The sequence below is a fragment of the Scardinius erythrophthalmus genome (assembly GCF_964197995.2).
Source record: "Scardinius erythrophthalmus genome assembly, chromosome: 8".
NCBI lineage: Eukaryota > Metazoa > Chordata > Actinopteri > Cypriniformes > Leuciscidae > Scardinius > Scardinius erythrophthalmus.
In genome coordinates, this window is record NC_138228.1 from 4096446 (window position 1) to 4206982 (window position 110537).

The following is a 110537-nucleotide window of genomic DNA, read 5'->3' on the forward strand; positions in this document are numbered from 1 at the left end:
GATAACAGTAAGGCTAACATATTCATTCTAAAAGCCAAAAAACTTTAAATATGGCACTATTTGAGGGAACAGCCATTTGGGTGTCCAAAACCATTGTGGACGTAATTGAGTGCACTTATTCAATCTCACATTCAATCCCACTACTGGAACTGTGTTCGAGAAATAAATTTGATATTGATATGAGGGTAGGTATGCAGGCATAGATTCAGAGGCATACGGTACTTTAAGTATGACATAGAGTACAACAATGCAACAATAATAAAACAATGCATTGACATTTACTTTATACTTCTGATACTTAAGTACTTTTAAAAATGAGTACTTCTGTACTTTTACTTAAGTAAAAATAGGTCTTTACTACTTTTACTTGTAACGGAGTAATATTTGACCAGTAGTATCTATACTTTCACTCAAGTCACTTCTCTGGCAAATGACGTCATTCCAGTAATTTCATCCTGTCGGTCTTTCTCCAAGCCAGTCGCAAAGTTACGGTCAGTAAACCTGCTAAATCTTTGTTCTATCAAGATTTCATCTCCAAATCATGAAATAGCAGAATCTCAGACACTAAGGATGGCCTTGATAAACGCGAGGTCATTATCTAATAAATCGTTCATTTTAAATGACTTTTTCACTACAAACTCACTGGACTTTCTATTTGTGACTGAAACCTGGCTGAAACCCGATGAATTCTCATCTCTTGGTGAACTTTCTCCCCCGGATTGGGCCTTTTTTACCACCCCAAGACTTTCCGGTCAGGGTGGGGGTGTTGCTACTGTTTTTAAAAATCATTTTAAAAACAATCAACTGCAAACGGATGTGTACTCAAGCTTTGAAGTACAGTTAATGAGAATTAACATAGGGAGTCCTGTATTATGTGCATTGATTTACAGGCCTCCTAAATTTAACAAAGATTTCATCCAACAATTCTCTGAGTTTCTTTCTAATATTGTATCCCGTTGTGATAGGCTGTTGATTCTAGGAGACTTTAACATTCATATTTGTTGTCCATCTAAACCTTTGGTGAAAGAATTTTCTTGTCTTATTGAATCTTTTAACCTGTCACAATCAGTCTTTAGCCCTACTCATAATCTGGGTCACATTTTAGATCTGGTGTTGTCACATGGTTTTCCCGTAACAAATCTGAGAGTAGTTGATGCTGCTATCTCAGACCATATGCCAATTGTGTTTGAATCTGCTTGTGCTGTTCCCACCTCAACTCGCTCAAAGTCTTTGAACTACTCTCGTTTTATCCAACCTTCTACTGCCAGCTTATTTTCTGAGTACTATCAGGCCAACCTTGCGAATGTCATCCCATTTGACGAATTAAATACTGAAGAGATGGTGAAGGTTTTTACTAAAGCCTGCTCCATTTCTTTAGACGTTGTTGCTCCCCTTAAGCCCAGGAAAGCTAAGGAAAAGGGCCCCTTACAGCCTTGGTTAAATGATTTTACTCGTTCTCTTAGACAAGAGTGTCGTAAGGCAGAGCGTAAGTGGAAGAAAGATAAACTTCAAATTTCATATGAATGTTTAACTGCATGCTTAATCACTTACCAAAAATCAGTGAAAGAGGAAAAATCCAAATTCCTCTCAAAACTCATCACAGAAAATGCAAACCGGCCGAGAATGCTGTTTAAGACAATTGATTCTGTGCTAAAACCCTTACCAGCCCCTACTCTTGTTCTATCTCGAGAAACATGTGAGAACTTTTCACAGTTTTTTAATGAAAAAGTTTTGACGATCAAGGGTTCCATTAAGCCAGTAATATATACTCCACCTCTGACCTGCTCACCAATCGATTCACTAACTTGTTTTCACCCTGTTTCCTCTTCTCAGCTGGCTGATATTGTTTCTAGGGCAAAATGTCCCAGTTGTGAGTCTGATGTTGTTCCTACTCGTCTCTTTAAGGAAGTGTTCGAAACTTTGTGCCCAGCTGTAACAGATATTATTAATAGTTCTCTAGCGACCGGAATTGTCCCTGCTAGTTTTAAACATGCTGTAGTTCACCCTCTGCTTAAGAAACCCCATTTGGATCCATCTCTCCTCAATAATTTTAGACCTATATCTAAGTTGCCTTTTATTTCTAAACTTTTAGAGAGAGTTGTGCATAGCCAGTTGAATACCTATCTCAGTACATCCAATATTTCTGATACTTTTCAGTCTGGTTTTAGATCTATGCACAGTACAGAAACTGCTTTGTTGAAGGTCAACAATGACCTTTTGCAAATCCTCGACACCGGATCGCAAGCAGTGCTTGTCTTATTAGATTTAAGTGCTGCTTTTGATACGATCGACCATAGTATCTTGCTGCATCGTTTGGAAAAAGTGGTGGGCATTCAGGGTGTTGCCTTGCAGTGGTTAGCCTCGTATCTCAAAGACAGAACCTTCTCAGTAAATATGGGGAAATTTACTTCTACATCTGTTCCCCTCCTATGTGGTGTGCCCCAAGGGTCCATTTTAAGCCCGCTCCTCTTTTCACTCTATATGTTGCCACTGGGTGCCATTTTTGAGAAACATAGGATATCCTATCACTGTTACGCTGACGATACACAGTTTTATCTACCGGCAAAAATTGATATGTCTTATCCCCTGGAAGCACTGTGTGACTGTTTTGAGGAGATCAAATGTTGGATGGCAAATAATTTCTTACAATTAAATGAAAGTAAGAGCGAAATTTTGACTTTAGGCCCCTCTAGCTTCTCATCTACTTCTAATTCTGGTTCGATCCCTGTCAGTGCTCGACCTCATGTAAGGAATCTTGGATTTACATTTGATTCGGCACTTAACTTTGATAAACAAGTCAGCTCAGTGGTAAAAGGCAGTTTCTTTCACTTGAGATCGATTGCAAAGGTAAAACATTTCTTGTCTCAGAAAGATTTAGAGATTGTAATCCATGCCTTCATTACATCACGGCTGGACTACTGTAATTCCCTGTACTGTGGTCTGCCTCAAACTACAATCTCTCGCCTGCAAATTGTTCAAAATGCCGCAGCGAGACTTCTGACCGGTACAAAAAAGAGAGATCACATTTCACCTATCCTAGAAACTTTACATTGGCTTCCGGTTAAGTTCAGAATCGATTTTAAAATAGCAGTTTTTGTGTACAAGGCGCTATCCGGTGTTGCACCAAAATACCTATCTGACCTTCTTACTCTGTACACTCCCCAAAGAACTCTCAGGTCTTGTAACCAGCTTCTTTTAACTGTCCCGCGCTTTCGCTGTAAAACCAAGGGTGGTCGGGCCTTCTCTGCTGCGGCACCTAAACTCTGGAACAGTTTGCCCTTCGCTGTGAGGTCTGCCCCGTCATTATCCAGTTTTAAATCGGCTCTTAAAACTTATTTATTCTCTCTGGCTTTTAATTAAGTCTCTTTTGATTGATTTTATATGATCTATTAAATGGATTATATTGGGTGTAATCGTGTCTATAATTGTATTTTGTCTTGTCTATTCTAATGCTTTTTATTTGCACACTGTAGCTCTGTACAGCACTTTGGCGCAACTCTGTTGTTTTTAAATGTGCTATAGAAATAAAATTTGACTTGACTTGACTTGACAAGTAAGGAAGTTGTGTACTTCGTCCACCTCTGCTAGAAGTACCTTAGTGGTTGCTTTATTATTAAAGCCATTTGAATTCTTGTCAGCAAATCCTCAACCCAACCACAAGATCAACACTTTGCTCACCCTAAAACCACTAACATAACAGAAACTTTTAAATATCAACATAATAGAACATTAAACATTAACAAGTCTCTTGTTTTACTCATCTTGCCAAAAAAAGAGCATAAAATAACGTTGACTCAACATTTACTTTCCCAATTCAGACCTATGTAAAGCATAATGAGAACTTTCTGCCTGTTTGATTGAGTCAACATCAAATTAAAGAGGAACCGTTTCAAGTCAGTTTAGCATGAAGCAATCACACTTGAACCAGAAACCTGATACAATGAAAATTAATTGTTTAAAATAAAGTGAACAGCATAAAAAACTAGAATGTACATTTCCTGAAGAAAATGTGAAATGGTGCTTGCAGTGGCAAAACTCGCCACTCAGTTGCTAGAGTGTGGTACTTGATTGCATACGAGCCAACAAACATGTCTGTACGATGTTCTGGTGCCGAGATATGGCTTATTCATGTTGTTCAGGTGGTTTCTAGGGTGTTGCTAGGGTGTTCTGGGTGGTTGCTAGGCAGCTGTTAGGGTGTTCTGTGTGGTTGCTATGGTGTTGCTAGGCGGTTGCTAGGATATACTGAGTGGTTGCTAGGGTATTTTGGATGATTGCTAGTGCATTGTTAGGCAGTTGCTAGGGTGTTCTGTGTGGTTGCTAGGGCGTTGCTAGGGTGTTATGGGTGGTTGCTATGGTGTTAGGCAGTTGCTATGGTATTCAGGGTGGTTACTAGGGCGTTGCTAGGTAGTTGCTATGGTATTCTGGATGGTTGCTAGGGTGTTGCTAGGCAGTTTCTAGGGTGTTCTGGGTGGTTGCTAGGGCGTTGCTAGGCAGTTGCTATGGTATTCTGGGTGGTTGCTAGGACATTGCTAGGCAGTTGCTAGGGTGTTCTGGGTGGTTGCTAGGCAGTTGCTAGGGTTTTCATGGTGGTTGCTAGGGATATAGAAAGCCTAAGTCCCGCCCATCCGCTTCCGGCTCATGGGACCTTACTTCGGAAAAAATATGTATGGAAGTCAATGGCGAGAGATAACTTATCTTTTTATTCCGTCTGAACTGTGCCCTGAACTACACATATGATGTTTGTCAATTTAAAAGGTAATTATGAAAGTCAAGAAAGTCGCAGTTTGTCATAAAACAGAAGAGTAACGTTTAGTTTTATGTGAAAATCGCTCAATGAACTACATCTCTCGTCTCGCACTACAAGATCCGTTGCTCGTATGTGTGTATTCTGGCTCAAAACACTCAGGCATGACGGCGTAACGTTACGATTATAAGGTAAGACTATAGAAAAAATGACAGACGTTAGCTTCAGTAAAGTTTGCTTCATTCATTGAGAGAAAAGGTACGACGTTGCATGTCCGCCTTCTGGGTTTGTTGTAGTCTTTCTAATTACGTATTTTCAGTCTTATACCTCAGTAGTTTTACATCAAGCTGTGACTTTCTTGACTTTAAAATGTATCTTTTTAAATTGACAAACATCATATGTGTAAATCAGGGCACAATTCAAACGAGATCAAAATATTTGTTGTCTCTCGCCATTGACTACCATACAATATTTTTCCGAAAAAGGTCCCATGGTGGTCGACCGGAAGGGGAGGGACTTAGGCTCTCTATAGTCCAATCAGCGTCATGTCACGTTCTGTGGAGTACCGCCTCTTTTTGGGCGATTTCACTCTGGCTGAGAATCGCCCAGAGTGTTCCCATTGATTTACATTCAAAGATGTTTTTTTTTTTTTTTCGAACTGCAGGCACTGCATTCTCTATGGGTTCCGGGAGGGCTCGCACTAACGTGCTTACGTCATCATATGTATCCTTAACTTGTGCAGCGATTGGTGGGAACAAACATACAGTATAAAAATCTTTAAGATTAAGTGACACATAATATTTGAAAACAATTTTGAATTTGAACAACAAGAAAAAATGAAACACTACTTTAATATCTTTATCAAATGTGATTAAAAAAATAAAAAAGTGAACAAGAGCGAGAGAGACTGTTGGGACATCTCGCGAGTTGAGGCCAGTTGAACTTGAACAACGTCATGGCGAACGCAGTTAATTCTATCGTGTCATTAAATTTTTGCTACTTTGAAAGAGAGAAGAGCAAAATTTCAGTAAAAGTAAGCAGTGTATTAAGCGAGTAATGTGATGTAAGCAGTGTAATATAATGAGTATTGTAAATAGTGAGTAATGTGCAGGGTTCGTACGGGTGCTTGAAATCCTTGAAAGTGCTTGAATTTTGACGTGTTTAAGGTTTGAAAAGTGGTTACATTTTGGATAAAACCCAGCAAACATTGGTCCGACGGCAACGTCGTGTCCCTGGCCAAAAATAGTCGCGGTATGACGGCATAAATCGATAAAAATATGTAACACAGAACATTTCCTAAAAATGCATTCAGATACATGTGTGCATGTCTACAGTTATCTGAGGTTGCATGTATAATTGTTATTTTGACTTTTAGCTACGTGTAGTTCAATATATACCATGTTGTGTTTCGGGTGAGAGAGGACGTCACCATGGCGACGTCTTTTACACGTGCATTTATAGTCCATCATGACCCTCTATGAAATCAATTGTGATAAAGCTGTGCTTAATCCTTGCGTGGTTAATACTGCAATAATTAATACAATTTTTTATTAAATTAAAGTTTTAATAAGTTGTGTGAATACGTCCACTGACGTCCTTTACACGTCAGTGGACGTATTCACACAACTTATTAAAACTTTATCGGGTGAGAGGACGTCACCTGGCGACGTCTTTTACACGTGCATTTATAGTCCATTATGACCCTCCATCATGGAATCCTTGTGAAATATGCAAAAGCTGTGCTTAATCCTTGCATGGTTAATACTGCAAAAATTAATTTAATTGCCCAAGTAGTTTTTAAGAGGTTGTGAAGACGTCCACTGACGTCCTTTACACGTCAAGGCTGTGAATACACGTCCACTGACGTACACGTCTAGTCAAGCAAGACAGAGGAAAAAAAAAACCAGGAATTATCTTTATGAAATACACGAATTGTATACAAAGTAAATATATTTACTTTATCTTGTTTAAATAAATTATAATCACACAGTTCCCAGTGTGGTTAAGTGAATGCAAAGCCTCTGCATTTTAGTCATTATTTCAACCTGATACGTTGTGTTTTTTTTTTTTTTTTTTTTTATGGAATGTATGCATGTAAAACAGAAATATATCTGGTCACCATTTATGTCTGAGTTGGATGTAATTGCCAAAACTGTGCTGCCAAGATGTAACAAAAGATCTCCCGACATTACCAAATCCCGCGATAGGTTAGATTATCTCACGAGATGTTAACGCGTTTTCCCCATAGACTCACTCCGGAACACTGAAGTTTGAACAACCACGAAGAGAGGAGGAATTGAGGCCCATATTATTAAAAATCTACTGTTGGGTACGTACATTTTGTATTATTAGATTCACGTGCTAGAGTTTTACTTGTTTGACATGAATGAACCGAAAGAAATGATGCCCACCTTGTCAACTAAAATTGGCTAACGTTAACTGAGTTTGGCTAAAATTAGCTAGTGGGCTAAAAGTTGCTTTGAACTTATACGACGGTATACCATAAAGTATGTTTAATGATACAGTCAAAGTTATTACTGTAAATTATTAATGTAGCCTTTTGAGAGTTTCTTTCAGAAAGTAAATTATCTGAAGTAGAATGAAATGTTTAGCTGGATTTGAACATGTATGTTTTCAGTAACTGCTTTAAAATTTTTGTAATTTTAGAATTGCTAAACATGTCTATTCAGGGGACATCACAGCCCACCTGTCTTTATCAGAAATGTCCTGTTCACTTTCTCACTGTTACACACCTAGTTAAGGGTCTTTCTCAAGGGCACCACAGTGGTATTGAAGAGGCAGGGGACAAATGCTGTTTTGAATTTAGCTGAAGACCATAAAAATATTTTGAAAATAAGTGCATGTCATTTACCTCAAATTTTTAATTTTCATTTATTTTAAAAAGAAATATATTCTCTTCCCTTAGATGATGTGAAGAGGTGGAGCCCACATGCTATACAGACACTGAAATTGATGCAGCAATGGCAGAACACCTGAAACACGCTCCAGGAAGAGCTGGGGGTGGTGGATACAAAAAATGAGCCAAACAATGTGTTTAAGGGATAGTTCACCCAAAAATGAAAATTGTCATCATTTACTCAACCTCATGTTTCAAACCTGTATACCTTTCTATGCTAAACACAAAGATGTTTAGAAGAATGTTTGTAACCAAGCAGATGTCGCTTCCCATTAATAATATTTTTTTCTCCAACAATGGTAGTCAGTGGATGCTCTATTTGCTTGGTTACAAACATTCTTCAAAATATCTTCTTTTGTGTTCAGCAGAAGAAAGAAACTCATACAGGTTTGGAATTTGGTGAGTAAATTACATAATTTTCATTTTTGGGTGAACTATCTTTATATAATAATTCAGTATTTTGCAATTGGTATTTTAGTTTGGTTAACAAATCGAGAGCTTAGAATTATAAGGTTCTATCTCCGTTTATTGTAGTTTATTGAGCATCAAAGTTTTTAAACTCGGTTTATGTTTTGTGAGATGGAACCTTTTATTTTATTAATAACTACTAACAATTTTTTTTTTTTTTTTTACAAAAATAACACCCCACAGGCATTAATAAACACCTAATGGATCAGATTGTCAAAAACTCAATTTCAACCAAAAGTGGGGATAGAACCTTAAAATTCTAAGCTCACGAAATGTTAAACATTGAAAAAAATAAAGAGAAATTTTGGCTGTTCAATATCAATAAAATGTTGTGCTTAATCAGAACATGCTTCTTATTTGCTTATGTCCACAAATAATGTGTTATTGTTTTTGATGTACACGTGATTAAAACGTTTTATTGACGTTCAGGTCTGACTGGACCAATTTTGGACCTTTTTAGAACCTTTGTCAAGATGTGTAGGCTAAACCTCAAGACTTGATTGTCTTTCACGATGTTACACAATAGGTGTGTGATTATTTTATATGCAGGCTTATATATACACTTAAATTATGCAACACATTTAAACACATATGACGACGCATTTAGACGTCCAGGGACGCGCAGAAGAGACGTGGAATTCACGGCCAGAAGAGACGTGGAATTCACGGCCAGAAGAGACGTGGAATTCACGGCCAGAAAAGACGTCGGTTCAACTTCCATTTTGGAACTATTTTTCAACCATGACGGGACGTCTCGGACGGACGTCTTTTCAACGGTCATTAAACGTCCAAATGTTTGCTGGGAATGCTTGAAAATGTAACTATATTTATTTCACAACAAATATTTATCTGACGGAATATTTCGTTTATTAAATGGAGAAATAAAATGTAGCCCTTCAGATTCAGAGCGATTTGCGCTACGCTGGCCAGAGCAAGTAGTGTAAATAGTGAGTTATGTGATTTCAGTTGTTTCTTATTAAATTGAAATTGGAGTAAAAAAGAAAAAAAGAACAGAGCCGAAGGTATTTAAAGGCCATGATGCTCTCGCATTATTGGCTTTTTTGGCATTATTGGTGCAAGATCAAGCGTGTAAGATTAAGTTGTGCTTTTATGCCTTTTTTGGGCAGAGATTAAAGTAACTACAGAAAAAAGAGACAATTACGGTGACCGGGAGGGGACATGTTCGGTTCACTTATTTTTGTCGTGGCCACAACATATAAACTCGTGGGAACGTCATAATATCTCGTGGGAACGTCATATTAAGTCGTGGCCACAAGATCATTTTGTTGAGGTAACGACATCATTATGTCGTGGCCACGCGATGCAAAGTCGTGGCCTCAAGATCATATGTTGAGGGAACGATATATTTTTCTCGTGGCCACGAGATCATTTTGTTGAGGTAACGACATCATTATGTCGTGGCCACGCGTTGAGGGAGCCACAGCGGCCAATACTGTAACCGTACCATAGACTGGGCTACAGCAGAGATGGAGATGACAGAAGAAATAACATTTTACTTTAAATTAGGAATGTCATATAAAGATATAGTGCGGTCTTTGGCATTAAGACATGCGTACGTTATAACTTATAAGTGAAAGACACATGAAGCGCATACTTAGACTTTGTCGCACGCATATTTAGGGACCGTCTCAAAATTGCATGCGACATTGGCATAAACATTTCTAACTTCAATAGCATTTGAAGACAATGACTTACAGTCATAAAACCAACTGTACACTGTTCACCCAGGTCTCATGTATGATGCACACCTTTTAGATTTTTGATATTTATGAAAATAAACTGCTAAATCATATATGCAAATATTGTAGGCCTATTTCACGACTGCCACATAGCCTACCTGACACCTAGATGAACAATGTACAGTTGGTTTTATGACTTTAAGTCATTGTCTTCAAATGCTATTGAGCTTTAAATGTGGTCATATTCTGTATATGATCCCACACAGTAGTGAAATACATAGCATTATTTGCATATGATAGCAGTTTACTGTCATATCAAAAATATTAAAGGTGTGCATCATACATGAGACATATTAACAATATACAGTTGGTTTTATGACTAAGTCATTGTCTTCAAATGATATTGAGCTTTAAATATTCTCATATTTTGTGTATGATCCCATACAGTATGTGAAATAGGCCTACAATATTTGCATATGATTTAGCAGTTTATTGTCATAAATATCAAAAATATTAAAGGTGTGCATCATACATGAGACCTATATTAACAATATACAGTTGGTTTTATGACTAAGTCATTGTCTTCAAATGATATTGAGCTTTAAATATTGTCATATTTTGTGTGATCCCATACAGTATGTGAAATAGGCCTACAATATTTGCATATGATTTAGCATTGTTATGATTTAACAATCTAAAAGGTGTGCATCATACATGAGACAATGTACATGACTGTAAGTCATTGTCTTCAAATGCTGTTGAAGTTAGAAATGTTTATGCCAATGTCGCATGTAATTTTGAGACGGTCCCTATATGCGTGCGACTAAGTCTAAGTATGCGCTTCATGTGTCTTTCACTTATAACGTACCCATGTCTTAATGCCAAAGACGCACTATATCTTTATATGACATTTCTAATTTAAAGTAAAATATTATTTCTTCTGTCATCTCCATCTCTGCTGTAGCCCAGTCTATGGTAAGGTTACAGTATTGGCCGCTGTGGCTCCCTCAACGCGTGGCCACGACATAATGATGTCGTTACCTCAACAAAATGATCTCGTGGCCACGAGAAAAATATATCGTTCCCTCAACATATGATCTCGAGGCCACGATTTTGCATCGCGTGGCCACGACATAATGATGTCGTTACCTCAACAAAATGATCTCGTGGCCACGACTTAATATGACGTTCCCACGAGATATTATGACGTTCCCACGACTTAATATCACGTTCCCACGAGTTTATATGTTGTGGCCACGACAAAAATAAGTGAACCGAACATGTCCCCTCCCGGTCACCGTAGACAATAGGTTAAGTTTCATGCCAATTTAAAAATATAAAAGTTCACAGTAGTATTGGTGCCTTCATGCAACCTAAACTAATCAATAATTTATAATCAGTCACTCAGTGGACCATATAATTAGACTACTGAATGGATATTGTTTAGTATAAATGTGGACAGATATGCAAGTCACTGGCCAGTATCAATTTCTGACCCCTTTTCCCATTCGTTTCCCTTCAAGTTCCTGTAGCAAAAAAAAAAAAAAAAGATAAAAAAAAATTCATTTTCTGTTCCTGGAAGCCTGAGTTATTTTTAAATCAACATTTATAGTTAAGAGAAGACACATCTTAACCACATTCAGGAAACATTGGCTTAAATTCCTTTGTGCCCCCAGATCCTACTGGACCATTTACACTTACTGTACAAAGCTGTAGGCTACTCACACAGGACTATTCATTGTGTAAAAGCTGTTTTCAAACATTTCAAACCCAAAAATAAACTAAATTAGTCAAATCCTATTAAGGGAACACTCCAGCGTTTTTTAAATAGGGCTTATTCACCCCCTTTCCTACATTTAGATAGGTAGGCAAACGCATTTTTGTTTTAGTTTGGAAGCGCCACCGCTAGCTTAGCTTAGCATAATGAATGGAATCCTTTGTTGCCAGCTAGCATGTCGTGAGTAAAAGTGATTAAAAAAAATACACACACCTAATTACTTCTTGTGGCCTGCGTATTCACAACGAGTACAAATAGCGATGCAGATTAACACTAGGCGATTTCCTAGGCAGATATTGACTTGGGACTATATTGGGGTGAAGCACAGGTGAAGCACAACTACTTGGGCGCAGAGATATACATATATATATATAAGGTTATACCTTAAGGAAATATGAGTCACTGACATAAGAATCCAAGTAAATACATGTTTACGTTTTGTTTTTATTTACGATAAGATCAGTGTTGTGGCTTCTTCATCACTGACGGAGTACCATGACTAAAAGGAAATGATGAACTTGGGCCAGCATATGAAGCAACGGGTTCATGACAGCAGGTCCGGTGTGTATCTGTGCTCACCCCTCATGTTCTGACGACATTGACTTTATTTTCTTTATGTCTGGGGTACTAGACCCCCACTACTGTACTAAAGCTTATAATGCTAATATTCTCTTTAAATTCTTCTAAGTACTCAGAGCCAGAGGTGGATAGAGTAACCAAAATCTGTACTCAAGTTAAAGAACTTATAGAAATAATTATTCAAGTAGAAGTAAAAGTAATAACTACTTAGGTAGGAGTAAAACAAGTAACCAATGAAATCTGATTCAGAACAAGCAAGATGATGATGATGATGATTTTACAATAGGGATGTTTTCTCTCCATTAAGTCGAAGCGTGAAAGATGGCATGTCAAATCATACAGTACGTTTTAAAATAAACAAACTAAAATGCCACCTCTTTGTTAGTAGATAATCTGACAAGATAAAAACTGTCTGATGCACATTCTTCTTTAAGTACACCGATCAGAAGAGCTTTGCTTGTAAAGTCATGATATCAGCCTGATACTGTTTATGTTTTGTTAAGGGCCTGAACAGGAGAGAACTGGGTAAATCAATGACATAACAACATTGCAGCTGTCAAAACTATCTATGATGGTCTGATTAATAGCTGTGGTTTGACCCGCTGAAGTTTTTTGGGCAATATTTTCATGGTATGCAACCCATGAATTTACACACACCCAAAAACCCACTACAACGTTCCAGGAATCAGCAAACCCACATACTGGAATAATGTTCCCATATTTTCTGCATGATTTCAAACATCTGAGTCAAACACCCTGTAACACAGGAATGCCTTCTCGCCAGACTTTTTGTTGATGACATCAGTGTTGTTATGTAAATGAAGGGTTATTGAGTTGTTGAAGGGGAATTAATTAGGTGCAACTAAAATGTAGACTATATTTTTTCCATTAAAAATACACTGATTTAATCTATTGAGAATGTAAAAAGTCACACAAGCGTTTTAGGATGGATGGTTTGGGCAGATAGATTTTTCTGATTGTTCCCAGTGCAGCGTTGGACATTCCCAGACATTAATAAACACCCACCCACACACACCTGGATGATGCCAGAAATGTTTGGAATTTGTTTTTAAATGGAAAACAAGAAAAGGGAAGGAATCAAAGGAATGTTTATGCACCTTATTTTGCAGAGAGGAAGTGAGCTATTTTGTCTGAGAATATGTGAGACTTCCGATTCAGTAGTCGACATAGGAAAATAACTAGAATGAAGTGCAGTAGATAAGAGTGAGAGAGTGCTCTGATGAGCCCAGTAGGCAAATTTCAGGTGTTCAACAGATCTCACAACTTTCTCCTTCTTTTACACAGTGAATAGTCCATTGTGAGTAAAGCTTTATACAGTAAGTTACTGTGTAAATGCAGACAGTCTCTGGCGCTCCAGTAGTATTTGGTGGCACAAAAGATTTCCTGAATGTGGGTTAGATGTGGTTTCTATTCACTATAAGTGTTGATTTAAAAATATTTTGAGCTTCTTTTTTCCGGGAACAGAAAATGAAATACTTTGGGGATTGTTTTATTTTATTTTATTTGTTTTGCTACATAGTTGGGGGCCTTAAGCACATAAATAGGTCTTTTCACGCACCTGTGCTTAAGGCCTCCAACTAACAGGAAATCAAGGGAAAGTGAAAAGAGAAAAGTAATTTATACTGGCCAGCGACTTGCATATGTGCCCATATCTGTACAAATATATTCAGAGACCTTTATTCATTCATTTATTCATTCAGAAGTTTAACCACTATCCACTCCACACCACTCCTTGGCCGGTGAAGAGGCCAGTCTAGTGCAGTGTCCACTGGAGTGTCTGCCTTTAAAAGTTGGCATCAGCATTACTCAGAATATTCAGTATGGCATTGCTGGTGATCCTTGGAGATTATGAGTCTTGCCAGCGCAGGGGACACTTTTGGTGTCCTACCACGTCCTTTTAGATTTTTTACAGTGCAAAACTCCTTGAACTTTCTAATAATTCTTTGCACTGTGGGCACTGGTATTTGAAAATATCTGGAAATACCTTTGTATCCTTTCCCTTTCTTGTGAGCATCCACAATGCGCAACCGGTGGTCCTCAAGCTCCTTGGTTTTAACCATGATTTGCAACTGACCAGAAGCTGACTAGCAAACAGGTGTATCAGCTCTAGAACATGCTAGAAATTACCAAGGAGCATTTAGAATGGTGCAGAAGATTGCATTTTACTGAGAAGTTTGCAATAAGATCTGGGATATGAATAATTTTGGACATTGTGTCAAAATTTAAATAATAATAATAAAAAAAAACGATTATTTTTCATTAATAGTTCATTTTCATTCTCTAACACAGTGTCTTACAGTCTTTTCCCACAATATTGCGAAATTTCCAGTCAGAAGATACATTCGTCAAAACAAAAAATAACTTTGGGTATGAATAATTTGAACTTAATGTAACCCTGGTTCACTGAGAGGGGAACGAGAGGTTTCCATTTGTACAACCTAATTCATGTCTAGAAGAAACATTTAGGATGATGAAGAGATCTCACTTTTTATTTTATTTTATTCTCTGGGTATTTATATTGTACTAAGTTTCACTTACTGTGGTGGTCAGAATTAATGTCACCCCTGGTAAATATGATCAAAAATAGCTGTAAAAAAACATTTTTGATCTTTCATTCAAAAAATTCGCAAAAATCTAACCTTTCATTGAAGTAAAAGAATTGAAAGTGGCGGGAAATCACATTATGTAATAAATGTTTTCTCCAAAACACGTCGGCCACAATTATTGGCACCCCTAGAATTGTTTACAAGTAAAATATCTCTGAAGTATATTCCCATTAATATTTACCTTTATTTAGCACACCAGGGTGACTAGGAACATGAAATTGTCCAGCTATGACTTCTTGTTTCACAGGAGTTTAAATATGAGGAAACACAAAGGCCAAATTTCTTTAATCATCCAACACAATAAGTAAAACCAAAGAATATAGTTCTGATGCGCAGCAAAAGATTGTTGAGCATCACAAAATAGAAAGTGGCTGTAAGAAAATAGCTTTGAAAATTGAAAATCTCCATTTTGACCATCAGGGAAATAATTAAGAAGTTATAATCAACTAAAGATGTTATGTATCTGCCAGGAAGAGGACGTGTGTCTATATTGTCTTAATGCAAGGTGAGGAGGAAAGTTTGAGTGGCTAAAGACTCTTTAATAATCACAGATGGAGAATTGCAGAGATTACTGGAGTCTTGGGGGTCAGAAAGCCTAAAAAAAAAAAATCAAACAACCCCTACACAACCCACGCTCCTCCAAAAATAAACTCCAGCATATTCAGTGGTCAGACACGACTGGAACTTCAAAAAGGACCGGATTCTATGGTCAGATAAAACAAAAAAAGGGTTTTTTGGCAGAAAACCCACCAGATGTGTTTGGTGTAAACAAGGATAAAGAGTCCCCCATGCCTACGGTTAAATACACTGCTGGATCTTATATGTTGTGGGCCTATTTATTTGCTGGAGGTCCTGGACATCTTCTTCAGATACATGGTTTTATGGATTCTAGCAAATACAAACAGATAAAAAATCAAAACCTGACGCCTTCTGCTAGAAATCTTATAATGGGCCGTGGTTGGATCTTCCATCTGGACAACGGTCCAAAACAAACATCAAAATCAACACAAAAATGGGTAACTGAGCACAAAATGAAGCTTCTGCCATGACCGTCCCAGTCCCCTAAACTGAACCCTATAGAAAATGAGTTGGGTGAACTGAACAGAAGAAGCACCAACATGAACTTGTGAATCTGAAGGATCTGGAGAGATTCTGTATGGAGGAATGGTCTCTGATCTCTTGTCAGTTATTCTCCAAACTCCTCAGGCATTATAGAAGAAAACTCAGATCTGTTATCTTGGCAAAAGGAGGTTGCAAAAAGTATTTAATAACAGGGAGCCAATAATTATGGTTTTGGAGAAAAGCATTTTTTTTAATAATGTGATTTACCCCCCACTTTCAATTATTTTACTTCAATGAAAGGTTAGATTTTTGCGAATTGTTTGAATGAAAGATCAAAAGGATAAACAATGCAGATTTATTTTTTTACAGCCATTTTTGATCATATTTACCAGGGGTGCCATTAATTCTGATCACCACCGTATGTATCCCTTTCAAGTGTGTTTTGGAAAATTTGTTGATATACATCAGTGCATCTCTCACTTAATGTGTGCAGTCTCACAGTTTGAAGCATCTGTCATAGGAAAACCACACATGCTGTTGTGTGTAATAATAAAGAGATGAGTAATTATGAGACACTGATGAGTCATCGATGTACTGTAGGTGTAGGAAAATTTCACATCGTGTAACGTTTACTTGAAGAACATTTTAAACCCAGAAGATGAAAATAGTGCAAAACATTTGCCAGTTTTCTCCAACACTCATACCTCTGTTAAAATCTCAGACAATTTCAAACATTTGACATCACTGTAGACTTGGAATTAAGCCTTTCCCCCGAGAATTAAAAAATTCTCGATTGCAATTTACCCGTGTCCAGTAACCGGCAAAATACCGGAAGTGGCGCATTACACAGACGAGAATCAATTATTACACCGTTTCCTAAGGCTATCTATTTAAAACCATTTACAATTATAATATAGCATAGTGCTATCATGAAATCACAAAGGCTGTAATTCAGGTAAAAATATGCGCTGTTTATTTTTTGTTTGTTTGTTTTTTTTTCCACTGGAGAAGCGCGGCGCTTTATGTACCTCAGCTCCGTTCACAGTAAACGCTGCTCCACACACACTCAGTCTCTGCATGTGCTGTTGGTTTAGGTTTCCAATAATGTGCATTTGGGAGCAAAACTTCTGACGTGCGTTTCATAGTTCATGATTTATATGCGTGTCAGCGTTGTTTGTGTGGCTTAAATTATTATGTTAACTAATGAACCATATTGTAAGTACCTATGTATTTTTTTAAGTCATTTTAAAGGCTGTTATTCACTTGGATCTATTTTTATTACCACAATTTATCTGATTACTCGATTAATCGATGGAATAATCAGTAGAATACTCGATTACTAAAATAATCGATAGCTACAGCCCTAGTTAAAAGATTCCTTGTATCATGCTCAGTGAACGTTGCATTGCACACACACCTCTAAGCAAAATATAGCTCATCCCAGATGTCTCATCAGCATACAAAACACATTATGAAATTATTATGAAATATGCTAATAACATAACATTAAACAGTCATTTTTTAGTCGTCATTACTCATGAGAACTTGGGAATTATTTTCCCCTTTAGACACTTTACCCAGCTAAATGTGCGTCAGTATGTCAGGTGCATCGGCGCATTAACGTCAAACAAGTCTCTTGTTGTCTACAGCTCTGTTGCTTGGACATGCCCTCTGCCTTTGATTAAACTGCAGATATATTTTGAACAATATTTGTAGTAGTTGGATCATTGCCAGTGATATTTCTCTCACCGCAGGAGGTTTACCAGCACCGTGCTGCAACTATTCAGTCTTGTGATCTCAATAGTTTGATTGTTCTACCCACTCTCCCAGAGTTACCCTGAGGCTGTAGTAATGTGGGTGCACCTGTATTAATCATTTCAGCTTACGGTTGCTGTTTAGCCTGATTCTTAATGTTAAAATGCCAAAATCTGATCTCATCCAGCACTATTCCACACCTGACTTACAAGCAGAAAGCATACAGCCCTAAACCAAATTAGACGTAAAACAGATTCTATATATCTTCTACAAGTGATATTTCAGTGTTGTCTGGGCGTGTTTTACTAAACTTCCTTCATTTCACAACCTGATTAAAAAGTTACATCACCAAGAAGGTGTTAACAGTAACCCTAACAATAAGGTTGAGTGCAATGCTGAATATCCGGTTATCATTTACCGGTACTCACGCTGATATCATTCCAGGAATTAAAGACAGCATGAATTAAAGAGTGCAAAATATTATATTAATTTGTGTTTAAAAGTATTGTTAGTGCATGATATCTAATGCATTAACAATATTAAACTTAAGTGTTGCAAATAAAATAAGAGCTATAATGCAGTAGATCCGGTGGAAAATGAAATCCTCAAGCCCACAGAGCTGTTCAGTCATGCCGAACCTGGAAGACTCATTCTCTACGGGTCCTCTCTAGAATTTCTGATGGGTTGGCACAATACGTATTGTAATACGTATTGTATTGTGAATGTATTGTAGGAGTGTATTGTTCCTGCAATCTCCAAATGCGTAAATGCAATTCAATTGACATTTATTTGTATAACGCTTTTCACAATAAACATAATTTCAAAGCAGCTTTACAGAAAATGCATTTGTACATTACGATTTAGAGTGATCTATTATCAGAGGTGACTGTGCCCAAGTTATGCATTTCAGAATGTACATATATATCATGCAGTTAGTTAACAATGTAATAATTGAACAATTTATTAATTTAGGCAGAAACAAAGAGGTCGTTAACAAATGCAGAAAAATGTAGCATTGGCGCATGTTGATTCAGAGTTAGCGTCATCTGAAGTCCTCACAGGATTTGCACAGTTTTAAAATTTATGCTTGAAGTTATTGTGGTAATTTATGGTCTAGATAGAACAAAATGATTGATCAAAAATCTCTTGAAATAATGTTAACCACAGAAATAAAAAAAAATTATTACACTTTATTTTAAGGTGACAGTTACATTGTACTTAAATACGTACTGAGTTTTTATTTTGATTTTTTTTAAACAAGTTCTGAGTAATATTAATAGATTGTTTGCTCATGACTTCACTGCTGTGGTGCGAAATGCAGATTGAGGGCAGAAAGCGACTTGGGTAAATATTCAAATTCTTCATGGTATATTATTTGCAGGGAAGAGAAGCTTTTTTATGACTGTAGCAGAATTAATAGTACAATTATTTAATCAGTTCATCCAGTGAACAGAAAGCATAAACAATTATTAATTCTGGGAAATAAATGATCTTCCTGGCCAAGAAAGAATAACCTTTTCCAACTAAAGTAAATAAAGTACTAGCAGGGTAATAGCATAGTATAGCTATATAGATCAAGATGTTTAAGTGACTTCGATATTTCTGTGAGTGGCAAACACAGAGACAATAAAGCGTGGATATAATGGTTTAATAAACGCAACTACGGTAGGCTACGCACACAACTAAACTAAGCAAAGATTGTATACAGAATCAGGAAAGTAAAGAAAAGTCAAGAAAGAGAGAGAAGAAAAGAGAATTACAATCAGTTAACCACAACCTACGAGGAACATCAGAGAATCAGGGTCACCTTAAAGGGGCACAATAACTTAGAAACGCATCTAAAGGCTCCGAACCGGTACTTGCATTGACTTCGGCTGCTGAACAAGTCCAGATGCAGGAGATTCTTGAGATTCTTGATGATTTTGCCAGGAGTGCGCTGAAGTGTTTGTTTGGGTTCTTGGTGTGGTCCACGTTGAATCCAAAGAAATTAATTTAGTCCACGTTGAATCCAAAGAAGTTAACTTGAAGATGAAGTTGCCGGAAGGAGACAGGAGAATGTTGTCTCAAAGAGATTGAGCAAAGATCTGAACTAATCAGGTCCTATCAGTTCACACCCATTTGTTGAGATGACCAATCAAAGATGACCGGGAGAAAGTCTTTGTTCATCTTATCCCCATTTGCACGTTCACGCTGGCATGGAGAATTTGTGCAGTCTTTACACAAAAGTATGGTAAAAATATCATGATGCAATTTATCATAACATGTTGTACACCATTGATTCTAAAATCAAAAGAGGATTCTTTGGATTCCAAGAAAGGATTTGAAGACATTAAAGCAGTGATACATCATCTTTGGATATCAACATTTGAAGTTACTCTAACATAACTAAAGAATCATTACTAGGCTAATAAAGCATAGGGACATGCATAAAACACAGGAGAAATACTACAAACATTTGGGAAAGTTTGTGGGTAAGAATGGCATAAATGTCCTTGTGTATTGGAAGTTTATCTCTATAGTCTTTGACCAAATGGCTGGTGCCATCTGGTCTCCTGTGCTGTCTCTGAGGGTTGCAGACAGTCTCTTGCTGAGATCGTTCAGGAGAGCAGAGGTTATAACGGACTTTGAAGAGAATTGGTTTGAGGGCCGTTGACAACAGGGGAGAGGGAGAAGGTTTTATGATGTCTAGAGCATTTTGATTTAGTCCATTAGTTACACCATTGCATGATCATGTGTTGTTTTCAGTGAAGTTTTGTAGAATTCCATTCACATTTGCTATCCGGCGTCTTCTCTTCACCTCCTCAACCTGCTTCCCTTAGTGTTTTTACACATTGTATCACACTGTCCAGTTTTCTCCCTAGAATGATGATGCAGAAATGATGATGATCCCTGAATGATCCTGCCCTAAACTCACTGGCAGAAAGGCCGATATAAACAAACCAGAGTAGAACTCAACACAGCTTGATGGCAGTTTCACGTTCTCTATATCTACCGCCTCGATGGCGGGCAAGTCTTTCAATCCAGTTGAAAAATGACTCCTCTTCATAACAGAAGAATCACGTCCAAAATATGTTTTGATTTGCTGTTCAACCCTTCTAAATACGGACTTTCCTCCATCCCACTTTTCACCTCCTGCCCTCCATCTGAATTCTGCACGTTATCAGAATCACAAACAATCTATTTACTACATGAACTTATTATAGAGTTACGGTTAGGGCTACTTGTGTCCCACTGATGCAACAGACGCAAAGATGAATCAACACAAAGCTTTAATGAGTGTACGTCAAAGGAATACAACTCCTGCGGGGTGTAACCCCGGCATCCTGGCCAAATTTGCCCAGTGGCCCCTGTCCATCATGGCCTCCTAATCCTCCCCATATACTGATTGGCTTCATCACTGTCTCCTCTCCACCAGTAAGCTGGTGTGTGGTGGGCGTTCTGGCGCAATATGGCTGCTGTCGCATCATCCAGGTGGATGCTGCACATTGGTGGTGGTTGAGGAGATTCCCCCCTTCTATGTAAAGCGCTTTGAGTGTCGGGAAAAGCGCTATATAAATGTAATGAACTCAGGAGCGTAAAAGTTAAGGATCCAAACAGGCAACTTGGCTTGACAATAATAACAATGTCTCTTTTTTGATGCAGATCCCAGGACTGAGGAGGATTCCGAGACTGACGAGTGGACGAGGAGGAGGATGAAGACGGAGTCGGGCCGAAACAGGATTGCAGGCAAGTGGTCGGGTGAGTCACAGGTATGAGCGATGAGACCAGACAGTGAGTATTTGTGAGAAATTGGTTTATGTGGCAGTCTGTGATGAGTGACAATTTATAGCTTGTAATTATGCACAATTTACTGTTATTATAGTAAGTACATATAGTAACTTGTAAATGTCACCTTAAAGCTGCATTCCGTAACTTTTTTGGGCTAAAAATTATCCAAAATAAATGTTTGAGCAAATACATATCCAGCCAGCGTTCAACACTATCTGCTTGCCGTAGCTCGATTCAAAACGGTAAGCTTGTAATAATGTTTTTTAATTCCAGTGGTACCGGTGGATTTCCGCGGTCATTACGTCACATCTGTACACATAAAAAAGGAATCTCGGCTAGGCGATGAGTGTGAGGATGTTGGAGGTGGAGCTTTATAGCCTTTTCTCACAGCACTTGATATGAACTTATCAATTTGATGGCAGATCCAGAAAGGTTCAAACGACAACTGGAGAATCACCCTTTGTAAAATGCTAAAGTCGGTGTGCCTAACGTTACAGAAAAAGAGAGACTGCTACCGAGCACATGCGAAAACAAGGATAAATATCGGAAGGGCATTAAATGTAGTCACGCAATGCTGATGTTGTTAACATTAAAAATTTGAGAACAAAGTATAATTTGCAAGGTTTGACGTGATATGATAAGCGACAGTTAGATTTAATTTACTGCAATGCTTTTTTCTCCTTAGTTGGTCAGAACAAAAGTGGATATTAAGATTCGTGTGTTCAGATGACATTTTTCTGTGTAAATTCGTATGTTAGTCTGACTCCAAAAAGTAGAATCTGTGATTGCGAATGACAGTATCCACACCGGCAATACGGGTGCACTAATCTGCATTAATTCATGCTTAACTAATGCACAGATAATCATGTGTTAATGTATGACTCATGAAAAACTAAACCAGTGGTTCTCAACCTTTTTTTGGCCAGCGCCCCCTATCCAATATCCAGGTCCCTGAACGCCCCCCACCCCCAAACTACTGAGCGAGCAGGAATGAGTGATTAATTAATCATTAACTAATGATTTGCAAATGTATCATTATGTTATGACTTTACTTGTTGAGGCACATGACTGTTAACTAATTGTTACGTAATATGCCATTTATGGGTTTTGACAGTTTGCACATGCAGTGAATGTAATGTCAAAGAATGTGTTTGAAGGATGGGTGAAATATTTCACACAAATATCAGCACACCAGAAGCTGAACTCCTGACGCTGTTACACTGTGTTTAAACTGGACGAGACCAGCTGTCTACACTGGACATGACAGACCATAGTAAGTCCATTTGTCCTTCGAAACAGAACTAGCACAAGAGCTCGGAGTACGTCAGAAATAGAATGTGGCATCGGTTTACTGTCTGGGTTTTTTTGCGTAGTGTCGCGCCGCATCCAGTTTAGTATCACTGACTAAAATGGACGTTGTATTTTCTTTGTCCAGTCTAGACACAGTGTTATGAAACACCAGCGCACGACCGCATGTTATCAGTGTTCCACGACCTTAAGCTTAACCTGACATAGTCCTGTGCCATGAACAACAAGGTTCATCGAAATCAGTGAAATCTTGGTTGTACATGGTTGGAAATTGAAATCCATGGCTTAGTGTGGATGTCAAAACCAAAATGGCATATTACTTAACAATTAGTTAATAGTCATGTGCCTCAACAAGTAAAGTCATAACATAATGATACATTTGCAAATCATTAGTTAATGATTAATTAAAGCAGACAATTTGAAGTTGAAGTACATGACTTCAACCCATTGTGGTAATTAACACATTAATTTACACTATTAGTTAATAAAATATGTTATTAAGGAATTAATACATTATGACACATTTAATTAATAACAATTCATATATTACTTAATCTATTAATCATGTAGAATCTTTATTAGTTACTGATGCAGTAATCATTAATTAATGGTTTAGTTCTTCATGAGTCATACATTAACACATGATTATCTGTGCATTAGTTAAGCATGAATTAATGCAGATTAGTGCACCCGTATTGTAAAGTGTTACCGCACATTCTCCTCAAAACATTGGATTCATCCGTGCTGTGCCGAGGCACAACCCACATAAAGTTGATAATTCTGCGAATAATCGCAATTGCAGATTTCGAACAGAGATGGCGACAAAGAGGACAAACTGCGGACTGCAGCTTTCAAAAATAGAAAACATATTTTCTATACTTCTCACTATAACTCACATCATATTGTGATGAGATGGGAAAATACGGTGAAGAAAGTAAAGAGACTGATCTCTGCATGAGCATAAACAATTCACATTCAATTCACATTTATTTGTATAGCGCTTTTCACAATACACATCGTTTCAAAGCAGCTTTACAGAAAATGCCACATTACAATTTAGAGTGAACTGTTATCAGTGGTAGTTGTCTAAGTTACGCATTTCAGAAATGTACATATACAAAATCACAGTTAGCGAAAAAGGTATTAATTTAAACTATGCAATAATGTAATGCAGAAACAATGAGCTTATTTAATAAAATTTTGTTTGTGAACAAATGATTATGACATTTAGAAAAATAGCATTGGTGCATGTTGATTCAGAGTTTGCGTCGTCTGAAGTCTTCGCGGGAGTTGGCGCCGGCTCTTCTTAGGTGTTGGGCATCTGAAATCTTCATAATAGACTGGATGCAAACTGGAGCTAACATACTCTAGTTACCTCAGGATGGGCATCCCGAGATAAAACAGAGAAGCAAATAGAAAATAATTAGAGTAACTGCTGTTCATAACATTAAGCAATGATAACTATGTGCATTTGATCTGATATAACTGTAAAAGGTTAGGAGATTCATTATATGAATGCTAGGCTAAAGAGATTTGTCTTTAATCTAGGTTTAAACTGGGAGAGTGAGACTGAGTCCTGGATATTATCAGGAAGGGTATTTCAGTTGTGTGACCTTAGATAGCGTGTAAGGCGATAGAAGATCAGTTTAATACACAGGTGCTAAATCATTTAGGGCCTTATAAGTCAGTAGCAATGCTTTGTAATTGATACAGAACTTAATAGGTAACCAGTGTTATATGATCATATTTTCTTGACCTAGTAAGAACTCTTGGAACTGCATTTTGGACTAATTGTTGCTTGTTTATTGAGGATGCAGGACAACCAGCTAGTAATGCATTACAGTAATCTAGTCTAGAGGTCATGAATGCATGAACTAACTTAGCAATGTTTCTGAGGTGGAAGAGGGCTGTTTTTGTAACATATGAAATATGATTTTCGAAAGACAAGTTGCTGTCTAATATAACTCCCAGGTGTTTAAGAGGATGAAGTTACAGTACATTCTTCTAGATGCAAACTGAATTCTAAGAGATTTTGTGTACAGGTTTTTGGTCCAATAAGTAATACCTCAGTCTTAGCTGAATTACAGGCAGGTGATGCAAACAGAATGACCAAGGTTATCTATATTCTTAACAAATTCCATAATACTCTTAACAGGAATGGGATAATTTGGGTGTTGGCTGTTCTTGCATTCTTGGGAAATGATTTTTATATCCTGTAGAGGATGTGATGAGATCCAAATATGAACATTCCCACTGAAGTTATGCTTGATTTCTTATGCTCGGTATTTTGAAAGCCAACAGATCTTCCTAATTATCAAGGGGAAGAACAAACAAACCCTCTAGAAAGTTTCCTCAAGCTCTCAGAAAAGTTGCCTCTGTTGCCTTTTAAAATTCTTGTGGTTAATTTTGTTTTGCTTCGTGTGGCACTGCTTAAATATGTTTTTATAAAAACAAAACAAACTGAGATGGATTTTCCAAGATGAACAGATGAATCTGTCTCTGTCATTGATATTAAGATGGCCATGGCCGCCTAAAAATGCAAGTTGACCATCACTTGCGTCAGTAAATCTCAGCCTTAGCCAGCTCAGGTACTCATAGCCAGGCTAAGTTACTAGATAAATAAGCTGCAGAGATTCATAGCACATGTTTATGGAGGCCCAAACCTGCAGAAATAAATACATAACTTTTTTTTTTTAAGTAACACTTTACAATAAGGTTCATTGGTTAAATAATCACCACTTATTATTTTAAACTGATGTTATAATGCACTAATAAATGTACTATTTAATTCGGGAATTTTTGCAATACACCAAAGAAATATTTGAAAGTCGACTCTTTATCTTACATTTAAATTCACAGACTCTTTACAGTGGCCTAATATTTGAATTTCACGTTTCAGACTGAGCTCAAAGTGAAAATCTGCAAAAAATCGGTGTCCTTCGAAGCCTGGCTAGGCTTTCTCAAGTGTTTCCAGACTACTCGACAAGACTGCAAACGTCTCATTTAAAGGAAGTATAATTTTATGGAGTTGATTTAGATTTGATATTATTAACAAATACATGCAGAAAAATGAATTAATTTGATCGAATTTACAAATGTATTTTGCTATCCACAAACATGCATTTCAACTCGTGTCTGCAATAAATTTGATCGAATTTCAAAGTACCACAAACTGTGATACATTAATACAAAAGAGAATATTTGTATTCACAAACATGTCAATGTTTGTACAAATCTCTGCACTTTCATTTAATTCTGAATTTCACAGACACAAGTTGAAATGCTTTTGTTTGTGGATTGCAAAATAAATTTGCAAATTCGATCAAGTTCATGGATTTGTGTGCATTTATTTAAAGGTGCAATATGTAACTTTTGTTTTCAACAGGAAAAGAGGAGGAGATGACAGGAGAAGTGTGAAAAAGGCCAATTATTTGCCAGTTCATCCTAAAGGCCAGTCTGATTATTCTCTGGAAGAGGAAAGGCTCATCTTGGTAGAGGAAATGAATAAAGTGCTCATCAATCAGAACATGAGCTTGACTTTCTTCCTCTGACGAAAGGAGATTGTGGAAGTAGTGCCAGTGGTATCTGAATTGCTGGAATGATGGCCTGCCGTTTTTTCCAAATGAGGTAAAATAAAGAAGGTTGAAATTGAATTAATTCGCTGTAGACTATCTTTAATACAGGTTATTGTTGTGTTGCTTGTAATGTAATGTAATGTCTATTGTAAGCCATGTGAAGCAAGTTAAACAATGTTACAATCAAGACCTGTTTTATTTGCTATCCCCAGTTCAGATGCATCACCAGTGTGGACCTTCTCGAGACATTCAGATCATCAATACACCAGCACACTCCGCAACTCCTCAACCTATACAGAGCAAGAGAACTGCATTTGGAACAGAAATGGATGATCATCTCAACAAGCTTGATCAGCAGGTAACTTGTTGATGACATCATGTGTCAAAGTTACCAACAGATAAATAGTTTTAAAAACAGATTTATCAGAGCCGTTTGCTAGAACATTTTCTGAAGGTATTTTTGAAGGAATATGACAATGTATGTCAAGTTTGCACTGGCTGATTAGACTGGTTTTGGTCCTGAACTTAGAATACTGCATACAATTTCCTATTTAACCCATCCAATTTGATTCAGTGGCTCATTAGCAGAGGCTATATGACTTCAAAGTAACACATGCAAACTCATAAAAAGGTAAAAATAAATTTTATTTGCTGTTTTGTACTGTCGTAGATTTTTTTCCCTAAGCCTAACTATCTGGGGCATCTCCAATCGACACCCAATTGATCTCACCTGCGGTGTCTACAAATCGGCACCCAATACCTTTATCTGGGGCATAGGGTTGTGCCGATGGACGATATCATCGTGATGCCACGCCCCCCACCCTGTCAGACCAGCCCAGTCTCATACCTGGCTCTTTGGCAAAAAATCATGTGGCTCGCGAGGTCTCTCACCCTTTACCAACAAACGATAAAAAAAATTAAGACATCAACAGAGATCGGCTCTCTGCAGAAAAAGCAACCAATTACAATTCCCTTGTTGTACAGCCTACCGAAGATAATGAAAAGTTTATGATTATAATAATATTCAAGTTGTACCGGCAAAAGTGCGCATTCAGTGCTGTTCGCGAGTGTCACTCACGAGTCACGAGTCACCACAGCAATCAACTAACCGCTTACGTTTCTGTGGTAAGTTGTAACCTACTGCACTAATTCAAGCAGCTGCAGCTTGTTTAAGGTAATGGCGAAAATCATTTTAGAACAGCAGCGAAAATGTAAAAGTAGGCTATATAAACTTTAATATATCCTTAAAGTTTATATAGCCTACTTTTACATTTTCGCTGCTGTTCTAAAATGATTTTCGCCATTACCTTAAATTACCTTAAATTACCATTACCTTTTATTGAAACGGGAGCTTTACTGTGCAAAGAGACATTTCGAAACATTTCACCCGCTGGCCGCTGGTACTTTCACTTTTGCCGCAGAGACCGTATTTTTGATAATTCATTCCGCGCAGATTTCAGTTGACGATTCTGTTTAAAGTTATTAATAACAAAACATGAATGAAAGAGAAAGAAAAAAGCAGGATGTGCTTTATATTGAAAAGAAATATTAAAAGCGCGATAAGTCACGAAAGAGAACTGAATTACACTGACAGGATGCTGTGCGCGTGCTCCGAGCGCAACACGGACAAGCAGGGTAGCCCTTGTCTTCGGTTGCGCGCCTAAATGGCCAAATAAACAGAAATACATCAAAAAGCCAAGTCGAGTATTCCTGAATCCTGTAAACACAGTAGATGTAAGTACTAATGTGCATTCTCTCTCTCTCTTTTCGTGATGGTCAGCACGATTCCGTAGCATTAGATCAACCCCAACCCCCAACGATATTATCGTCCATCGCAATGTTTTACTGCAAACAATATCAACTGCCAATTTAGGGGACATCGCCCAACCCTACTGGGGCGTCTACAAATCGACACCCAATACCTTTATCTGGGGCATCTACAAATCGACACCCAATACCTTTATCTGGGGCATCTACATATCGACACCCAATAACTTTATCTGGGGCATCTACAAATCGACACCCAATACCTTTATGTGGGGCGTCTACAAATCGCCACCCAGTACCTTTATACTCTAGCTCTTGCGTCTTCAGTCGACAACTGGCCGAGTTTTCTTGCTCTAACTAAATTGCTTCCCTAAACTAGCTCACTTTCTGTGCAGGAATAATCGACAAACAGACATCAGCAAATGTCCTTTAAATACTTTAATCACGGCCGGAAGAGTTCTCGAGCAGTTCTCAGTGAATTTCTCCCAAGAAGAATCAAGGCCGGAGGATCTCAGACAAATTCCATTGAGAATCCCACCAGCTAACACGAATACAACAGTTTTTATAGAATAGGTATGGCAAAATGATATGAATTTGATTGGTTCTTCATATGCAAACCCTTCTGTTACTAGCAGTGTTAATTTCGTTGACGAATAATTTTCGTCATTATTTTCGTCAACGACATTTTTTCACAGACGAAAACGAGACGATAACTAAATAAAAACTAGTTTTGAATGACAAAAACTATGACGAAAATCTATTGACATTTTCGTCAACGAATAAAAACTAGACGAAAATGTTAGATAGTGACGATTTGGGAAGCGATCCGGTCTGATGTCCTGCATTTGTGGTAGATTTGTGCGCACATTTGTTCTGTGACGTGCTGATCTTCCCAGCGGAACACGAGTTGGCATGCGCTGCATGTCTCAACAAACGTTAAAACATGTTAACGTCTGGGAGAATGAGTAGAGCAGACATGTAGATCTGAATAAGAGTGACGACGCAAAAAAGAGCTCTATTCGGTAAGGTTTTCTGAGCGCACACACCCGACCCGCGAAGCGTGCAGCCATGCACAGACACCTATACAGCGCGCGAGTATGGAATTGAGCTCTCTTTCGTGTCTGAATCGACAAATACACACAACATTATGTCTAAATGTACGTTTTGGAGAGTATTCACGTAAATAATGTGGGTTATGTCTTAAACAGTTGTGAATGTATCATGTGCATCAGTGCAATTGGATCCGCATGTCATCAGACATGATCCGATGTCTTAAAGTGACAGTTGGTAATAAATAATGCGGTCTGTGTCCTTAATATTGATCAAGCAACAAAAGAAAAAGAGAAAAGCATTCACTGCTCGTTAATAGCTTTAAAATAAGGATTAATTATATTTAATTCATACAAATAAATATGTCTGTTTGAAAGAATAGAGAATGATGAATGCAAGTTATAAAGAATTCATATAGGCTATCATTCATTGAAAAGAAGACTGTGTTTAGGAAAAGTGGTTTTATTTAATTTTAAGACATTTTTTAAGTTACAGTAGTTAAATCTGTATCTGTATTGCATGTTCAAACTTTAAAATCATTCATATTAGCAGGTTAATGTTTTCTCTGGGAGTATATGGGTTTGTAAATTTTAGAGAAATTCTAAATGAATGCATTTCAGTTTAAACCCATTATATTTTAAATAAAAATTTGCTGTCAAAATTAACACTTATGTGAGATTATCTTTTGTGAAAAAGCTACAGTCAGTGTTTTTGACATTACGAATAAAATAAAATACATGTTTTGTATTACAGCCGTTAAATCTGTGTATGTATTGCATATTCAAACCTTAATACCATTCCATAACAGACTGATGGAAACATTTAGTCAGGTCAACTGTCAACTAGATTTAGTCGACTAAAATCTGCTAATATTTGTTCTACTAAAACAAAACTAGACTAAGTCTAAAAGACTTAAGACTAGACTAAGACTAAAACTCTTATGATATTTAGTCGACTAAAACTAGACTAAGACTAAAAGATTTCAGATGACTAAAATGTGACTAAAACTAAATGGTGTGTTATTCAAAAGACTAAGACTAAGACTAAATCAGAATTTGCTGTCAAAATGAACACTGGTTACTAGGTAAATCAAACTTTATTTTAATGATTACTTCATTGTTAATCACAAGGTTCAAATTTAGTCATCTGTCTAGTTTCAATTCACATATTTGTTATTTTTACACCCACACAACCAAAGTAAAAGGGGTATGGCAACACAACATACAACATTCAAAAACACATGACAGAACGTTTTAGTACATTGTGTTTCAAAGTGTTATCATGTAAGGCCTGAAAAAAGGACGTAAGGTTAGATGTTAGAGACATGGTTAGTTTAATATAGTTTACTATTTTATCCATTAAAAATCCACCATCCTGGACGGACTCCCATGTTTCTCTGTGAAGATTACTCTGCACTTTTAAAACTGAGCTCCCTATGGAAAAAACGGGTACTCCAGAAGGCTAGACAGGTCATGAGTTATCCTGACCATGTTCTTAGTCAGGAATTCTGTCTAATGCACTCAGGACGACACTATCTTGCCCCCCCAAGGAAAACAAACAGATATGCAAATTCTTTTATTCCCTCTCCCATCAGTTTTTTAAATACTGTTGATAGCAACTAGATAGGTGCCAGGCATCGCAAATCTCTGTATATATTATTTATTTTTATTTACTTAGTATTATTATCTATTTCTTGTTTATATTTAAACGTTGGTCGCTGCTTAGACTATGTAGTGGGACTATGTATTGTGGCCTGTGTATTTGTTGCTTTGTTTTGGTACCCAAATGCAATATGATGTCATTGACAGTGTTTCTGAATGTTTGATTAAGTGTTGTCTTTGTTTTGTTGATACGACTGGTAGGCTAAAACTGAATTGCCCTACGGGGATAAATAGTTGTTTGAATCTTTTAATCTTGAAAACATGCCTGGTATGTTTCATTACTTCAACAGATATACAACATATTGCAACATGACCATTAGTGATTAATAGGAATGTGAATTTTTGTGTTAACAGCAAACAGATTGTTTTGACGATTTATTGGTTTTGATTCGAAGTACATTTTTGCAAATTCAACATGAATTAGTCAATGATTGGGTATGCAATTTATTACAGGTAACATGTTTTAAAGGTCCCATATGGTGACATTTAAACTTGTATTTGTTTATATTTAATATAAATATTAATTTATATTAAAATAAATTGAATTTATTTTAATTATTTTTAAAATTTTAGTTTAAAATTAATAGTGTTACCAAAAGAGTTGGGTTGATATTCCCACAATTTTCTGAGAGCCTTTTTCCTCCCCTCCCACAAACACTTGGTTTCGCTGCTGGATGGAATGTTCACGTTCATGTTTGAAAGTCACAGAAACCACTTGGTCTAGAGTGAATGATATGTTTTCATGTTATTATCATACTTTCGGTGATGTGTCTGTGTTTATGTTCCGGTGCACGGCACGCAGCGTTACCTGACCCTCGCCCACCTACTCTTATCCCCGGCTCTCTGTGCGCCACTGTTGCCTGTAAAAGGCAGTGGTGTCAGCAGCATGAAGGTCCCCTGTGACCACTGATAGACCTTATTTGTAGGTTTATAAAATTATGCATTTCTCTTGGCCGGTTTTCAGGGACGACTTAACTCCAGAAATGACTCACGCATCTTCTCGGATTCGAGAAAGTGGGCGGGGCTAGGCCAAGTTTTGGAAGTTCAAGTTACTTTATTTGTACCCGAAGGTAAATTTTGTTTGCAGAAGAGTCCTCATACGCACATATGGAAAACAAAGGAGCACATATCACACATCATTCAAAAAGTAAAAAAAAAAAAAAAATAATAATAATTCTTACTGGTCCTGAGGAAACGAATTCATGCATAAAAGCAAAGTAAACATCTGTGCAAAATATAGCTATGACTTATTCCTCAATGTAATGGCTGCAGGGACAAAACTGTTTTTGTGTCTTTTTGTTCTTCACCTGGAGATTGTAAACCTACGCCCAGAGGGTAGAAGCTGTGTGCAATGGATGGGAACTGTCATTTAAGATAAAACCAGTGTAACTGTTTAGTGTACAAGGTCTCCACATTAAGCTGTGGCTCACCAATCAGCCTGCTAGGCCACTTTACTATTTGGTTGAGTGAGTTTTTATTTTTCAAAGAGAGGTTCCCAAACCAGGCTGCTAGTTTATATTTATAGTATTGTTTTGCTTTGAGAATTCCTACTTTTAGATCCTTTTTTGCAATTTTTAGTTCAGCAATGTCACCCCCCTTAAAACATGACTTTTTTTTCTGTAAGATATCCTTAACAGTTTTAGTTATCCATGGTTTGTTTTGGGGATAGATTTTCACCTGTTTACACGGAACAAGTTCAAGTTCATTTTATTTGTATAGCACATATACAACAGCCAATAGGCTGACCAAAGTGCTTTACACAGATGATACCACATACACAGAAAACCAGACCAAGCAAAATTTAATATAACCCAATTTAAAAAACAAAATAAAATAAAATAATCACAGTAGTCAATATCACAGTAGTCAATACACTAAGGAAAACAAATACGTTTTTAGCAGGGACTTAAAAACAGACAGTGAAGGGGCCATTCTGATCTCTAGAGGCCGGGCATTCCAAAGTCGAGGCCCTGCTACTGCAAATGCGCGTTCGCCTCTACGCTTAAGCCTAACGTGAGGGCCTACCAACAAAGCCTGGTCACGGGATCGTAGGCTTCAGGACGGAGTGTAGCCTAGAGATAAAGAAGTTCAGAGAGGTAGACAGGGGCTAGGTTGTGCAGGGATTTGTATACAAAGAGTAACATTTTAAAGTCTATTCTAACAATCATGTCTCTACAAAAAGCAATATATGAGCATGTCACATCAGTCCACTCATTTAGGTCATCTCCCCACAAGACTTTTTAAACATTTCCCAGTCTGTGCAATCAAAGCAGTCTTGTAAGCATAGTACAGATTCATTAGTCCAATCTTTTATTACTCTAATTTGAGCTTTATGTCTTTTTAGGACAGTTTTGTATGTTGGCAGCAAATGCACACAGTTATGGTCCGCTTAACCCAGCGGCGGAACACGACACCCATTGGTTACCCGGGTTCTACGTAGCAAAATACATTCAATTCTAACTGGCCCGTTTAGCTGGGAGGCGGTCTAGTTTTGTGGGGGGTGGAGAAATGGCGGCAGTGAGCGATTTCATACTTTCACCCCCGAGCCTATATGACACACAGAATCCCATAAAAACCCATTTTCACCATATGGGACCTTTTCAATTTTAGGCCAGATCCTTATCATTTACTTAGATTTATACCATCTTATAGTTTTTATACTTTTTTGTGAAATAGCTTATTCAGGGCAGTACTTAATTGAAAAAGAAACAATTGTTATTTGTGCATATTTGAGTGCATTTACTATATAAAATGATAAACATGTTCTGCAAGTGGGATGCAAACTTATGAGCACGTTGTATAGGATTACTTTATGGTTCCTTAATGTATTTTCTGTTGTTGTTGTTTGTTTTTGAGGTTAGTGTCTGTCAAGTGATATTGATTTATTCCTTATTATTAGGACAAGACTCCAGAGGACAGACAGACCAGAGGGATGAGGGTGGGAATCCTTGTGGTGATTGAAGATGATTTGGCCTTCTGTGTGCCTTGGACTTTGAGTACCCAAAGCAACTGAAATATACTTTGAGCAGGTGTTCATGAAGATGGGCACTCGTTGCTCTGCAAGGATCCCTCAAAACTAAGCTATTACTGTGACGTTGCATTTGTGAGCTGTTTGGATCTTAAGCATTTAATGTTTTTGTTTAAACTGGCGACCTGAGGGAGTGATAAACATTTAAAAGATAGGACATTTAAACTTTTAAACATTTAAAAGATAGAACTTTTAAAGTATTTAGGACCATTTTAATGTGATAACACTTTAAATGTTAAAGTACTCTTTAAAAAAAAAGCCTACTTCTGCCTACTCTTTGTATTACTTTTTAAATGATAAGGAGAATGGCTAAAGTGTTAACATTGCTGCTGATTTCAAATAAAACCTGGACCAAAATAGTCTGTAGTTTTAGCTTTATTTTTTAACCTTGTAATAATTTTGATTAAAAATACATTTTTAGTCATCCGAACATACTTCATGTGAACATACTTCATGTGTCATAAGTCATGTGAAAACGTCTCAGGTTACGACTGTAACCTACGTTCCCTGAGAACGGAACTCTACACTACGTCAGAATGACGCAATGGGGAAACGCCTCAGGCGTGACAGGTGTCTGAAATCAAATATCAACTCACGTCAACCATGTTGACCGGCGACAGCCCGTGAATCATCAGCTTGATTGATTAATGCGCAACCTGGATGTATAAAGGGGAGCCTTGCACACAAGACAACATCCTATCGTCTGAAGGGACTGTTGCAGGCAGGCCCCGAGGCATGGCAGAAAGACGTAGTGTCTCGTTCCCTGTTCTCAGGGAACATAGGTTACAGTCGTAACCTGAGACGTTAAGGGAACTCTACACTACGTCAGAATGACGCAATGGGGAACGATATACCAACGCCACCATGCTGAGGGGAGTGCATGCCCTCAGGTCACGCTGGGCTGTCAGTGACAGCATTCCCTACGGTCATAGCCCAAGCTAAAGGATACCAAGAAAAACCTCCACAGATTTAAAGGAAGGTCTACCTGGGCCAGCTCAAAGGCCTAGGACCACAATTCAAAATCTAGAAAGGGTCCCTTCTAGGGAATGTGGCTAGGGGACCCGAGGGAACCCCAGCCAGTCTCTATTCAGGGGAACGTGCCACCTGAAATGCCACCAGGCAGGCCTGACCTGGTGTTACCACATAAGACACTACAGTCTGGCCATTTCCTGTCTGTCTGAAGACAGAGCCTCTGGACACTTGCCTTTGGAAGGCATCCAACCCGATGGACTGTGAAGCAGGCAGTGAACCACTCAGCCCGGATCACAGAGACGGGACATCCTGGAGAGTATGACTCAACATAGTGCTTTACGACCCTTGCCAGCGAGGGGAGTTTCTCTACTCGATCCATGGATCTACCCAGTGTTTGTGTTTCAAAACACTGAGGAGGCCTGTGAGGGCCTAAAGGGAGCTTACCTCCAGGAAGGCCTGGTAGGACCTCTAACCTGGCGACCACAACATGTCATATGGAGAGGAAGCCTACTACATATACTGACAAAAAACTAGCTTGCTATTTGCATGAAGGCCTCAACAGGATGACTTTAAAAGTAGAGGAAGCCTGAAACATGTAATATGTACATATGGAGGCCTCAGCAGTACAACTCTCACAGGGAGAGGAAGCCTAGGACATATATTGGCAATAACTAGCCCGCCTAGGCTCAATAAGTATATGGAGGCCTCAGCAATACGACCCTCATATGGAGAGGAAGCCTACTACACATACTGTTAAATCATAACCAGGAAGGCCTGGTGAGGCCTGTAACCTGGCAACCGCAGCACCTGGTAACATAGTATGTGGGAGCTCTTAAACCACAGTATGTGAGAGCTCATACTCAGGAAGGCCTAGTGAGGCCTATGACCTGATAACCACAGTATGTGGAGCTCATTCAACCATAGTATGTGGATTTATATTCAGGAAGGCCTAGTGAGGCCTATAACCTGATAACCACCTTCCAAGCGCTGTTCGGTTGCAAAAGTGGGGACTGTCTGGTCAAGGAGGCCTGTTAAGACCTACTACCTGACCATCGAAAAAATCTCTAGATTTACTTTCTTACCCAAACCATTTTGCCCCAGACTCTTTTTAAACAGGAGACGTGGTCTGAAAAGAAACCGAAATATGTTAATTTCACATTCTACAAAAAGACCAGAACTACACCAGCTCTTTTTGTTCACTGCTCATCATTTTAATTCCTTAATTAAAATGCAGCCAAAAACACTGGATAACGCGTTCTGGATGATAGGCTGAATTACTAAATATCTAACTTCATACAAGTCAGATAATATTCCATCATTTTAATTCTTACATATAATTAAATGCAGCCATAATCACCAGACAATACTATTTTAACATTTATACGTTCTCGTAGTCTACACACTGCCTCGGCAAGCGCGAGAAACGAGCCATTAAATATGGTTGAAACATCCGCCCACGGATTTTTTTCTTTTTTAATGAGCACTGCCAGCACCCTCAGGGACTGACTGTGAACGCCTCGTACCCAAACAGTATTGCTTCACAGATCGCCACAGGGCTCAAATGCTGAACCCTCCTCCCTCGAGAGAAGGGTCCGATCGACAGCGGAGCATCTTAAATAAAAAACGCTCACAGTTTGCACAGGAGGCTCTCTCGAGAGCCTCCCCGTGCTTCAGCGATATTCTCAAAACAGACAAACAGTCCCTGAAGGCGAAAAGATGTTGTCTTGTGTGCAAGGCTTCCCTTTATACATCCAGGTCGCGCGTTAATCAATCAAGCTGATGATTCACGGGCTGTCGCCGGTCAACATGATTGACGTGAGTTGATATTTGATTTCAGACACCTGTCACGCCTGAGGCGTTCCCCATTGTGTCATTCTGACGTAGGCTAGTGTAGAGTTCCCTTTCGAAAGGGAACAACATTAAAAGTTTTTTTAACTATAAAAACTCAACCAGCTGAACAAAAGATTTTAAGTTGGGAGACGTGACCTTACTCAGTGAATTGAGTTAAGTGAACTACTTTGTTTAAAAGTTGATTAAACTCAAAAAAGCTGTGCAGCGAGTTGCCTTACAATTTTAAGTTATGTCAGCTTTTCTCTTTTTACAGTATTGTTATATTATTATATTATAGATTGCAGTTGCTTACATATATCTGCAATTTAACTGCTAAAGGTACCATAGGCCTATATTAGAGATTTTTTTTAATTTATCACTTGATATTGGATATTTAATTGTACATTTCCCCAGTTTTTACATTTAGACAATCTTTTCCATTCTCAAACGCTCATTTTAAGTTAATCTTTAAAATGCTGATAATTGAATGACATCCCTAAATTGTCCTAGAACTGTCTGACTGAATGCCAGCTTATGTTCAATGACTTGGAAATTAAATAAACAATATATTAACTTCTCAAGGAAAGTTTTGAAAAGTCTATTCAAAGCTTTGCTCGTCTAATAATGTAATCTCTATGAATGAATCTTCATTTGGACTTTTCTCAGCAAATGTTAATTTATGATTTACAAGCGGTGTGGAGAATGGATGGATGGATTGTGTCATTCCTCCGTCATTCCCCCTTTTCTCTTATTGCATTCATTTATAGCTACACAAAGTCTTCTGTAGATGGACCCAAAAATTACATTTACATTTAATCAATTTGCACATGCTTTTATCCCAAGGGACAAATGAGGAACATCACAAGCAAGTTATTATACAAGAGAGAGCAAAATTTGCAGTATCGCAATGCCAAGCTTTCAGGAGTGCAAATGCAAAAGCACAAGTGACCATTCAGAAAAGTAAAAGAGAGAGAATGATAAGTTTTATTATTATCATTAATAATTAATAGAATTAATTCATAGATAGGTGCTTTGTGATTCCCACGCGGTTTGCAAATAGTTCATAAACATCCATCTTAAGGCAGGGCAGGGCTTTATTCTCCTTAGTTCTCTTACGCTCTTTTCTCCGTATCCCCTCCCCTCCCGGTTTTTGTTTTTTCTTACTTTTTTTTATAATTTTGACAATATTTGCCAGTCTTTATATCTGCTGTAGGAGAAGAATACAGACCACAATGCAGTCATCCCAAAATCAAAGCCTGCGTTTTAGAGATGTTATTAAGAAGACACCAGATCTTATTGAAGTAAGTCTTGCTGAATGCAGTTTTTGTTTCAGTTTTCCACTCTGTCTTTGTATTATGCTATTTAGCATCATCTTAATGTTAAATGTTTCTGCTCAAGTCTGATTAATGGAGGCATGTTTGCATGATTTTTTTATAAGAACCCTACATTTCTGAAGCTAAAGGTGAAGTCCTCATATATATCGAAGTGCCCCACAAGAAACATTATAGAAATGCAAGTGTACATTTCATTAAAATAATGAGAGCATGAATTAAGCTTGTGTAATTCCTCCTGAAAATGCAGCATTGCTGGATGTTTTGCATGCTGGGATGTGGTTGCTGGTGCCCAGTATGGAAAGTGGGATTGCTGGTGGACCAGCCCCACCAGACCTATACAGCTCTCACCGGCATAGACCAGTCCGAATCATGGAATTCATGATGGTTTGCTTGATTTTTCAGTAGAGATACAAACCCATTCCACTCCAACACAACTATTTCATAGACTCAGTCGTTGATGTACATCATCTCTCTCATTCTACACACCTACTTAAACACTGCAATGTTTGTACATTACGTTGCCAAAGTGACCAACTAAAACCTTTCTGAATATTAGAAGCCTGAAAATGTCAAACTACTAATTTGCATGAATACGTACATTTATGTCAGCATTTCTATTCCAACTGATCTCACATGTCAATTTATGATTTATGGCATTTACTTATGTTGTCTTTTTGATTCTCTCCTCATTGCCAACTACCAATCAAAGCACAAAAAAGTACCAAGAGAAACACAGTAAGAGAGAGAAGAGAGCAGTAGACTGCATGCACTTCAGTTCAGTGGGTTTGAAATATGATGGATCAAGAGTTTTCAGAGTTTTCAGACAAACATGTTATATCTGTTTCTGTATCTGATTTTCCACCCTCTTGAATACTGTGAAGGAATTTGGGTGTTTACTGTTATTTTTATGGCTGATTGGGTCTTGTTTGGGTGGAGTTGCTCTCTCTCTCTCTCTGTTTTTCACATACCTTTGGAATTCTTTGGAAAAAGTATACAATTAGTTTTGCTTGGAATGTCTGGAAATACGGACCAACCTACTGGAAACAGAGAGGGAATATGTTCATGATATTTTTCTGGCAGCCTAAAAATGTCATAGATATTAATATTCCCACAACAGTTTCTTAGTATTAGTATTTCCTATAGTTTCTGGTTTGGGAGTGTCTTTGTGCCTCAGGTTAATAGTTGGTTTGAAGATATTTTTCCTTTCAAACAGCACATGACTGCAATCTGTCATCAACGAGGTCATTGGGAGTGTCTTCCAGTTAATGATGTGCATTAATACAAAATATGTTTATATTTTCCAGCTCTCATAAAGCATATAACCTCTTCAGGAATTGTCATGGTTTGTTATTATCCTCAAGCAATGGTTTCTACTGGTTAATCCTAACCTGTAGCTATAACCTTACAAATGATTAGAAAATTTGTCATTTTTAAAACGTTTAAAGAGTAGAATAAAAATCTACCTAGGCATTATTCATGAAATAATTATTATGATTGTATGTGTAGAGACTCCAAGACTTGAAATGTAAGAGTCAGATACGGGAGATAATCTGATTTCATCTCTAAAATTTTTGCGAAATCTGTGTTATTTCAACTTTAGGCTTTTTTGATTTATTAAATATTTCAATGAGGTTTTAAAGCACATCATAGGATATAATCTGCTCTCCTAAGAGTCTTTAATGACATCTCTCTTGCTACAGATTCTAGGAAAGCTATGGATCTGGTCCTGTTAGTCTTTGATTTGATTGACCATAACATTCTCCTTCTGCAACGCACCTCGGTTGTGGTGTACCACATGGCTCTATTCTCGGCCCTGTATTTTTTCTTTATATTCTCCCTTTAGGCTCTATTTTCAAAAAATATGACATATGTCCTTCCACTGTTATGCGGACAATACCCAGATCTATTTCCCCATAAAGCGTAATGATAAACAATGTCTTATGGCTGCCATAAGCTTGCTTAGAAAATCTCAAATTCTGGCTTACACAACATTTTCTGAACTTTAAAGGGATGGTTCGGAGTAAAATCAACCTAGGGTCATTTGCACCATGGCATCGAGCCAAACACCAAGAACCTATTTGTACTACTGTGGAAGTTTGGTACCATTCTGGGCATTATTAGTGGGGTAATTTACGAGATACAAATCTGGAGCCAATAGCGCCTGCACTAAGCCATTCGGCTGATATCTCTAAATAAGCTCTAACTTTAAAAATATTTGACCAAGGGAATAAAGGCTTCTGGGGGGGTGTTTGGCTCGATGTCATGGTGCAAAGGACCCTAGGTTGATTTTACTCCGAACCATCCCTTTAACAAGAGTATTGTCAACTGAAATTAGGCTGTTTTGACCGAAAAAAAAATGATCTCGATCTTGATCTGGGCTCTCTTGCCCCATATAGTTCTTTGTATGACAGGATATGCGTTCCGTTTGAACAGAAATAAGCGCTGTTATTGTCCCATATAGTTCTTTGTATGACAGGATATGCGTTCCGTTTGAACAGAAATAAGCGCTGTTATTAAAATCTGTTTTAATCATCTTCATTTATTGGCTAAAGCCCTTCCTGTCATTGAGCAATTTCAAAACGATGATTCATGCTTTTTGTTTCCTCACGCCTCGATTACTGTAACCCTCTCGATTTTGGAATTTCTTATTTTTCTCTTTCTCGTGTTCTAGTCCAAAATGCTGCTGCCAGACTAGTAACATAAACGTAAGTGAAACGTAACTTTGACAACATCACACTAGTCCTGGTTTAATTTGTGAAAATATTGCATTTTCTTCTTGGTTCGGTTCACTTTCATGAGGGAGCATTTCAAATCGTACCAAAATGTGTTAGTGCAAGTCACATGTGAGTAAAACTGTCCTCTTATTGGTCAGAATTTTGTCTGTGTCATCCATCAAGATGGATTGACATGTTCACTCTGCGAGGTTATTGTGGCTTTTTCTGTAGCTGTCGATAACAAAGAAAAACTTCATGCCCGGTCTAACTGATAAACTCTTTGGTTTTCAACTGCAATAACTAAAGTGCTCACTAATAGAATCAGACACTGCTGCTTTTTATATAACGCGTTTAGATTATGATGCCGCTCAGTTCGTTAGGTCGGATTGCTTTCTCACCTCAAGCGAACCACCAGAGTTCGTTTTCAATCGGGCTGAGACCACCTCATTCAGGCGATCTCGGAGCGAGTGTTTTGGTGCGAGTTTCGCTGGTTGTTAATTTGGTTTACATTTAAAAAAAAAAATTTAAACCCAACGGTTGGGTTTGTCCATATATTATCCAACCCAGCATTTCATCAACCCAGTGTACAACCTTCTTAGGCTTACAATGATTTTAGGAGAAACAGCCTAGAATGGTAGTGTTAGTTTTAGTTCTACTTTACTTGGTTCTAGAGCGCTATCCTAACTTATCTATTTAAGTCTTACACTAGTGCTCGTATCTTCGCAGAGAATAAAATTCGTCGTCACCCCCATGACAATGACAGACTATAAAGGCATGTTGTTACATTATGTACATTCTCTTTCCAATTCTCATCTTGCCTTAGTTCTTGAGGGTGAAACTACAGAGCTTGATCTATAAATATCTTGGGACGCTTGTTGGCGAGCGTCCGTTTTTTTTGTTTTTTTTTTCATTTGCTTCTTGTTGTACTATTAAGCGGCTCCTGTGCCAGCTGAATAGAGCAGCCTTTGTTTATATTTCTATTATTAACATTAGTCATGTTGGCAAGCTGCATTGATGCTGCTGATCATTAAATAATTTTGTTAGAGATATAGTGATTAAGCTGCTTAGCTATTCTGATTTGCAGTGTTGATATATAGTGTACTTATTTTTCTTTTCTCTCTTTGTTCAGTGGCGAGCTGCACACTGTGTGGAGCACACACTCACCCCTATAGATCATTGTCTATCTTGTTTGGGATCTAAGAACCTGCAGGCCCTTTCAGATCCTTATCCTAGCTGTATAGTTTTATGCCATTGGCAATTCATGAAGACGTTGCACGTCAGAATGCTGAATTAGAACATTACCCCCAACTGGGTGCAAACTCTTCAGAACGTGAAGTTAAAAGGGTGGTGATGGCAGTTACTCTGACTCCTAAGAAAAATAAGCTGAAGACCCTTTTTGTTGGTGCAGAGGGTGGATCCGCTGGCTGAAGGCACTCTTGACTTCTATGAATGAAGGGAGGCATTTAACAAAAACCTAATATGCTTCTTGCATGGAGAATTATGTGGTCTCAGTGTCTCCATCAGACTTGATGCACAACCTGTCATGATGGAGACAGTTGTAAGTCCAGTATCAATGCATTCAAGTAGTGGATGGAGTTCAGATCGTGACTGTGAGCCGATATCAGCTGCAAATTCATTGTGTGCTAAATTAAAAGCGCCTTTGGCTAAACTTAACCTTGATGCTTCACCTATTGTAACTAATCAGGTTCCTAACCCGTTTTGCAGTGCTTCTGGTCAGGTTAATGATTTAGTTGTCCCACAGTGTGGATACTTCATTAAAGAATTATCATTTGGCTTCAAGTTCTCGTTGACCATGCGGCCTGATAAGGCAACTTTCATGCTGTTTAGTATGGCAGATGCAGGGTCAGTTGGGTTGCATTCAATGCCCCCAGTAGAAACTGTAGTGGCATCACTTGTTGTAACATAACAGCCAGAATGTAAACGGACTAAGACACTTGTGCATAAGACTTGCAGACAGTGTTGTGGCCAATGTCGGTGGATCTCGAATGCATTGACACAGTTGCTGTTGGCATTCAATGTTTCACTACCATCCTCAGACAATGCCAAGATATTACAAGCTTCACTACAAGCGATTGGGCCAGCTGCATCTAACTGTGGGTCTCAGACTCTGGGTTTTCTGCCACAGCTGAGAATGAAGATGTGTCTAGCCCGGACTCTATTCCCAGAATCTGGTGAGAAACATTTTCCATCAACTCCCCCTTGTTCTGGGACAGGTGTTTGTTGCAAAGCTCAGAAAGTATTAGGCAGACATCTCCTTGCGTCTGAAATGCGTTCAAAGCATGTAAGGCTTTGATGTGCCTCATGCAAGTGTCCTGTAGCGTAAGGACCTTTTGTGACTTTATATAAACACACACACACACACACAAAACCTCACAACAAAGAAACAACATTCAAACAGTATTGCAAAACAAACAGCACAAAAATATATATATGGTACAATTTATTATTCAGTCTTTATAAAGTTCATGTGATTTTCAAAGTCAGATACGCTTAGCTGTCTCTAAGGAGTCCAATGATGATGATGTTTCATAATAATAATACACAATGAAGTAAATGACCGTGATCAAACATATAGATTCCCAATCAAAGGGTGTCCGTAGCGGTAATCAAAATGTCCAATGTAGCTACATCAAATCAAAATGCCTCCAGTTATTTATCTGCATTAAATCTAATACATTCAAGAAGCACAAAGATAATATTTTACAAATAAATAAACATGCATACACATCTTACCCAACCAGGGGTGCGTTTAGTGGTGATGAGTGTAATTACAGTGTACAATAACATCAGATACATGGCTGTATAAACACTCTTAAACTTTGATCCCTTTTGGGGGGATTGGGGGGATTGGGGGGTTGGGGGGGGGGGGGGGGGGGAAGACACTCCCTCTATTAGAGACACACACCTGTGGCCTATTGTAAATGTTTTTTGAAGTTCTCTGTTTACCTGAGAAACACTTGATGTCTGATGAAGGCCTTTAAATTTGCCCCAGTGTCATTGATATACAGTATGTCTGTACAATGATTGTTGCACTTTTTTTTTTTAATTTAAATTTTGTTTTTCTTGATCTAAAGCTCCTATACGGTGCTTTTATATTTTGCTGCAGTTTTATGGATGTTACCATATTTAATATTTACTTTGTCTCTGTCACTACGGTTACAGGCAATATTCACAGATAGTGTGAGAATGGAATACAGGCTTGACTTTGCTCATTCATACAAACAGAACTCAAGTCACTAAAGGTGATAATACACAGGGCAACTTTTTGAGCAATGTTGATGGGCAATCTTGCCGAGCGATTGTTGCTTGGGCACTTTCACATTGAAAATGGGCAATACATTTCTATCTGGATCATTTAGATGGGTCGTGGGCCCTGTGTCTCATCTGGTTGCCCGTTGACGGCAACATTGCCCAGGAACATTGCTAAAAAAGTTGCCCTGTGTATCATCACCTTAACTGTGAACAGGACTATGCTCACACTTGTCAAACCCAAACAATGAAAGTGTTAAATGTAGCCCATAACTTGCGCAGGACACAGTCCTTCCTAAGAATTAAACCCTGTTCGGCCGGGACTAGTTTTCCAGGGGGACATTAGAGAAATGTATGTTTCACAGATGTACTTTGCAATTTCTAAAATTACTTTGCAGTTTCCTGTTTTTCAGCAAACTCAACGGCCCTCTGAGATATCTAATCCCATCCGAAATGTCTGTGATTGCTGATGTTGTATTTGTATATGTGTTTTTGACCTAACTGAGCAACCGTTTGTGCACCAATCCTCGGCATGCTTTCATTTAGCTTGAATATGGATGTTATCTGACAAAAAAACATAAAATAGAGCCAAATCGTGGAAACTGCAAAGACATGCCCCCTTTTTTAATATCACTGTCAGGTAAGAGTAAAAGATACTTGTCTAGATTTCTCTGCTCACTTATAAACTTGCAAAGTTTACTTAAATAGGGTTTTTATTACAAATTAAGATTATATTAAATAATATATGAAGACATATACGTCATACGTGATGCACACAATGTAGCACAGCACTTGACACAGTGTTACCTTCTGTAAAACCCACGTCTAGAAAACCCACCTCTGAAATAACTCCCATCCGAATCAGTTCATGAAATCACAGATATCGTGTGATAAAAGTTTTCAACTCAAACGTCATTTAGTAAACTATTCCCGTCCAAACAGGATTATACTCTTAATGTGACTCTTCTAAAATTAGAAGATGATTTAATCTAAAACCTGGTGATGTCATACATGCTTACGTGACGAAATTGTGTATGCTTTGCTGTGATAAGAAGCAATGTATGCTTCCTTTGTAAAATATGTGTTGAAAATGCAGGAAAACATTTCATGATGGTAGTGGCCTGATATACTGTACATAGGAATACTGTAACCACTCTTCCATTGACCTGCCACGGGTGAACTGGTGAACCCCAAATCCCTCACACAAAGGAATTCTCCGTCTAGCTATTTAATACTTTTACATTGAATAGTCTTCTGTGTTGATCATTGTACTTCAATTCTGTACAACAAAACATCAAAATACTTTCACTTGCTCCCACAGAAGATGACGCAAGTTGAACAAAGGGCTAAGGTTGTGAAAAAATACCTCTTCTTTTTTATCTTCTTTCACATGACTCTTGTTTTTCATAGCTGATCTCAGGGGATTTTTATTGCATAAATAGTGGGTAATCGCAAGCCTAGCATGATGTCATACATCGTGTTTACAATCATTGGGGGTTTTCCTGTAATTACCAAGCAAATTTTACAAAAGAGCCATACAGTGCATCTTAGAGAAAAGTATAAATATTTTCATCACATAAGTAAATCCAGTATTCCTGAGTTAGATTAAATCAGTTTGCAGTTTGCCATGCACAGCCAGATTTACCTTTGAGTGCCCAATAGTGTGCCCGCCTTTATCCGTTTGTTTGTTTGTTTGTTTGTTTGTTTGTTTGTTTGTTTGTTTGTTTGTTTGTTTGTTTGATTGATTTGTACAGTTATATGGCAGTCGGGAAAGAATGGGGGCTAGTTCCACATAAAACACAGCATCGTTTCTGAATGAATCAGTGTATATATAGATATACATGTGATAAAATATGGTACTGTTTGTGTATAAATATATTTGAACATACTATATAACATTTGAGGGAACATGTATGTGCAATATACACTCACCTAAAGGATTATTAGGAACACCTGTTCAATTTCTCATTAATCCAATTATCTAATCAACCAATCACATGGCAGTTGCTTCAATGCATTTAGGGGTGTGGTCCTGGTCAAGACAATCTCCTGAACTCCAAACTGAATGTCAGAATGGGAAAGAAAGGTGATTTAAGCAATTTTGAGCGTGGCATGGTTGTTGGTGCCAGACGGGCCGGTCTGAGTATTTCACAATCTGCTCAGTTACTGGGATTTTCACGCACAACCATTTCTAGGGTTTACAAAGAATGGTGTGAAAAGGGAAAAACATCCAGTATGCGGCAGTCCTGTGGGCGAAAATGCCTTGTTGATGCTAGAGGTCAGAGGAGAACGGGCCGACTGATTCAAGCTGATAGAAGAGCAACTTTGACTGAAATAACCACTCGTTACAACTGAGGTATGCAGCAAAGCATTTGTGAAGCCACAACACGCACAACCTTGAGGCGGATGGGCTACAACAGCAGAAGACCCCACCGGGTACCACTCATCTCCACTACAAATAGGAAAAAGAGGCTACAATTTGCACGAGCTCACCAAAATTAGACAGTTGAAGACTGGAAAAATGTTGCTTGGTCTGATGAGTCTCGATTTCTGTTGAGACATTCAGATGGTAGAGTCAGAATTTGGCGTAAACAGAATGAGAACATGGATCCATCATGCCTTGTTACCACTGTGCAGGCTGGTGGTGGTGGTGTAATGGTGTGGGGGATGTTTTCTTGGCACACTTTAGGCCCCTTAGTGCCAATTGGGCATCGTTTAAATGCCACGGCCTACCTGAGCATTGTTTCTGACCATGTCCATCCCTTTATGACCACCATGTACCCATCCTCTGATGGCTACTTCCAGCAGGATAATGCACCGTCACAAAGCTTGAATCATTTCAAATTGGTTTCTTGAACATGACAATGAGTTCACTGTACTAGAATGGCCCCACAATCACCAGATCTCAACCCAATAGAGCATCTTTGGGATGTGGTGGAACGGGAGCTTCGTGCCCTAGATGTGCATCCCACAAATCTCCTTCAACTGCAAGATGCTATCCTATCAATATGGGCCAACATTTCTAAAGAATGCTTTCAGCACCTTGTTGAATCAATGCCACGTAGAATTTAGGCAGTTTTGAAGGCGAAAGGGGGTCAAACACAGTATTAGTATGGTGTTCCTAATAATCCTTTAGGTGAGTGTATGTACAAAATTCATGAGAAAATATATAGGATGTATGTAACTTTTTTTTTTATAAATATACCATCATACATCATACATACATTTCTGAATGAATCAGTGTTCTGAACTAATTGGCTGAGTGAAAGATTCAATGAGCCCTTTAAAAACACACCATGTGCCCCACTGTGCATACTATCCACCCGAAATGTGAGATTAGAATAAGTGTCACATAATGACATAGTATGTTGAAAAGAGTAAGCCAAAAGTCCCCAGATGGTCTACTATATCTGAAAGATAATAGATCTGTGGAGATCTGTGGATCACGCCGAATCTGCCGATACCAGATTTGCTAGGAACAGATTAATCACCTGTCCGTAGAATAAATGATGCTATTTTTAACGCTTTGACTTATCTGCACAAAAATTGGTACATATCAGTGGCCGCATGTACCGAAGGTATCTGAGACGTTTGAAGACAGTGCCACCAAGTGTTCTGAAGATATGATTTTTACAAGAACTCTTGTAACGTTAACAAATATTGTCCAAAATCATTCATGATTTATGCCGATTCCAATAATATACCATTTTCAAACCTTTAGCTTGTTTAGCATTTTGAAGTATGTGAAAATATTTTTACTTCTCCTACAAATCTTTCCCAAGAACAAGGGAACAGCTTTCTGAAGTCGACTCTTTGTGACTTGACCTGTGCTATGTTAGCTTTATAATCCCAGGACACTGATTTGAGTCCTGCCCTGGGTGTGACGTTTTCTTGTCAAGTGATTATAGCCATATTGACGTAATAAAATGGGTTGGGGGACTATCTGTAGAGCAGCTGGAGGGTGGTATTATGTCTAATTCAGCATCAATCATATATAATGTTATGACATCAGTACATCACATGAAATTAACTCGGGGGCCACATGAAATGAGGTGGACATATGACAATCACAGCATAATGAAATTAACTTGAAGATCATTTTTTTAACTTGAAGATGATTTTTATTTAATAAAATGCTATATAAATAAACTTGATTTGACATAATGGTGTACAATGTCAACTGCCATTTCAACACTGTCAGGAAAAAAAGTGCAAAAATTGGGGGACAGCAGCTCGTCACCTTTTATGCAAAGAACATATTTCCTTATATATGGACGATCAGTATATATACATATTTTTTTTTAATGGATATTGAAAATATTGTGCTATAATAAATGAGGAATTGCCGCTTTTCATATATTGAAAAATGTGACAATATATTTACTTATATCGTAATGTATGTAATTTTATATTCAATAACACACTTCTATATACAGTACATAACATAATGTAATATATAGATATAAATAAATGTGATAAAATATGGTACTGTTTGTGTATAAATATATTTGAACATACTATATAACATTTGAGGGAACATGTATGTGCAATATATGTACAAAATTCATGAGAAAATATATCAGTTCAGTTTCAGTTTCAGTTAAGTTTCACTTTATTGTCATTCAAACATGTTAAACATGAAGGAACGAAATTCGTTTCCCAGGTCCAGCAGCGTAATACAAAATAAATAACAATTTACAATTCTAAGATAGACCCTATATAAAACATATAAAACGTAGACCTATATAAAACATTAAAAATAGTCTTAACCCTAATAAACAATTAGAGCCATAATTTAACCATATGACATCATTAAAGTGCCTTATGCAGTAGCAGCAGCGAGCGAGCAGAGGGCAGGAGGAGCTCTAAACCAAGGAGTTTATAAGCCTTACAGCCTCTGGAAAGAAGCTGCACATTAGCCTTGTAGTTCTTGCTTTAAGGCTGTGCAGCCTTCTGCCAGAGGGGAGGGTGGTAAACAGTTTATGCGCCGGGTGAGTGGAGTACTTCATAATATCTGATGCCCTGCTTCTGCACCTGCTGACATAGATATCATCTAGGGAAGGAAGGCTGTCATTAGTTGTTATTTTCTTAGCAGACTTAACTCGCAAAAAACGCCTTCCTGTCAGCTGCAGAGCAGTTTCCATACCAGACAGTGATGGAGGATGTCAATGTGCTCTCCACCACACACCGGTAAAAACAGGTCAGGATAGCAGGGTTAAGGCCGGCCTGCTTCAACCTCCTCAAAAAGTCCAAGCGTTGGTGGGCCTTCTTAATAATGCTGGCTGTATTTGTAGCCCATGTGAGGTCGTTGGAGATGTACAAGCCCAGATATTTAAAATTGGTCACCATCTCCACAATTACTCCATCAATGAAGATGGGAGGAGGTAGAGTACGATCTCTCCTCCTAAAATCCACAACCATCTCCTTAGTCTTTCCCACATTGATGCAGAGATTGTTTTCTCTGCACCACACCACGAGTTCCTCCACCTCCTGCCTATACGCAGACTTGTCATTATTAGATATCAGTCCAATTACAGCCGTGTCATCTGCAAACTTCACTATGTGATTGCTCAGACGTGTTACAGAGCAATGCGAGGAGCGTATGCAGCAAAGGGCTCAAGACACATCCTTGCGGGGAGCCAGTGTTGAGTATAAGGGTGGAAGATGAGGTGTCGTGGATCTTAACCGACTGTGGCCTGTTTGTCAAGAAGTCCAGGACCCAATTACAAAGGGATGGTCTTAGTTCCAGCAGCAGCAGTTTGTTTATTAATGTCTGCGGAATGATGCTATTAAAGAAAGATGAAAAGTCCAGGAAGAGCAGCCTGACATAGGAATCCCTGCTCTCTAGGTGGATGAGAGCAGAGTGGATGACAGTTGACACTGCGTCAGACACAGACCGGTTCCTTCTATAAGCATACTGGTGGGGGTCCACCTTGATGTCAACAGTGTCCTTTATGTGAGCCAGAACCAGTCGCTCAAAGCATTTCATGATCAATGGAGTGAGGGCCATGGGACGATAGTCATTTATACTTTCCATTACTGATTTTTTAGGCACTGGTACAATAATGGACGTCTTGAGACAAACAGGCACAGTAGCTAGGGAAAGTGATAGATTAAAAATGTCTGTTAGCACCCCTGTAAGCTCCTGAGCACAGTCTTTAAGAACCCGGCCAGGAATGCTATCTAGACCTGCTGCCTTGCATGGGTTAATCCGCCGCAGCGTCGTCCTCACTTCCTCAGCAGACACACTGAAAGATAGCTCACCTGGAGGTGGTGTGAACCTGGTACTTTTGGAGGAGTTGGATAAGTCAAAACGAGCATAAAAGGCATTTAGAGCATCAGGAAGGGATGGGTCCAGAGGACATTCTGCATCCTTTCCTTTATATCCTGTGATGCACTTAATGCCCCTCCACATACTCCGGGGGTCATTAGTGTAAAAATTACCCTGTATCCGTAGGGCATAAGTAGCCTTAGCGTTTTCAATGCCAACCACTAGTTCCCTCCTTGCTGCTCTCAGTGCCACTGTGTCCCCAGACCTAAAGGCTGCGTCCCGTGCTTTTAAAAGAGGCCGCACTATTCTATTTAACCAGGGTTTCTGATTTGGACACATAATTATTTTCTTGGTAGTAGTGACGTCATTGATACATTTGCTAATGTATCCACAAACAGATGATACATATTCCTCCAGGTCCACCCCATTTTCACCTGTTGCTGCTTCCCTGAATACCTGCCAAGAAGTACACTCAAAACAGTCCTGTAACATGGAGACGGCTCCATTTGGCCACACAGTGATGGTCCTCTCTGTGGGCTTGTTGTCTTTGAGTACAGGATGATGAGTAGGAACCAGCATGATGGAGATGTGGTCAGAGAAACCTAGGTTGGGGCGGGGCACCGCTCTGTATGCCTCCCGTCTGTTGGTGTACACCTGCTCAAGTGTATTATTTCCCCTAGTTGCTAAGGAGACATGCTGGTGGAAGCGTGGCAGAATGTCCGTTAGTTTAGCCTGGTTAAATTAAGGCTGCTACAATGAAGAAAGCCTCCGGATGCTTATTCTGGAGCTCACAGATGTGATCATGAAGCTCCCTGAGTGCTGTGCTAACGTTAGCACTCGGGGGAATGTAAACAGCTACAATACATACAACTGTAAACTCCCGGGGCAGATGAAACGGCCGACATTTTAATGATAGATATTCCACAGATTCCGAACAGTGGCTGCAGGCCCGTCGCGACAAGGCAGGCAAACCAAGCAATTGCTTGGGGCCCCGAGCTGGCCTGGGACCCCAAGACAACGACTGATTAAGAATAAAATGCAACGACAAACTGTGTGAGCGCCCCTTTGATAGTCAATGCAGTAAAGTGCAATGACACTGTTATCAGGATCCCCCTCAAGGGGGCCCCTCTCAGTAGTCGCTGACAGCAGCCAGCCAACTGCGTGATCTCTGCTGCCGGCAAAATACAAAACCTCCTCGGCAGTCATCATGAAGCGGAATTATGCTTCAGGAAGCCAGAAAAGAATGAAGAGAAAGGAAGAGGAGGATAAGAAAAAACAAGATAGTGGTAAGTAGGGGTGTAACGATACACGTATTCGTATTGAACCGTTCGGTACGAGGCTTTCGGTTCGGTGTTCGGTACGCATTTTCAAACTGAACGGTTCGTTGGATCATTTTTCCTGCCGACCAAAATTTCGTCATTTCAAATGTAGGCGCGTTGCTCGTGGCAAGCGCGCTCATAATGTAGAGACGCCGGCGCGACCACAACATTGCCCAACATCAAATGGCAAACGTAATGTAAGCGGAACGAAACTGAGCTACTCGTTATTGTGTGGTTGACGGACCGTTGTTTATCAGTTTGGACCAGTGCAGCGCGAGCCGATCGTGATTATGCGACACTGTTACTACACAGCACTAATAAGAGATCCAGTAAAGAAAGCATTTGAATTCGCCACAGAAGTAATAACATCGCTGCGAGATCTCGTGAGAAACATTCACATAGTTTGGCAGGAATAGTAGGCTATAATGCCTTCAAGTAACATTATGTCGGTTTTATTTCGACATTATGAATACAATGCCCTCAAATGTTAATCTTAACTAAAATAAACATTTGTTTATAACTACTACAATATTAAATTAAATTTTTTCCAAGGAGCTGTTTTGTTTTATATGCTCCTAAGAAGAGTCAATTATAGCTCCAGAATTGCTCAAAGTAAAAAGAAATAATATTTTATGGTGCTAGTTTTAATTAAAAAAAGAAGAAAAATAAATAAATCAAGGAAATTGGCATTTCTTTCTTTTTGCTGTATCGAAAACATACCAAACCATAACACGTGTATCGTATTGAACTGAACCGTGAATTTTGTTACACCCCTAGTGGTAAGTGATAAATTACACTGGATAAAATAGCTCCACTTGTCTTGTACAAATGGTGTAATTTTGCAGCAGGTAGGCTAGAAAAAATATGTTTATGTTAGCTACCTGCCTGACGGCAAATGCTGCTTGTAACAAACAGTTAGTGCAACTTTTTTTTCGAACGGACGGAATATGGTTACATATTATAATATGTTTTTTATTGGGGGGGCCTCCATGTCCATTTTGCTTGGGGCCCCCAAATTCCTTCAAACGGCCCTGAGTGGCTGCACACCTGACTTCAATTTGTACATCAGCTTTTTTGTTGATGTAAACACACAGCCCCCCTCCTCGAGATTTACCTGACAGATTGTTACGGTCAGCTTGGTAGAGAAGTAGCCCATCGATCTGGTAAGCTGAGTCCGGCATCCTGTTGTTGAGCCATGTTTCCATCAGGAGCATTGCACAGCAGTTCCGCATTTCCGTAAAACTGCTCAGTCGGAGACGCATTAGGTCCATCTTGTTGTCTAACGAGCATACGTTAGCCAGAATTAGTGTTGGAAAAGCGGGTCTGTTGCTAGCCTTTAGCTTAGCTAGCAAGTCGGCCCGCTTACCTCTCTTCTGCCTCCGTGCACATCGCTTTCGCTTTCCCCTCAGCTGGTATTACCTGTTCCTCCAAACCGCTGTCCTCAAGAGCCGCATTCTGCCCAGCATTGCTTTTAACTCTGGTTTAACCACCATGCTGGGAACAGCAAGTTGAAGAAGTTCAGTCGAACTGTACCTCACTATACCTATACTTAGTTTAGCAAGTAATGTCATGCCAATTGCCGGTAGCTGAGAAGCCGCTGCACTGCTGCGCGCCGCCATTTTCGCCAAAGTTACATATAGGATGTATGTAACTTTTTTTATAAATAAACCATCATACATCATACATACATTTCTGAATGAATCAGTGTTCTGAACTAATTGGCTGAGTGAAAGATTCAATGAGCCCTTTAAAAACACACCCTGTGTCCCACTGTGCATACTATCCACCCGAAATGTGAGATTAGAATAAGTGTCACATAATGACATAGTATGTTGAAAAGAGTAAGCCAAAAGTCCCCAGATGGTCTTCTATATCTGAAAGATAATAGATCTGTGGAGATCTGTGGATCACGCCGAATCTGCCGATACCAGATTTGCTAGGAACAGATTAATCACCTGTCCGTAGAATAAATGATGCTATTTTTTAACGCTTTGACTTATCTGCAGAAAAATTGGTACATATCAGTGGCCGCATGTACCGAAGGTATCTGAGACGTTTGAAGACAGTGCCACCAAGTGTTCTGAAGATATGATTTTCACAAGAACTCTTGTAACGTTAACAAATATTGTCCAAAGTCATTTATGATTTATGCCGATTCCAATATGTAATTTTCAAACCTTTAGCTTGTTTAGCATTTTGAAGTATTTAAAAAAAATTACTTCTTCAAATCTTTCCCAAGAACAAGGGAACAGCTTTCTGAAGTCGACTCTGCCTGGTTTAGTTGACCTATGATATTGTAGCTTTATAATCCCAGGACACTGATTCAAGTCCTGCCCTGGGTGTGAGTTTTCTTGTCCAGTGATTACAGCCAAATTGACTGTAAGGATGGATTTCTGATAAAACTGAATTAAAGAATTCGAACCTGCAATAAAACAATAAAACTCAATAATCTGAAGAAGAGATCTATGGGACAGAGAGCACAACAAAACTGGCCCAATCTCATCTCTTCCCCCCATGCTGAGTTCCTGACTCTGCACACTATTTTCTCCCCTAAAGGTCTCATTCAGTCACGCAAATCTCACAAACCTATACTGTCTCCAGCTGTTTTATGAGATGTCAATATAAATACTTCTGGTGCGAACGGTAAAGGAGTTAACCGCTGATAACCATTTATCTTTATCCCCCAAACTCAGGCGTGACCCCTTGGGGCACGAGAAAGGGTCCAATGAAAGCTGAATAAATATTTGGGTGCTAGATGTTTATTGTTCTTTTGTTCCACTTGGGTATTTAAAGGGAATTGGCAAACCACTCAAGGAAACATCTGTAAACAGAACTTCCCACACTGTTGTTGTGTGTCTCTATTGCCAGGTATGCTGACTCTTTTAAACTATTTTTGATATGGTATTTTGAATTATGTTTGTATTTTATGCTGATCAGTTATGTATTGTGTATTCTGTTTAATCCGTTTAATTGACCCTGCCTGGCAAAATAAATGTTACATCTTGATTTATTCTGAAGTATTCTGAAATCATTATTTTAATGGATTATAAGGAGGCTGGTGCTACCGCAAATCTTAGTTAAGGTAGGTCTAACTAAAGGCGAATGTATGAACGGAGTCATCTGAAGACCTTTTGATTTCTGTCTATCACTGATTTAGCAAGTTGTATGGAAATGGCTAAAATAAACTACACTTTTTTGTATGAGTGAGCAGTAGGCAACTGACTTAAGAGGTATTAGCAAACCCTGCATCCACTGACTAAGATCAGAATTAGCAAGTTTGTGACTGTGAGAAACACAATCCGGCCGACGTGATCTCTGTGCGGCATTGGGTCCATAATAAATCAATAACTGAAAGTATGGAATGCCAAGAATAATCAAAGATCTAAATTAAATCACAATTCGTATTTTGATCAGCTGTTAAGATAGAAAATCTGTAAAAATTAAAGAGTCATTTAAATTTGGAGTCAGATTAAATTATTTATGGAGTCAGAATTAAAATTAGAAAAGACATGCCCGAAAAGACATGCACGCTGAATTCCCTTCAACCATGACACCGGATACCATTTTTGGGCCAGTGGGTGGAGTTTACATGACGTAATGAAATGGGTTGGGGGGCTATCTGTAGAGCAGATATATGATTGATGCTGCATTAGACATAATACCACCCTCCACCTGAGTGTTAAATTAACACTCCTCGGTGTACATATAGGTCCATCTACAGAGTGTTAAAAATGAACACTGAAGCAGTGTTGAAGTTAATAATGAGATAATTAAGTGATTAATTAAGTGATGATTGGCCATTAGTGGTGACACCTAATGTTAATAAGCAGAATCATTCACTACGTTTACATGCAGCCAATAACCCGTTCAAAACCGGGATATTAGCAATAACCCGGTCGCGCACGGCCATGTAAACACTGGCATAAACCCGGATATGCTCATATCCCGGTTTTTAAAAACCCGGATATTATACCTGTGGTACCTCTTTTCTAACCCGAATATTTGGTCATGTAAACGCGTATCGGCATATCCCCATCAAAAGGAACATTGATTTGTGTTCTGCGCATGTACTATTCGCAAGGAATCTTGGTCTTTTGAGTAGAGACGGCACATACAGAACCCCGCGTGCAGTATACCAGAAGTAAACAAGAAATAGAGGTAAATAGTTCTGCCCCGAACTATTCATTTACCGCGTGCTGCTGCTGTTGTTGTTGTCTTTGGATACAGGAAGAAGAATCGGAAATGACGCATATTGCGTCTTAAGGTTGTCCGTACGTCCAGACGCTAACCGTGCGTCGCCGTTTACATCGGGATATTGCCCATTGATTACAAATTCCATGTATACAGGAGTAACTCTCTCTGCTCACGCATGTAAACGGGTAATTCCGAATGTTTCAGAAACCCAAATAGTGACCTTAACCCGACCATAACCCGAATTTAAACAGCATGTAAACGTAGTCATTGAAGGAAAGAGAAACAAGAACTACAACTGACTTCGAGCCTTTACACATTATTGCTCTTATTATTACCAGTTTGACTTTATTTCTGTTATACATCAGTTATTGAGATTCAACAGAAGTTCAGACGTTAATGTTTTATGGAATTTTTTGCATAATGAATTTTCGATCACCATCATGGTGGTCAGTGTTTGCTTTAGTTGGGCTCTTGACCCTTTTCAGATTTTATTGTTAGTTTTTCTCTGACTGTTCCAACATTGTGTTTATAAAGCACGTTTATTACTCCAAGAGAAAACCTGCTCACAATATGTTGTGATGTTGACATTATCATCATGTAATGACATGATTCAGTGATGTCATTCAGAGTCTAAATCTTTGACTATATGCTTTGTCTCATTTTAGTATTGGTGATTTGTAGTCTGGAGATTTTACCGTTTGAGATCCAACAGCAATATGAACAATTTGAAAATACTTTTTGCACAGAAGTTATGTTTAGACACACAGACATCAAGAATCAGCATATGAATCTCAACAATGGTGACAATAAACAAACTAGTGACAAACAGATCAACTCTGAACATCACAAAACAAGCTACTAAATTCATAACAAAACAATAGCAAAATAAAAGCAAACAGGAAAAAACAATGAAAATTACAGGACAATTCAGCGACATAATTTATTCATGCTGCAATGTATGATGTGAGCCAGGGATGCGTTTTGATTGGTGGCTCCCATCATGCACTGCAACATGAAGAATTTGTGTGATTGTCACCATTGTTGAGATTTATATGTAGATTCTTGATGTCTGTGTGTGATGCATATGAATAAATCATTTTTATAATAAATTAATAATACTGATTCAGTGAATTAAGACATTACATGATTGTAATTTCATCAGCTAAGAATACCCATCATGTCCTGGGCTTCATTTCCCAAAAGCATCGTAAGCCTAACTTGATCGTAGAACAATTGCAACAAATGGTCTGAACAATCAAATTAGGCTTGCCATGCATTCGGGAAACACAGCCCAGGCTATAGTTTCTCTTGCCACAACAAATGTGCTTTGTAAACACAGAGATGGAGCAGTCAGAGAAAAACTAATGTTAAAAAGGAAAGGGTCAAGAGCCCAACTAAAGCAAACACTGATCACCATAATGGTGACATTAACCAAAACATTCCAAAAAACATTACCGTCTAAACGTCTGTTAAATCTAAATAATAACGTGTGTAGATGTATGACAGAAATAAAGTCCAACTGGTAATAATAATTGCAATAATGGCTCGAAGTCAGTAGTTCTTGTTTCTGACTCAGTGTTTTTCTTGTTCAGTGTTTCTGTTTTTTCTGTTCTTGTTGTTTCTCTTTCCTTCAATGATTCTTATTAGCATTAGGTGTAACCACTAATGGCCAATCATCACTTAATTAATCACTTAATTTGCTCATTAAAGCTATAGTAGGTAATCCTGTTCAGAAACACTTTTTTTATACTGGGTGAAATGGTCCTTCCATCCTGAGAGTAGTCAATAAAGAAGAAGAAGAAGAAGAAGTTTTATTTATATAGCGCCTTTCCATAGCTCAAGGTCGCTTTACATTGTAAATTACAATACATTTAAACACTCACACATACATTACAGTCACATAGGATCCAGATAGTCACATTATCCAAAATGCAAGTTATATAGATGTGTTTTTAACTGGGTCTTGAAAGTAGCCACAGATGAGGTATTACGTAGTGTGAGAGGTAGTGAATTCCACAGTTGAGGAGCATTAACACTAAATGACCTTCCACCTACAGTAGACAGCCAGAAACGAGGGACGGACAATAAACCAAGTTCAGCTGATCTAAGAGACCGGGCAGGGCGGTAAGGGTAGAGTAGGTCAGACAAATATAGGGGAGCAAGACCATTTAATGCTTTGAATGTTATTAGCAATACCTTAAAGTGGATACGTGATGCCACAGGTAGCCAGTGAAGTTCATGAAGCAGAGGAGTAATGTGAGCAGAACGCCTAGTGGAGGTGAGAACTCTTGCTGCAGCGTTTTGAACATATTGTAATCTTGAAATGAGTTTTTTGGGAAGACCAAGAAATAAGGCATTACAGTAGTCCAGGCGTGATGTGATTAATGCATGAATTAATGTTTCAGCATCGGCTAAAATACATTCAATACATTATGTGTTCAGAAAAAGGAATGAAAACAATCAGACCTCTGTAGCAGCTGCAGGACAGTAAAAACTCTGACCAATCACTGCCACTCGGTGCGAATGTAAAGAACCAATCAGATGCCTTCAGAGCCAGGAGGAGTGTCTTAGCAGTGTCAATCAAGTTCACATACGCGTATCACCCCTCTCTTGCACAGCGCGTACCGTCATTCAAAATCAAGATTGCCGGTGTGCCGCGCAGCTGTGCTAATGGCGGACAAACAACCAAAACTGCCAATTTCTCGAGTGGAACCTGCTCATACAACAAAGACAGGTAAACGGAAAAAGACCGATGACGATAAACAAGCCTGTCGGAGCCCATTGACTTTTGGCTTAGTGTTAAAACTCTAGCTGCATAACATACAGATAAAATGTCACGCACTGTGCAAAGCAACAATTAAAACCTGCTAATTCACTGGCTTGTCATGTTGCTAAAATAATGTACTAGCAAACATTATTTAGCATTACATACACTGTAAAAAATTTCTAACCCTCCCAAATCAAAAATTTCAAGTGCGATAACATCTACATTTTTCAATGGCCCAAGTGAAATTCTGTAAATTATCAAATTAAATTTACAGATTTTCACTTGGGCCAATTGAAAAATTCAGATGTTATCGGTCACTTGAAATTTTTGATTTGGGAGGGTTAGAAATTTTTTACAGTGTATCGCTAAAATAATTATTTACATAACCTACTGCAACATTAGTTACCGTTATATTATCTTACTAGCTATTTATAACTCATAGAAAGAGTGCAACGTTATAAAGTTACATTACATGTATTGCATAATACGTAATGATTTGAGGACCAAGTTTGTAGTCAAAGTATGGACAGGCCAGTCAATGTAAAGCATTTCATCCCTATCAGTGAATGTGCCATAACTGTTTATTCGTCGTCATCGGTGACTCTGCATGTTTACTAGCCTGCGCGTTCACGGCAGGCTCCGCTGTGGGGGGAACTTTACATAACAAAATACATGTTTAACAGCTAGTAGGCCTAACGTTATATGTTATGAATCTTACACGAAATTCATCTTCATCACAGTGCAACTAATGGAAATGGAAAAACGTGTATCAATGCAACCTGTTTTTAGCTTTGCCTTATAGTTATAACTAGCTCGTTAGCGAATCAAAAAATATATATTTTAAACTTTACCAATATCGATATGATAGCTTGATAGTGAGTAGGCTACTAAAATACATCTTATTTGTTTATATTCATAATGATAAAGTTAGATTTTTTTATTACATGTGATTCTGACATGATGCTACATGCACTGCGCTCCTTCCTCTCCGCTCGTCTTAGGTAAATAATGCGTCTTCATGTGTTTTGGGGGCGTGGCTTTGGAAGGACCCCAGAAGGGAGAGGGTGGACTAAATGGAAATAATGAGCTGTCTTTAAAACAGTCGTTAGAGGTCTACATACACTCGATTTTTATACTTTCTTTTTCAGAATACTTACATTTTAATTATGTATTGATATATACATAAAGTTTAAACAAATTTAAAAAAAATAAATTTTTTTTAGACCATTCTTACCTACCCCAGCTTTAACTTCAACACTGCTTCAGTGTTAATTTTTAACACTCTGTAGTTGGACCTATATGTACACCCGAGGAGTGTTAATTTAACACTGGGGAGTTTGCTGTGACATTATTATATGTTATGATGACATCAGTACATCACATGAAATTAACTCGGGGGCCACATGAAATGAGGTGGACATATGACAATCACAGCATAATGAAATTAACTTGAAGATCATTTTTTAACTTGAAGATCATTTTTATTTAATAAAATGCTATATAAATAAACTTGATTTGACATAATGGTGTACAATGTCAACTGCCTTTTCAACACTGTCAGGAAAAAAAGGGCAAAAATTGGGGGACAGCAGCTCGTCACCTTGTATGCAAAGAACATATTTCCTTATATATGGACGATCAGTATATATATATATTTTTTTAATGGATATTGAAAATATTGTACTATAATAAATGAGGAATTGCCGCTTTTCATATATTGAAAAATGTGACAATATATTTACTTATATCATAATGTATGTCATTTTATATTCAATAACACACTATACATAACATAATGTAATATATACATGTGATAAAATATGGTACATACCTATATATATACCATCATACATATTTTCATATATGAAACGTGTACCTGCAAACAAAGTGAGATAAAGATTTATGAATGTGTTCTGTGACACTTAATGTACTATTTTGAACCTGTTAGGGATCAGCTAGTGAAAGGCCCCACACACATCCTAGGTGTTTTCTTATGGCTGACCTATCTGTGCTATTGACATTTGTGGTGTTAGTTTTACGGATCACAAACCTGTAATATTTACAACCTCGCTCTGTTGTCCATCTGTAAACAAAATGGTATCTGCCTTTAAAGAGGCTTCCAAGTCTTGTAACCCAGATGTCCTCTTGATACTTAGTGTGCTGAAGATCATCTTACTTCATGTAAATCAGTTAAAGCCTACGCACATTGGCAAATCTCCTACACATCTGTTGAAACGGGTGCAAGATACTGTACTTTCCACTGTTCACAAATGTCTTGTCATAGGGATTATTCCAGAATGTTTAAAACGTGCTGTTGTCCAACTGTTTTGTACTGTTTTGTCAAACCTTAGACATATCTCTAAACTTCCTTTAATATGAAAATTATCGAGAAAATAGTATTCCAACAATTACAGAGTCATTTGAACATAAATACATTTTTAAATTGCATTATTTTAAATGTCAACTCATGTGATCATGCTATTCTTGTATTACTAGATTTGAGTGCAGCATTTGATACCATAGACTATAATATCCTCATCTCCCGCCTTGAACACTGTGTGTGGTGGTGGGGGGGGGGGGGACAAGAGATAAGTGGTTTAGCTCTTATCTGTCAAACAGAAGTTTTTCAGTTTATCTTGGGGAATTTGTTTTCTGCTGTGGCTCCCTTCAAGCTGTGCCACAAGGATCTATTCTTCATTCATACTTCCAAAATCTAAAATCTGGAACAACTGTCTTGCTTATATAAACCATCTGATAAAAAATAAATACACCATGGGATCAGGCTTTTTCTGTAGTTACCCAAAAACTGTGGAAAAGCCTTCCACTGTGTGTTGAAACTTTTAAATCTTAGATAGATAACTCATTTGTTTTCACTGGCTTTTAATGCATCTTAGAGATTAATATAATTTCCGGTTCTGTGTTTTGTTTGTTTGAATGTTGTTATATTTTCACTGTAAAGCAGTTTGGTCAACTTTTAGTTGCTTTAAACCGTGCTCTAGAAATAAATTTGACATTTTAGGGGTAAATAAGGTACAAAGATGTCCTGTTAAGGACATCCCCAGACATTCCCAGACATCCCAGCAAAGAATGCAAAAGAAGTGCTGCTTCAGGGTGTAAAATCTCGGTGCTCTTTGGTTGTATGATACTTGAAATCTAAGAACTTAGAAACAAGGCACTCGAAATAAGTAGAAAAAAGTTAAAAAGCCTTTATTTCATTGATGGCTTAAACATTAAAATTGGTGACAGATCCACCTACGCGTTGCGGCCAAACATGCCTTCGTCAGGGTGTGTGAGATCCCCTTTTAACCCAGTGACGAGCAGTTGTGCCAATAATGGAAAAATGCTTGCTTTTTTTTCTGAGAGTGATAACATCTGTTAGGAACATGTCTATCCTCTTCTTAAGGCTCAAACATTTTTCATTTGCAAAAAACACAGATATTCGGTTGTTTGTGAGTTACTTCACATTATCTTCTATTTATGATGTGTGGGAACACACAACTAACAAAACTGGATCACTGGCAAATCCTGGCCAAGCTTTTGGCCAAGCTTAATAAATGTCAAGGTCCCATTGTTGCGGTCTGGGAATTTTAAGGTACAGTTTTGTTTCCTGACTTAAGAATACCATACAGTATTATCCTGGAAATCCTGTAGAAGTCAGCCAATCTGATAAGCACTGGCTTCCTTGATAAATCATTACCCGTTTAATGTATCACATGCTTGTCAGCTAACTGTCTTTGGGTGTTTTGTGGAGGTGTGCTGTCTGAGGCTTGGACTAGGTGTCAGTAAAGGACCAATGACTGCCATATCAGTGCAACTTAAATAAATAACGGGGTGCAACTTTCAAGCAGAAAGAGCTGGATGAAATATTCTGAATGATATCAATCCACAATCTGACTTTTGTGCAGCCTTGATTCAACCATTGCAGCCTTGTCTACCGGTACACTGTAAAAAATGCCTAACCTCGCCAACTCAGAATTTTTTAGTGACTGGTCACTTCTAAATTTTTCAATTGGCCCTCCCCAGTTGGGGAGATTAGACATTTTTTACAGTGTATATCGCCCACCCTTAATGAATGGTTGGTGACAGAATGTAGAAGAAAACATGAGAGAAACCAGGCTCAGGCGTGGGACCAGTTCACCTCTGACCAGACATACCAACATGGTGTGGTTACCATTCCAGAGCCTTGAATCATAACCCTTATTATGGGTGGGTGATATACCGGTAGACACAATTAACGAGCAGAGATTTTGGACTACATTGTCTCTATTGTTATTACATTCACGTGAAGCTGCCGTGATGCGGCATCACGAAAGATTATCATTTGAATGTGTTTTTAAGCTTTGCAGTTTAAAAACATGTAATTTATGCCATTCAAGCTCAATAAACGGCGAAAGAGGATTCATTCTGTATGTGTGAGCTGTCTGAGAGACATTTTCTGAGTGCGCACATCTGAAACGAGCATGTATAAAGCACACAATTACTGAACTGATTACTTTTTTGCGCTTTATTGGGCTTGAATGGTCAAACACAAACGCTTTTGTGTCAAAATGGCACAATCCTCGAAAACACAGTCGCTCGTCTTAAGCGAACGTAGACAGTTGAGAAAGAAAGCGCGCCATATCAGTACATTAGATCAGTGCATTCGGTCTTAAAGTGACAGCAGCCTAATATATCTGCTGCCATCTGAGCCATTAATGTTAATCAAACAATCTCATTGCTCTTAATTGAATCACTTTGGTAACTTTTTTAAAGAATACATTTATATTGTGACTATGCAGTTTTTTTTTGTACATTACAATTTATGTAGTAGCCTATTTCTAGGCCTATTGTAACGGTCACCATGCTGGAGTGCCCTTGAGAGCCACCAGAGGGCACTCCACACCAGACTATCATGTTTTCACTCACGAACTACATTTCCCAGAACTCACTGCCCAGACTCATCATCACTGATTGCATTCACCTGTATCTCATTACCTTGTTAGTTTCAGCCTATTTATTCCATGTTCACTCATTTACTCACTGCGAAGTTTTGTTTTAGTGTCACACTGCAAATTCCAAGCATTTTCCTGGTTTTCATGTCTTTTGGTTTTGGATTTCTTGCCCTATTCCCTGGATTACTCTTTTGCCTCTGACCCCTGCCTGTTTTGTTTGTTTGTACGGACTGCCTGCCCGTGTTTGACCTTGCCTGTTCTTTGGATTTACCCTTAACATAAGCTGCGTTTGGATCTTAACTTTCATGTCTCGGAGCAGTTCGTGACACCTATGATGTGTTTCAGGTTGTTCTATTGTTTTGTCCTATTGCTTGTAATTAGTTTCTTTGTTCCTGTTTGATCACTGACGGTTTACTTGTCTTCAGATAACATGAGAGTTTTTTTCTTATGTTATTAGACTAGTATTAATTTTTTGTGATATTGAAATTGGTGATGAGATTTCTGAAATTTCAATGGTATCAAAAAATTGCATATAATAATAATAATAATAAAAGATTTAAAGCAAACATAATATTGTATTATCCATCATTATCGTGAAATAAAATAACTCATATCGTGATATAAGATTTTGGTCATATCGCCCACCCCTATTCGAAACCATGATCAGCAATGCAATTGGCTGTTGTCATGACAGCGTTGTAATAATATAATTAAAAAAGTAAACAGTCAAGCAGACAAAATTACATAAAAGTTGTAATAGATAAATGAAATGTGTAAATGTTGGTTACACAATTCCCAATTATTTCCATTTTTATGCTTTTTAGTATTTGTACATGGCTTTACATTTACATTGTAATTAGCAATTCCTTTCATTTTACATGTGAAGCAGATAAAGCTTCTTAAGGGTTAATAACATATTTCTAATGGCACAGCACACTTTTTAAGGTTTTTCTTAAATCTTGTTAACGTGAAATAAGCTGTTCCTTGACCAGGTTTGAGCTTATGGACTTGTTGCTACATCAACTCCAGGATGAGATTCGAAAAACCTAACAATCCTGGATCAGGTCAAATCGTCAACAGTAAAATCCAGATGACTGAGTCATCATCAAATGATGTTTGGAGTTTGTAAACAAACTGGCAAAAAAATCCTTTTTCTTTTTCTTTTTTTTTTTTTGGAACTTAGTAGATATGAATCAGGCCTATCATGTCTGATCATGTTCTGATTCAATCCCCCCTCTCGTACAATACTATAACTTTTTTCTCTGTTTTCGGCAATGCCCTGTCCAATGAAGGTTAATTAAAAACCACAGAGGGGGCACAATGCAAAACTAAATTTTGTGAATAATGAAGTGTGCAATCATAGCACCCTAAAAATTAAAGGAAGCAGTAATAGCTGGTTTGTTAGGACAGATCGGGAAAATACCTAGTATCATAATGGCATTTTATTTGTTTTCCCCTGCTTCATTTTTGGTGGAGTATTCATGTTTTCCCAATGGTGTTTCCCAATGTTGGTTTCCCCTGTTATTCAAAAACATGCAGGATAGGTGAATTTGAGGCACTAAATCGTCCGTTGCTGTGATTGAAATCAACAAAGCAAACACACCCCTATCACACCCTTATACTGATGCCTCTGCCTTCACATTCAAGTATACACAGGCAACGACTATGGCAGAATCTGCGGTGCCTGCTGTCCGAGGGTGTGATTTCATCAATAAGTGAAAGCAATTTGTGTTACTAAGATAATTCAGGTCGAATGTGTAATTGTTATTTAGCTCCTCTACTCCTTCGATGGCAAAGTCATCCCTTCCATCCCATAAAAAAAACAAAACACATCGTTTTCATGAACAGCTTCCTACATAACACGATAGTCCAAGTATCTAATATACACTGCCCGGCCAAGTAAAAAGTAGCTGTTTGGATTTAAATGGCAAATGCTTAAGAGTCTATGACTGGATCATTATTTCAGTGATTATGTGTGTAGCATGCTATGTGTTTGGCAACAGTTCTTCTAACCCGAATTGATGGTGGGTAGCTTTTCATTTCTGAAACAACCATGTAAGACAGATCATAGCCGTGTTCCGGGACGACAATGTCGAGATTCATCAGGCTCAGATTTTAAAAGAATGTTTTGGAGGGAGCATAAACAATCACTTTCACAAATTGTTGGCTCGTCTGAGTCCAGACCTTAAATCCATTAAAAGTCTTTGGGACGTGCTGGAGGAGACTTTCCAGAGTGCTGGACTTGAACCAAAAATTGATGCATCTCTTGGAAATAAATGTGATGTGAACACTGCACGTGGATTTCTCTACATGGGTTAAAGCTGCAAGACTGCCAAATGACTAAAGAAATGTTATTAGCAAAATGGGAGAAAACTGCACATTTCTTGTCTATTTCACCCACTGCCACTTATACCAACGACGGAAATACGCACAGTTACAATAGCTTAATATGTGGGAGAGCATTGCTATAGAGAGTGATGATATTGTATTGCAATTTGTAGCACTTCAAAGTCAATACAAAATCAAAAACAGATAGCACATTAGTTGTAGTTGTAATATGGTTATGGTTACACTTAAAATAGTTACAAAATAGATGTATGAGATGATGATAACTTATATCATTAATTGTACCCAGCATATACACTCACCTAAAGGATTATTAGGAACACCTGTTCAATTTCTCATTAATGCAATTATCTAATCAACCAATCACATGGCAGTTGCTTCAATGCATTTAGGGGTGTGGTCCTGGTCAAGACAATCTCCTGAACTCCAAACTGAATGTCAGAATGGGAAAGAAAGGTGATTTAAGCAATTTTGAGCGTGGCATGGTTGTTGGTGCCAGACGGGCCGGTCTGAGTATTTCACAATCTGCTCAGTTACTGGGATTTTCACGCACAACCATTTCTAGGGTTTACAAAGAATGGTGTGAAAAGGGAAAAACATCCAGTATGCGGCAGTCCTGTGGGCGAAAATGCCTTGTTGATGCTAGAGGTCAGAGGAGAATGGGCCGACTGATTCAAGCTGATAGAAGAGCAACTTTGACTGAAATAACCACTCGTTACAACTGAGGTATGCAGCAAAGCATTTGTGGAGCCACAACACACACAACCTTGAGGCGGATGGGCTACAACAGCAGAAGACCCCACCGGGTACCACTCATCTCCACTATAAATAGGAAAAAGAGGCTACAATTTGCACAAGCTCACCAAAATTGGACAGTTGAAGACTGGAAAAATGTTGCCTGGTCTGATGAGTCTCGATTTCTGTTGAGACATTCAGATGGTAGAGTCAGAATTTGGTGTAAACAGAATGAGAACATGGATCCATCATGCCTTGTTACCACTGCGCAGGCTGGTGGTGGTGTAATGGTGTGGGGGATGTTTTCTTGGCACACTTTAGGCCCCTTAGTGCCAATTGGGCATCGTTTAAATGCCACGGCCTACCTGAGCATTGTTTCTGACCATGTCCATCCCTTTATGACCACCATGTACCCATCCTCTGATGGCTACTTCCAGCAGGATAATGCACCATGTCACAAAGCTCGAATCATTTCAAATTGGTTTCTTGAACATGACAATGAGTTCACTGTACTAAAATGGCCCCCACAGTCACCAGATCTCAACCCAATAGAGCATCTTTGGGATGTGGTTGAACGGGAGCTTCGTGCCCTAGATGTGCATCCCACAAATCTCCATCAACTGCAATATGCCATCCTATCAATATGGGCCAACATTTCTAAAGAATGCTTTCAGCACCTTGTTGAATCAATGCCATGTAGAATTAAGGCAGTTCTGAAGGCGAAAGGGGGTCAAACACAGTATTAGTATGGTGGTCCTAATAATCCTTTAGATGAGTGTATGAAATGTTACTCAGTAGAGAGAGAGAGAGAGAGAGAGAGAGAGAGAGCCCCAAGAAAGGGACCCAGAGAATCAGAGAGCCAGAGCATAAAAAGAGACAGAGCAACAGTTTCAATCTTCTTTTATCCTTTCCTGACCATGTGACCCAACTGTGCAACGTTTAAACTGACCAATCAGATCATTTGAACTTCTCCCACCGTACTAAAGGTGTGACAATTAATTGGCCCCCAAAATACAAACATTTTGGCCTACAGGCCTAGATTACTATCAGCCCATCTGTGCCTTTAGGAACTCCAAATGGTCCTTGTGGTAGGAAGAGGGGGGTAGAAAAACAGTCAAGCAAATGTCTTTGTTCATTTCAAATATCTTGGATGATTTCAATTCTACAAGGTGCATACATTTTTGGTCTAGATCTTGTTCAAATGTTGGTTGTTATTCGCCAGCAGCTCCAGACAAACAATGGCACTCAAAACTGTCCTGTTACAACAGCTGCTAACATGACAACAACTCTATAAGGGCTCTGATACAATCATTGATAAAGTAAATATGCTTACTTGTTTTAATGAACACTTCATAGCTTCTGTTTTTTTGTTTGATTCAGTTAATGGTGCTCATGTGAACCCTTCGATTGCTCAGTCAGAGAGCTTAGTTTCTAGTCAATCATTCAACTTTTCACCAATTGCAATCTCTGATGTGTGCAAAGCTTTAGATGTTTCGAAATCGGCAGGTCCTGATCATTTAAAACCTTACTTTTTAAAGCTAGCAGCTGATTTTATTGCCCCACCTCTGACTCATATTTTTAACCTTTCACTTGACTTAAATGAAATTCCACTTATCTGAAAATCAGCTTTTGTCCTTCCCCTGTTTAAAGGCGGAGATCCCACACACCCAAATAATTACCGACTCATTTCCAAGCTGACAGTCTTGGCCAAAGTCCTCAACATTTGTCAACAATCAGGTAAAAAAATTTCTGTCTGTTAATAATACCCTGTCTGATTTTCAATCTGGCTTTAGAAAAAAACATAGCACAACTACGGCAGCATTAAAGGTACTAAATGATTTTATTGAATCTGTTGACAACAAGAAACACTGTGCAGCCTTATTCATCGATCTATCAAAAGCATTTGATACTGTTGATCATACTTAACTGATGCAACGCCTTGTCAGTATTGGATTATCTAAACATACGATTGGTTGGTTTATAAACTATCTTTCAAACAGAACTCAATGTGTACAGGCAGAAGGTTTTTATCTCTGGTTCACTCAATGTCACTAAAGGTGTGCCACAGGGGTCAGTCCTTGGACCACTCCAATTTACTCTATATATAAATAATACTGATCATAATGTTCATAATGTATAGTTTCATTATTACGCTGATGATACAGTTATATATTTCAGCATCCACACCGTCTGGCTCTCTTTCAGTTACAGCTTGCATTTGATATTGTTCAGCGTAACTTAAAACTAGTTTTAAGGCCCATGTCAAGGCCCGTCTTAAGTTTGCCAATGACCATTTGGATGATCCAGAGGAGTCATGGGAGAAAGTCATGTGGTCAGATGAGACCAAAATAGAACTTTTTGGTCATAATTCCACTAAACGTGTTTGGAGGAAGAAGAATGATGAGTACCATCCCAAGAACACCATCCCTACTGTGAAGCATGGGAGTAGAAGCATCATGCTTTGGGGGTGTTTTTCTGCACATGGGACAGGGCGACTGCACTGTATTAAGGAGAGGATGACCGGGGCCATGAATTGCGAGATTTTGGGGAACAACCTCCTTCCCTCAGTTAGAGCATTGAAGATGGGTCGAGGCTGGGTCTTCCAACATGACAATGACCCGAAGCACACAGCCAGTATAACCAAGGAGTGGCTCTGTAAGAAGCATTTCAAGGTTCTGGCGTGGCCTAGTTAGTCTCCAGACATAAACCCAATAGAGAATCTTTGGAGGGAGCTCAAACTCCGTGTTTCTCAGCGACAGCCCAGAAACCTGACTGATCTAGAGAAGATCTGTGTGGAGGAGTGGGCCAAAATCCCTCCTGCAGTGTGTGCAAACCTGGTGAAAAACTACAGGAAACGTTGCTCTGTAATTGCAAACAAAGGCTACTGTACCAAATATTAACATTGATTTTCTCAGGTGTTTAAATACTTATTTGCAGCTGTGTCATACAAATAAATAGTTAAAAAATCATACATTGTGATTTCTGGATTTTTTTTTTTTAGATTATGTCTCTCACAGTGGACATGCACCTACGATGACAATTTCAGACCCCTCCATGATTTCTAAGTGGGAGAACTTGCAAAATAGCAGGGTGTTCAAATACTTATTTTCCTCACTGTACATCTGTAAAAAGTATGCTTGTAGCTAGAGGAATTATTTTTACTGTCTATTCCAGTGGTACGTACTGAATTTGGGAAAAAGGCATTTAAATTTGCTGCTCCCTCTGCCTGGAATTGTTTGCAAAGTACATTGAAACTGAGGAAACGGGTTCCTTTTAACACTTTTAATGTAGTTTTAAATGATTTGGAGAATGAAACATCGGGCTGTAGATGTTTTAGCTAGTTATTGAAATTTGATTGGATTTGCTTGTGTGTGTGTATGTATTGTTGGATGTTATTTGTTAAAGGGATTAGTTTACTTTGAAATTAAATTTTGGTATGTTTTAGCTTACCTCAAGGGCATCCAAGATGATTTTTTTCCGCAGTAGTTTCAATTTTTATATTTTTAGGTCAAACCGTTTTTGTCTGTCAGTCATATAATGCAGGTCTATGGTCACGGTCTCAAAGAGCATGCACAGAGTCCAAATTAAAACAATTCCCCATCGTCCAAATTAAACAATTCCCCATCATAAGTACACATTGATGGCCTAAGACACGAAACGAGCGGTTTGTGTGAGAAAACGAACAGTATTTATATCGTTTTTAGCTCTTATACACAGCCACGTCCAAGTGATCTGAGGGCGCGCGCATCCTGGTGTGTGACGTGTGCGCAGACTGGTGCATAGATATATATACACTAGATGTCGCCTTGTCTATGGCAGTTCATTGGAACGAATGTCTTTAAGGCGACATCTAGTGTACATCTAGTGTATTACCTTGGCGTCCGTTTTCAGGCCTTCCCGCTGAGGTCTCTCTAGCGCCAGACAGCTTTACTAATATTAACGCGGGTCCTAAAGCTCTTGCCTAATCATAACCCTTGTTTTTCCAGTGATATTCCTCTGAGCGTCTCTCTTTTGTAATATCTCTCGGCCATCTCTCTTTCTGCAGTCTTTCTTCAAATCTCCCTCTTGCTCACTCACTCTCTCTCTCCCTCCTTCCCCATCATGAGTGACTCTACCAGTATTGCTTTGCTCCATTTGAAGTTATCTTCACTGTTTAAGTACAAGGAATCTCTACTCACTTTCTTTAGCTAGAACAGAACAGAAATGTGTCCCTTTGCAAAATCAAACACTGATAAATAAGAGAGCGCTATGACAACGGTGCAAAACACAGTTCCTGGAGGGCCACATCCCTGCCGACTTCATTTTCAACCCTCATTAAACACACCTGATCCAGTTCATCAAGTCATTCAGGCTTTTTTGAAACCTTCAGGTTTGTGTGTTGAAGCAGGGTTACAACTAAACTGTGGCCCTCCAGGAACTGAGTTTTGCACCCCTGCTGTATGACTTCTAGAGCTGTATGTAGTGTATGTAGAGTGATGTAAGCTTTGTGATAGAGTCATCCATGACTAATGAAATAACATGATGTGATTCATATCATGCATAATGCAATACCGTGTTCAGATTGCGTCATTCATTGATTTTCCTAAAAAGCAAGTTGCCTACTGTCCAAACTGAGTCATAGATTTATTAATAGATCCAGTCAAAGGTGTATTTTAGTCATTTCCGGTTTAAAGTGAGATCCCTTCACCTTATTACTCCCTTTTCCTCTTCCATTTGCAAGTCAAGGGCTTATACTGACCCAATAGCATATCTTGAAAACTATATGTTTAACTATATGCTAGTTAGCAACTCACCGTTAAGAAAACGCTTGACTGCTTGTCTGCTGCTGAACAAGAGACGTCTTTATTGAAGAGAAAGGGTGGGCTGGTGTCACTACAGTGACCTGGATCGCCAGAAGCAAACAATGGAGCACGCTCTGCTGGACAAACCACAATTTACAAGCATTTTATCTGCAATATATTATTCATATTGGTGGCATATACGCCGCTGCAGATATATCTGCGACAGGCTCATATCGGCCGCTAAATCGGTCGGGCTCTAATTACAATAATAATGAACGTACAGTAAACAATTTACTGAGCTCTTACTTGTACCACCTGACAGCTGCAGATTAATTTTGCCATTGATAGTGCTGATATTAATCTGAGTCTGAGGACGTGAATAGCTCCGGGTAGAACGTCACAGGTTGCCATTTTGTAATTACGGTAATTACAAGTTTGTTGTTGTGGTTCAGAAGGAACTGTAAAAGGCGGCTGCTGTTTGTTTGAGGTGCTCTCTGATTGTCTATCCACAACATTTTATAGCCTTATGAAACCTGCTGATGACGTGTGATGTCTACGTGTGCAGGATGTGCGGAGGTATGGAAGTACATATGTTGACCATAGATGTTGACAGACTTCCATATAAAATATATGTACATTTTCTAATATTATGACCACTTCTATTATTGCTTGCTATCAGGATGGGAAGAGAGAGTTCCAACCAGAATAACCAAGAGTAGATTCTTGCTGAGGTGTTAAATCTAGACCATAGTTACAGATGTGCATCAGTTTGTCACAAACCAGATGTTTGGGATTTAGGAGTGGATGAGCCAAGATTTAACAAAAAAGATTTATTTATAGAAAATTATTCACAAAGGCAGCTGATGCAAGACTCTGCAATGACTTTCAAAAAAAAAAATACACAATTTTATTAAAAAACTCAAGACTAACACACCAGACCAAGATAAAAGAAATAGCGACGACAAAAGCTTACTGTGGAGTCTCCTCACGTCTACTGTATCTGTGCCAAATAGTTGAACACACAGCAAATACTTAAACATGCTTGAACGCACCGCAAAGACAACACCCAGCAGAGAAATAGCATGTGTGTACTCTGCACCTGTGTGAAAGAAATGTATTGCATACCAGCCGGTAGGAGAATAATTAGTATTGCAAAGATACAAATCATAAATGAAGTATGCTGAATCAGCCAAAAAGTCACAGATGGCAGTTTAATTAGTGCCATCCGTGCAGAACACACCACAAAAACTTCACATTGGCCCTGTTTTATCTAGCACACATTTGTAGCCAATTTAAACACATGATAAAGATTTTCTGTGAGGTCATATCAGTAGAACCGTAGCGCCTTAAACATCGGAGTCATAGAGATAATCAGATTTGGCACTGAAACGACACTTAAAAAACTAGCAACAACAGAAGCTTATTGTTGAGCCTCCTCACGTCCACTGCCAGATATGCATTTGAACACACCGCAAAGACAACAACCATCAGAGAACTAGCTTGTGTGTTCTGCACCTGTGTGAAGGGGAACTAGGGGTCGGATTAAGGTCACTTAGGGGATTTTATACGGGCTCTCTTGACTTCATCATTTGCTTGCTTTCATTACCTTCATTTTCTGCTCTTGTGCACTGGTTGGAAAAGCTGAATAACCAAGCAGAGTGATTTTCTTACAAATGGGATGCTGATTCAACATGCTGAATCAGCCAAAAAGTTTCCTTTGGCAGTTCGAATAGTGCTAACAGTCAGTGACACACCACAAAAACTAGGCCAATTAGGCTCAACATTGGCCTGACTTGCAGTAAGCAGTGAACTTAAGACCGGATTTGACAATTCTGCAAATGAATAAAACATCAGAGGAGGATTTAGGGTGATATTCAAGGTGCTGTGCTGCAACATTGCGGTAAACACACGTCTAACACTAGGTGGCGGTATAATAAGGCAATTTGCATTTTGGATCTTTGGAACCCTAAGTGCTACAAAGTAGCCAACTTGTATATAACAGAAAAATTGTATATATATAAATGTATATCTCCAATTTAATTTTCGCCTATAAAAATTCTGCAATTTAGAATTTTCCTAAAAAATCCTCAAATGGGGGCGCTACAACAAAAAAACCTTTATAACTCTGCAACCGTATGATCCATGAAGTTGAAAATTGGTATGCATCTTCTCTGATGGACGTCCTAATGTATCCTCTAATATGACTTGCGATGCGTACAAAATCATATAGCCAACTGTCTGAATAGGTACTACATTGGAATTTGAATTTACTTCAAGACATGTTATATAGTATGAATATGGGTAGTCTAAATTAGATTCGGACATAATACATCCACCATGTTGTCATTGTCATGTGACCCAACACCACCAGCATCAGTTGCATCTGTTCACCTCCATTCTCTTCCGTGGCTTCATGGGATCGTACAGTGTCCATTGAATCGCACACTACATAGTAAGGGAGTATTCGATTTCGACGCAGCTTTGGATACTTAAAAAAACATGGCCGCCAGCAGCCAATAAAATTTCAGTGGCTAATAACATCAAATCTGAATGGCTTACCATTACAAAAGTGGAACTATTTGTACACTGTGTCCGAAATCGCATACTCTCTTGAGTAGGTACTTATTTTGAATAAGTAATTACTTCACGACCGCTAAAAAGTGTGTTCTTCTATATAGTATAAATGTGTGTATTATGAATGTAACCTGGACCTACCTACTACATTCACCATGTTGTTATTATCATGTGACCTACCAGCATAAGTTGTGCCGCTTTTCTGCCATTCACAAATCCTCTCCCGTGGCATCATGGGATTGTAAAGTGTCCATCAAATGCACACTTCAGAATCTCGCTGGAAGAAGTAGGTCATTCGGGTACTTTTTGTCTACACTTTTATGATTTTTGTGAATTTGGCCATAGGCTACTACTTGTCACATACTGTACTGGGAAATATGCGATTTCGAATTTTTTGTCAACATTTAAGCTAATACCGCTGCAGAATCAAAATATTTATTCTGCATCCTTGCTTAAAGCATGAATAATGGTAAATCTAATTTTTATGATTATCCAACAACTTTTTTCCACCATTCTAATCTGTTAAAAAAAACTCCTAGACAGTCTGTCAGACCGTTACCAAAAATCCCACACATAAGCTCTAGACCATGCTGAATCAGATAGTCTGAGATAGTCTCAGATGAGCATAAATAGTCTCATTCTCTTGTGTCCATTCTTTGTACAAGTGCATGGAGAACATGTTTGTCCAGTGAAAAAAAAATAAAAATTAGCCACTGCTCACTCCTGCTGAACGAAATGTAAATGCTTAAGTGAAACGTGATCCCCATGATTCCGGGAACAGGGCTGAACCACTGGCTTAATACAATGATATTAAACAATGCCCAAAGGATGCATACCAGTACAACAAGCTTATCAACAAGCACTAGTAGAAACTCTTCAGAGATCATTAGTATCTCAGTAACTGTTCAGTTCACTAATCAAATTACCGTACAATGATGCAAGTGTCAAACGTCAGCCAAATGAAAGATGAATTGGTCTACAGTGTTATGTCCATACTTGTAACTTCCGTTGTGTGCTGTTGGGTATCACAATCTGTAATCCTTCCTTGTTTCAATGATGCACCCTCAAGAGGCGGGGCTTAAGTTTTATTTTAGAGTGAATAAATTCTCATCCCATCATCTTTGGATATTCAAGCTTTATTGAACAGGGATTGACTATGGAGGTCTACACATCAACTGCATGTATGACAGCACATTTTTTAAGTTTTAAGTTGCCTTATAGATTTATTTTTTATACATATTATTTTAAAATATTATTTACATTTTTATTGCAGGTGTGACAATCTTGTGCATTCTTGCCACATTCTCTACACAAGGTAAGTAAACACTAAAATTAAACTTTAGACATGCTTGTATTTTTTTTTTTTTTTTTTTACTGCCCTATATGGGTAGGCTAATTCATTAAAATGAATAATTGAGTCATTCTAATATTAGTGGTTTATATAAAGCAGTGCCTTGTTAAGGATTTATATGTGCAACCACAAATGTGGAGATTGATTCTACAATTTACGTTGTCAGTGATTTGTTTTGATTTGTTTCTGAATGGAGGCGGGGACGTTTTGATGCGCTGTAAGAGCAATGCCCGTTTTTTCAGTAGTTTAGTCGAGTGATGAAGTTGCTGCCGGTGGAGCGCGCTTAAAATAGCACAGAGAGGGAAAGTTGATTTCTTATAGTAATTTAGCAAATACAGACAGCCAGTGAACAAGGAAAAGTAAGGAACTGTTTCAAACCCACCGACACTGGATACGGATTGATTGGGCGTCCAGGGACAGTATTTTTGTGGTAGTGTTGCAGTTGGTTAGTCTTGGCATGATTTGGGACCATTTAGCCTACACAGAACGCGGGTTTTTATTCCACTGCGCTACTTTGTTGTTGTTTATCTTTGAAAAGCACGTGTTTTAGCGTGTTTTGCAGCGCGACGGCGTTCAACGCGGCGCTCAAGTTCAACAATGATTTAAAGAAGTTCAACTTTTAAAAAACGCGCCTAGGCAGTTGCGGTGTTTTTTCTCTCTTTCACTGACCTGCGCCTGTCGTTTTTTTTTTTTTTTTAATTAACGCGAAAACATGTTTACTGTACTTCAGTGCCGCTTCCAAACTTCTGGATTAGATTTTGTGATGAATTCCGTTGTTTTGCGTTCTGTTTTGACATGCATTGTTATGCTTTGTTGAATGCTGAGCATAGATACTCTCATTCTCTGTTTTCAGAAAGTATTGTATATTTACTTTAAGTATTGATTTTATCATCATTTACACACCCTTAAGTTGTTCCAAACCGGTATGAGTTTCTTTCTTCTGTTGAGCACAAAAGAAGATATTTTGAAGAATGTTGGTAACCATACAACGGACGGTAGCCATTCATAGTATTTATTTTCCTACTATGGAAGTCAATGGCTATACTGTCAACTGTTTGATTACCAACATTCTTTAAAATGTCTTATTTTGTGTTCAACAGAAAAAGAGAAACCTGTACAGGTTTGGAACAACTTGAGGGTGAGTAAATCATGTGATGGGTAAACTGTCCCTTTAGGGGCCAATTAACAGACAGTCACCAGATTACACAAGATCCCAGACCAGGGAAACGCTGAATCATTCTGTGAAAACATTTAAGTGCAGACTATCACCAACAGGCATCGACAAGCGTAACGCACAGATCCAACAAAACCCAACAAACTTGTATTTTGCTGTTGGTTGGCACCTGGGCGTCGGAACCATATATCGGTGGGACAGGACCCACCCTCTTTTTAAGGTCAATGATGTTATACCCACTCACTTTTACCGTCTCTAATTCAGCGCATTTGTCTGTCTGCTTTCAGAGCGCCGTCAGTTAAATCCATTCCAGTTGAGGAGTTAAAATAAATATATATTTTTTAATTAAAATTAATAAATTAAACTCCATTTCTGCTGAATCGCTACATTATATTTCTCAACGAGCCGCAACTGACGAAAGTAACCGCCCGTTGTACCTTTCCAGTCAAATATTGCGTTGCAAACATCAATAACAGCTTTAAGTTGTCATTGCTGGCAGATGAACGTAGGCTATTAGGGGGATAATCCACGGATAGCTGTGCATTTAATGCACGACGTGGAGGCAAAAATTACTTGTTTAATTAAAAGGCAACAGAATGAAATGGTATTTACTCTAGTAACATTTTTCTGGGGGAGGACCCACCCACTTTTTTTTTTTTTTCCGACTCCAATGGTGTGAATTGGCCTTTAGTATCAGTAGGGCGTAAGGTGAGAGTACAAGAATTTAAATCTACATAAATATGTGGAAACTGCTGCTTAAAATAATTCACATATTAAAAGAAAAAGATCAGACCCCACATTCAACCCCACAACATGATTCCCATTAATAAAAGTATGAACTTTTGCAAGAAAATGCCCTGACTCATGGATAGGTATGTTAAAGCAGGTGTGCCCAACCCTGCTCCTTCCAATAGACTGTCCTGCACAGTTTATCTCCAGCCCTAATCAAACACACCTGGCTTTAATTTTCAAGTGATCCTGAAGACACTAATTGGTTGCTTCAGGTGTGTTTGATTATAGGGTTGGAGATAAACTGTGCAGGACAGTCGATCGGCAGGAGCAGGGTTGGGATAGTTCACCTAAAAAATGTAATACTTCATTTCTTAAATGTATCACTTTATCATTTACTCACATAAAGTCATTACAAACCTGTATGGCTTCCTTCTGTGGAAAACAAAAGAAGATATTTTGATGAACTGTTTTGTCCATTCAATGAAAGTCAGTTGTTTTGGACCTCTCTATGAATGAAAGAAAGAAGAAAAAAACATTGTGACATTTTTCTTTTGAAAGATGAAAGAAACTCGAGTTTGGAACAACATGAGGCTGAGTGAATTATGACAGAATTTTCATTTTTATTTAATGAAATCATGGAATGCTTTTTTTGTCACTAAAAGTGTAGCAAGAGGTTTAATTTTTTTTCTGTCGGGTGTTTTGAAAACTGTGTGTCACATACCAGAGTAGAGGGATCTCCCTTCTCAATCCCTTTTTCATGCCATTATGATGACATCAGCAAAAGAGGCATGTCAAGTTACAGCATTTTGATTTAATATTACAAATAGTTTCCACTATTCAGTTGTTCACAATAAGACCAGTAACTTGCATTAAGTACATTTCATATTCAAAATTACTCCAGTTACCACTTTTTATAATGAATAATCTCTTTGTTTCCCAGGAATTACTGACACTGGAAGCCAGTAAGTGACCTTACACAGACCTTTAAGAATAAGAGAGCCTCTGAACATAGTTTCAGAGAGATTTTTATCATTATTATTTATTTAGTTTACATTTATTTGACCATAAATCACTTCCAGTGTAAATTAACAATGTTTTGGTAAAGATAAAATCAGACTGATTTGTCCTGTTTATAATGTCAGCAGCAACACGGGTTCCAGTGGGCCGATGGAAAGCAGCCCTCAGCTGCGATGTGGAAATCTGGATTACTTCAGCTCAGAAAGTTCCTGCTGTAATGGTAGGAAAGACTCCTGCAACTCTCAGTTTGTGACTGCTGAGTCACTGTAGGAAGATGTGATTCACAAATCATATAAAGATCATATCAAACCTATTTTAGAGACCTTGCAGTGGCTACCTGTCAAATTTCGTGTTGATTTTAAGATTCTTATGTTGACCTACATTGCCTTAAATGGACTTACTCCTCAATATCTTTCTGAGCTTTTAATACCCTACATTCTGACACGTAATCTTCGCTCGGCCGATGCTGGTCTTTTAGTTGTTCCGGTAACGTACCTAAAAACAATGGGTGATAGGGCGTTCTCTTCAGTTGCCCCAAAGTTAAGGAATTCTCTGCCTTCCGAAATTAGAAATGCACCATCCTTGAAAATGTTTAAATCATCCCTTAAAACTTAATATTTTAAGGAAGCATTAGGGTGAAATGCGATTTTTGTGGTTGTTTATGATGAACTGTTCGTATTTTATGGGTTTACTATATGTCTTGGATATTAAATTGTTTTTAGGTTTGTAAAATTGTTTGTAATACTTTTTTGTATTGCGTTTATCATGCCAATTTTATCTATCTTAATTTTGCTTATGTAAGCGCTCTGAGAATTGACTTTTAAAAGCGCTATACAAAATAAAGCTATTATTATTATTATTATAAATAGTTTAGGAAGTAAACAATAAAATAAACAAGGTTGGACAATGAAACCGAAACACCTTGTTATAGACCCCAATAACTTATAGGTATAAATTCTCCCAAAATTTCCATTCGTCTTGGGAATGACAGATACAAGTCCTTCACAGTGGCCGAAGGATTTTGAGCCATTCCTCTTGCAGAACAGTATCCAGGTCACTGCATGATGCAGCTTTCTGACTTGCTCCTCCAAAACACCCCAAAGTGGCTCAATAATATTGAGATCTGGTGACTGTGCAAGCCATGGGAGATGTTCACCTTCACTTTCATGTTCATCAAACCATTCTGTCACCAGTCTTGCTGTGTGTATTGGTGCATTATCATCCTGATGCACGGCAACATGTTCCTCCAGAATGGTTCAGTAGTTCATCAGGGAACAGTACATGTTTCACATTGTCCACAGCCCAAGATATGCACTGTTGGATCCAATGAAATCGACATTTTGCATTGGCATGAGTGACCAAAGGTTTGGCTCTAGCAGCCTGACCATGATTATTGACTCTGTGAATCTCCTGACGAACAGTTTTTGTGAAAACAGAAAAGTCGAGCTGCAAGTTTAATTCTGCACTGAGTTGGGCGGCTGTGGTACGTGGACATCACGTCAGACAGCTTCCTCTTGCGGATTTGATTCGTCATTTATGGAGGTATGCCAGCAGCCATATCACCCTGTAGCTCAAGACTGGTTGCCCACTACAGCTAAGCAGCGTTGAGCCTGGTTAGTACCTGGATGGGAGACCTCCTGAGAAAACCAGGTTGCTGTTGGAAGAGGTGTTAGTGAGGCCAGTAGGGGGCGCTCACATGTGGTCTGTGTGGGACCTAACGCCCCAGTGTAGTGATCGCGACACTATACTGTGAAAAGATCACCACCCTTCAAATGAGACATTAAACCAAGGTCCTGACTCTCTGTGGTCATTAAAAATCCCAGGATGTCCTTCGGAAAAAGACTAGGGGTGTAACCCCGGCATCCTGGCCAAATTTGCCTATTGGCCTCTGTCCATCATGGCCTCCTAATCAACCCCATATACTGATTGGCTTCATCACTGTTTCCTCTCCACCAGTAAGCTGGTGTGTGGTGGGGGTTCTGGCGCAATATGGCTGCCGTCACATCATCATCCAGGTGGAGCTGCACATTAATGGTGGTTGAGGAGATTCCCCCATCCACATGTAAAAGCGCTTTGAGTACCTAGAAAAGCGATATATAAATGTATTGATGATATATAAATTAATTATGCCGACTTTACCCTGGATATCGTGGCTCTCCCTTTACCACAAAGACTTGCTGTCCTGGTCCCAGATGAGCCAGCGAAATGCGCACCAACAATTTGTCCTCTTCTAAACTGTTAATTGCAATATATTATGTACATCTGTGCTATCGCTCTGCTAATTCAACCTTCACACTCAGATCTTATTGATGGATTCAATATCCAAACAGTGAAGATTCAAATCAATAAAAAAAAAAAAAACTTTGTCTATCCCCACAGGGCTCAGCAAACAATACAACACAAAAAATGAACAACACATCAGTTTTAAAACCTACAACATTAAGACCTACACAATTCTTAGGAAAAACAATATTCATCTTAAAATCCCATTTAAAATACCAATAGCAATTGGATTAAAAGTCTTCTTACATGTGGTCTTTTTTACCAAAGGTACTTTATACCATCTACTAGAATGAAATGCACTATACAGGAGATGGGAAGAATCCGCCTCAATAACGGAGCCTTTCCTTTTTTACTCCCACTGTGTAAAGATCTGTAAGCGATCCTTGTTTCTCCCCAATTATTATACCAGCCAAATTTACAATCCTTAAAAGTCTGTTTACAGAGAGAGAACCAAGATACAATATGAAAAGTGAACATCATGACATCAAAATGTCCTTTTCAATATCAAAACTCCTCAGTTTCCTCAATAAACCTAGACATTGATAAGCCTTCGTAATGCTTGCATGTAATGTAAAAAGGCTTAAAAAATACACCTGCATTATTAGTACCACAGCACACTTCTTTAGTTTTACTAGTATTAAGCTGCAAATAACTTTCCTCCATCCAGGTTGTAAAAAATACCAAAATGTAAAGAATTATCCAATGATTGAGAATCCTTCACACATCCCACCAATACCATGTCGTCTGCGTATTTTTATGAGTATCGAATTATCCTTATTACTCGTCATCTCATTTGTATAAATAGAAAAAAGAATTGGAGATAAAACACATCCCTGGGAGACCAGTATTTAAAACCACATTCTCTGACTTTCTGCCATTAACCAGCACATGTTGTGGACAGTCCAGTAAGAAACTATTAATCCATAAAATCAAAGTTTGATGCACATGCAATTCCTCCAAATGCCACAGAAGTGTGTTTATATTCACCGTATTAAAGGCAGAAGAGAAGTCCATCAATAAAATCCTATCACAGGAGTCTGCCGCATCCATGTTTTGCACCCTCGTCCAGCCGAATGAGGGTGGCATCTTCGCAAGCCCAGCTCTACGCAAATAGCAAAGGATCAAGTTTAACGGTCAGTGTCTGGGGAAAGTTGCTGACAAACGACTCTCTCCATACACTTACACAGCACAAATGTTAAAGTCACTGGTCTAGAATCCTCAAGCTCCTTAGCATGTGGCTTTTGGCAATGGGATTATAATAATGATAATGGAAAAAGTTCCTTCCAGCCAGGCCTGGTCTATGGTACAATATTACAACTAATATTGTACCGTATAAACACTCCCTTCAGCTGAATTGCACATTCCCTCTGTACCTTGCCCTTTATTTACATAGTAATTTAGCGGACGCTTTTGTCCAAAGCGACTTACAAATTAGGACTAAATTAAGCGAGTCATCGTGAAGAGGCAAAAACAATGCAAGAAGTGCTCAAAATACAAAGTTCAAGCATTGGTCAGAGTAGCATAAACCCGATAAGGGAGGATTAAAGGAAAAGGAAACCTTTTTATGAGGTTAAGTGCTCACGGAAGAGATGGGTTTTCAGCTGTCTTTTGAATGTTGTCATTCGGGATGAGGCTGGGGAGAGCATTAGAACGTTCTGGAAAGGGATTTTGTGGCTCTGTGATGGAACCACGAGATGTCGCTCGTTGACCGACCGTAGGCTTCTGGTAGGGATGTAGACTTGTAGAAGTGAGTGAAAGTAGGAGGGAGCTGAGCCTGTGATAGATCTGTAAGCAAGTGTCAATGCCTTGAACTTGATGCGAGCAGCGAGAGGTAGCCATTGCAGTGAGATGAACAGAGGAGTGATGTGGGCCCTCTTTGGGCTCGTTGAAGACAAGACGAGCTGCAGCGTTCTGAATCATTTGTAGAGGTTTAGTTGCACATGATGGAAGTCCTTCATTCCATCAGGCGCCGATGTCTTTTGGAGTTTAACTTGCAATAAGAGCTTTTCCACAGTCAGGAAGTAAAGCTAACTTTGGATTTGGACGTGCCTTGATGCCTTCCTACCTTTGAATGCGTCCTCCGACGACAGAATTTTTCAGACGCAGCCTAGATTGGCCAGTGTTTCAGTGTCCAATCCTTGTATATGACATACAGTGAGGAAAATAAGTATTTGAACACCCTGCTATTTTGCAAGTTCTCCCACTTGGAATTCATGGAGGAGTCTGAAATTGTCATCGTAGGTGCATGTCCACTGTGAGAGACATAATCTAAAAAAAAAAAATCCAGAAATCACAATATATGATTTTTTAACTATTTATTTGCATGATACAGCTGCAAATAAGTATTTGAACACCTGTCTATCAGCTAGAATTCTGACCCTCAAAGACCTGTTAGTCTGCCTTTAAAATGTCCACCTCCACTCCATTTATTATCCTAAATTAGATGCACCTGTTTGAGGTCGTTAGCTGCATAAAGACACCTGTCCACCCTATACAATCAGTAAGAATCCAACTACCAACATGGCCAAGACCAAAGAGCTGTCCAAAGACACTAGAGACAAAATTGTACACCTCCACAAGGCTGGAAAGGGCTACGGGGAAATTGCCAAGCAGCTTGGTGAAAAAAGGTCCACTGTTAGAGCAATCATTAGAAAATGGAAGAAGCTAAACATGAATGTCAATCTCCCTCGGACTGGGGCTCCATGCAAGATCTCACCTCGTGGGGTCTCAATGATCCTAAGAAAGGTGAGAAATCAGCCCAGAACTACATGGGAGCAGCTGGTCAATGACCTGATAAGAGCTGGGACCACCGTTTCCAAGGTTACTGTTGGTAATACACTAAGACGTCATGGTTTGAAATCATGCATGGCACGGAAGGTTCCCCTGCTTAAACCAGCACATGTCAAGGCCGTCTTAAGTTTGCCAATGACCATTTGGATGATCCAGAGGAGTCATGGGAGAAAGTCATGTGGTCAGATGAGACCAAAATAGAACTTTTTGGTCATAATTCCACTAAACGTGTTTGGAGGAAGAAGAATGATGAGTACCATCCCAAGAACACCATCCCTACTGTGAAGCATGGTGGTGGTAGCATCATGCTTTGGGGGTGTTTTTCTGCACATGGGACAGGGCGACTGCACTGTATTAAGGATAGGATGACCGGGGCCATGAATTGCGAGATTTTGGGGAACAACCTCCTTCCCTCAGTTAGAGCATTGAAGATGGGTCGAGGTTGGGTCTTCCAACATGACAATGACCCGAAGCACACAGCCAGGATAACCAAGGAGTGGCTCTGTAAGAAGCATTTCAAGGTTCTGGCGTGGCCTAGTTAGTCTCCAGACCTAAACCCAATAGAGAATCTTTGGAGGGAGCTCAAACTCCGTGTTTCTCAGCGACAGCCCAGAAACCTGACTGATCTAGAGAAGATCTGTGTGGAGGAGTGGGCCAAAATCCCTCCTGCAGTGTGTGCAAACCTGGTGAAAAACTACAGGAAACGTTTGACCTCTGTAATTGCAAACAAAGGCTACTGTACCAAATATTAACATTGATTTTCTCAAGTGTTCAAATACTTATTTGCAGCTGTATCATACATATAAATAGTTAAAAAAATCATACATTGTGATTTCTGGATTTTTTTTTTTTTAGATTATGTCTCTCACAGTGGACATGCACCTACGATGACAATTTCAGACCCCTCCATGATTTCTAAGTGGGAGAACTTGCAAAATAGCAGGGTGTTCAAATACTTATTTTCCTCACTGTATGTAATGATGATTTACAATGAAATTGCAAAGACTGAACACTGTAGGATTTGATTTGATTTTTTTGTACTTTGATGTGTTGCAGGTAACCTAACTCATGGATTAAGCCAGCTGGTGGCTGACTGCTGTGAATCTGTCGCGTACAATCCCCTGAATAAGATTTGCTGTAATGGCAAAGTTGTCACTCGAACCAGTGCTAACATGTCATGCCACAGGGGCAAAGGTTGGCTTTTCATTGTTTAGTTTTGACATGGTTAAGATTTTATCAAGATTGTTGGATATTCATACAATTAGATCAAGGATGTCCTGTAATCATGTCTTTTATAATAAAGTGGAGTGTAACTTCTTACACTCATTTACAGCCCTGTACCTAACGACATCTTATACTCCGAATCTTATTCTCACAGATTCTGCTCCTCTGAACAGGTGAGTCATTCAGTCCTGATCAAAAATCCTCTCTTTACATCCACTGCTCAAAATTCTGTGTAAAGACATAATGCTACTTAACAGCAGGACTAAATTGTTCTTAGTATAAAAGGATATTATTAAAATTGCAGTGTAAATGAATTTATGCCACCTCTGAGCAGCATTAAACAGTCTGTGTAAAAACATCTAATTGCCACTTCAGAAGAGCTTCTGTGCCACACAAGAGACAACAAAGTACAAGCTTCTCTTGAATAAAATAAAATAAAAAAATCTGAATGCTTCAGCACTTTTCATTCTGAACAGTGTCCCTTCTTCTGTTATTAAACGAATGATTAAAGCAACCCAAAGTTTAAATTGATTTGCAAAAATTGTTACGCTCAGGTTTCCCACAACCATGGAAAACCTGAAAATATCAGTGATATTTTTTTAAATTGTGAATTATTAGCCTTACTCTTTGTGAGTGCAGTTTCTATAAAAATGATTTTTAAAAAGCCTTTTTAATAATCCCATTACACTGGGAAAATGCATAATAGATGTATGATAAAATGCATCTGTGCAAAATGCATACCCTGTCTGTAAAATCAGGCCTTAGAGTATCTGATTTTAACACCTCAACATTGCAATAAATCAAGATCAACAGCCTACGAACGTCTACAAACACTCAAGTCTCAGAAAAATTTGTGTATATACTTAGCGGTAGTATATATACTTTGTAAAAAATGTAGTCAAGTAGAGATTTAAAGTTGCTTTGTATCTTTGAAACAGTCAAACTACAAAGTAGACAAAAAAGATACTCAAGTACAATAACTAATTATATTTTCTCCAATACTTTACACCACTATGTGTTTGTGTGTTGCTGGAAATCTCTACAAGCAGTCCCACCACACCAGGTAAAGCTCTTGGCATACTCATTGTCTACTATTGTTTTTTACAAATCTCCCTCTCTCGATCAGACATTGATTGAGAGAGACCGTTGTGTTTAAGTAACTATTGATAGATGCAAAGCTGAGATTTTTCAGGCATTAACTTGTATAAATCGTTCTTGACATCACTGGGAATTATGGTGACTTTTAGGATCATAGTAGCAATTAATTCCATGCTCTCACTAATTCCCTCCTCTTCTAGAATTGAAGTGTGGATCAGAAACCTACAATCCCACGGAAGAAATGTGTTGCTCAGGGAAACGGTATAGGGCATCAAAACTTAATAAGGTAGTATTGCCTTTTAACACTTAGATTAAGCATTATAGAATATCCCATTCAAATAAATTGGGGATTTCTGTGAACACAAAAATCCTGCATACATTAATACACTGTTTGCCTGTGTTCTTCAGTGCTGTGGTGAAAAAATGTACCGTCTGTCCGATGAACATGTGCTGTGCTGTAATGGAATCCTTCATATCAACGTTTCTAAGAATTCGGAGTGTGTCGCAGGTGTTGTGTATACTCCAGAAAACACTACCTGCAACCTGTCTGCCCGCCCCCGTCTCGACGAGCACTGTTGTGGAGGAAAAATCTTCAATCCTCTAACGCATATTTGCTGTAATGGACACAGGTAGGAGTACAAAGGTTTGATTTGATTTAAAAAAGTGCACTTCATAGTTTTTTGCTCATGTTGTAAATAATTACATTTTAAAACCAAATGTAAGTAGCATTCAACTGGTCATGCAATTTACATTCTCAAGGGCCATCTGCAATACTTCACATTTCATCACAATGCACAGCTACTGTTAAATGACCTTCAATGGGCAAAGTGACGTATATTTAGACGGTAAAGGGATAAGATGCTGAACAGCTGAACCTTGACCCTTGATTTCAACTACACGTCCACCATGAGGGGGCAACCTTATGTAGAATGACATATTTGTGTAAAGCATTGATCGTTTCTTTAGGGGTAAAGCACTTTATACAATGTAAAAAGTTACTCACCGTTTTTTCTATCTATAGTTCTGCTCAAATAAGTAAAAAACAAATAGCAGTACCTGTATAATCCTGTGAAAATCTAATAGCTTTAGGATAAATCTTGACAAATGAGTCTTTGTCTCTAACTGGAAATTCAAGTCCTACTAATGCATGTAGAGGCAAATGCCAAGACTAATTCATGGCACCGCTTGAGACTCTTAGTCATTTAGGCCACCTCATAAACCAACAACAAGTTTTAAAACCACTAACAACCTCTAATAACGGATTAACCGCAATGCTCTTAAAGTAAATCAGTTGAATAAATACTGAATTAAATGATTTACTTATTATCCATCCATCCATCCATCTTCTACCGCTTATCCGGGGCCGGGTCGCGGGGGCAGCAGTCTAAGCAGGGATGCCCAGACTTCCCTCTCCCTAGACACTTCCTCCAGCTCTTCCGGGGGGACACCGAGGCGTTCCCAGGCCAGCCGGGAGACATAGTCTCTCCAGCGTGTCCTAGGTCTTCCCCGGGGTCTCCTCCCGGTGGGACATGCCCGGAACACCTTGCCGGGAAGGCGTCCAGGAGGCATCCGGAAAAGATGCCCGAGCCACCTCAACTGACCCCTCTCGATGTGGAGGAGCAGCGGCTCTAATCTGAGCTCCTCCCGAGTGACCGAGCTTCTCACCCTATCTCTAAGGGATCGCCCAGCCACCCTGCGGAGAAAGCTCATTTCGGCCGCTTGTATCCGGGATCTTGTCCTTTCGGTCATGACCCACAGCTCATGACCATAGGTGAGAGTAGGAACGTAGATTGACTGGTAAATCGAGAGCTTCGCCTTGCGGCTCAGCTCCTTCTTTACCACGACAGACCGGTACAGGGACCGCATTACTGCAGAAGCTGCACCGATCCGCCTGTCAATCTCCCGTTCCATCCTTCCCTCACTCGTGAACAAGACCCCAAGATACTTGAACTCCTCCACATGAGGCAGGAGCTCTCCACCAACCTGAAGCGAGCAAGCCACCCTTTTCCGACTGAGAATTATTATTTTTATTATTATTTAATCAATAATTAAACGTTACCTGAATTCAATATAAAATTTATGTAAAAAGAACTGAACCTTAAAAGAAAATCTGCTGATTTGCAATAAAGACCTAATGTTAGCTAATTTGATGATGCAGGGTTAAAAAATCTGTCAAAAATTAAAAGACTTTCATCATCATGTAAAGTTTTTTTTTTTTTTTTTTCACAAAAGCATGTAAATAAAATCGGTCAAGTATTCTAAATGTATTATTTAACATACATTTGCAAATGTGAAAAGAGTGGAAAATGTTCAAATTCTCTAAGAACTTCACATAAACACAAACAAGTTTATGAATAAGCTTTTTCACAAAACCAGCAGGAGACATCTGGTCATTTTCTAATTTTCTTCTGTCACCATAATTCTTCTTTGTGGCAGTTTGTGGCAGAGTTTGCAGTTCTGTATATTGTTAGCAAACATCCTAATGCTGCAAAAACACAATAACAGCGCTGAGAAAACAGTTCGGAAAACTTGACATTCATAGACAACCAAAGTCAATGAACGTCTCGAAAGTGGCATGTTAGAACAAATATTTTGGAGTCAACACCCCAAATTTAGCAAGAATCAGGTATTGAGTTCATTGCAGATAACTGCAATAATGAATACAGACATGCATCACGACCACAGGAGTGCTGTGAAAATGTTTCTCATGTCAGAAAGCATGTAATTATTTCTAATTAATATGTAATTATCATTAATCATGAAAAATTTTCTGATGAGTAATTTCCCTCAACTATGGAAGCTTGTTTCCGCCACTGAATAATAAATAAATAATAATAATTGCGACTTTTTATCTCACAATTCTGACTTTTTTTCCTCACAATTGCGATATATCAAGTCAGAATTGTGACTTTTTTTCTCAGAATTGCGAGATATGAAGTCAGAATTGTGAGAAATAAAGTCGCAATTCTGAGATATAAAGTCAGAATTGCACGATATAAAGTCACAATTGCGAGAAAAAACGTCAGAATTCTGACTTTATAACACGCAATTCTGACTTTATATCTCGCAATTCTGACTTTATAACACGCAATTGCGAGTTTATATCTCGCAATTCTGACATATTTTCTCAGAATTGTGAGATATAAAGTCCAATTCTAAGGAAAAAAAAGATTTTTTTTTTACCACAGAATAGTTTATATCTCACAATTCTGACTTTATAACACGCAATTGTGACTTTATATCGTGCAATTCTGACTTTATAACACGCAATTCTGACTTTATATCTCGCAATTCTGACTTTATATCTCGCAATTCTGACTTTATAACACGCAATTCTGACTTTATATCTCGCAATTCTGACTTTATAACACGCAATTGCGACTTTATTTCACGCAATTCTGACTTTATAACTCGCAATTGTGAGATAAAAAGTCGCAATTATCTTTTAAAATGTTTTATTCTGTGGCGGAAACAAGCTTTCATACTCATCAGTAAAGTTTTGCGTGAGCAGTATTTTTCTGGGGCTCATGCGCTGGTGAAATTGACTTTGTAAATTACCGCCCTGGGCATTTTGTATCTGTGCTGCCTATTGAATGACTTTTCTTTCCAACTTTTTTCTATTCAGCTACTCCAATAAGGATGGTAATTTCTGTTGTGGTTCAAATGTCTATGACCACCACAATAAGTTTATGAAGTGCTGCTCGGGTCATCTCCACAACCTTTCCCATCACGAATTGAAACCAGAGTGCTGTGGAAACCTCTTGCTGATGAATAAAACCAATCAAGTTTGCTGTTCTTCCTCAACCCATGCCATTCTTTATGACACCAAACCAAATCACCATTGCTGTGGGCATTACTACTACAACTCGTCCCTGTGGAGCTGCTGTGCTGAACATCTCAAACCAACACCAAGCCCTAATTTCTCTCATGCACAAGACAGACTTAAACCACTAATGGACCTGATTCCTGACATATGCAATAAAACAGGTGATGTTCTTTAACAATATATTGTGTTGCGACCTAAAAAACAAATTTGACTAAATGATCTTGTTTGTTTGTGTGTGTGTTTCTAGTGTTCTTTGGTAAAGTGGAGGGAGTGGCACTTGGCGCATTCAACCGTCACATTATGTTGAAAGTTGTCAATGTCGTCGAGGACCCTTGGCTTAACGTGTCCCTGGATCACTGCAGCTCTCCTGCCCTGGAGATCGGCATGACATACCTTTGGGAGAAAAACAGCAATACCAATGCGTACAAGCCCCTCTCCATCTCTTTTGACCTAATCTCTGACATTCACATGTACTTTACTGTATGTAAACAAAGGTGTCAGAAAGTAGGATAGAAGCATGGATTGAGGTCTATTTCCAGTCATTTTCAAGCCCATCCATGTTGAGTTTCATTAGATGTCTTTTCTAAAGAGAAATATAATCTTTCATCATTAATGCTAAATGACCACTGAATGTGAAAGCCATTATATTTAAAAGCTAGAACCTTTAACAGTATCTCAGCATTATGGCAAAGCCATTGCATGTTGTGCATCTGTGCCTTTTTCCCTCATTGGAATTTTGTTTTCATCCCAATAATGGATGGGTCCTGTTTGGAGTGGTGCTTTAAGCTATTTAGTAATTCAGGTTATTTTAATGTTTGTAATTCAGTATTTTGTGTTCTCTCCTTTAAAATTTAAATTGCTGTGCAGACAGTGTAATTTGTCTTTTACAAGGTGCTCTGCAATACCTAATAAGCAATTTCAATTGTACTGTATTTTGATATTTTATCAGTCTCAGGTCTATTCCAATGTCTTTTTGGGGTTTAATTGGCCTTTATGCAATATAGCTCAAAAGTGTTTTTAACATTTAACTAGAATTATTTGTTTAAAAGCATTTAATGGCTTTTATCCTGATTTACAAGAAGACAGCAGTTATTTCTTACTTATATTTTTGGATATTATCACATTCGTACTGACGAAACTCAACTGTAAAGTTGTAGAAGCTACGTATTTCTTTTTATATTCTAATCATTTATTTTCATTGATTGACAAATCTACTGTATAGGTTTGTAATATTTGCTAAACAATGGTTCTCCTTCACTAACTGCAAACACCTGGACTTGCATGTAAAAATCTGTGTGCATTTACAGTACACACACACACACACACATATTGTGTGTGTGTGTGTGTGTGTGTGTGTGTGTGTGTGTACTGTAAATGCACGCAGATTATATACACACACACACACACACACACACACACACACACATATATATATATATATATATATATATATATATACACCATATTCATTAACAAATCTGCATATGTATCAATTTCCATGTATTAACTATATATAACTGTGAAGACAAGCTAATCACACAGCTTTATTGTTGTCATATTGTTGTGTGAAGAAAGTTCACTCATTCAGGTTAATTATAGAAATACAGATATGGAATTTTGCTAAAATTATATAATACATTGCCATTTGTGATTGTATATCAAATACATTATTTCTAATAAAAATGTTTACGAAGCACAAAGACTGCATATTTTATAGTTTGTGAATCTGAAAAAAAAAAAAAATTCAAGGCCCTGGAAAGTTTTTGAAAATTAACACACATAGATACAGGTCCTTGAAAGTGCTTGAATTTATTTTGTGCAAGAAGTTTTCACTTCTAGAACAAATATCTTAAAACTTCTGGTTACATGAGCCTAATTATTTTCAATCAAATCCATGCAGTTAATATCAAATCATTTTAGAATACATTATAGGATGGATCTTAAAAGGTAACATGATGTAACCTTGCTCTCACTTGAAATGTGTCCCCACATTAAGTCCTTGAATTTGAGGGTATTGGACCTGGAAAGTCCTTGAAAGGTCCTTGAATTTGAAGTTAACCAAGGTGTGGAAACCCTGTTAAATCCATATAATCATTATTGAAAACATTGTAAATGTTTTTCACGCTTATTCAATGAACCATAAACTCAACTTTGCACCTGTGAAACAGTCCTTAAGACACTAATGGTTTACAGACAATTAAGGTCACAGCTACAATAACTTGGGACACTAAAGAGACCTTTCTACTGACTCTGAAAAACACCAGGAGAAAGATTTCTAGGGTCCCTGATCAACTACTGAACGTGCCATAGACCTGCTGCAGGAGGCTTGAGGACTGCAGATGTGAACAGAGCATTGAACTGCAATGTCCACAATGTAAGATGCCTGAGACAGTTACAGGGGGACAGGGTGGACAGCTGATCGTCCTCGCAGTGCCAAACAACTTGTGACCATGTGTCCCATCAGATGTGTGCAACATCTCACAGCAAGTACTTACAAATCTGTTGCAGTCCTTAAAGCAATTGGTGGCCTCACAAGATACTGACTGCTACTTTTGATATTGACCCCCCCTTATTCAGGGACTCATTATTCCATTTCTGTTCGTCAGATGTCAGTGAAATTTGTTCAGTTTTTGAATCTTTTTATACTGATTTACATTTTGAGAAATTTGCTGTGGAAAAAAACTGTTGAAAGTCAGAGGATGTCTTTTTTTGTTGAGTATCTATCTATCTATCTATCTATCTATCTATCTATCTATCTATCTATCTATCTATCTATCTATCTATCTATCTATCTATCTCCCACAGTAAATTAGTTGAATGAATACATTTATAGATTTAAAAAGAAAAAGGTAGGACATTTATTTTTCTTGTGGTTAGTGAATACAGAGGACTCTTGTTCTCTAAAGGGCTCTCTCTCTCTCTCTCTCTCTCTCTCTCTATTGAGCTTTGTAAATATTGAATCTGTGAAATCAAACTGATATTGAACAGGGTGTATCTGAAGTGTCTAAGCTGAAGGAAATAATCCATTATTTATTGGCTTTAATATATTAGCCAAATTTTCTTAACGGCCCGATATAACGGTAGCATTAAAAATGATCATATTTCAGCCGATATCGATATAGTGGCCGATATATCGCACATCCCTACTGATAAGGACATGTTCATGAACTGTTAGTCTGTATTTCTTGTTTTCTTGTGTTTCTTCCTGTTTCCTGTGTTCAGATCACTAGCTTTGTTGTCATGGTAACTGATTATGTGGTGCACCTATTTCTTGCTAAGTTCCTCAGTTTCCTGTGTTTATAAGCTCTAATTTTGATTCAGTCCTTTTTTATTTATTTTAATTATTCTTACCCTACATGACATCATCACTTCTATGTCCACTTTCCCCGTTCCAGGGCCAATCCATCAGAGGATGTCCCAGAGCAAGTATCCCTAACATGTCCCATGCAAGCCCTCACTCCAACTTGATCCTGACTCCCACTGGCAGCACCTCAGTCCTCTAAGCCTACGGTGTCGCCCTGGTCCTTCATCCCTCCATCTCGGCCTGGGTCTTCAGTCCACCTTATTCTGTTTCGATCCACCGTTCCCTTTGCTTCGCCCTGGTCCACCCTGGATCCATATCTCCTCTTCCTTGCCTCCCTGGTCAGCATCACCATCATTGCCTGCACTGTGACCGATGCAGGTATTTCTAAATATAACTACAATGTAAAAACTTGTATGTATGTGCACAATAAGTGCATTTTATGTTAGTAAATTTATACATGTATGTGATGTAAACATAGGCGTTGGAATCATTGTATATGGGTGGGACAAGACCCACCCACTTTTTAAGACCAATGATTGTCAAGTTACTCTTTGGATATCACACATCAGTTCTGCCTCTAACTTGAAAAAGGACTTAGTCAACCACGGACACAGGAATCATCTCAAAATGGCTTTTACTTTCTCTTCAATAAAGTTGTTACAATCTTGATTTGCAGTCTGTTGATTTCATTCATATCACAATAGAGTTGAACAGATGAACTTTGTTTGCAGTTAGATTAGTCTTGAAACAATCACTGCTTTTGTAGAAAAGCTCAAGTTCATATTAGGTTGATAACCTTTAAAGGAAAAAATAAAAATAAATAAAAATATTAAATAATACAATTCCTAATTACAATCAAACATTTAACACCATATGCATTAACACAATATATACATTTAACAGACCTTTAAATTCATATATGAACCGTATGCACTCTAATGCAGCCTCATCACACTCAAAACAAAATATCTAAACATGTAAACACTATAAACAACACACAAGATTGCATTTATCTGAATATAAATAAATTGAACTTCTAACAGTCTTCCTACCAGCGTCTCGGGTTGATTAATCACTGATGTGCATTCAATTCCTGTCATACTCATTTACCCATACCTCATAACTTTTCAGTCACAAAGTTTTCCTCATAATGATAAGCTGGATAAAACCACAGGACAAGCGCTCTCACTGACGACTGCTTTGCTCGTGTTTGCCGTTTAATGTGCTCTAATTACAAGCGCACCTGATAGAAATTTGGCGAGTTGAATTCAGCTTTTTCCGACAGATGACGTCATCCGGATGACGACGCTCTCGTGGCTTTCCGTTACCTTCTGTGACAATCAGTTCGGCATACAAATTTTCTCTTTTCATGTTCAGTCGTCCCCAATAATGTTTAAACTCAAACAAATGAATTTGTTTAACTTCACACCTCTCACTTGACATTCTTGATTCTTTAAATCCAAGAGGTCACAATCAATTCCTTTCTTCTAAATTCTTGGATTGCTCTTCCACCGGGATCAACACAACTAACCGCCGAAAATCCCTATGAATAACGGTTGATGGAATTTTAGGGTGACTTGAGGAAACTCTGACGTAAACATCTCTCACAATACCTCTAGGATCAGCATTTTCCTTGATGACTCTTCCTAACTTGTATTGACTCCTCAGAGCATTCTGGTCTGCAACCCAGACAATGTCTCCCTCAGCAACATTCCTTTCCCTTGTGTGCCACTTACTCCTTATGAACAGGTTTGGTCCTGCTAGCTGGCTCCACTTTTCCCAGAACTTGTTAATTTCTCTTTGGATAACCCTTAATCTCTTGTATGGGTATCCTGCAAAATCGAAATCACCTGGATCTCCTTTGGGACTTGCTCTTCCCAACAACAGGGAGTTCGTTGTAACATACTCCAAACAATACTCACGACTTTGAGCCCGTGCGTCTATCGGCCTTTCATTTGCCAGATTTGCTGCCATGTAAAGAAATGTCTGGAATTCTCCCCACGTGAAGATACCACCATCACCTCCTAGATTAAGAAGAGCTCTCTTCACCACACGAACAGCAGCCTCAGCCGCTCCATTCCTATAGGGTGAGTTAGCTGGATGAAACTTCCAAGACCACTCGGTTCCATGTTTCCCGGCTTCCTCTTCAAGTTCTGGTTTCTCTACTCGCTCCATAAATTAACGAAGATCTTTCAGAGCTGACTGTGCTCCCACAAATTTTAAGCCTAGATCTGACCACACTTTTTTGGGGTGTCTTCTCAAAGCAGTGAACCTCTTGTAAGACAACAAGAAACTCTCAGTGGATTGATCGCTTACAACATCTGTGTGAACAGCCCTTGAAGCCATGCAACAATACACAATCCCCCAGACCTTCAATCACACCCTTTTCCTCACTTCATCTTTAACTTCATAGGGACCGAATAGATCTACTGTAACGAATTCAAAGGATGCAGCTGGTCCAATCCTTTCAGGTGGGAGATCACTCATAATCTGCTTGCACTTCTTTGCTCTTGCTTTCCTGCAGATGACACAACTTTCCACCACTCTTTTGGCCAATCTCCGACCCTTTACTACCCACGCTACTTTTCTCATCCTAAGAAGTGTCCCAGCAATCTCCTCATGGTTTACATTATGCGCTTCATGAGCCAGTAGCAATGATGCTCGTGCTTCCATGGGTAATAATGGAATGGTGAGTCTATCTTTCCCAAAGGCTTCATATCTTCCTCTGCACACAAGAAGTCCGGTGTTTTCTTCTTTAAACACAACCAGTCTACAGAGTGTTGTCTCAGGAAATGTTGTGCTCTTTTGTGCTGCCAAAAAGAGTGCCTTCAAAGCGTCCTCTCTTTCCTTCACTGTTAGTACAAATCCACTGATTCCAATATCCTCTTTCCCAAATGCTGAATTTTTATCTCTTATCTCCAGCCATTTCCTCACGCTGCGCCACACCCAGCCGATGACTCTTGCCAACCTTGACAGACTACTGAACTTTTCAACATCCACTAGTCCTCCAGTGATTAGTCTGCTCAGCATTTTCATTCGAACCGACTCCTCAGGTACTGATACTTTCTTCTCTTCAGTTATTTTCTCCATCTGAGCTCTAGTCACTGCCGCTGAGAAGACTTTCCTCTGGAGCTTGTTGACTCTTTCTCTAGCATCATCAGCAATTCCAGCTGCTGATCTCTTGGGCCATTTGTCCACTGACCTTTTAAGGAACTCTGGTCCATTCTGCCACATTGAATCTTCACCAAGATCTTTAGAGCTTGCCCCTCGTGTGATAATTTCTGCGATGTTCAGATTTCCTGGAATCCACCACCAGTCTCCAATAGCTCCTGTCTTCTGAATCTCTCCGATCCTATTCGCAAAGAAAGTTTGAAACCCATAGCTGTCGCGCTGGATGGCTCCCAGTACCATCTGACTATCCACAAGATGGAACCATTTCTCTACTTTGATTCGTCCATGTTTTTCGAAGTATTTCCTAAGACGTGTTGCAAAGACTGCGCCACAGACTTCAGCTTTTACTGGATCCCCCTTCAGTTCTAGTGGTGTCAGTTTGGCTTTAGACTCAACTAAGCGAACAGCCACTCCTCTGCTTGTATCCCACCTAAGATATAATACTGCACCATAGGTCTTGTCACTCCCATCCGAGAACGTGACTCCCCATGGCTTTCCTTTCCAGTTCGCAGGCGTAAGACTTCTGTGGAACTTCACTTTCTGGAGTCGTACATACTCTTCAAACAAATCAATAGCTTCTCCCCGGATTCCTTCAGAGAGTGCAGTGTCCCATGTATGTTTTGTTAGACATCCACTTCCAGCTTCCTGGAGTGCTTTTCTAACGAGAATCGCACCCTTCTGTTTAACTGGTGTGACAAGACCAAGTGGGTCATAGAGTCCTGCCACCTGACTCAATAGGTGTCTTCTCGTCAATGGATTTGGTGTCTTCAACCTAACTTCCTCTTCAAGGAGATCCTGCTCAGTCCTCACCTTCTTTTTCCTTTTGGAAAAATTCACTGAAGTCATTATATACAACCTATCCTCCTCTGCCAGGTATCCAATTCCAAGGGCTTTATCATCCCCTTCCCCCAGCTGATTAGGAAGCACTACAGTTTTTTCAGGAATCAGGCTTGAGAACTCTTTGTTTGTTTTTTCAGATCCAGACCTCCCACTTTGACCAGACCAGACCCATTCTTTCAATGAGAATCCACCAGCTTCCAGGATTTCCTCAATCCCTTTCACGATCTCGACCAGCCTCCTCCGATCATTTTGAGATGTGAGGATGTCATCCAGTTAGCTGTCTTGTTCTAGGACTCTCCGCTCTTCTTTCAAGTGAGCAAAAGCTGCTAAAGCAGCGGTCTCCCTCATTGCCAGCTGTGCAATACAACCTGCTGGGCAATCTCCAATGTTAACTCTGGTTATGGCGTACTCCTCTATTTCTTCTTCAGGTGTATCCCGCCAAAGAAATCTGTGGAGATGCATTTCTCGTTCTTCTAGCCATACCGAATTATACATCTTTTTGATGTCTCCCAACACTCCAAACACTCCCTTCCTGAACCTGAGTAGGACGGCTCTGATAGAATTCAACACATCAGGTCCTTTCAGCAGGAGGTCGTTCATACTCAGCCCCTTGAATTTCTGGCTGCTGTTCCACACAAGACGCACAGGTGTGGTGACTGAATGTGGGTTTGGTGCAACTAGATGACTTACATACCAGACTGGACCTGTCCACTTGTCAAGCACTTCTTTTGTTAGCTTTACTGCGGCATCTCTATGAACCTGTGCAGTGTAAACTTTCTTCCACTCAGGCACCTTCCCAAGCTGCGTCTCGGTTCTCAGGAATGTCGATTCCACTCCGTTCCGGTTGTAAGGAAGAGATACAGGGTCTTGGATCCATGGGTACCTTGCGTCCCAATGGGGTCGATCACTATGAGAATCCACTTGCACATAAGTAAGGCCACTTCTAATGATCTCTAGCTCTTTCTCCTCTGACAAAGGCATCTCTTTTCCTCCCGGCTGGCAGTTCCCGCAACGGCAGCCTCCACACTTTGGCTCACACGCAGCTCCGATGCTATCCCAGTTGAGTTCGGCTTTTTCCGACAGATGACGTCATCTGGATGACGACGCTCTCGTGGCTTTCCGTTACCTTCTGTGACAATCAGTTCGGCATACAAATTTTCTCTTTTCATGTTCAGTCGTCCCCAATAATGTTTAAACTCAAACAAATGAATTTGTTTAACTTCACAATGATATTGAACTCACTCACTTTTACGTCTCTAATTCAGCGCATATGTCTGTTCACTTTTCGGAGGGCCGTCAGTCCTAATAAATTAAACTCCATTCCGCGTTTTAGCTACAGCGTTAATTTTCACCAAACCCTTACTTTTCAGGCTAGACGAGCCAATGCGCATGCGCTGTCCTAAGTGCGAGTCTCAGGTTCCTTTGGGAACCGGAGCTTCTAACAGATCGACCAATCAGCGATTGGCTCTTTTGCTTAGAAGGTGGGATAGTTTATTAATGTAGGCATGTTTTACACAGCTTATTGTACAGATAAGTTAATCGTAGTTCTAAACTGCTGCTGCATTGTGCACACACTGAACTCTGTTCTGTGATTCATCAATAAAATAGCTTAGAAACGGAAATGTTCTAGCATATAATTTCTTAGTAACTAGAACCCACAGCTTCTTTATTGGTAGAGAGACGCTGCCAGGTGCTATTCATGCGCAATATCGCTCTCTCTCTCTCATACACACTAATGCATAATACAAATGTCATCTTTACTGTGCTGCTTTATATCTGATTTAGAATGATTAGAAAGCTGTGAGAAATATAGGTTCAGGCTTATTTGGTCATCAATGGCATCATCAGCAACTATCGACGCCAACTCGACTTTCATCACATAAATGTCAACTTTGAAAATTTGAAGTGGTTCAACCCCTAGCATACAGACAACATTTATTTCAGGTTATAAAGCGTAAAGGATTCTCTATTAAATTTATTTTATGGGGTGAATAAATATGTAGGCTATATGGATGTTTAGAATGAACCTCAGTAACTCAACTTTACATTCTCAGAACCACTCACTTACTATGAAGTTTTTTTGATGACCTAGTTGAAAGGTTCTCTTAGTATTATACACAAATCCAGAATGTCTTTCAGGTCAGGTTATTCAATAATTCTGATTGCAAGAGATTCTGGATTTGTGTATAATACTAAGAGAACCTTTCAACTAGGTCATCAAAAAAATTCATAGTAAGTGAATGGTTCTGAGAATGTAAAGTTCAGTTACTGAGGTTCATTCTAAACATCCATATAGCCGACATAGCCTGTCTCCAAAAAAATATTTTAATCTAATTTACATATTGTAACTGCAAAAGGCAGAGAGTATATCTAATTTGATATATGTTATCATATTGTATATTTTAATTAGTATTTAGTAATTGATTATGTCTTTGTTTCAGTTTGGTAAATGGTATCATAGTCCTGTAATATAGGGCAAAGGTTCTTCTCAAATAAATTTCTGCCTTCAACCCCCATGTTATGCTTGGCACTCATTTTCTCTGCTGCTTTCAGTTCATATTTATACCTCTTAGACTGGCCTGTTTGTCTATACCTGCATAAGCAAAATATCTGTTTTTCTGTTAATAAAATGTCTGTCTCCATAATTACTCCCACACCACCCAAAACTGTATGACACAGTCTCCTCATGTGTTGAAATGAATTGAAAAGTACTTTACATGACTTTTTTTGCCATGCCTCAAGAGAGCCAACAGGTTCCAGCCAGTCTGTCTGCTTCCAGACATGGGTTCCTGTAAGTAAAACACTAAAACAATGGCAAATAGGAGAATGGCACCTTGCCACGAGAGCTGGAGACATTACCACTATTCACATGTTTTGCTCTAGACACCACAAAGTCGTAATTTATCTTCACATTGATCAAAGACCCAATTTAATTCCCATTCTTGGAATTTATTTCACCCATTTATTTCACCCCTGGTTGTTCACACCATGAACAACACAACCAAAGCAGTGGACAGACATTTTTCAAGTGCAACTCAGTTATAGGTAATGAGAGTGAAAGAGAGCACTGTTCATTCACTCCGACCCCTACATTTCTTATCGGTACCGAGACTCAAACCTGCAACCTTTTCAAGTTACAACTCTAACCATTTGGCCACAACTGCCTTCTCACACTTTAATACAGTGATTCTCAAACTTTTTCTGCCAGGCCTCTTATGTAGAGAAAAATATTTTCAAGCCCCTCACCTACTGTACATGCACTCAAATATACTCTCCGACATGACCTTACTTGCCTATAGGATTTATTTACAAATAAGTGACAGGGTTTTGACTTTCATGATACTTTTAAGACTTCACCTGGTCATTTCCTGGTTGTGTTTAAGCACTGGTCTATGGTAACCAATGCAATTGGGATCAAATATAATCTCCACAGTATCCATTATATTTAAGTTTAAATAATTGACATCATACCAGTCAACAAACGATTTGATCTCAGAATGATAGATAGAATAACAAAAATAATTTTACAATAAATTGCAGTCATATTTTAGGATGTAATTCTGTGAGTGACTGCTTGAGCACTCATTTGTATAGAGCCTAAAAAGGACTGGTGAGCTAGCACAGCCTTGTAGAACACTGCAAGATTTCAATTGTAATTTTAATTGTAAACTGTAGATTCTTTTGTAGTTCTGTTTGTTTAATAGGAGTGATACAAATGTGCAATTGAAGGAGTTAAACCTGTCTGAATAGTATTAAAAGCAAAACTGAAATTACGAAAAAGAAGCCAAGCATTTACTCAAGGGACCTCAAAATGTTTTAAAATCAAAAGCAAAATGGAAATGCCAGGATCCTGAACCAGGTCTCGGTCAACACCAAAAGGCATGATTCTCTGTATTCAACAGACCTGTGCTTTAATGCAAAATTTATTGGAAAAAAAAAATATATAATTATATATTTTGTTTTTGCAAATTATTATTGCTGGCAAAGTAAGTCTGTTACCTCTGAGTCCTCTCCTTCTCAAGCATATTTTATCTGGCTGTGCTCTCTTGGCCCTCAGAAAATCCCCAGGTATGGTGGGTCCAGCAAACTAGACTTTTCAAAGGGCATCTCTTACACATTAACTGTGGGCCACTATTCACTGCCATTTGAGATCACAAACACGGGGACCAATGTTCAAAGAAATCAATAATTGTATTGTATTTTCAGATGACACGGCCATACTTAGTTTACTCTACAGCAATTTAGACACTGGTATTTACACACAGGAGATAGAGGAGATGGTGAAGTGGTGCAATAAGCATAACCTGCTCCTTAATGTTAATAAAACCAAAGAAATGATTTTTGACCCTATATAGGCGATCAAAGCCCTATTCTAATTGAAGGAGTACCAATTGAACAAGTAACAACATATACATATTTAGGAATTCAATAAGATAAACATCTAAAGTGGTCACATCAAGTAGAGTATGTTTCCTCAAAAACATGTCAGCGTCTATATTTTTTAAGAAGACTATAAGAGTTCATGGCGTTGACAAAGATATTATGCTATTGTTTTATAAGGCAGCTATTGAGTCTATTGTCCGATATGGTATTGTAGCTTGGTTTGGTAACCTGTCAGTTAAACTAAAAACACAGCTCCAAATACTGATTAAAAGGGCGGGAAAAATAATTGGACAAGTGCCACCGACTACTCTTAATGAGCTTTTGGAAGAGGCGGTGAGGAAACAGAGTTTAAAAATTATCAGCGATCCGAATCATGTCCTTTACAGTGAGTATGAGATGATGCCCTCGGGCAGAAGGTACAGGTTACCAAACTGCAGAATGAATAGGTTTAAATTTTCATTTGTACCACTCTCTATAAAAATATTGAACAACAACAAATAGGGTGTGTGGGTTAGCTGCAATGAGATAAAGAGGCTACTGACTACAGCATGTGTTAATAGAAAGTGCTAGGAATGTGGGATGTGGTGGGGGTTGGGTGGGGAATGTGGTGTGTAGGTAAATTATGGTAAATTATGTGTAGGTAAATAATGTTAGGGTATGTGTGATGTATATTGTGTTGCATCTGTTATCTCAAATGCCCAAGATGAATTTCTCCGTCAGGAGACAATAAAGGCTAATCTAATCTAATCTAATCTGTTTGTTTGCCACTATTTGTGTAGACGAGCATGTCACATTATTCCTTATTTAAATGAATCCCACACAGCAAATAGCTTAGCCCTCAGCAAATCCACAGGTATGGTGGGTTCAGCAAAATAGACTTTTCAAAGGGCGTCTCTTACACATTAACAGTGGGCCATTATTCATTGTCATTTGAGATCACAAACATGCGGACCAATATTCAAAGAAGTATCTGTTTGTATGCCACTATTTGTGTAGACGAGCATGTCATAATATTCCTTATTTAAATGAACCCCACACAAGGCATATGCAACCCCTCCGGTCCTACTCGCCCCTGCTCTGAGCGGGACTCGAACTGGCGTTTTCGGCATGGGAGGCAAGCATGCTGATAAGTACCCTAAAGACCGCAGTCTCTATTGTCAGTCACTAGTGCGCCTCTTGAGATCAGGGGAGTGAGGTTTACCTGCATTATCGGCCTCCGTAACACATACTCACACAAAAAAGGGGGACAATGCCTGGGTGAGTTGCGTGAGTAGTATGTTGAAACTTGGAGTTCTGATGAGGGCCATGACATTTCTGAAACACAATCAAGTTTTTTTGATTGACATTTACTGGATAAAGGTGGCGTGGTTGGAGCTGTGTTTCTCGATTTAAAAAAAGCTTTTGACACTGTAAACCATAAAATATTATTAATCAAACTAAGTCAATTTAATTTCTCCGCAGATGCAATAAAATGGATAGAGTCATATCTATCGAATCGCTCACAGTCAGTCAGGATCAGTGATTACCACTCACCGCCCCTCGCAATGTCCACGGGGGTTCCTCAAGGCTCTATTTTGGGGCCACTGCTATTCTCACTTTATATAAACGACCTCCCTTCTGTTTGTCCAGACGTCCATATTCAGATGTACGCTGACGACACAGTCATTTATACCCATGGTAAAAACACAAAACAAGTTGCTGAAAAACTCACACGGTCTATGGCCCATGTCTCTGAAAGGCTAAATCAATCCTGCTTAAAACTTAATGTAAATAAAACAGTTTCAATGTTCTTTTCTAAATCAAACATTGCAAATAATCAGGCAGATATTTATGTGACAGGGGAAAAAATAAAAGTTGTGTCAGAATTCAAATACTTAGGCATCATATTAGACTCTAAACTAACTTTTAAATCACAGATAAAAAAGGTCTGCAACAGAGTCAAATTTAATATCGCAAATTTCCGGTTTCATAAGATCAAACTTGTCACTTCAGGCAGCTAAAATGTTCATGTACAGTATGCTACTGTCTCATATCACTTACTGTCTTACAACCTGGTCACAGGCAAATAAAACTACACTAAAATCCTTAGAGTCACTTTATAAACAGACAATAAAAATTGTGGATAAAAAAACATTTAGGTATCATCACTGTGCCATTTTACAAAAGCATAAGTTCTTAAGTTGGGAAAATGTCATTAAGTATTCAAACCTCTGTCTGTTTTACAAAATCATCCATAGTCTGTCTTCTCCTCCACTCAGTCAGTTTGTAAACATCAGAAACACCACACAGAGAGTAACACGAGGATCGGCCCGAGGAGACTGTGTTGTTCCTCTACGGAAAAGTGCTTTTAGTCAGAGTGCCTTTTCAGTCGTAGCAGCGCAGGAGTGGAACTCTCTCCCTCAGAACATCAGGGAACTCACCACATACACTCTGTTTAAAAAACATTTCACTAGTTCACACTTACAAATAAGTTAGATAAAATAAATGCGTATTTGGCGTGCTGTCCGAGGAGAGGGCTCCGGGCTCGGTATTCGGCCCGAACCCAGAGTACTCCCCCCGTATTCCTGGCTGTAAAGATTAAGCCAAGAGTGAGGAGTCGGGGTGGTGGAGGGATGCTGAAAAACTGTCAAGGAATATTAGGTGAGTTGACAGTGTGGATATATATATACTTCTTGTCATGCTGATTAGGGTAGACATAATTGTTTGATGACGAGTAGATTGGATTGCTTATTTGAACGTGCTCCTCCCGAACTTTGTTTATAAAACATCATCTAAAAAACTGGCTCATATTACATCAAACATGTCAGCACTAATAAGAATATGTATCTTCACTCAACCCAACCTGTTGCCATTTGTGTCTCTGTGGTGTTAATGTGTATAATATTAATTCTTTTTTATTTTTTTTTATTTATTAACATAATGTCGGTATGTTGGTGAACTTGTATTTATCAACAGGATGTGAGGAGTTATATTTATTCTACTGCTTTTTATATATTTGTATTGTTCACTGTAATCTTTTTATTGTGTTTTTTTAGGTAGACAATTTTAAGATCTGTCCAGGGACAACGGATGAAAAATAGCCTTTTGGCTAATTCTGGTGCATTTGCAGAAATGCTAATTAATGTACACTGTCCCTGTCAAATAAATTAATAAATAAATAAATAAAGTGGTTGACAATTGGGGGTTGAATGGGGGGTTGTCCCCCTAAGTTGAATTTTTTATTTTTTTTTTGCAAGTAATTATTATTGCTGGCAAAGGAGGTCTGTTACCTCTGAGTCCTCTCCTTCTCAAGCATATTTTATCTGGCTGTGCTCTCTTGGCCCTCAGCAAATCCACAGGTATGGTGGGTCCAGCAAACTAGACTTTTCAAAGGGCATCTCTTGCACATTTACTGTGGGCCACTATTCACTGCCGTTTGAGATCACAAACACGGGGACCAATGTTCAAAAAAGTATCTGTTTGTATGCCACTATTTGTGTAGACGAGCATGTCATAATATTCCTTATTTAAATGAATCCCACACAGCAAATAGCTTAGCCCTCAGCAAATCCACAGGTATGGTGGGTTCAGCAAAATAGACTTTTCAAAGGGCTTCTCTTACACATTAACAGTGGGCCATTATTCATTGTTGTTTGAGATCACAAACACAGGGACCAATATTCAAAGAAGTATCTGTTTTTATGCCACTATTTGTGTAGACGAGCATGTCACAATATTCCTTATTTAAATGAACCCCACACAAGGCATATGCAACCCCTCCGGTCCTACTCGCCCCTGCTCTGAGCGGGACTCGAACTGGCGTTTTCAGCATGGGAGGCAAGCATGCTGATAAGTACCCTAAAGACCACAGTCTCTATTGTCAGTCACTAGTGCGCCTCTTGAGATCAGGGGAGTGAGGTTTACCTGAATTATCGGCCTCCATAACACATACTCACACAAAAAAGGGGACAATGCCTGGCTGAGTTGCGTGAGTAGTATGTTGAAACTTGGAGTTCTGATGAGGGCCGTGACATTTCCGAAACACACTCAAGTGGTTGACGATTGGGGGTTGAATGGGGGTTGTCCCCCTAAGTTGAAATTGCGGGGGCCACGAGAATTGTCACCACCTTTCTCCCTTCTAGCAACAGCCCTGTATATGGGGCTGTATAGACCTTATGCGCCAGAGAAACGAGGGCGCCGCCATCTTTAGAATATTGTCTTTTAACTTCCGCTCTATATATTTCTATGACATTGCTGTCCAGGAGTAATTAGATTTTGAAGTGGATTTACTTAATATAAAGTTAACGAAAGTTATCATGAGGATTGTAATGTTTAAAGCAGATGTCTTAACAAATGTCAGTAGACCGGGAAGATTTTAAAACGAGCCGTTCATTCATAACGCAAGATCGCTGTGAAAATACAGACCGGAAGTCAAAAGACAACGAGCGCAGCGCTGAAAAGGGGCGGGGCTACATAAGGTCTATAGGTGCAGACCGGCCAGAGTGCCCATGATGACCCCTGTCTATAGCCAAGAATAGGCAAACAAGCATCAAACCTGACCTTGGAGCAGTGGAAGAAGGTTGTCCTGTTTTCTTGTACATCACATGATGTTTTATTAACAAAGTTCGAGAGGAGCACGTTCAAATAATCAAGCAATCAATCAATCAACTTATCAAACAATTACCATGTCTACCCTATCAGCATGAGAGGAAGCATATATATATATATATTCACACTGTCAACTCATCTAACTTCCTTGACAGTTTTCAGCATCCCTCCACCACCCCGACTCCTCACTCTTGGCTTGTTCTTTCACAGCCAGGAATACGGGGGGAGTACTCTGGGTTCGGGCCGAATACCGAGCCCGGAGCCCTCTCCTCGGACAGCACGCCAAATCCACCTGGATGATGTGACGGCAGCCATATTGTTCCAGAACGCCCACCACACACCAGTTTACTGGTGGAGAGGAGACAGAGTGATGAAGCCAAATATATATGGGGATGATTAGGAGGCCATGATGCACAGAGGCCACTGGGATAACTTTTCTTAGTTCCTAGTAATAATGGCAGAAGTACCGGCGTTTTGGCATGTTCGCACTGAAGGAACTGGGAATGATTTTAGTTCCAGGATCGCCTTTTGGGGGAACTAAATTGGCTCCTATCCTCATGTTGTTCTTTGGAACACAAATGAAGATATTTTTTTATAATATCTGAACGATTTCTGTACCTCCTTTGACAGCTACTTTAAAGCTTCAAAAAGATCATCAAAAACAGATCGTAAAACTAATCCGAATTGAGCAGTTTAGTACAAATTTTCTGAAGAATTGATTTATTGATTGATTTATAAATCAATTGATTTATATAATGAACAGATTGAATTTTATTTACAAAGAAACATTCATCAACTCACACATCAGTTGTGGTAAACAAAGCTCAAGCATGTTCGCTTGATGAGCGAGAACCATTGAGGTTCATTCTCGTGTTACACAACATGTTTGAGCTTCCGCAAGAACCATTGAGGTTCATTCTCGTGTTACACAATACATTTGATCTTCCGCAAGAACCAATGAGGTTCATTCTCGTGTTATGCATCACGTTTGAGCTTCCGCAAGAACCAATAAGCGTGTCAAGCAGGTTCGGTTGAGCCTCTGCTTATGTGTCGCTGATCAATGTTTAAATGTGAATAAAAGCCTAAATCTAATCTTCATCATAAAGCGATAGAGACTCTTCAGGAAAAATGAACTAACGTTAAACCACTAAACCACATTTGAATAAGAAACAATATCCAGTCGATAAAATGCATCAAAACTCCACGAAGTACAACAAGCATATCGGTGAGAACGTACTCGGTTACTAACGTAACCTCGGTTCTCTCTAGAAGAGGGAACGAGTATTGCGTAAGTAGCTTACGCATCGGGAAAGTCTTCTTTCTTCGAGATCTGAAGCCAAAAAATTATCCTTAATTTTGTATTCATTGTCAACGCAGTGCAGCAGCCGACAGACCTAGGCAGGCTGTATAAGCGTGCTCATTGGCTGCTCGGCTGCAACTGCTTAAGCCTATCGGTGAGCGCTATGAACGCGGCAACCAATGAGGGCGCTTCGCGCCCTCCGCGCCCTTCTAACCGTCAGAATGGGCGTGGCCAGCGTGTATATATTCAGCGCTCACAGGCTAAAATTCTGGTTTTCGCAGTCTGAAGCGCAAAAGCTCGTGGCGCGACACGGCAGGTTACGCAATACTCGTTCCCTCTTCTAGAGAGAACCGAGGTTACGTTAGTAACCGAGTACGTTCTCTTACGAGAGGTTCTCTCGTATTGCGTAAGTAGCTTACGCATCGGGAACCCTTTGTCAACGCCGTGTGCGCCGAGCATCCAGCCCATGAATCCCAGGGGAACCGGGGAAAACACTCTGCTGGAAAATGTGGCCGGTCGAGAGACGGGCCAGCGTAGTACATGCACTTCATGCAGCATATGAAATAGAGCGGCGCGGCCGGTCTATAAACATAGCAGTACAACAGTAGGGCCGGCGGAGCGAGCCCAAACAGTACATAAGCACTCATAAGGGTAGGAGAAAACTACATAGTCGGTCTCACATGAAGAGAAAAATTCCCACGCGGCAGAGAATAATGCGGGCGGCCAGCAGCGCGGGCCAGCACCGATAACAGCGCGTAACGGGAAATAGGAAACAGAACGGATCAGCCGGTCTGAGTCAAACACTTCACCCTGAGTAGTTACCAGAATAGCGCCAGCATATGAACGTAGTCTGCACACGGGAGCTGGGCAGAGCATACATGTCACTTATACTGACAATATTTTTGCCTGTAGGGCAGGAACTTCCAGGTTATAAAACCTCACGAATGTAGACGGGGAGGCCCAGCCCGCCGCCATACAAATGTCGTGGATAGAAATTCCGCTGGACCAGGCCCACGACGAGGCCATGCCTCTAGTGGAATGGGCTCTGATGCCCAGAGGGCACTGCAGGTGTTTGGAGGCATAAGCTGCTGCTATCGCGTCCACTATCCACCTGGACAAGCTCTGCTTCGAGGCGGCAAGACCCTTGGTGCGTCCGCCGAAGGAAACAAAGAGCTGCTCTGAACGCCTGAAAGCGGCGGAGCGCGTGATGTAAACTCTCAGCGCCCGGACAGGGCATAGGAGGTTATCACTGTCCCCACCATCGGATGCTGGCAGAGCCGAGAGGGAAATAACTTGTGCCCTAAACGGGGTTCCAATCGCTTTGGGGATGTAACCGTGCCTCGGTCTGAGAATGACTTTCGAGTCATTCGGCCCGAACTCGAGACATGCAGGGCTAACAGATAGCGCGTGCAAATCACCCACTCGTTTGACTGAAGACAAAGCTATCAGAAAAACGGTTTTAAGCGACAGATACCTTAGATCCGCGGATTCAAGCGGTTCAAAGGGAAAAGCCTTTAGGGCCGCCAGGACCAAGGACAGATCCCACAAGGGAACCGAGGGGGGCCGCGGGGGGTTCATCCGTTTAGCTCCTCTGAGGAAGCAGATAATGAGCTCATTCCTTCCCATTGCCCGGCCGAGCGTCGTCTCAGCGAACGCTGTAATAGCGGCCACATATACTTTGAGCGTGGAAGGGGATCTGCCCTTTTCCGACAGCTCTTGCAAGAAGGAGAGCACCCGCGGAACCCCGCATGCGCGCGGATCCAGGTTTTGAGTAGCGCACCATTTAGAAAACACCGACCATTTAGACGCGTAGAGCCGTCTCGTGGAGGGGGCTCTAGACTGCGTGATCGTGTTCACGACCCCTTCTGACAGGTCAACGGGTATCCGTTGATCACCCATGCATGCAGCGACCAGCGCTCTGGATGGGGATGCCAGATCGATCCAGCGGCTTGGGAGAGGAGATCCTTTCTCACCGGGATCGGCCATGGGGGTGAGTGCGACAGCCTCACTAGCTCTGGGTACCAAGTTTGGTTTTCCCATCGCGGGGCTATAAGCAGCACTGAGTGGTGCGTTTCTCTGATCCTCGAAATGACCTGTGGCAACAGGGAGATTGGAGGAAAAGCATACAGCGGGAGGCTGGGCCATGTCTGGGACAGCGCGTCCTCGCTCTTCGAGTAAAACTTCGGGCATTGAGCATTGTCTTTCGACGCAAAGAGGTCGATTTCCGCTCTGCCGAATAGGCGCCAGAGAAACTGGACTGTCTGGGGGTGCAGAGACCATTCTCCCGGGGGAATGTTGTCCCTGGACAGTCTGTCTGGACCGACATTCAGGTGGCCCGGCACGTGCGCGGCTCTCAGCGAGCGCAGCGAGCGGTAAGCCCACACGAGGAGGCGTTCTGTCAGCCTGCACAGGTTCCTGGATCTGACACCGCCCTGTCGGTTCACATAGGATACCACGGACATGTTGTCCGAGCGGACTAGCACATGGTGATCCCGTATGAATGGGAGGAAGCGCCTGAGCGCGTTCTCGACCGCTATCATCTCCAAACAGTTTATGTGGAGGCATCTTTCCCGGTCTGACCATAGGCCAAAAGCCGGTTTGCCCTCGAACAGAGCGCCCCAGCCTGAGGTGGAAGCGTCCGTCGAGATAACTTTGCGGTGTGAGATAGCTCCCATTGTCACTCCCCGCTGGTACCAGTCGGCCGCTAACCAGGGCTTCAGAGCTGAAACGCAGCTCTGAGTCACTCTGATGCGAATACCGCCGGAAGCCCATGCTCTGTGAGGCACTCGGGCATTCAGCCAGCGTTGTAGCGGGCGCATTCGTAAAAGACCCAGCCGAAGCACTGCTGCGGCTGAGGCCATGCAACCCAGTAGCCTCTGAAATGTTTTGAGAGGTACGGTGCTGCCCGGCCGGAGAGACGCGGCCAGGCGTCGAATGCAGCGCGCGCGCTGTGTCGACAGGCGGGCCGTGTACTGATATACCTGACCGTCGAAGGCGAATCTCAAGAATGGCCTGTGACGGGGTATTATCAGGATCTGAAAAGCACGCGTCTTTTAGATCGAGAGATATAAACCAGTCCCTCGGGCGAATTTGCGCGAGAATTTGTCTGGTTGTGAGCATTTTGAACGGTCTTCTCATAAGAGCCCCGTTCAAACGTCTCAGATCCAAAATTGGTCTGAGTGCTCCGTCCTTCTTGGGAACGAGGAAATAACGGCTGTAAAAGCCCGACTCGCTCATGGAAGGGGAAACCGGTTCCATAGCCCTTTTGCACAGAAGTGTATTTCTGCTCGAAGTAGATGTGCTACTTCCCCATTCACTCTGGTCTCGATACGCGCTTGAAAGCGCGGAGGGCGGCGAGCGAACTGCAGAGTATAGCCCTGTTTTACTGTGCTTAGCACCCGTTCTGATGCGCCTGGAATAGTTTCCCACGCTTTTGCGTGTGCAGCCAGGGGCAGAATGGCCTCCGGGCTCCGATCGCCGCGCATCGCGGGCTCGAGAGCTCGAAACGGAGGGGCGGGCGCGGCGCGCGCGCTCTTGGTGCTTAGATACGGCAGATCGCACGCAGCGATAGCTGGCCGTTTTACACACAGTGTCCCGGTGGCTTTAGACGGGGAACATAAAGTGTGAGGCGCG

The 110537-nt window shown here is 39.3% G+C and overlaps 1 protein-coding gene and 1 long non-coding RNA gene across 8 annotated transcripts; one reads left to right on the plus strand and one right to left on the minus strand.

Annotated features, from left to right (window-relative positions):
* Window positions 1-26535: 26535 nt before the first annotated feature.
* LOC308694455 lies at window positions 26536-81395 on the minus strand. The gene is made up of 3 exons (XR_014030595.1): window positions 81369-81395; window positions 77499-77587; window positions 26536-26570 (listed from the first exon to the last, which is right to left on the minus strand). It is a non-coding gene; the product is annotated as an uncharacterized lncRNA (long non-coding RNA).
* Window positions 37793-90612, plus strand: LOC308695116 (uncharacterized protein). 7 transcript variants are annotated; one of them, XM_081373097.1, is made up of 12 exons: window positions 37847-37889; window positions 68120-68206; window positions 75098-75139; window positions 78022-78043; window positions 78224-78318; window positions 84228-84365; window positions 84505-84568; window positions 85445-85458; window positions 85694-85779; window positions 85902-86122; window positions 89119-89480; window positions 89567-90612. In XM_081373097.1, exons 5-12 carry the CDS (start codon window positions 78249-78251, stop codon window positions 89830-89832), a joined length of 1221 nt encoding a protein of 406 aa, XP_081229223.1. In that variant the 5' UTR covers window positions 37847-37889; window positions 68120-68206; window positions 75098-75139; window positions 78022-78043; window positions 78224-78248; the 3' UTR covers window positions 89833-90612. The 7 variants fall into 7 exon arrangements, with proteins under 7 accessions (XP_081229222.1, XP_081229224.1, XP_081229223.1 ...); XM_081373096.1 differs by lacking the exon at window positions 68120-68206 and having other exon boundaries at window positions 37793-37889; XM_081373098.1 differs by lacking the exon at window positions 68120-68206 and having other exon boundaries at window positions 37793-37889; window positions 78227-78318.
* The last annotated feature ends 19925 nt before the right edge of the window (window positions 90613-110537 follow it).

Bases quoted from the DNA above. Each gene is read 5' to 3' on its own strand.
- LOC308695116 (XM_081373093.1), top strand. From the start codon at position 74,981: ATGGAGGTCTACACATCAACTGCAT. The intron at 85,780-85,901 runs GTAGTATTGCCT...TGTGTTCTTCAG, and splicing joins GGGCATCAAAACTTAATAAG to TGCTGTGGTGAAAAAATGTA. The intron at 89,481-89,566 runs GTGATGTTCTTT...GTGTGTTTCTAG, and splicing joins TGACATATGCAATAAAACAG to TGTTCTTTGGTAAAGTGGAG.